The 141238-nt window shown below is 40.9% G+C and overlaps 5 protein-coding genes across 9 annotated transcripts; 3 read left to right on the top strand and 2 right to left on the bottom strand.

Moving 5' to 3' along the window:
* Positions 1-4548: 4548 nt before the first annotated feature.
* On the bottom strand, positions 4549-13314 carry NDUFB5 (NADH:ubiquinone oxidoreductase subunit B5). Its single transcript, XM_026705723.2, has 6 exons — positions 13068-13314; positions 11642-11727; positions 10316-10382; positions 8950-9011; positions 7940-8046; positions 4549-4817 (listed from the first exon to the last, which is right to left on the bottom strand). The coding sequence occupies exons 1-6, from the start codon at positions 13192-13194 to the stop codon at positions 4697-4699; spliced, it is 570 nt and encodes a 189-aa protein (XP_026561508.1). The 5' UTR covers positions 13195-13314; the 3' UTR covers positions 4549-4696.
* MRPL47 (mitochondrial ribosomal protein L47) lies at positions 13285-21794 on the top strand. Its single transcript, XM_026705722.2, has 7 exons — positions 13285-13463; positions 15007-15149; positions 15999-16059; positions 18488-18584; positions 20009-20139; positions 21294-21389; positions 21497-21794. Exons 1-7 carry the CDS (start codon positions 13375-13377, stop codon positions 21615-21617), a joined length of 738 nt encoding a protein of 245 aa, XP_026561507.1. The 5' UTR covers positions 13285-13374; the 3' UTR covers positions 21618-21794.
* A 2057-nt stretch (positions 21795-23851) lies between these two features.
* ACTL6A (actin like 6A) lies at positions 23852-41681 on the bottom strand. Of its 2 annotated transcripts, none has more exons than XM_026705724.2 (14): positions 41523-41681; positions 39406-39482; positions 38472-38646; positions 36563-36663; positions 35742-35839; positions 33381-33475; positions 32111-32217; positions 31214-31303; positions 30390-30451; positions 29356-29470; positions 28997-29077; positions 27689-27784; positions 26475-26561; positions 23852-24337 (listed from the first exon to the last, which is right to left on the bottom strand). In XM_026705724.2, exons 1-14 carry the CDS (start codon positions 41545-41547, stop codon positions 24257-24259), a joined length of 1290 nt encoding a protein of 429 aa, XP_026561509.1. In that variant the 5' UTR covers positions 41548-41681; the 3' UTR covers positions 23852-24256. The 2 variants fall into 2 exon arrangements, with proteins under 2 accessions (XP_026561509.1, XP_087789631.1); XM_087933505.1 differs by having other exon boundaries at positions 41297-41678.
* A 2286-nt stretch (positions 41682-43967) lies between these two features.
* NIFK (nucleolar protein interacting with the FHA domain of MKI67) lies at positions 43968-50877 on the top strand. The gene is made up of 6 exons (XM_026705726.2): positions 43968-44094; positions 44196-44324; positions 46705-46813; positions 48066-48277; positions 48959-49036; positions 50694-50877. The coding sequence occupies exons 1-6, from the start codon at positions 43984-43986 to the stop codon at positions 50868-50870; spliced, it is 816 nt and encodes a 271-aa protein (XP_026561511.1). The 5' UTR covers positions 43968-43983; the 3' UTR covers positions 50871-50877.
* A 45737-nt stretch (positions 50878-96614) lies between these two features.
* On the top strand, positions 96615-133743 carry GNB4 (G protein subunit beta 4). Of its 4 annotated transcripts, none has more exons than XM_087933508.1 (10): positions 96615-96811; positions 123137-123246; positions 123659-123697; positions 124281-124387; positions 125948-126011; positions 129133-129295; positions 130157-130223; positions 130327-130528; positions 131241-131457; positions 133003-133743. In XM_087933508.1, the coding sequence occupies exons 2-10, from the start codon at positions 123190-123192 to the stop codon at positions 133107-133109; spliced, it is 1023 nt and encodes a 340-aa protein (XP_087789634.1). In that variant the 5' UTR covers positions 96615-96811; positions 123137-123189; the 3' UTR covers positions 133110-133743. The 4 variants fall into 4 exon arrangements, with proteins under 4 accessions (XP_087789634.1, XP_087789633.1, XP_026561513.1 ...); XM_087933507.1 differs by having other exon boundaries at positions 96617-96811; positions 123140-123246; XM_026705728.2 differs by lacking the exon at positions 96615-96811 and adding an exon at positions 104883-105074 and having other exon boundaries at positions 123140-123246.
* Positions 133744-141238: the final 7495 nt, after the last annotated feature.

The following is a 141238-nucleotide window of genomic DNA, read 5'->3' as shown; positions in this document are numbered from 1 at the left end:
TCCCTTTCCCTCCTCCTCCCTCCCCTCCCTCTCTTCCTCTTTCCTCCCTCTCCTTCCCTCCCTCTCTCTCTCCCTCCCTTCTCCTCCCCTCTCTCTTTGCCTCTCTTCCTCTCCTCTTTCCCCCTCTCTCTTCCCTCTCTCCTCCCTCTTTCCTTCCCTCTCCTCTCTCCCTCTCCCTTCCTCTCCTCCCTCATTTCCTTCCTCTCTCTTCCTCTCCTCTTTCTCCTCTCCCTTCCTCTCTCCCTCTTTGCCTCCTCCCACCCTCTCTCCCTCCCTCTCCCTCCTCTCTCCCTCTCCCTCCTCCTCCCTTCCTCCCTCTCCCTCCTCTGCCTCCTCCCCCCCTCTTTCCCTCCCTCCCTCTCCCTTCCTCTCTCCCACTCCCTCCTCCCCCCTCCCTCTCTCTCTTTCTCTCCCTCCCTCTTCCCCACCCCAAAAATCTGAAGAGGAGAGTTTGCAGGTGGGGGGGAAGGGAAATTCCAGGGCTGGTCCTTCCAAAGTGAGAGGACGATGAACAGGTTGCACGAAATGATGAGTGTGATTTCGTTCACCCAAAAGGCTAACCAAGGCAGAGAAGGAAGGCGGTCACCTGCCACTTGCCAGGGTTCACACAATATCCAAACCAAGGACAGGTAGTCTGCTTAGTGACCATTTGAAGTTACAATGGCACTGAAAAAAGTGATGTGTGACCGTTTTTCACGCTTATGGCGGTTGCCGCGTCCCCATGTTTGTGTGATTTACAAGATGCATGACCACTGGTTCATATTTACGACGGTTGCCGTGTCCCTGGAGTCATGTGACCGTCCTTCTGTCACCTTCTGACAAAGTCAACGGGGGAAGCCAGATTCACTTAACAATGGTGTCAATGGTGGGATTCAAATTACAGATAACAGATAATCAGAGTTGGAAGGGACCTTATAGGTCATCTAGCCCAACCCCCCGCACAAGTGGGAGACCCTACACTATTTCTGACAACTGGCAGTCCAATCTCTTCTTGAAGGTCTCAAGTGGTGGCGCTCCCACAACTTCTAATTTTTTTTTTACTACCAGTTCTATGGGCATGGCTTGGTGGGCGTGGCAGGGGAAAGTTACTGCAAGATCCCATTCCCTCCCCACCCCACTAACCTGCTTTCCAGCTCAGTTCTCCTGTGCAGGGCAACCAAAGAAGACCCAGCCGATCAGCTGGGACTCAGGAAGCAGAGAATAGATGGGAGAGGGGCCAGTCAGAGGTGGTACTTGCTGGTTCTCCAAAACTACTCAAAATTTCCACTACTGGTTCTCCAGAGCTGGTTAGAACCTGCTAAATACCACCTCTCATACCCACAAGTCACTTTTTTTTCAGTGCTGTTGTAACTACAAGTGGCCCCTAAGCAAATGGTTGCAAATCAAGGACTATAAGTCATGTGGTTGTTAAGCAGCCTATCACATGACCAGACTTGATTTTACGGCCGTTTTAATGATGGCATAAAGTGAGTCACCTTGGTTATTAAGCAAGGCCTGTTGGCAAAACCGGATCTTCAAGGCTTTGCAAAAGAGTCTAAAATTGGGGGCCTGTCTAATCTCTCCAGAGATGATATTTCCAAAGGGAAGGAGCCACCACGGAGAAGGCCCTTCTTCTGGGTCCTGCCAGATATAGCTCCTTAGGAGACGGGTTGAGGGGATGTAACTGGGAAAAGACGGTCCTTCAGATTAGCCGGTCCCAAGCCATGAAGGGCTTTAACCAGCCCCTTGATTTGCACCTGGAAGCAAATCGACAGCTAATGGAACTCATGTTAGGAGGGGTGACTTAGGTGCACACCTGGGTTTCTTCAAAACCATGTGGGCTGCTTCGTTTTGAACCAATTGGAGCTTCCAGGTGCTTTTCAAGGGCAGCCCCATGTACAGCACATTGCAATAGTCAAGATGAGAGGTAACTAAGGCGTGAGTAACCATGAGAAGGGATTGTTGGTCCAGGAAAGGGTGCAACTGTCTCACAACCCAGAGTTGTGCAGAGGTCCTCCTGGCCAGACACAGGAGCAGCAGCAGTCACAACTTTGAGGCTGGATTGTAAATGACATTTTTGAAGTCAGTTGTAACTTTGAACAGTTGTTAGCAACCAGTAATAAGTCAAGAACTACCTGGGCTTGTGTATAAATTATCCTTTAGTCAAATGTACTGAGGGGAAAAAAGCTGATTTCCTGAACAGGGAATTCATACTACATTTATGTGGTCCTTATCCAAGGGACGCGGTGGCTCAGTGGCTAAGACGCTGAGCTTGTGGATCAGAAAAGTCGGCAGTTCGAATCCCTAGCGCTGCGTAACGGAGTGAGCTCCCATTACTTGTCCCAGCTCCTGCCAACTTAGCAGTTCGAAAGCATGTAAAAATGCAAGTAGAGAGAAATAGGGACCACCTTTGCTGGGAAGATAACAGCGTTCCATGCGCCTTCGGTGTTTAGTCATGTCGGCCACATGACCACGGAGACGTCTTTGGACAGCGCTGACTCTTCGGCTTAGAAACGGAGATGTGCACCACCCCCTAGAGTCGGAAATGACTGACACATATGTGCGAGGACAACCTTTACCTTATCCAAACTAAAGCCTGCTTTGTACAAGAAACACTTTAACTGTGTTTGCACAACATATTCAAGCAGGTTAAACATGTAGCTGATGTATTGGCTCAAAAAGTTAACCTTGGATGGTTTATGAGTGCAGTTGGGGTCATTGCTCATTTGGTAACTTTACACTTCAGTGAATTGCATAAAACTCAGAAAAACGGGTTCAGCAATAAAGTAACTAAGCTTCATGTAGTGTGGATGTATTTAGAGAACTAGAATCCATAACGGGTTCAATGACACATGAACCTGAAATAGCTTACTTCATTCCAATTTTCTAGGATTGTCTATCAATAAAATTAGCTATGAGTTATTTATACAATGCATTAAACAAGAAACAGGTGGTCAATATTCGCTTCTATTTCTGCTAGAAAAATAAAACATTTGATGTTTTAAACTCACCACACGTCTGTTGTAGGGAAAAGGGAATATTAGGTATGTTTGCCATCTTGAGTTATTTATAAAAATTATACAGCAGGGATTTTAAAAAAATCTAAACTAACTAAATAAATAACCTGAGAACTGGAGAAAATCATGTCCCCCGTTGATCCTAATAATTTCTAGGACATTCCATTGCAGAAGCAAATACAAACTATGATGGAGACTTTTCATGGTGCTGACAGGCTCATGTTTTAACCTACGATTCCCTGAATCCAATTATCTAGCTTTTCTCCAGACACTGGATGTGTTCACTCAACACACTGAATGCTAATCTCAGATTAACCAGCATTGCTTCATTCATACAAAGCATTATGCTGAAAAAATACAGTATAAAAATGATTTTTTTAAAAACTTGATGCCATCCCATATATTGCATTAATATGGTAGTCTGGTTCTCACAATTTGCCAACATAATGGTTGGATTCATGTGACTGCACAAATCACCCAACCTGTCAATCATTAATCTAGTATTTCTCCAAAGGTGGGTAACAATTAATATGGATGGATCATTCATATCTCAAAGGGAAAGTGTTCATATTCTGCAAATGCAGAAAGGAGATGGAATTCTGGAAAATGGCATCTTAGGGGAGAATGAAAATGGATTTTGGGGAGAGGGATGTCAAGTTAAATGACTGTCATGGAAAAAAAAATGTAGTCACTATCCCAAAGGTGTTTTTTTCAAGAGGCAACAGGACTTTCTGGTTTTTCGTTGTGCTTCTCATCCAAGAAGCTTCTTCAGGTTCTTGGGGGAATGCTCCAATGGCCAGAGCTGAAGAAGCTTCTTGGATGAGAAGCAAAATGTCTTCAAAGAAAAATCAGAAAGTCCAGTTGGTTCTTGAAAGAAAAGGAAAAAAAGCAACCATGGGACATGGTTTGGGACAACCATGACTTGGATGACTGAGAATCTCCACACGTCCATAGTCAGTAGGAATTGAAAACAACTTGGTGGAACGTAATAAAAAATGATTCATGTATAGTTTAATAATTATATTAGACATTTCACAGAGGCAGTGACAGAGCAAGAAACTGGTACTCTCAAAATAAAACTTACTTCTCATACCCATTATACATTTTTGGTGCTATGTCCCAAAGAATTCTACATGGTGTAAGGATGAAGGTTTGGGCTAGATGAGAAAGTTAGACTCAAATCTAAACCCTGGCCACAGAAGATACTGGTTTGTTCATGAGGTTTCTATCTGGCCTTTATTGCTTTTACAAGTAACTCAAGGCAAATATATCCAACACCCCTTCCTCCTCCTCCTATTTTTCCCACAAGAACAATCCTGTGAGGTGGATTGGGCTGAGTGAAAGGGACTGTCCCAAAGCCACTCAGCTGGTTGATCTGGGCCAGTTATTTTCCTGGCCCAACCTACCCCACTAGCTAGGCCTCTTTGGGCTCTGGAATGAAAGGCACAATATAAACAAAATCACATGCTTGTACGGAACTATATTAAACCGAATGGGGTTTATTCTGGAGTACACACATAAAAGAGATACAGAAAATGAAAAAAAAAAAAAGTTTTCCAGCGAGTACAAGAACATTTATTTATTTAATTACACATATAAGGCCACCCAACTCTGTGTCTACTCTGGGCAGCACACAATGCAATTTAAGTTAGGTATACATTACATACTTGAACTGCTGCTGGAGATTCTAGCTGAAATGCTCAGTAATCAGGCTGTGCTTTGGGAGCATAGTCAATCATAGATGTGCCTGGGGCTTCATCTTGATCCCATGGTCCATCTCCCCTTTCCAACATCAGACGACTTGCCTCTGCTTCCAATTTCCTGTTAAAGGAAAGGAGAGGAAAGAGAAGGAAAAAAAAAGAAACCGTGAAGCAATATTTTCTAATATTAGCCACGTGATTATATTTCAATAACACGGAAAATGGAACGTGTTTAATTTGACAAGCAGGGATGGAAGACTGTGATGACCCAGGGTGGGATACAAAACAAACACAGTCACAGAAAACAGGTGAAGACCCTTTTATTCCTTCGCTTTGCTTCCAAGCTCCAAATATCCTTGACGGAAGACAAAAAAACTCCCACCCAAACAGTTACAAGAAGAAGGGAAAAAGCAACACAAACCAGGCAAGACAAGGGCTGGAGGACCTCCACAGATAACACACACTGGGAAGGATGCCAAACTCAGAGAGGAATCATAAACTAGAGAGATTTCCACGCTTTGTTTCCAGGGTTCGCCCATACGCAGGCCTGTACCCTTCAGTTGTCACAGCTGCAGCCTATGAAGAGGATCAAGGCCCTCTCCTCCCGAGTAGACCATGTCTTTCCCTTATCCTCTCCTCCCTGCGTGCTCTAGGATGGATAGTCTCAGCCGGCCTCTGCCCTTCCACAACCTCCAGAGCCACACTTCCAATCCCTGTCGGTTGTTCCTCCTCTCCCTCAGAATCACCAGGGGCATGACAGAAAACTATAAACTACTAGATAACTGGGCTCCTTTTACTAAGCCTATTGCCCCAACCTGGTTGACCTCCAATCAAATGGACATCCACTCCCAGAATTCCACAGGAAGCATAGCCATTGCTGAAAAACCTAAGACTGAATTGTAGCCTTAAGATTTCCTCAGGAAAGGATATACTCTATCCTGTTGCTGGCTTTCAGACAGCTTCCTCTCCAGTCTGAATAGAGATGGGGTTGCTTTAATGAGTTGGTTACTCAGCCTATCTTTTCAGAAAGCATCCATATTATTTTTTTCTGAAAGACAATGTCAGACATGCATCTAAGGAAGTGAAGGTTAGATAAAATATTCTCCCTTGGGGTAAGGGATTAAATTGGATTATCTCTTTGTATTTCCACAATTTGAACATGATTTGAACCCTGGGACTCAGGAGGAGAACTTTTCTGTGTGACATTCACTCTCAGGAATACCGTTCCTCTCAGGTCAGATTGGCCCGGACGTTGTTGGACACACACTCTGTCTCTCTCTCTCTCTCTTTGCGCACCTATGTGTAACTCTACTGAATTTCAAAGAAACAACAATAAATAAGCAAGGGGAAAAAAAGAAGTGGCAAAAAGCAATGTTAGGTGAAAAGCAAGATAAAAGTGCAAAAAGAAAAGAGAAAGACAAAGAGGGCCTGAAGACATGGCTTGGTCATCTGGCCTGGGGATCCAGTAACATGCAAAATGGCTGTAGTGCTAGGAAAAGTGAGTGTGCTCTCCCCCATATTTTGTTATTTAGTCATTTTTATTTTCTTTTAATGTTTTTTAATTTTGTGTGCGTGCCATTTTTAGCTATTGTTGCATTGCTTTCACTTTGTACACTGCTTAGAGTCACTTAGGTGAGATGGGCAGCAGCTGCATACATTTTACCAAATAAGGAAGGCTTTTCAATTCTTATCACAGCAATCTTATCACAGCCACCTCAAAAGAACGTATAAAACAGGAAAGAAAAAAACAGGTAGCCCACAACTTACAAGCACTCGTTTAGTGGCTGTTTTAAGTTACAACGATACTTTTTTAAAAAAGACTTATGATTGGTTTTTTTCCCACACTTATGACCGTTACAACATCCCCATGGCCAAGGGGTCAAAACTCAGAATCTTGACAACTGGCATGTATTTATGATGGTTGCAGAATCCCAGAGTCGTGTGGTCCGCACTTGCAACCTTCTGACAAGCAGAGTCAATGGGGAATCCAGAGTCACTTAACAACCGTGTTACTCACATAACAACTATGGCAAGAAAGATCAGAAAATTGGGCAAAAAAATCACTTAACAAGTGTCTCGCTGAGCCATAGAAATTTTGGGTTCAATTGTGGTCACAAATTGAGGACTACCTGTACTGCAGGATGATGATATCCATATTCTTTGCATAGAAAGAAAGGAAGGAAGGGGAGAAAAGAAATATCTGGGTCATAGAGAAAGCAAAATATGATATGATACATGACATCTTTTGTTCCCTTTGTCATGTAACATTCAATCCTCCCCATATGTATAGCTTGAGCTTCCAGAGGGAAGGTGGGATGGAAATGCATTAAACAAATTAAGAAGGGGTGGGATTCAAATTTTTTAACATCCGGTTCTGTGGGTGTGGCTTAGTTGGTGGGCGTGGCTTGGTGGTCATGTTATTGGCTGGGTGTGGCCAACTCAACATCACTCACATTGAGGCACGCATCTCCTCTCCTGGCCTCTCATGACTGTGGGGATGCTGCAACAGTCGTAAGTGTGAAGAATGGTCATAAATCACTTTTTTCAGTGCCATTGTAACTTTGAATAGTCACTCCACACAAACAAAGTACCAGCAAAGGAGCGGAAAAAAACTCCAGAGACGTTCCTGAGACAGGAAGTCTCGTCCTGCCAAGAATGTAATAAGGGTTAATGGAGAGGCAGTTTCTGTAAGCAACACCAGAATGTTTCCTTCCTGTTTTCCTTACAGGATTAGGCCAGTAATTTCTTCTAACAACCAGTTCTCCAAACTGCTTAGAATGTTAACAACCGGCTCTAGTGAATAGGTGCGAACCTGTAGAATCCCACCCCTGAAGTTAAGTGGTAACTACATAAACAAACAGCGTTCAGGCTAACCTTTTTGTTGTTGCATGCCAAAAGTGTGCGCACACGCATGCCTGCATCCATAATGCAATGTGTGCATGAACCCCTCCCCGTGCTCCCCCTGCCCCTGCGCATGCATCTCCTGCGTGCACCCCACCCCCCACGCATGCATGGCAGATACTCGAAAATCAGATGGCTGGCGGGAGGCGAGCACACATGCGCAGTGGAACTGAGCTGGGGCGTCGGCTCACGTGCCGGCAGAGATGGCTCTGCACGCCACTTCCGGCATGTGCGCCACAGATTCACCATCATGGGCTCAGCTCCTAGCTCACCCCTGAAATAATTGTTCAGCATTTCTGTTAAGAAACAAAAAACTACAGGTACGTTTCTAGTTTCTCCTACCTTAACTTCTTTTTCTCGAATTCAACGTACAACCTAGCCATTTCCTTTTCATATTCCTTTTCAGGGGGGTCTTGGATGTAGCGAGCAATCCACCGACTTATAGGATGCTGGAAGGAAAACCAAAGCAGGATCATTTGAAATAATTGTGATTGTCACTATTGTATTTTGCTTGCAGAAGGAAGCTACAGGCATCGACGGGTTGGACTGAGGTCCAAAAACTTTGAAAAACAAAAAGTCTGCCGTCTGCCTTCCCATTAATGATACTGCTTTTTGGAACCACCCCAATGTCAGCTTCCAAAATTTCCTCTGACATTTCTCATAGGTCATATGTCATCATGCAGAGGTGTTGCTAGGTTCTGGGTTTAAATCAGGGGTGTCAAACTCCATTTCATTGAGGGCCGCATCAGGGTTGTGTTTGACCTCAGGAGGTCAGGGTGGGCATGAGCTCAACATCACTCATGTTGGGGGCGCCTGTGCTGGCCCAAGTGTTCTGCCAGCGAAAACGGGCTCCCGAATTCTGTTTTTGGCTGCGACGGCCTCCTGAAACCCTGCCAGCGAAAATGGAGCTTGAGGGGGCCGCCCACAGTCCTCGCAAGCTCCGTTTTCGGCTGTGATGACTTCCTGCGATCTTCTGCCCTCCCGAGCTCTGTTTTCATTGGCAGAGGCACCGCGGGCCAATCCCTCACTGTTTCCAGGATGGCCCCGTGGGCCAGATTTAAACATCCTGTGGAACAGATCTAGTCCCCGGGGCTTGAGTTTGACACCCCTGGTTTAAATGAAAATAGATTCTCTAGAAATTCCTGCAGTTGTGAATACAATTCTTAACAATATCATGCGTACACATAATTAAATATTGTTTTTCTTCCTAATCAAGACTCTAAATTACAGAATAAAAAAGTGAAGCCAATTACAAATGCATTCCAATTTGCCTAATCTACCTTTCAAGAGCTTTATTCTCCTAAGGCTGACTTATAAAAATTCACATTTTTTTCCCCAAATTTTGTACTTACTTTATAATACTCCCAATGTTCTGGAACATAACCTTCTGGGATCTCAGCCAATTCAGCTTGACCTAGGCAGAGACAAGGTCATTATGTTACAGTACAACAGACATGTATAAAAATATACTGATGGAACAACACGAAGTCAACAAATGGTGCCAGTCACAATTTATTGTCTTCCTAACGGGAGGATAAACCTTATGCTTGTAATACTGCTGAAGGCACATTTATTCACCAAATTCAATGGTGAATAAATAACTTCCACAGCTATTTAAAAATAAAACAAAAAATATAACATTAATTGTACTTTTACGCAACAAAGATTATGCAATACTTTCTTTTGATGTTTTGATTCACATTTTTTATCATTCCAATCATCATCTCGTGTTACCATTTTAATCCATATTTTTTTAAAAAAAAAATCCAAAGAGGGGGACAATTAAAAGAATTTCTAATAAATTAAAAAGCACGATTGCAATAAAACATAAAGCCATTTAACAAGATTAAAACCACAGACTCCTTTAAAGCTAGGATGTAGCACCAATTTAATACATTTGTGGATGATCAGATATGACTGAATGTGGGGCTGGAAACAGAAGAATGACAAGATTATCCAAAGGAAACAGGAATTTCATAATCAGGATATATCACAATGGGACATAGTTAAGAAAGCAACTTTAGGCTATAGCATAAAAAAGAAGCAAACTAATAAAAAGAGCACATGCATGCAGAAAGCTAGGAGCTTTATATCTTATTAAGTCAAATCTCCTTATAATAAAGAGAGCTGTGAAGATGCAACATGATGTAGTCCATTATTAATTTCATAAGCCAAAAAAAAAAAGCAGAAAACCATCAAGAAACTTCTTCTGAGTGGCTTTTTAAAAAATTTCTGTAGCCCAGCCGTCATCAAGCTGGTAATTAATTAGACTGAAATTTCTAAAATTCCAAGGGAACTGATTTGAAGTCTAAATATCTGGGGAGCTCATAATGAAGAATGATGGTTCTGCTTTTTCTAAAAGGCAGCTGGACCTTCTTGGTTTTTCCCCCGCTTTGGAAATATTTCACTATAAATCCTTACATTCTCCACCAGTCAATTAGAACTGAAGAAGCTTCTTGGATGAAAGGCTAAACGTTTTCAAAGGGGAAAAACAACAACAAGAAAGTCCAGTTGCCTTTTGGAAAAAGCACCTTTGTAACAACCAGTATGTGGATGATTGAGTATTTCTATAGACATTTAGCTGACGGTTCTTGTCTTGTCCAGGGAAAACAGAATTCAATATCACTGAAACAGCAGTCATTCAGAAATGATACAATTATCTGCAATATTCAGCAGTCCAAACCAGAAGAAAAGAGTCTAAGGTGCAGAAGTACTTACCAATAAAGACATTAGCATAGGCTACAACAAGAAGCACTGGGATTCCAGTTAACAAAATGTACCAATTCTGTTAAAGAAATAGAGGGAGGGGGGACAGCAAAGTCAATACAAAGCAAGTCCACAAATTTTTCACCCTTTTTTTTATGTACCTACAAGCTGAATTAGTGTACTTTTCTTTCACCCTGACATATATGCAGAAAATTCCCAGAATTTTCAGGATCACTGAAAGATTAAATGCAATAAATGTTAGAAGCGCTTAGAAAGTATGGTCCAGTGCAGGAATCCAAATTAATTTCATTCGTTTTATTTATGGCCCCATAGCAAGAGAGGAATCTAAATTAAAGCATCTCTGATAAATGTCTGCTCTTTAATATCTCCAGTAAGGAGAGTTTATCACTTCTCAGAATTATTGTATCACTATCAAACTATTCTACGTAAGAGGCTTTCATAACATGCAGTTGAAATCTGCTTTTTAAGTTTGCATGATTTGGGGTGTCCTGTAGTGTAGAGGGGGAAAAGAACTTACATTTGTGCGATATCATTTCAGGCATTTAAAGAAAGCTAACACAACACCCTATAACATAACACTCTTTCTAAAGATGCGGAGACTCTAGAAAGTGCAGAGAGCAGCCACAAAGATGATCAGGGGACTGGAAACATACAATGAATGTGATTGAAGGAACTGGGTATTTCTAGTCTAAGAAGGAGAAGGACTAGGGGTGACATGACAGCGATCTTCCAATATTTGAGGAGCTGCCACAGAGAAGAGGGAGTCAACCTTTTCTCAAAGTACGTGAGGGCAAGACAAGAAATAACAGAGGGAATCTTGTCAAAGAGAAATCCAACCTAGAACTAAGGAGAAATTGCCTGACAATAAGAACAACTGATCTCTGGAACGGCTTGCCTGAAGTGGGTGCTCCATCCCTGGAAGTTTTTGAGACTGGACAGCTATTTGTTTGAAATGGTATAGGGTTTCCTGCTGGAGCAGAGGGCTTGGACTAGAAGACCTCCAAGGTTCCTCTTTTAAGTCTGTTCTATTGTTACTGTTACCTCAGCCCCCTTAGAAAAAACATTACCAATTCCTTCATCCTTTTTCCACAATATTTAATTTTTAACTCCCCTGTCAATCCACTCAGCATCTCAACCAGGTTTTCAAATCCTTCTTAAAGAATGGTGCCCAGTACTAGACAGTACTGAGAAAAGTGGAATAAAGTGGAGCTGTTCATTCCTGTGATTTGAAAACTATATTTCTTTTCACAAAGTCTAAAATTGCTTTTTTTCCTCCTTCCACTCTAATATTTTTCCAGACCTTATTCCTAAACTTACCAGTAATCTCAAAAACCGGCTGTCATAAAACCGTGTTGTTTTGATGTAAAACATCTTTTTTCCATCGCTGGCATGGCGCAGTGAAACTGAAAAAATAAATTGGCATCTTAGTACAAATCAACAAATACTTCTGCAATCTTTTCAGAACACAAAAAGCTCTGAAATTGTTGTCTTATTTTTCAGGTTGCCTTTCACACACAGCTATCCTGCAAAAGGAAAAATAAAGAAGAACCTATCCTACTCTGTTCCACACAAATCAGCCTGGTGACACAATAATGTATTTCACAAAGAAAGGTCTTCGGTTTCAATGATCATATTAGGGTTAATAGATCTGGAATGCCAACAGACAACCCCTAAGTACCAGTAATAGCAAAGTTGTAAAGCTTACACCGTACACAGGTAGTCCTCAACTTATGACCAAACTGAACCCCAAACTTTTGTCAACGAGTGAAGACTTTTGTTAAGTGAATTTTGCCCCATTTTATGCCACAGTTGTTAAGTGAAGCACTGCAGTTAAGTTAGTAACATGCTTGTTAAGTGAATCTGGCTTTCCCGTTGATTTTGCTTGTCATAAGATCACAAAAAGTAATCACATGACCACGGGACACTGCATCCGTCATAAATATGAGTCAGTTGCTAAGCATCTGATTTTTTGATCACACGACTGTGTGGATACTGCAAGTCGTAAGTGTGAAAAACGGTCATAAGTCACTTTTTTCAGTGCTCTTGTAACTTTAAACAGTCACTAAGTGGACCACCTGTATTTTTGCTGGCATCTAGACCTGCCTTTCTTTAGCCACCTTGAATGTAAGTTTACTTTACTCAGAATAGGCATTTTTTTAAAAAAGAATTTTAAAATGCCTTTTTTTTAAACAGTGCCAGGAACCTCAGTTCCTTATCAGCTTAAAACACAGCTTGGAAAGGAAATGCATTTTGCCAGAGCCCTTTTGAGGAGGAGCTCAGCCCAACCTATCTCACAAGGCTGTTGTGAGGAATAAGTAGGCGCTCCTGAAGAAAAAGCGGTGGAAATCTAACAAAATAAAATCAATGTCGGACTAGAAAAAAACAACATTGGTTCATGCTCTCACTTTCATTTCTGAGATTATGGTTAGTCCCTGTTTTCAATCCTATTGTACCCCAGGCAGAATCTCAACAGTTGAAGCTCCTTGCAGGAATCATAGAATAACAGATTTGGAAGGGACATTAGAGGTCATCTAGTCCAACCCCCTGCTCGAGCAGGAGAGACTATTCCAAATATTAGCCGCTACTTAGGATCGAAGTCAGCCTCCCGATTATGAAGCGAGAGCTCAGGACACCCGCCCGCCACCTTCGGGGCATCTCGACATCCTTCCCAGCTCTGTCCGCTCCCAAGGTCAATTGGCCTGGGACTCTCCGAGCATCTCCTGTCGCCCAAGCCCGTCCCTACCGATCACTCCGGAGCGGCTGGCACTCGGACCTAGCAGGGCAGTCCGCCCGAGACATGCAGACAAGATTAGCGGCTGCCGGACGCAGGTCCGGGCCGCCGTCCGCAGGAGAAGACTCATGGCCGCCATCGCTGGTTCGGGCAAAGCCGCGAACCTCCCAGTCGTACTTTGCGACGACGCTCAAGGCTGAAGCCGCGCCGCCGCCATCTTTGTCCTGGGCGGCGAGAAAGTACCACCGACAAAAGAACCGCTAGAGGGGCTTCGTCGAATTTCCCAGGAAAGGAATTGTGGGAAGACGGCAGAGGCGTCATGGCGCTGACGGTGGTTTGCCGACGGTTATCCACGGTGCTTCGGGTGACCGGCGCGTGTCGAGGCGGTGCGGTGGCTTCGGCGTCCAGGTGGGGTCCTGTCGAGTGGAAAAAAGAGCCCGGGCTGCAAATCGGCTTTGAGGCCTTGCAGGCGAAAGGGTTGTCCTTGCGAATGAAGAAGAGGGGAGCAAGGAAATGCATTTGGGGGAAGATGCGTATAATAGGACTGAAGCCTTCTCTGGAAAACAGAATAGAATAGAGCTGGAAGGGACCTTGGAGGTCTTCTAGTCCAGCCCCCTGATCAAGCAGGAGATCCTATACCACTTCAGATAGGTGGCTTTCCAGTCTCTTCTTAAAAACCTCCAATGATGAAGCACCCACAACTTCTGAAGGCAAAGCTGTTCCCCTGGTTAATTGGCCTCCCTGTTAGAAAGTTTCTCCTTAATTCCAGGTTGCTTCTCTCCTTGATTAGTTTCCATCCATTGTTATTTGTCCTGCTTTTTGGTGCTTTGGAAAATAAATTGACCTCCTCTTCTTTGTGGCAGCCCCTCAAATACTGGAATAGTGCTGTCATGTCATCCCTAATTCTTTTCCCTGGACTAGCCAAACCCAAATCCTGCAGCCGTTCTTTATAGGTTTTAATCTCTAGGTCAAGGGTCTTCAAACTTGGCAAGTGTAAGACTTGTGGACTTCAACTCCCAAAACTCCAGAGCTAACATGACTGGAGGAGGAATTCTGGGAGTTGAAGTCCACAAGTCTTAAAGCTGTCAAGTTTGAAGACCCCTGCTCTAGGTTTTTGATCAGTTCATAGGTCTGCAAATTTGACAGCTTTAAGATTTGTGGACTTCAAGTCCCGAAATTCCTCTTCCAGTCATGCTAGCTCAGGAATTCTGAGAGTTGAAGTCCACAAGTCTTACACTTGCCAAGTTTAAAGATCCAGTTGATCTTTGAACTTTTTCCAGACTCTCAACATCTTTTTGTATAGTATGGGAACCAAAACTGGATGCAAGTATTCCAGGTGTGTTCTTACTAGGGTTTTATAAAACGGGAACTAATACTTCCCGTGATCTTGATTCTATGCCTCTCTTTATACAACCCAGGATTGTATTAGCCTTTTGGGCTGCTGCCGCTGCACACCGCTGGCTCGTATCCAAGTGATCGTCCACTAGACTTCAAGGTCTTGATAATGTATAACTCGTGAAAGTATGAGCTTGCTAGGGAAAAGAAAAAATTGGTAATGCCAGGGTCTGGTTCCTCTACTTAAAAACGTTCAGGTTCCCTCCATTAAATAAGTAAGGATAGGTAGTCCTCAACTTGCAGCCTTTCATTTAGTGGCCATTCAAACTTACAATGGTATTGAATTATTTATTTAGCGTATGTCATGTGTTGTTAGCCAGGGTTCACCGAGGTGGCTGGCTGCCTCTGTGAAAGGAATTTTTTCGGGCGATGTTATCTTTACCTGTAGGACACCTGAATGCCGGTAGGCAGTCAGGAGAGGCTCCTTTCTTGCCCCTCCAGGGTCTTTTATTCGCTCATGAGAATTGAGCCACTGAGCTGCCGACCTCAGCAGACCAAATTTAATTTCTGAATATGCTTAAAATGTTGTTAATTCTGACTTTTTGTTGTTGTTCAGAGGAATCATTGGTGATTGGCCAGAAAAGTCTACAGAAGTGAAGATTTGTCCCCGTTCTGTGTTGCTACATACATCAGTGTCTCGAAATGGGTTGGAGGAATTTTTTGATAACCCCAAAAACTGGGGAAAGGAGGTTAAATCAGGTAAAATACCTTTGTAAATAAGAGAAGGCAGTATTATAAGACATTCAGCAATAGTGCATGTTGAATCTTAATTTGTAAAAATTGCTGTTCATAGAATCCATTTTTTTCAAAAGTGGATATTCCAGCCATTAGTCTGAATGTCAGACCTATGCTTTTAAACAACAATCAAGCAATGGATTACAACAATTTTATTGTGTGTTTTGGATTAACCTATGCATGAGTAAAAATATCCTAAATAATTTAATTGCCTTTTTCCTGATTTTAATGTGTTTTCCATTTTTTAAAGTTCTCCTGCATGTAAAAAGCATGTTACAAATGAGTTTTGATGATTTGTTTTGAGTGGCTCTGGTTAAATCTGCAATTAGCAGTGATCAATGAGTAGCTCCATCTACCAGAAAACAAGGTTTCCTTTTAAAATAATCAATGATCCCAAGTCATAAATATATATTGCTTGGCTGCCAATGCCAAAGTGGATTCTGAGAAAAGTTTTTGTGCATCATCCTAAAATCCATAATAGGGAAAAAGTGTGCTGCTTTGCAAGAAAAATCCAGGGAAGTTGATAATAGGCTGACTTTTAAATATAGATAATATAGAATAGTTAAGTAAAACAACAGAAAAGCAGCAAATTGAAAAGAACCCCCTACTTAGCAGAAGAAGAGGCATAAAATATAAATAGTATTGGACTCTAGGTTTCAGAATAATCAGCTTTTAAAATAAAACCTTTTGAGTAGTTACAAAATGCTAGCTATTTCCACTTAATCAGCGCAGAGTAAAAAATTAGTATAGTCTTAAGATCAGGAGACTTTAAGGAAGATGTTCTTGCTTTACTTTGCTTTGTGGCTTCCACAGGAGATTCCTGGACTGTTGAACAACTTCGAGGCAAAAGCAGCAGCGATTTGCATAAGCTTTGGTGAGTGTTTCTTTGTATGATTTAAGAGGCCTGTTTTTTGTTGTGACAAGCTATTTGGAGAAATGCTTACCCATTTCAAAAATATGTATGAGATTTCATTTGTATCCACAAGAGCCTCTTGCTCTTGTCATATCTCCAGGTATTCAAAAAACTAAACTTTTAGAGCTTAGATTCTATGAGGGAAATGTCAATGGAGAAACTGTGTGATATAGTACTACAGGGCCACGTAAATCCAGTTCAAGCCTTAGCTGCAAAAGTGACCAGATGACTGAGTCGAACGCTGCCTCTCTCTCTCTCAGCCCAACCAATATCATCGCATCGCTAAGGGAAAAATGTGAAGGAGGAACTAAGTATGTTGGCTTGATCTCGTGAAGTCATAGCACAGTTTAAACATAATATGCCAATAAAGGTTATTAGTTTGGCTGACATTTAAGTCATAAATGATAAGGGAAGGGCATGAGGTCTAGGAGAAGGTTTCAGAGTGGGTAATACAGGTAGTCCTTGACTTACAATCTTTCATGTAATGACCGAAGTTACAATGGCACTGCAAAAAAGTGACTTAGGACACTTTTTCACACTTGCAGCATCCATGTGACCAGAATTTGGACGCTTGGCAAATGGCTCACGTTTATAATTGCAGTGTCCTGGAGCCACATGATCACTTTTTGTGGCCTTCTGACAAGCAGACTCCCCCATTGAGCCAGATTCACCTAATAACTGTGCCACTAAACTTAACAACTACAGTGATTCAATTAACAACAGTGGCAAGAAAGGTGGTAAAATGGGGTGAAACTCGCTTAACAATTGTTTCACTTAGCAACAGAAAAGATGGGCTCAGTTGTGGTGGTAAATTGAGGACTACCTGCAGATTATTTTTTAAAAGGTGAAAAACATGGGAAATTAAGCATCAGTTGCAGAGTGTTGTAAGTTGAAGAGGGACAAGAGTGAAGAAATGTAAGTGCAAAAATATCGAAGGAGTAAAATGTGCCTAAAGGAAGAGAGTTTAGAAAGGCAAGAGTCCAGAGGACAAGAATGTAAGGAAATTATAAATCAAGGGTCTTCAAACTAGGGCAAGTTTAAGACTTGTGGATTTCAATTCCCAGAATTCCTGAGCTAACATGACTGGAGGAGGAATTCTGGGAGTTGAAGTCCGCAAGTCTTAAAGCTGTCAAGTTTGAACACCCCTGTTATAAATGGTGGAGATATAGAAAAAAGGAGATAATGAAAATAGAATGGAAGGACCATAAGTGGTGGGTTGGAAGGAAGGAGGCAGCTAGAAGAAGCAGCTAAAGCAAGCAGAGGACTGGTAGATCTGAAAGTTAGACTAGTAGGGAAATTCTACCAGGTATGGCTTCTCCTGTCATTGCGTCTTTGAGCAACTCAGAGGGAAAGCGATGTCTTAAACGGTGCATCTAATATAAGTAATTTTCTGATGTGTTCAATGTGATTACGTTGATATTACAATTAGTATTGTTGTGTGGCAGTACCATTTTATTTGCGTGTAATTAAAATATGTGATCACAGTAACTTCTAGTTTGGTTCTGCAACCCAACAAGACAGACACAAACTCCAGAGAGTAATTAGGACTGCAGAAAAAACAATTACTACCAACCTGCCTTTCACTGAGGACCTGTATACTGCACAAGTCAAAAAGAGGACTGTGAAAATATTTACAGACCCCTCACATCCCAGACATAAACTGTTTCAACTCCTACCCTCAAAAACGATGCTATAGAGCACTGCACACCAGAACAACTAGACACAAGGACAGTCACTCTACTAAATAAATAATTCCCTGAACACTGTCCAACTATTTACAAAGTCTGCACCACTATTACTATTAATCTCATCACTCCTTATTGCCCATCCCCTCCCACTTATGACTGTATGACTGTAATTTTGTCACTTGTATCCTTACGATTTATATGAACTGTTTCCTGGTATGATTTGATTGCTTATTATATCTTATGACTATTATTAAGTGTTGTACCTTATAATCCTAGACTCTTGATGAATGTATCTTTTCTTTTATGTACACTGAAAGCATTTGCACAAAGAAAAATTCCTCGTGTGTCGAATCACACTTGGCCAATAAAGAATTGTATTCTATCAGTTGTAGCTCAGTAAAAAAAAAAGCACTAAAATGAAACTGAGCTATTCAGCTATTTTCAAATTTTCGGATCTTGTGTCCATTGGATAACTCAATTTTTTAAAAAAATGGGTTCCACAATGACAGAAACAACAAAACATTTTTCCAAGAAGGATATTTGTGTGTTTCAAGTATCCAAAGTATAGAGTTGCATTTAATTCTTGTAAGTTTTAACAACTTAATATATCTCCCATTCTAAATCTATTTCTCATTTTTTATTGAGAATCATTATCTTGTCTAACAATGTCATGTAACTTGCTAATAGATTCTCTTTCTCAGGTATGTCCTGCTAAAAGAGCGAAATATGCTTTTAACTTTAGAGCAAGAAGCAAAACGGCAGACACAAAAAATGCCAAGCCCAGAAAGACTGGAAAAGGTAAATTATAATCAAGAATGTCAGTGGCAAGTTCGTGTTCTTTGTTAAAGATAGATAATCAATGCACAAGACAGTTTATGTGATTTAGTTGTGTAAGGAAGCTGCCAAATGTTCTTAATTCCAAGAAGTCCTTCTGACCTGTTAATTTGTCCTCGTGGTTTGTCATGTGTGCTGATTCTATGGAACTTGGCAGCCAATGGAGAAGATATTTCTGATTCTCTAAAGAACCTGCAAGTCATAGAGAGACTATATTAATTCCTGAGCTGCTCCTTGATGAAAACCTCCGACCTAGGCAGAGAGCTAAATTCAGAATACAGAATACCAGATTAGAAGGGAACTTAGAAGTCTTCTAATGCGACCTCCTTTCCAAACAGGAGACCTTGTACCATTCCAGATAAATGGCTGTCCAATCTGTTAAAAACATCCCATGGTAGAGCGCCCACAACTTCTGAAGACAAGCCATTCCATTGATTGATAGTTCTCGCTGTCAGGAAATTTCTCCTTATCTCTAGATTGGATCTCACTTTGACAGGTTTCCATCTATTACTTCTTGTCCTACCCTCAGGTATTTTGGAGAAGAGGTTGAGCACCTCTTGTCTCTGACAGCCCCTCAAATTTTGGAAGACTTCTTTCATGTCATTCCTGGTCCTTCTCTTCATTAGAATAGACATATCCAGATTCTGCAGTTTAGTTAAACTAGAGTAGTAAACAAATCCAGTTGTGCAATTCAAGTCATTATGGTAGAGAGGAAGGTTGCCTGAGACCCTGTCCAAAATGCTGTCTTTATGACTTCCTGTTACTTTTCTGATAATTCTGATTCCTTTAATGTGAAGGTTATATTGGGAACATAAATGAGAAGATTTCAGGATAGAAAAATAAGCTTTCAGTAGGTTTAGGGGGATGGGTATATAGTCAGTGAATAGATCTGCAAATAAGAGTGATCAATTATAAAAACAAAAAACAAAATCTTTACTGAGAAGTCCGTAGAGATTCTTGGTCATCAATCCAGGTCATGGTTGTTCCAAAGTTGCTTTTTCCAGATACAGCTGGTTACTGGACTTTCTGGTTTTTCTTTGAAGACATTTCTCTTGTTACCCAAGCAGCTTCTACAGCTCTTGAAAAAGCACCTTTGGGTTTACTGAGAAGTGTTTCTTTACATTCCTTATCCCTATCTTATTTCAGTGGGCATTACTTACTGTACATAGGAATTCAAGAAAGGTATTCTTTCATTTGTAAAGAGTAATTCTGGATGGTTTCATACCTTATATTAAGGCAAAGCCATGGCTTACTGCAGTGTGTGAATCTAACCTGTAACTAGTAGACATTGTCACAAGACTAAATAACCCTAGTGCCTCTTGAATGATATTGACGGTATGTATGAGCTCCACCTGTTGAACACCCCACTTCTGTTTTATATCCCTTAGGTTATAAAATCCATGGAAAGAATGGACCAGGTCATTCAGGAACGGGAAGACGCTTTGCGACTTTTGCAGACTGGCCAAGAGAAGGAATGGCCGGGTGAATGGAGATACGATTTCCTTGGGCGTATTATTTGGTAAACTGGCTCATTAGATCTGTGCTGTATTTAGGAAATATTGAATAAATGCTTAAGTTTAATGTAATAATAATTTCCAGGTTCAATGAAAGAGGTCACCAAGTAGGAAAATGTTTATCTGGTTGTGGTAAGCACTAAACAGCTAGGGACTCGTTCGTGGAAAACAATTTTTCCATGATTGGGGGTGGGGTTAGGGTTTCATTCGCTATCTAGGTCAGTGGTCACCAACCAGTGAGCCGGGGACCACTGGTGGTCTACGAGAAAATTGTGGTGGTCTACAGAGAAATGTCACCCCCAAAGCAATTAATCCAAGAGGCTTCACCGGCACAACAAATCTCACAAAGACTCATTTCTGGTGGAGTTTGGGAGAGAGAAAGACTTCTGCTGCTTTTCTTGCATGAAGCCAAAAGTCTTTCCCCCACCCCACCCCACCCCTGAGAACGGAGCTGGAGACAGTATCCTGTGGTCTCAAATAAAGAATGATCGATCGGTAGGAATATGGAATTGGGAATTTTCCTGCAGGTTTTTTGGGGGGGGAATTTTCCCAGGATCTCTGCTGCTCTCTGCAGAGATCCTGGGAAAACGTCAGCAAGCCACCATCAGTCAAAAGTGGTCCGCGGGATTTAAAATGATGAGTTTGGTAGTCCTTGAGGTTCAAAAGGTTGGCGACCCCTGATCTAGATCCCAGTCATACACGTGTGAAGTTTCACTCACTTGCACAGACAGGGTCCTAATGGGCCACGGGCTGGTACTGGTACTGGTACTGGCTGGGACCACTGTTCAAGAGTTTCTTTTTTATATATAACAAGTTGTCAATCCATTATCAGTCTTCATAGGGATATTTTGAGGAACAAATGTGGTAATCATCATGTACTTTCAGAACATTTTTTTTTTTGTACTTCTGATTATAAGCCAATGAATTCAAGCAGTTTCAAATAAAACCAGCGTAGTATGGCAACCAGGGAATTCTGGGAGTCGAAGTACAAACATCTTAAAAAGTTAAGAGAAACGCTAGCAGATGACTTTGGGTTGACAGAAAGGGAGGACTTAGAAATGGAAAACAATCTTTATATAAGTACATCTCTGCGCAAATGCCTTCCAACATGGACGGTCACTTTTGTCCTAAATACTTTTCCCATTTCTATTGTTGGTAGGTATACTTTCAGAGAATGGCCAATTCCCTGGCACTTGAACGCAAGGCACAAGAGGAAACGATTCTATTACCTGTCCAATGTCAAGCCTTTTATAAGGTAATAGTAACATGCTTAAAAATATAAATGTTTTTATTATCTTTATGTTGGAGAGAAATGGCTTTTCCACTCCACGCTAACTTCTGGTGGTTGGTTTCCTCCCACAGACTTAGATATGAGAAATTGCTACGCACGCAATACAAGAAGGAGGCAGCGAAGCGAAGGAGAGAGAAGTATTTGCAGGAAAAAACGCTAGCCGCAGAGTCTCAAGAGTTAACACAGAGCTGAAAGTATTTGACTTTTGAGAAGGCTAGGGGAATAACAGGAGGGCTGCAGTAAGTGAAAAACATGGTGCAAATGCTCGACTTTGGTCATTACGAATGGACATTAAGGTGGGAAATATTGTGTAAATTCAGAAAGGAGCTCATTTTTTTAATTACCAGAATAAAATTTCTCCATACCTGTTGTTTTTTGTTTTTATTTATATCTGTGCCTCTGGTGTAAAAATCTTTTGACCTGTGTTTTATAAATGCCTCCTGCAACAGAAAGGACTAGGTATTGTCTGCAATTCTCTGACTAGAGTAGGGAGTATCCAACTATGACACCTTAAAATTAAGACTTGTGGACTTCAATTCACAGAATTCCCCAGTTAGCATGGCTTGGCTGGCTGGCTGAATTCTGGGAATTGAAGTCCACAGGTCTTAAAGTTGCCAAGATGGGACACCCTTGGACTAAACCCTTAAACAAAATAGAATTTGGAATATTCCTTTGAGGATCCCGAGAGTCATTCGTGTAATTGAAAAGGTAAGTGGCTTTCCGGAACAAGAGTTCAATTAAACTGCAAATAAAATGTGCCATATATATAAATAATCTTTATATGCAGTTTATTTAAACTTGTTCCAGAAAGCCACTTGCCTTTTTAATTACACAAAGGAAGATTCTTAGTAAAGGGAATATTCCAATTTCTATTTTGTTTGAGGGTCTAGTCCAAGGGTGTCCCATCATGGCAATTGTATATATCACATTTGCCTTTTAATGATATATATATAGGGAGGGGTATGTGTGTGTGTAAGAGTAAATGTTTTGATCCATTAAGTATACAGTAGTAGAGCATCCTTTATTCATTTTATTTTAGAATTTTTATTCAGCCTTTAATTTTATTACTAACTCAAGGCAGCAAACATAGGAGATACTCCTTCCACCTCCTATTTTCCCCACAACCATCCTGTGAGGTAACTTAAACTGAGAGAACAGGGCTGACAGTAAATATGTATATAAGGTCAAACTTCAATTTGCCCAGCGAAGATGCTTGTCCCCAGGATTGTACCATTAATAACTGCATTTGTAGTACCATATTATGCTAAGCCAGAACCAATTATGCTGTATTTTTTTATATTCACATGACCCAACTTGCTGTCTGAAAACCCCAATGCTTTGCAGTGAACATTGTAACAAATAATATAGACCTGAAACTAACATGCCAAATATTAACGCAGTTGTGCTTGAACAGTAAAATGGTGTAAATGACTTAAAGTTATAAATAAATGACACACATGTCCACACCCAAAATAAGCAAATAGATGAATTGCTGTACCTTGGTAAAAAGTTAACTAAACAAGGAAAAGTGGATGATGCCATTTTAGAGTAAGGTGACACAAAACGTGGTTTTATTCAAGAAATGAATGTTTGTTGGAAGCATACTAGAAGTGCGAGTTCTGTATATCACAGATAAGTTGAATGCAGTGGTATTGGATACTTAAATAAGTCTGATAACAGATGCATAAAGAGTGAATAGTGCTAAATTAATATAGACTGAACAAAAAAGTAACCAATAAGAAAGAGGCACACTGAGGCACACACTAAAAAAAGATAAATTACAAAACAAAAACATCAGCTGTGAGAAAGCACAAGGCTGAAAAGGCCTTGGATGAAGTTCACCTAAAAAAGACCTTTAAAGAAGACTGCATACAAAATGATGTAGGAGTATATTACAAAAGTTGATGAAAAATTGAGGCATTTTGTAAATGGTATTGTTGTAAACCAGTAAATTAATCTCTTACCTCAAGACTTATTGTGCATTCCTGCTCAGTTGTTACTTAATAATCCAAGATGCAAAACTACTACTTCTGAATGGCATGTTGGCACTAAGATAAACTCAGATTTTATTTGTGTTCATCTTGGTGACATTTGGAGATTTCTGGAATCCACTTTGACCCTATAATTCAGCTGATTCCCTAATACACTATGAATAAATAAGCCAGGGTCTAGAACATGTTAATTATTTGGGCATTGGATCACTGTCATTATCAAGATAATCACACTAGTAAAGGTTCCAGTGTCGTTGTCCTGTAGTTAATCTCAAGTTGAGTGTTCCATTAACTAAGAATAATTATCTTAGCTGCTGATACATATATACCTTCAGGATACAGAAAATGTAATACGAACATAAAAACATAAACGTAAAACATCAAAAGCAAAACACCTTTACTTGAATATATGATGTAAAATAAAGGAGCCCGAAAGCCAAACTAGAGAAATTTATTAATGCTAGCACAAGGAAGACTAATCTGTTAGCAGATACATTTCTTCTTTTTTTCATCTTTATCCAAAGGCAAGAAATTATAACCATAATTTATAGATCAGTCTCTGGGAGAATTTCTTTTTGCAGAAAATAGATATTTATACAAAATTATTTTTCAAAAAGTTTGTATAAAAGTTATTGCATTTACGATGGATGAAAGCATCCATGTGCTTGCGACAGGACAAGTTTGGCTTTTTCGAATATTTTTTTTTTTTAAACTTGAAAATCAGGATGCACAAAAAGTATACACTTCCTACAAAAGAGACGTTTCAATTCCTGAGTATACTAAAGCTATAAAAAAAATTAGAAGCCACAGGAAGGCAGATTCTTTCAAAGTTGAGGGGGTTTACGGGCACTTTCTTTCTACACATTGCTTTCCCCCTTCTTCGTACTCCTGCTTAGAAATCCACATCTGCTGGAAGGTACCCTACAAAAAAAAAAAAAAATCAGAAACATAACCATCTCACAATATATATTGGTGGTGCACAGAAACCAAGTTACGCACAACCTGCCTTATGAGATTATACTACTGTCCTTGCTTTCTCGGTTCCCCTTCGAGTTCCCCAAAACTTTACTGCAGCATTTTCTTGCTTTCATCCCTTTCCATGCCTAGTATGGATTGTACAGGTAGTCCTCAATTTCACAACTGTAATGGAGCCTGCCTATTATGAAACCAAATTGCAACAAATGTTAAGCGAAGTGCATGTGTGATTGTTTCATTTAGCAATCCAACCTCAGCTCTCCCTGATCCTGTCATTAAGTACTTCCCTAAATGATCCCACTTGTGATGACCCAGGGTGGGATACAAAACGAACAGTCACAGAAAACAGGTGAAGCCCCTTTTATTCATTCACTTTGCTTTCAAGCTCTGAATATCTTTGACCCCAAGACAAAAAAATCCCACAAAGTTACACGAAGAAGGAAAAAAGCAACACAAACCAGGCAAGATAAGGGGTGGAGGTTGTCCACAGATAACACACACTGGGAAGGATGCCAAACTCAGAGAGGAACTGTAGAGAGATTTACACGATTTGTTTCCAGCGTTTGCCAGTATGCAGGTCCAAATTCTTATTCAGTTGTCACACCTGCAGCCCGTGAAGAGGATCAAGGCCCTCTCCTCCCGAGTAGACCACATCTCTCCCTAATCCTCTCCCCCTTGCGTGCCCTAGGATGGATAGGGGATGAGCCTGGGTCTTCCTGACTGCCCAGCCGGCCTCTGCCCTTCCCCAGCCTCCTCAATAGCCTCCGGAGCCACCCTTCCACTCCCTGTGGGCTGTTCCTCCTCTCCCTCAGAGTCAGTCTCCACCAGGGGCATGACACCACCTTTGCTCTTCCAGATGTGGTCATTAAATGGAGCACAGGGTGCTCTGGGTGGGGGATTGATGCCTACTCCATCCCCAAGGCACTCCCTTCTCTGCTACATTATTACAGATATTCCTCAATTTACAACTGTAATTGAGCCCAGAATTACGATTGTAAGTCACGCCAATGATTAAGTGGTAACCACGCCTGATTTTACCCCCTTTTTTGCAGCAGTTGTTAACAAATCCATTGTCCACAATGGGCTTTTTTTTCTTCCATAAACCCATTTCCAGCATAAAACAAAAAACAAACCATAAATCACAGTCACGTGATTTGGATGCTGGATGCTGCAAATATATGTTAATGCAGCCTAGTTGTCAAGTGCTCAAAATGTGATCTCGTGATTGCAAAAGGGGCGCAGCTAGCATAACTTGGAATTCTGGTCATAAATAGCCTTGTGGAGCTCCGTTGTAACCCGAGTCACTAAGCGATCAGTCATAAGTCAAGGTGTTGTGACTCGGAGGTCTGAACCTGCCTTGTTAGAAGATACAGACTTAAGTAATGAGGGAGAGAGGGATTTGGCATCGAGATTTGAGCCTGCCTTGCTGGAAGACACAGACTTGAGCCAGGAGGAAGAGGAGGACTTGGCTCTGAGGTTTGAGCCTATGTTACTGGAGGATTTGGAATCATCTCCCTCCCCGGGACCTTCCTCCCTGGTTGTGCCTCAGGTGTCGGCAGACAATCAGGAGAGCGTGCCGGAGTCCTTGGCTGAGGATCAAGCCGAGGAATGCTGGTTTGATGCAAGGCAAAGACGCAGGCAGAAGAGGGAAATGCAACGTAAAAGGAAATGTCAAATCAGGAACTGACTTAAGAGACTAACACGCCCCTCAGGAAATAAAAGAGGGCGTGTTAGCTCTGAATACCCGTTCGGGACAATTTGTTTATTCGGAATAGCAGCTTGGATAAATCCTCTGTGCAGCGTCTGCCTTTTGATTTATGGTCTTGTTTGTTATCGGACTTGGCAGGCAGCTTCTGGAAGACTGCTAAGGAACTTCTCCAGTCAAAGGAATTTAACTCTATCGTTCCTGGTCCTGTCTGTTTATTTATATTCCTTTGGAGGCTTGGACTCTCGCCTCATGGTCACAGGTAAGACAGAACATCAAGGACTACCTATACATACAAAATTCGATGCTTTTCCCCTTTCTCTCTCAGTCACATACCCTCCTTTTTAGGAAGCATCAGCAGCCAGATAATTTACTAACCAAAGAAGCCAAAATGGAACCACCAATCCAGGAACTAAACCTTCGCTCCACTGTTGTATTGTTTGCTATTAACTTCAACCGCATGCTCTGAAATCAGAAAAGAGATTGACGGTGATTGTGCGTTGAGAGCAGGCTTCCCAATTGACAACTGGTAATATTTGCTTATATTCTGCATTGTAGAATATACATCGACTAAGACAGCTCAAATCATATCTCAATAATTCAACCCAGATTATTGCTTTATGTTAGAAGGGACACAGCCTGCTTTGATTCTTAATACCCAAAGGTAGCATCCTAGAAACTGAATAGCAAAACGAGTGATTTTCAGTTGTGCTATACCCTCCATATAAAGATAAAATAAAAGTGAGAGGCCTCGGGGGCGAGAGGAGGGGGAAGAGAGACTAATGGTTTCATTCCCATCTTATTTCTGACCTCCCCAAAGAAATGTTATTGTGCATTTTGCTGTTGAACTTTGGCAGCATTTTTAAAAACCCAGGAAGTGGGTGGGAAGTAGCCACACCTTCCTGTAATATCACCATCAAGCTATGCCTGGAAAATCTTAATCCCATTCCACATCCCTGAATCCTTCACTGACCAACAAAAACTAGACATTCCCGTCATAAACAATTAGGGAAAGAAAAATGATGAAGTTCTCTCTTCAGTAAGTGCCTCTCACATGTTAGGACTACACATCCCAGAATTCCTTATCATTCAAGGATTATAGTCCCATCTTATCTGGGGATTATTGACCAATGAGAAGTCTATCTAGAACTTCATAAACTCGAATTATATGGTAAATTAACTATCCTGTTGCTTTAGCACGGATCAGTAAAACTGCTTGAGGAACATCTAAAGAATGTGCTCAGTCGTGTTATTGTTCACTTCAGAAGCAGTTACCACTTCCCAATACAGCCTTTGAAACCACATAATGTTGCACTTTTGCAGGAAATTGCAACCCAGATGAGGCAAAAATAGGACATATTCATCAAAATCTAAAGCCCATACTTGCTAAAACACACAGAGCTAACTTCATTCTTTGGACCACGGCTATTAACATGGTTATCTTCAATAATGAACACAAACCAGAATCTTCTGTATCTCTATAGATGGTGGGTTTTAATTTTTTTAAAGCAAAATAGGTAGTTCCCAACATTTTTCAAATATGCCAATTTAGAGAACTAATTGTAAATGTACTTATTAAATGACACACTTACTGGAGGGGTTTTCTGAGATAGTTCTCTATTCAGTCGGTCTGTAAAACTCTGTAGTAGTGTATTTCCGCCTGCTACAATCACACTACCATAGAGGCCCTGGAAAAGGAAAGCAAGACACATAAATTACTGGACATGTAACTTTCTTTAATCTGCTTTTTGATAGAGAGAAAAGACTACAAAACTTACACAGAATTTGAAAGCAAATCACATCCTCTTGTATTACTTATTAAATAGGGCAAGGAGGTAAAAATTCAATTTCCACTAACAAATGTAAAACTTGGGAGTATTTCTTGTGCAAAAGAGAATATATAAGTTTTAATAAAAGTTTTCCACAATATAAAGAATATTTAAAATTCCATACTAATTAATATTTTGGAAACATGAATCTATAATTCAGAAAACAAGCAACACAATCTGGATTCTTCATCAAGTTTTCACATTTGAGGCACAACTGTGGAGTCTGTGCTGAAAAACTAAAACAGCTCAACTCTGCAAACACACCCAGACTGGATTTCCCAAAGTCAAGCTCTTGTGGTCATGCTTCTGGTCTCACAAATATTTACAGTGCAATCTCAGAGTTTTTTTTTCTTCTATTCAATTGTGTCCAATTCTCAGAGAGTGCCTGCACAAGACCCCACAGTTTTCTTGGCACAGTTTCAATTGTTTGATGTCCCTCTTTGTATCGGTTTCAATGATATCAAGCCAATGTATTCTTTGCTTGCCCCTTCTTCTCTTTATAAACAGCCTACTAGCCGTACACAAGGATAATTTTGGAATTTGGCCTAATCCAACCTGGTTCTTCTTAGCATTTAGCTAAGAGTATTCAACATCACCATCAAAGCCATGGTGGTGCAATGGTTAAAGTGCAATATTCCAGACTGCCCACTGTCTAGAGTTTGATCCCGACCGGATGACTCAGCCTTCCATCCTTCCGAGTTTGGAAAAAGGAGGATCAAGATTGTTGAGGGCAATATGCTGACACTGTAAACTGCCCAGAGACTGCTATAAAGCACTATGAAGAGGTATATACGTCTAAGTGCCAGTGCTATTCCTATTGTTACCACTGACACAAGAATTGAACCATCGCCATCCAATCTGCAACCTTTGAGCTACATCTGGGCATACCCGAAAAATACATCTGAACTATATTGCTTGTTGGCCTTTTGGCTAAGATCAAATGTAAAAACACAACTGGCTTTCAGGTAGCTCTGAACAGCGCAGATTTCTGCATCACAGCATAGTTGTTGCTGCCATTCCAAATTTTAATCAAGAAAAATAAACCTTCCATTGTGCCGAATTAATACCTACCGGCCGAATGTCTATATCGCACATTCCAACACTAGTGGTGACCACATGACTCACACCAAGCATTGTATTGCCAGATAAGCCCTAGAAAAGAGAAAGAATGTCTAGAATTAGTTTTTATCACATCAGAGACAGAATTGGTAAGAATACCTTGGGTCTTTTTTTCAAAGATGGCCCAAATCATCTAGGGAAAAAAAATCATGAAATGAGAAGCTCCATCTGATAATTCTAGTAAGTAGGAAAAAGGTACATGCAGCAAAGAATCTCTTATTTCTCCTTGTTATGACATAATGTATGACTAAAACTGCCCATTGAACAGATATACAAAGGATCCATTTCCATTCCATCTTGCTTAGTTTTACCTTTACATTTGAAGGGTCAAACAAGCCTTCAGGAATTTTTAACCGTTCAGCGCCAAAATCACAATTGTAGCCATTGGGGAACTCATAGTGTACGGTTGGCATTTGCGCAGCCACCCTGGAGGTGAAAATCAGACATTTTCAGGTGACATTCAGTGAACAAGCATTTCTTTTCCTGTTTTTATAAAAGAAATTACTTTTCAAGAAATCTCAGAAGCAGCAATTTAATAACAGTGGAAGAGTCTTGTGAAAACTCAATATTTTCCAGATGTTTAAACAAATATCCCATAAGCCCTTCTCAGCACAGAAGTTCACATGAATTAGGAGAGCTATAATTAATATCCAAGAAAGTTCCTAATTCTCCATTTCTGGTATAAAGCTAAGCACAGAAAGGGTTTTGTAATGTTTTTAAAGCAGATCATATTTTGCACTTTCAGTATCTAAAAATAACTTTTATCTGGGTTGTCTTCAGAATCCAGGAATATTATTGCTACAATCAGATGCTAACAGTGGCATCCCAATCCCAACTCCCAAGAATAGACATTACATACACCCAATTTCACCCTGCTTATAGAGGATTTTAAGAGAGAAAATGGTGGGGTTAGGTAAAGAGGCCAAAAGGAGAACCGGGCCTCCAATGTAACATTTATGCTTATTATTTAGCATATGATGAGGACATGACAGAAGGGGAGTCCATGTAATTGTAAGTAAAACTTCTGTGGGAGTTTGGCACACAACTGCATGTCCAATTCAGTTATCCAGGCAACAGCCTCTGGCGTTGCTTCATGCAGATCTTCTAGGTAACCAGAGACACGCACATTGTGCACAATCTTTTACAATACATTTAATAGTTTGCACATCAGCACCACAATCACAGCAAGGGGAATCTTTCCATCCTCACTGATAGAGGGCAGTGGCACTTCTTCCAGTATCCCACCTATTCAATTTCAATCAGACTGGAACCAGTTTAGAGTTCAGATCGGAAGACAGTCTTGTGTCAGCCATCATAACATTCCCATAAATTAACAGAGACTTACTGCTCATCATAAGCTGAATCAGAAACTTGTAGAACAGAAGCTTGAAAGTCCTGAATCACACACTATGGGAGGAGAAAAGATATTTTCACACAAGGATTTCTGATATATGTACTGCTATATATATTTCCTTAAAAATAAATAAAGGTAAAATAAAGGTCCGACTTAGACAACATGGACACCACATTCTTAACATCACTATTATATTAGGAACATCCAAGTAGGACCATCCAAGTACAGGTCAGGAAATACTCCATATCACCAAGTACCACAGTGGAAACTATATCCAAACATCTCTATTTCCCTGCACTTATTCGGAGATCTGCTTTAGGCTGAATTCCTGAACTCAGAAGAACAGTGAGCTTAACAGCCGAAATTTCTCTTTCTAATGCTACAAAGCTGTGGCCAAAAAGCCAAAAATGCAAGTCTCTTTAAGAAAAGCTATCAGGGCAGAAAACAATGGAATAAATCTGTAATATCAGAAATCAAACCATAAGGCTCTCTAGGAAGCCTAGGACGCATGGATCAAGAGTTATGTTGTAAAATGTTACCTATAAGTAATGTTAATCATGTTATTAATTTCCTTTTTACTTTCCCACTGGTCTGCTTTTCTCCAGAAAAATCCAGAATGTGTTTATAATTTTTCATTACACCAACATTTACTAATAATGCAATTTACAGATTGCATGTGGTAAAGGAATCCTATTTAAATAATCAGAACCATGAGTCATACTGCAGTTCACTCGCTAAAGGAACCATTCATTGTAGAAATCAAAGGAAAGACTTCTTATACATCCAAGCAAATTAACATGATGGCAAATACTTACATTACACATATAGTTGTGCCAAGATCTTGTGACCTGAGGTAATTTCTCTTTTCTTTTCCAGTTTGCTGGAGAACCCTCTCGAACTGCTTCCTATAATATAAAATCAAGGTCATTCCAAAGGGTCACATTTAAATATATTATTCCATAGATGGCTTACAGAAGTTTATAAACCTAGGAATGTTGAGGATGAAGTACACAGAGTTTCATTTTAAGCCAAGAGAGACAACAGAACATCCCAGCCTGACTAAGTTAAAAGCTACTCACAGATCAGCTCTTTATCATTTATTATTGATAAATACACAACCAGCTCATGAAAAAGATTGTGGCTTTGCAAAACTGTACACCTGCAAACACTTTATTTAGCACAATAACATCCTACTAGCTGGGTTCATGCTTCATGCATGAACTGTGGATGGCTTATGTCAGGAACAAACTATGGGTACTTCAACTGTGGCTGAACTACAATTCCCAGCATCCATGACCAAAGTTAAAATATACTGGATAATGTAATTCAGCCATAAATGAAGCATTACAAGTTCCTGGCATGTTTATAGCTTAATGTGCGAATCCAACCTCTGTTTGGATTCTGTGACATTCATTGAGAATCAAAATTCTTTCTTTAATGTGGATCCTCTGTGTATGATTCTATACCAAGGGTCCCCAAACTTGGCAACTTTAAGACTTGTGGATTCTGGGAGTTGGTCCACAAGTCTTAAAGTTGCCAAGTTTGGAGACCTCTGCTCTAAACTATTTAAATCCAAGGCCAACCCTGATGGAATTTAACGTTGAGGAAACTATTGTTAAACCAGACGTTTTGTGAACAAAAAAGCAGCTTTTTGATTCACATTTACAAGAATGTGCAGCTTTCTTTCAATTCCTTCCAACACAGGATCTTACCTTCGATGCAATCATGTAAGGTGGGATAATCTCAATGTTCATTTCTTGAAACAGTTCCCTGCACTGCATTGAAATGAAATCTCCAGCCAGAGGTGACTTCACAATGCCTAAATGCAGGGCGCAAATGGAATCAAAAGATTTAATACTCTGCCACCACTCACATTTTACATAGAAACTTGTTTTGCCGACAAAGTCATGTTTCCTTAACACCAGAGTTACAAGCTTTTGTGTCCTCATGGGCCACTGAGTTCTCAGAAACTGTATTTTTCTGCACAAGAGCAAAAGGGAAAATGACAAAATCTTTTTTTGTAAAAGCCAAAGATACTTCAAGAGAAACCATATAAACTTTTAATGTCTCATATATTCATTACATTTGGCTAGCCTTCTTAGGGGTTATAAAATTACTTCCTCAATTATTCATGATTCCCTTTTGAACAGATATTAGAGTCCAATATGGCCCTCAATATCCCAGCAAAACAATCTAATCCAGCTTTCTTACTGCTCTTTGTCCTCAGCACCTATTACTTAGACATATGCTGATTATTAATGCAAAGGGTTTTATTTATCTAACTCCAAGTCTTTCAGTCTTTGGATAACAATGCAAAGTTAGTTTTTCTTCTAGTTTTATTTTGCTATATTCTGACTACTTCTCATTCTTCTAATGGATTAGAGTTTTGCAATATATTAGAAAGAGATGCTTTGCAAAGCGGCTAGTGTGGAAGGAAGACATCTCTTTGAATGTTAAAGCAGATGCATTTTTTTCAAATTCAGGCCCAGCTATTTGCTCACATATACACATTTTTGTTTTCAAATAATATTTATATACCACCTTTATTATTTTTATGAATAACTCGAGGAAGCAAATATATCTAACACATCTTCCTATTTTCCCTGCAACAATAATTCTGTGAGGTGAATTCAACTGAGAATGACTGGCCCAAGATCACCCAGCTGGCTTTCATGGCTTGAGGAAGGACTTGAACTCACAATCCCTTGCTTTCCAGCCTGGTGCCTTAACCACTAGAGCAAACTGGCTCTCATATATTGTATATAATATAAATAAATGCATTTTAAATAACTATTTTCTGATTTATCCAGAACATCATCTCATGACCATTAAAAATGCACTCTATTGATGGTCATCGTAATGCTTTTCAGAAGTAAGTTTTATTTACTTCATTTTGTTTGGTACAAACCAACCCTGTCATTTATTTGTGTTGAGTCTTGCTACATAGCAGGATAGCTCAGATCAGGCTGGAAGATTTCTCACCTTGCTGAAGCACATACCCATCATGGACTGGAATCGCAGTTGTGTGTGTTGCTCCACTATCTAAGATCAACCCAGTAGATCTGCCATTCGCAAAGCTAGTTGCAGAGTCAAGGAAGACAACAGAATTTTGGCACAGGAGCAGCGTATTCATCATGGTTTGTTTGGCTTTTACACATTGCATGAATTTATATCTTATGATATTAGGTAATCCTTAACATACAATCATAATTGAGCCCGCAATTTCAATAATAAGCGGTGATGGTTGAAAAGCAGGCCATCAAATGACCGCAAGGCCTATTTGTGTGAGAACTTAGATCTTAGAGAACTAAACTGGCAGTAAATTATATCCGCTGTTGCTGTCGTTGTCATCATCATCATCCTAGCCATAATCTATCCACCGGAGGATGAAGTAAGAACAATCAATCCATGGAACAGAAGTTGCCTTCGGAAGTTGTGGGAGCTTCATCACTGGAAGCTTTCAAGAAGAGATTGGACTGCCATTTGTCAGAAATGGTGTAGGGTCTCCTGCATGTGCCTGCGGGGGGTGGGGTGCGGGGGTGTTTCCAAACAATATGGTCCTGAGCTTTCTTTTGCCAATTGGGCCAATATTTGTTGACATTGTCAATCCATCTTGTTTTAGGTCTCTTTTGTGGACACTTTGTATCAAGTGGGATCCATTCTATGACTGACTTGATTCACCTGCCATCAATTCTTCTTCCTAAGTGATCAGCCCATTTCTATTTCAGTTCCTTTACTCTCTTGATGACATCATACCCTTTTGTTTGTTCTATAATCCATGCGCAGATCGTTCAATTTTGTCTTGTAATGCTCAGCATGTGTATTTCCATAGGGAAGTAAGTCACTCAATACTGGCTCTCAAGTATACATGCACAGAACTAAGATTCAGAACTGCTTGAAAGGTTGCCAGGCCAAAGTTCATATTAACTTCATTTTTACTGACAGAGTGGACTGTCAATTTACTTTCCAGACAAAATCTTATTTATTGACATTTCTCTTGCAATTGGTGTTCTTCACATGAATTAAGATTCTACACAGGTAGTCCTCAACTTGCAACCATAATTGAGCCCAACATTTCTGTTGCTAAGCAGAAATGTAAGCAGTTACTAAACAGTTAACTGAGTTTTGCCCATTTTCATCTTTCTTGCTGAAGTTGTTAAGTGGATCACTGAAATTGTTATGTTAGTAACACAGTTAGTTGCTAAACGTATCTGGCTTCCCCATTGACTTTGCTTGTCAGAAGGTTGCAAAAGGTGATCACATGACCCCAGGACACTGCAATTATGGACCAGTTGCCGAGCATCTGAATATTGGTCATGTGACCATGGGGATGTTGCAACAATCATAAATGTGAAAAATAAGTCATCACTTTTTTCAATGCTGTTGTAACTTCTAACAGTCAGTAAACAAATGGTTAATCTCCTATCTCCTGTAATCCCCTGCTAGCATGACCCCATCAATGGAGGCCACCAGCCTAGAAAAGTTTGATTTTTAAATAAAATATACGAATGTGTCATGCCCCTGCTAGAATTTGACTCCAGAGGGACAGGAGGAACACCCGACAGGGAGTGGGAGTGTGGCTCCGGAGGTTGTGGAGGAAACTGGGGAAGGGCACAGGCCAGCTGGGCATTCAGAGGAAGACCCAGGTCCATTCCCTCTTCATCCTAGGGCACGCAGGGAGGAGCGGATAAGGGAGAAACATGAATGGTGTGGTCTACAGGGGAAGAAAGGGCCTTGATCCCCTTCATGGGCTGCAGCTGTGAGGACCGTTTAAAAGGACAAATTGTGCATGGGCCGGTGCTGGAAGCAAAGCATGAAAATATTTCTATGTCAGTTCTTATCTGAGTTCTAGCATCCTTCTCAATGTGTGTATTTCAATATCTGTAGATGTCTTCAAGCCATTATCCTGCCTTTTCTTATTAATTCTTCAGTGTGGTTTGTGTTGGTTTTTTTCTATTTATAATTTATACGTATTTTGAGTTTGAACAGAAGTTCTTCCTTTTTGCAACTGTTTGTGGGGTTTTTTTCTCCAGTCAATGATACTTGGACCATTAAAGCCAAGTTGAAGGAATTAAAGGGACTTCACCTGTTTTTGTGACTTTGTTGCTTTTGTATCCCACCCTGGGTCATAACAGAATGTAACAAGCATCCAGTTTTTATATCAAAAAATTAAGTATGATCTCCCTACATAAATCATGAGTTTTTACAATTTTTTGTACCAGTTTGGGAAATAGCACAGCAATAGGGTCTTCGTTAAACAATTATTTTAAAAAAATTATAATTGTTTCCTGAAAATAGCATAGTATGATGATGCTCACTTATTCATCAACATTTGTAGGATACGCTGTGAGTACTGCAGTTTTGCATAGGAAGAACGCAGGGATATTATAATGTTCAAACATTAATTCTGTCAGTTTCTCACGCTTTGCTCTAATGTTCCACTAGAAAAGCACAGAGAAAATAATTAAAATTCAAAATTATTATTTATGACTCAAGAAGCACAAGACTGACATTTTTCTATTCTTTCCTACCAATTTCTTGAAAACTGATTTACCAGATTTATAAATTTCTGTCAGACTAAAGTAAAGTACTCCCTCAATCACAGAATATACAACTATTTTATGTATTGCCACAGAAGCGTGACTCTTTTATAAATATAATTTGCAGAACTTCCAAGAAAACTATCTCATACTATAAATACAGAGACATATCCATTCTACACTTTTGGGGAATGCACAAAGAAAAAAAATATTAAAATATATAATTTTCTATAAAAGTTCAAAAACAATTACCTGGAAATTAATGAACTGCAAGTAGAAAAAGTGACAAGATTTAATTATTTGGAGATGATTTTTCAGACTGTTATATATAAAAGTACTGGGAATGTCTGAAAAAGTATCATATCGCTTCTTCGTATTAGATGAAGCAAATAAATCCCAGCTGCAATTCAACTACACATTACATGCTCAAATCTTATATGGAACTGAACTTGAACCCTGAAGGCTTCATGTTAATAATTTTTAAGACCTTCCTGGTCAAAACTTCTGGGGAAAAAAACACGGTTTGATGTAAGCACATAGCCAAATATTCTAGTTAAACAGTCAGATATTTAGGTAAGAAACTTGTTGGGCTGTTTGAAAGAAATAAAACCAATTTTTACTCACTGGTGCTTCAGACATTAGAACAGGATGTAATGAAGCTTCAGATTTAATGTGCATCTTATAGGTATGATCTAGGATGGCTTGGAAACTATCCCAATCTTCAACTGTAACACATAAAGTGAATGCTGCTTTTGTTGGTGGAATGCAAACTCTGTTGCATGCATGTTATTAATAAAAGATTCAGGACTGACAATATATAATAACAGCTCAAAAAATGAGCCACCTAAAGAGAGCAAAATTAGTAACAGTTTTGGATCATCAATATATCATTCTACAATGAATGAAAAAAATAGCATATTAGGTTTGCTTTTACTATGATAAAGACAGCACATATCATGAGTACCTTTAACAATGGTTCAATGAATATACCCAGATGGATGAGTTCCTATATCACAAGGTAATATTGGCCCGGGACCATAACTGACCCCAGAAAGTATAGCTATCACTGGGATTGAGTCACCATGTGAGTGTCTGATTTTAAAACCTTTTTTGCTGCAATCATTAAGCTACCAGTTTTCTTCAATGGGCATGTTCTGCTGGAAATTGGAAGTAAACACCAGAAACCTATGACCACCAGTCCTATGACCATGGGGCACTGCAAATGGCCATAAATGCTAGCTCGTTGCCAGGCACCCAAACTGCAATCACATGACTGCCAGGGGTAGGCATCCGAACTCCAGAACTGAGTCTTAAGTAATTGTGGGGAGGTCTGTTGCAACCTTGGTCCCTAAGGGACCAGTCATTAAATGAGGATTACCTGGATCAAACAAAGGATGTTATGACTAATGCAACATATAACCTCAACCAGTATCTGAACAGCAGTTATGAAGTAGTAGCAAGCAAGGTATGAAAAATGTAAGTATTCAATATGACTCAGGCATAGTCTACCAGTTTCCATATTGGTGAAATCTCACTGGCATCTATTTGGAGGGATAATGTAATTCAGGGGTAGGCAACTATGGCCATTTTATGAATTATGGACTTCAACTCCCAGAATTCCTGAGCAAGCCATGCTAGCTCAGGAATTTTGGGAGTTGAAGTCCACAAGTCATAAAGGGGCCATAGTTGCCCACCTCTAATGTAATTGGACAAGTCAAACTATGCTTTCAGAAGGCATTTAAGATTTTATCCAGGTTAGGATTGGATAAAATCATGATTCAACACTTATCTCTGAACTGAATCACAGTCTTTTACCTTAAACAAGGAGAATAACCACAAGAGTTTTTCTCCAGACTGTTGATATTTAATTAGAGTTACATCTTCTGTATAGCAATTCATTAAAAAAAAGCACAAGGTTTCCTTGTAAATCTTTATTTCAGACTAAGTCTATATAATAAATAAAATAAGAAAAAGGAAATATACAAGGATATGTGTAGTCCTCGACTTATGACAATTGAGCCCAAAATGTCTGTGAGACGTTTGTTGAGTTTTGTCCCATTTTACAACCTTTCTTGACATAATTGTTAAGTGAATCACTGAAGTTGATAAGTTAATGCTTGGTTATTAAGGGAATCTAGCTTCCCCATTGCCTTTGCTTATCAGAAGGTTGGGACACAGCAATGGTCATAACTATGAACCAATTGCCAAGCATCCAAATTTTGATCAGATGATCATGGGGATGCTGAAAAAGTCACAACTGAGGAAAAACGGTCCTAAGTCACTTTATTCAGTGCTGTTGTAACTTTGAATGGTCACTAAATGAACTATTTTAAGTCGAGGACTACCTGTACTGTGGCATGCTATTAGCAATCTTGGCTTGAGATAGCCCACTTTTTTTTTTTCAACTTCCGCCACCACCACATATCTTCTTCCAAGTAAGACAAAATCTATTTTTCAGAAATAGAGATACTGAGGTACCACAAAATAGCAACCAGAATTTAAAATCGAAAGGAGGAAATGCAGAACATCATACTCATTCCATTTTTCAAAGGTGAAATGGCTTCCATGTTCTCCCTAGGAACTCTCAAGGCATTTGTGTCTATGTAGTATGATGGCCCTCCTTGCTTGCTTTTATCACCGTCGATCTCCATCATGGAGCTTCCGTCATCTCGGTCCAAGACCACCCCAATGGCAGTAGGGAAGTCCACCTACAATGAACAGTATGGAGAACAAACATCCAAGATTATACAATAACCACCTGTTGTGTATTATTTTAACTAGACTGGATGTTACAAAAAGGAGTGATCATGCATCTCCTGCCATCAAAGATCAAGATGCAGTTGACCAAATGTCTTTGGAAATGTTTTTGCTGTTGCAATAAGTCGGTTATTACCTAGGGAGTTGTATACATAAAGATTGAGATCCAAGAGAAGAATTTGTAGGGATATGATCTTAAGAAGGCAAAACTACAGTGATATGAGAAGCGAAAGGTAATCTTTCCTGGGCAATAATTATTTCTAATATTTATAGGCTGCCCGATCTATTACAAATGTGGGAAGTTTCCAAAATACAATAATAAAACACAGAATATATCATCTAAAAGAAATCCTGGACAATATTAACAATCAATTAGTAATATATTAACGTATCCACCAGGGACATTGTTTAATTGATGAGACTCAGAGCATGCCAAATTAATCAAGCAGGTATGACAAATAAACACATAACTAATGTTTCATGTATTACTGGACCACAATTGCTCAGGCAGTGATCCATTGTTCATTATACAGAGCAGTGTCTGTCAGCCTCAGCAATTTTAAGATGTGGGGACCTCAACTCCAAGAATTCCCCAGCCAATATGGGAATAGGGAATTCTGGGAACTAAAACACTCATATAGTTTTGCTTTAGTATATTACTAAATCATGAGGGTTCCTGGCTTAATCTACCACTTCACTTTCATCCTTACCTTTGGGCAATCTTCTCCAGCATAGCCAGCTCGTACTGTGCAGGAGCCAATATCAAACACCAGAGCACCAACTTCATCTGCAAACAGAGAGGCATTATTTGAATTTATTTAAATTCAGCACAAAAGCACTACCTTGCTTTTACTGACCAAACGCTCAAATTCTCCATTCAGAAGACGTAAAAATATCTATTGCCATTCATCATACTCCTGAATGAATGAGTTTCTTATATGTACCAGTATACAAGTAAATGTAGTGAAGAACTACACATAGCCATGCTATGAGATAGCCTTTACAGGTAGTCCTTGACTTATGACCATCACTGAGCCCAAAATTTCTGTTTGTCAAATGAGACATTTGTTAAGTGAGTTTTGCCCCATTTTACAATCTTTCTTGCCACAGTTATTAAGTGAATCACTGCAATTGATAAGTTAGTAAGCTGGCTGTTAAGTGAATCTGGCTTCCCCATTGACTTTGCTTACCAGAAGGTTGAAAAAAGTAACCACGTGACATTGGGATACAGCAACGGTTATAAGTATGAACCAGTTGTCATGTATCTGAATTTTGATCACATGATCATGGGGATGCGGCAAAGGTCATAGCTGTGAAAAATGGTCATAAGTCACTTTTTTCAGTGCCATTGTAACTTTGAACGGTCACTAAAGGAACTGTTCCATGCTGAGGACTACCTGTACTCACTTCTTTCTGTGAACACACTGACACACATTAAAAATTAAAATTCTGATGCTCATTCTCAAAAGAGTGTGTGTGTGTGTGTATGGAGATGGATGGATAGATGGACAGATCAGACAGATACGCAGACATAGACAGATAGATCTGTATCCATACATGCACATATACATACGATACTCTGTGTGTGTGTCTGTGTCTGTTTATGGAGATGGATGGATAGATGGACAGATAATACAGATACACAGACATAGACAGATAGATCTGTATCCATACATGCACATATACATACGATAGTGTGTGTGTGTGTGTGTGTCGTGTGTAGATGGATGGACGGACAGACTAACAGACAGATCGACAGACACAGACAGATAGATCTGTATCCATACATGCACATATACATATGATAGTGTGTGTGTGTGTGTCGTGTGTAGATGGATGGACGGACAGACTAACAGACAGATCGACAGACACAGACAGATAGATCTGTATCCATACATGCACATATACATACGATTCTGTGTGTGTGTGTGTGTGTGTGTGTAGATGGACCGACGGACGAACAGATCGACAGACACAGATAGATGGATCTGTATCCATACATGCATATATACATATATACATATGATTGTGTGTGTGTGTGTGTGTGTGTGTGTAGACGGACGGACAGAGACAGATAGATCTGTATCCATTCATGCACATATACATGATGCTTTGTGTGTGTGTGTGTGTGTGTGTGTGTGTGTGTGTGTATAAATATACACAGAGACATACAGACACATATAAACATATATTAATCGCAGACCATTTGGATTTTAGAAATAACACAAATATAACTCATATATCAGTGACCCTCTCTTCGGAAATAAAACAATTCTGTCGATTTAACCCATTAACAGAGTTGGAAGGGACCTTGTAGGTCATCTAGTTCTAGCACAATTCCCCCACCCACCCAAGCAGGAGACCCTACGCCATTTCTGACAAACCGTCCCTCAGAACGGAACCAAAACAAACAAAAGATAAATATCACTTCACACACTTGTGTTTTTTAACCATTACATCACCCTCATGTCCTGAAATCTGGATGGAAGCCCGAGTAAGGTGTGTGTGTGTGTGTGTGTGTGTGTGTGTGTGTGTGTGTGTGTATACACACATATACATACACTATACATATACACACAGAGACACACATATATAGCTGACCATATCAGGATTAACCACCAGGAATTCGTGCGCCAAGTGAGTCTCGGGGCAGCAAGGAGGGGAAGCCGGCGTCGACGTCACCCGGAGGCTCAGAAAGCCGGCAGGCAATTTGCCGAAGCGAGAAGCCCGAGGAGGTCGCTTGCGGGGCAGGGCACTCAGAAGCTCCGCCCTCCGCCGGCCCGCGTGAAAGAAAGGGCGGCCCCCTCCCGCCTAAAAGGCCGCTCACCTCCTCCGTAGACGCCGCCGCTCATGACGGCTCGAGCTCCCGCTTCGCCGGGAGCAGCTCCGACCTCCGAGCGTCCGAACTTCTCCTCAGCTTCGCTCCTTCTTCTCGCTCTCTCACTCTTCTCTCCTTCTCTCGGCTCCCGGACGTCCCGCCTCCGTTTGCCCCTCGGCGAGCCAATAGAAAGCGACGTCGCGGAGGAGGCAGCCTATGGGAGAAGGGATAGAAATAGGCAAGCCAATCGCGGGGTCCTTTTCTCGGGCCGATTCGCTTGGGCTCGTTCGGGCCTCCTGATAGGTTGAGAAGGGTCCCGCGTGCGAGGGGGGGAAAAAGTCGGCTGCAACCGCCCGGGGGCGGAGCTAATGGGAGGGGGCGGGCGGGGTTGGTTCTGAGTATGCCTCTACTTGGGAGTAAGGCGTTCAAGGCACGATGTTGTGATTCTTTCTCTCTCTCTCCTGAGTGTTGGACTACAACTCCCGTCGCCCCACTTAGGTATCCGTCGTGATGGGGATTGTAATCCCAATCAAAGGCGTTCGCTAGTTTAGAGGAACTTTCAACCGCTCTTCTTCCAACGTTGTCTATGCCAGTAGAGTAGAGTTGAGTTGAGTTGAGTTCTTTATTGGCCAAATGTGATTGGACACACAAGGAATTTGTCTTGGTGCAAATGCTCTCAGTATACATAAAAGATAATTTGTCAAGAGTCAAGAATCATCAGGTACAACACTTAATGATAGTCATAAGACACAAATAAGCAATCAAATCATACTAGGAAACAGGCAATAAAAATCATTAGGATACAAGCAACAAGGTTACAGTCATACAGCCACAAGTGGGAGGAGGTGGGTGGAAGGAAGGATGGGAAGATTAATAGTAATAGTAATGCAGACTTAGTAAATATTTGGACAGTGTTGAGGGAATTATTTGTTTAGCAGAGTGATGGCATTTGGGAAAAAACTGTTTTTGTGTCTAGTTGTGCAGTGCTCTATAGCGTTGTTTTGAGGGTTGTCAGCTGTAGCAACTTTAAAATAGATATGACTTTAATTCCCAGAATTCCCCTGGAAATGAAGAATTCTAGGAGCTGTGGTCCACCTGTCTTAAAATTGCTGAAGGGTTGAAAAATGCTGTTCTGTGCCCTTGTATGCCAGAAATGTGAGGTCAGGATTGTGCCTGGGACATCCTTTGTGCAAAAGGATTCATAGGCTCAAGACTGATAATCAGGACTCAAAAGACAAAGTAGGATCATGTTAGCGTCTCAGGGCAATCTGTAGTAGTCTGTAGTGATAGTTTTGGAAAAATAATCAAAAAGCTAAAGGAGAGAAAGAGAAAAACACCACCTCACCAGCAATCAACACCCAGATAAGCAGAGAATGAAACGAGGATTAATACCAGACCAGCAAGCAGTAAATAATATCCTCATCAAGGACTATCAACTCACAATCAAAAAGTAACCAGTTGCCTAATCAAGGAGCTACCAAGAAGAAAACAATACCTGTATCAACACTGACTGGACAAGTCACTGGATATAAACAGAGAGCAAATCCCGTTCTCTTGTAGCACTGAAGATATTACCTATTTGGATAATGAACATAGAACACAGAATAGTATAGTTAGAAGGGACCTTGGAGGTCTTCTAATCGAACCCCCTCCTCAAGCAGGGGAGCCTTTACCATTTCAGATAAATGGCTGGAACAGCTTGCCCTTGGAAATTGTGGGAGCATCATCACTTGAGACTTTCAAGAAGAGATTGGACTGCCAGTTGTCAGAAGTGGTGTAGGGTCTCCTGCTTGGGCAGGTGGGTTGGACTAGATGACCTACAAGATCCCTTCCAATTCTGATTGTCTGTTATCTGTAGTTCAGTCTCATTTTGAAAGCCTTCGATGATGGATCACCCACAACTTTTGAAGGCAAGCTGTTCCTAATATTAGTTGATTGAAACTTCTGCAAGAAAACAATCAAGGTCAGAAAGCACCAAGGGCTCTAACTGTTCAACCCTAAACTACAAACATTCTCTTTCATTGCTACTTTCTATTTTACTGTTTTTTGTAAAAAAATATATATGTAACTATCCCACTCTTTTAATGACATTGAGTAGCTTTCAAGAAACACCCATAAAAATAACACTAAATAAATATTAAATATGAAACCTAAAACAGCAGCCTTGAAAGATCTGGGAAGATCACCTTGCTTTTGAGCACTCTCCTAAACTCTTAATCATTATTCCCGCTTTGTTTCCAATCTTATTTTGGGAAGGATTATAAAAATGAAAACACGAAGCAGCGTAAAGAAGCTGCTGTTTCACGCTCTGACCAATAGGGGCCACTGCTCTCTTTCTGTGTCTCCTTGGAGTGTTCACAGCATCCCCTCCGGCGGAGCCAAAGAGGACGTGACGAAACTGAGCTTCCGGTTTGTGGCGCAGGCGCGCTGCCGCCCCTCTCTCTCGCTCTCGCTCTCTTTCTGAAGCGTGATGGCAGCGACCAGTGTCGCGTCGGCAGCTACTCCCCTCCTGTCTCTGGACCCGGAGCGGCAGCGCGAATTCCAGGCTGAGGTGCACCGGGTGCGCAAGGCGGCCTCCAAGGTAAGAACCCGAGGAGGAACGCGGTGGTTTCTCCCGCCGGGCGCTGGGAGAGAGGAAACTTCCAAGGTCTGTTTAACGCCTTTCGTCGTTTTACCTCCCAGAATCAGAAGGTGAATCCGGGTGTCGTTTACGTGGGTCACCTCCCGAGAGGCCTCTACGAGGCTCAGCTCCAGCAGTACTTCAGCCAGTTTGGGACAGTGACTCGGGTCCGCCTTTCGAGGAGTAAAAAGGTAAACTTTGCTTCGATTTAATGAATTAGTTAATAATAATGAATATGTATGTATATATGTATGTATGTATGCAATATTCAGCTTTGTTTGGGTATTTTCCCACGTCATGATAGTTGTGCTTTTAAAGTTGTAGCAACGTTTTGGCAGAATCCCATCTGCCATCATCAGGCTTCTGTATTGTGTTAGTCTGTGAGTCAGACTTTCCCAGTCGTTTCTGACTCACAGACGAACACTATACAGAAGCCTGATGATGGCAGGTGAGATTCTGCCGAAACAACTTTAAAAGCACAACTATCATGACGTGGGAAAATACCCGAACAAAGCTGAATACCATACATATAAATACCCGTGAAAACTTAAGAAAACAAATACACACACACACACACACACACACATATGAAATACCACTCACGTATCATCACAAAATCTCCAAAGCTATAAAGCCTACAAACTTGAAATTTGGCACGCATTTTCCTCTTGGCTTCTAGGTGCTCACTAAGAAAGGATTTTTCAAAATGACCATCAGAGCATTAGTATTTCCTATATTATTAACACGCTCTGATGCTAAGAGGTTCTACTCCCCCTCCCCACCTGAAAAGAAATCTGTTCCAAAATACAAAACACAAGCAGACGACAGCACCAAGAAGCTTTAGTGCAGAACAGTTGAGTTAAGCCATGCCCAGGCTCCTTGCTGTCGTCTCCTTGCTCACACAGCAAATACTGTTTCAGTTTCCAAATAGCCCTCAACTCTCACACACTGACAGGATGCTAGCCATTATGAATACCGATGGATGCTGGTAGGCAGTGGCAAAAAATTTTCCCCTTATTATCTCAAAAATTAATAACTAATGACTACATAGTTTCGTACCAAAGCACAGGTATCTAGTCTATTTATATATTTCACATTTCTTAACTGCCCATCTCCCTCAGATAATGCATGTACTGGTAGTCCTTGACTTACAACAGTTGGGTTAGTGGCCGCAGCACTGAAAATGGGACTTGTTACCGTTTTGTCATAGTTAACCTTTGCAGCATCCCCCGTGGTCCTGTGATAAAAATTTGGTGACTTTTGGCAATTGACATGTTTCTTCTGAGAGTTGCGCTGTCCTGGGTTACGTGGTCACCATTTGTAATCTTCCCAGCCGGTTGCTGACAAGCAAAGTCAGCAAGGAAAGCCAGATCCACTTAATGACTGAATGATTCACTTTCCAGCTGTGGCAAGAAAAGCCATAAAATGGGGGGAAACTCGCTTAACAAATATATCACCCTTACCAACAGAAATTTTGGACTCAATTGTGATCATAACTCGAGGACTGCCTGTATAAACTTTAGGTGGAGAACTTAATGCTTATTTTCCCCACAACGACAATCCCTGTGAGGTGGGTTGGACTAAGAAAGAATGACTAGTCCAAAACTTCATATAGTCATAGGGTACAAAGAAAAAACCACAAAGGGTCAGAGAAAGTAAAACAAAGCCATTGAAGGAATTAGAACAATTACAAACTATATGTGGGAGAGTGTATTTAGAGTTCAACATACAATATAACCATTTTGCAGTTTTGATTCTGATGTAATCTCTTAATCCAGGACTCTTACTGCTTGCTTGCTTTTCCAATGGCATTCCTCCTTAAAATAATAAATATTTTAGGCTGGAAACTACCAAGGGCCCCTTTGTAGAGATTCTCAGTCATCCATGATTGTCCCAAAGATGCTTTTTCGGGAGGAAACTAGACTTTGTTTTTTCTTCGAAGGCATTTCACTTCTCATCCAAGAAGCTTCTTCAGCTCCTGTCAGGAGTTCAAAGAAAAAACAAAGTCCATTTGCCTCCTGAAAATGTACCTTTGAGACAAGGACCCCTTTATTTTCTGCAATAAACTACCATGGTGCTACCCAGTGTACAGTATTCTTCTGTAGAGTATTGAAAACATGGATTGGGTTCTTTCTTGAAATGACTTGGCAGAAGTCCTGATCAATCAGGCTATATTTTCTATTACATCATTTTTAAAAATAGCTGAAAATAAACTCCATGGACAAAAAAAATCCTTACTAATTTTAATTAACTGTAATGAGGCTTCCCTGTTGTTGCTTTAACAAAGTCAGTGTCTATTGGTGATAAGTAAAAGCACTTTTCATTTTATAGCTCAGAAAATGTTTTTTGGATTAAGATTGTCACTGGGTGACTTTGTGGTTAGGTGTTCTCTTAACCTAACATACTGCACAGTATGTAAAACAAATTGGAAAAAGGAATGCTTTCTGTCATGCCATGAGCTACTAAAAAAGAGGCAGAAATATATCTACTAATGGTAATAAAGCAAAATAATACTTCAACTATATAAAAGTATTGTATTTTAAAAAGATTTTATATCCTTCTCTTCAATAGACAGGAGGTAGCAAAGGTTATGCATTTGTGGAATTTGAATATGATGAAATTGCAAAGATAGCTGCAGATACCATGAACAATTACCTTGTCCGTGAAAAACTCTTGAAATGTGAGTATATCCCAATTTGTTAAATTAGCAATTCCATCAAGGAGTCAGTTATGTTGAAAATTATTCCCACTAAAACTCTCTCCTTTTTTTCCTTTCCAATTCTTTCTCTCATCTCTTTTTAATCTGTGTGTCTCTCAGAATTTGCAGCTGTTCTTTTTTGCAAGGATTATTATTCCCTGATATATTTTATCTGCCTCTTTTACATAATGATGAGCACCTGGGAAGGACCCTTCCTATCACAGTGTGTGTGAATGGTGTGGGAACATAAAAACAGCTGTTTTTCATAGCTTGCCTTGCAAGATGAGGGTAACTTTCACCTTTGTGAGATTCTGAAGAGAAGGAACAACTTGATCTGTTTGAATTATTTGTGTGGCTACAAGCACCAGAATTGTTATAGTTAATCTATGTTATGTATTGGATTAGTATATTTTAGAAGTGTCCTCAGCCTTTGGGATTGAGGCCATCAATACATTTTATAAATAATGCAGTGCAATTAAATCTTTTGCATTGAGATTAGGTATGGTTGCAGCTTTATTCCCCATTACGCTATCTGCCTTGAAATGTAATCCAAACCCAATATAGATTTTCCTCTTTTTTTAATGCTTACTCAACTGACTGTGATAGATTACATTTGTCTTGATAGTTAAGTTTGAGAAAAATGATGGAATACTCTTCTTCCCAGAACTAACAGGGGGAAACAGTTGGACACCACACAGCATTCAAATCAAGCTTGATGTGGCAGAAGTATTTTATTGCTTTATTTGTTTGTACAGGTGCTTGGGAACAATAGCAAATGAATTTATTTCTTTATGGAAATTATATACCCCCTCAATCTAGCCTGGCTGTAGGGGTTTACAAGGACAATAATAATACAGTATTATAATATACAAAAATAAAATGCAGTGTAATAATATAGGATGAAATTAATCATATTTATTTAGCCAATTTGTATAGCAAGCATTGGTGGGGACAGACAATATTAAAGTAAACCAAACATTATGACCAAAAATTGAAATATATAGCATATGCGCTGGAGAGAGAGAGGTGCTACATGCCACAAGGGGAAGCATTGATCCTGCATCTTTGTTGGACTGAATCCATAATGCATTGATATTCTGTGTTTAGTATATGGACTTGAAGAAAACAATTTCTATTGCTGTTTAAAACATTTTTGAAGAGAACACGGCAGAAACTTTTATAATGGCCTTGTTCTGTTTCCCATGGCTTCTATTGTCTTGATTGCATGTTACAGGTGAGTTTATGCCAGCAGAAAAAGTACATGAAAACCTATTTAAAGGTTCTGAGCGAAAGTTCAGAAAGCCATCATACCCAGCTGTAAAACGCTACAACCGGAACCGAACAGCAGAGGAGGAAGAAAAAATGGCTGAGAGGCTGTTGAAAAAGGAAAACAAGTTGCGAAAAAGGCTTGCTGAGAAAGGAATAGATTATGATTTCCCTGGATTTGTAAGTGAATGTTCTTTTTCCCCCCCTGAATAATACTTAGTATAATGAGAAGAAAGAGTTATAAACACAATTATTGCATACTGACTGTAAATTTAAATGCCTTCAGTTAGAATACAAAGGTTATATTGTCACCAGACAATTGGAGATGTGAAATCATTTGACACATGATTCAGACAAAAGCTTGTGGTTCCCAGTGGACTCAAAAGGTTGGCAGCAGGGTTGCCAGTGCTGAGTTTTTAAACACAGGTGTAGGTTTTTCCATCTCTGGGTTTCTAGGATTTTAACATTTAATGAAATAATTTTTTTTATATATTTAGATTGTGCGTATTAGGTAGATAGAAATAATTTAGTTTAAAACTGATTTATTGAGGGGCTTTCTAGATTTTTTTGTCTAGAATCTGGGTTTATTTGAATGTGAAATCTTGTGATTTTTTTTAGGAAACCCTATTGGCAACTCTAATTGGCAGCCACAGAAAACTTTCTTAAAAAGACACGTGTGTCATGCAAACCAATATTAATCTTTGCTTCACCTTGTTTTTAATCACCCTGTTTTTTTTTTCCTGAACTTCATAGTTTCAAGACAAATTCAATATATGAACTGTTTTAAAGATTATTAGTTAACATATATTGTTAAAAGTTGGATTATGAGGTAGCCTTAACACTAAGATTCTCTTTCTTAAGAGTGCCCAGATGCCTCCAATAAAGAAAAAGATGGTTTCAAAATCAGATTCTAATGAGGATGCATCAGTGGATGATGAAGTAAGTGCAAGTTTGGGGTTTTGAAATCTTCTGAATTATGATGGGCCTTTTTTTATCTGAAGAAGGGAAAAAATACTGGAATACAAGTAGTCCTTGAATTACAGCCATAATTGAGTCAAGAATTATGACTGCATGTTGTACTGATCATTAAGCGGGTCATGCTACTGTGCCCAGTTTTACAAACCATTTTTAAGGCAATTAAGCAAACCTATTGTACCCAATGGCATTTATTTTTCTTTTCCATAAATTAGAAATAAATGCCAGTTTCTAGCAAAAAGTCATAAATTGTAATCATGTGAACCACAAGATGCTGCATAGGTGGCCATGAATGTGAGCCAGCGATTGGTCGTAAATAGAGGACTACCTGTATAGTAACTAATATTTATACAATGGTGTTTCCTTGAATGGAAGGTCTTTATGCTGATCTTCATGCCTGCAAAGGGTTCATTTGAGAAATGGTACAGACCACCAATGAAATTGTTACTTTTGGCCTGTGATTTCAAAAAGATTTCTGGGATATAAAAAGGTTAATAAAGTTACTTGTTTGCTAACTCCACTTTAACACTTGACACTGAATGCTTATACAGTCATAGCTTGGCACTCAATTGCTTCAAAACTCATCAAATTCAGTATTCAATGTATTTTTTGAAGCCGAAATCTTGTCCCAGTGCTCATCTTTCTCCTGGTAGTTGACATGCAAGGAAGAACTTGCTGGTGTCAGCTGCGTCGTACCTTGCTATTTCTTCCAGCCGAAAAAGCAGGTCACATGGTTTTCTCAGTACCGGTTTTAGTATTCATCTTCCAGAATGAATTACCAACAAGGACCGAGGTATCACTGTATTACGCTATACTAATGCCAACACTTGTGTGTTTATCTGATTCCTAGAGTCCTGTTAATAGTTCTGTTCTCCTTTGTTGCCTTTAGCCACCTTCTATTGCCATCAGCTGCCGAATGTTTAGTTTTTCAGCATCTCTGCTGGGTCGCGAAGCTGATGAATTCAGTTTTCCTTTTCGGCTTGTCAGCTGTTGATTTGCTGAAGTCCAAGTTTTTTCCTCTTTGCCTACTAAGCTACCCCACTTCCTCCCTCCCTGCTCTACCATAGGACTCAAATTGTCCTCCGACACACCCACACCGGAGTGCTAGCAGTATTTTCCCATTATATTTGGAAACCGGTGATCTTCAAATTGCCTTAAAGTCCCAGAGAAAGGAAGGCTCCTGAAAGACTTTGCTTCCCCCAATGCCCTCTTAGGATGAAATCTTTGACTGCTTTCTTTGTCCTTTTCCTGGGTGTTCAGAAGGGACATACTGGGAGGCTTGGCTCACCCTATAACATTATTTCCCCTCTCTCTGCTGTATCACTTCCAAATAATACTTAGGAATTTAGTCATGGAAAAGAGGATAATGAAGTTACCATATTGAATTAAATTTATAATATTTGAGGGAAATGTTTCTCAGTATTTTCTTCAGAAACTACTAACTGTGAAGAGTTTATCAGTTTTTTTACTTCTATTGTCCATATTATGACCCGGGTAAAAAGCTTTCCTGTTTCTACCATTGGCCACAAATATTTCAGCTTTTTGTGAAAAATATACTTTTTAAAATAAGCCTGCAACGGGTTGTTCTTAATTCAATAATTTTCTTCTCCGCTCTGTCCAGGATCCCACACCAGTGTGTACGCCAACATTTTTTGAGCGCCGAAAATCTCAGCCGGAAGATAATGAAGACGAAGAAATAATTTTAAAATTACCACCTACGATTACAAAGTCTGCCCCGCAAGAAAACGAAGTGGCAAAATTACAGGAAAAAAGTGCAAATAAAAAATGTAAATCTTAACCCTTTATCATAAGAGCATTGTTGTTGTTGTTGTTGTTTTACTACACAAGATGTTTCGCAGTTCCAGGGAGAAAGTCCTTTTTAACAGAGTTCAGCTTTGTGGACCGGCAGGGGATGGGGAAGAGGGATGGTTCCACACGAGTGGCCAGCAAGTGCACACACAGCTGCATTTGTGTGAGCGGTGTGCATGAACGCCGCTCAAAAAAATGGAGAACGAGTTCACGCGCTCGGTTGCTGCTTGTGCAAGTGGGGATGCCCACTTGCCCAAGTAGTGCAAACGGGTGTGGAACCTACTCAGCTGATCCTGAGGACACAGACAAACCCCCAAGTGGCCTCAACAACTCTAAAGATGCAAATGACCAGCTGGCTGCAAGAAATATTGATCCTTCCATTCTCTGCCATCCAGTCAGAGCTGAAGAAGTTTCTTGGACGAGAAGTGAAACGTCTTCAAAGAAAAACCAGAAAGTCCAGTTGCCTCTTGAAAGAATACCTTTGGGACAGGAGTCACTAATGTTCTAAGAACTTCCTTCATTGGCTCTCCTCGCTGCCAATAACCTTCCTAAGCTTTGATATGTAAACCAAACCCTTAGTTCAGCCCTAAGCCTTCGATCTCATTAAACATAAGCGCCACTGCTACAGAAATATTTTAGATACAGTTCTGAGGTTTTTAGTCCTGTAAAATGGAACTACTTGATATCAAAGGTGTCAGGAATGTTTCCATGTCTTTCTACAGAGAAAGTTTGAACTGTGGGTGGACTTCGGTGAGAGAGAACGAACACAGAATATTTGGAGAAAACATTCCATCTTCTCTACCTGAAATTGAGAATAGCAATAGCACTTAGACTTATATATCGCTATACAGCCCTCTAAGTGATTTGCAGAGTCAACATATTTCCCTCAACAATCTGGAGCCTCATTTTACCAACCTAGGAAGGATGGAAGGCTGAGTCGATCTTGAGCCTGGTAAGATTCAAACTGCCACATTGCAGGCAGTTCACTATACCTCCACGGCTCATAAATTCAACAAATTGAATCAAAATCAAAAGCCTTGAATGATGCGCAGCAGAATTTTCATTAATTGGATTTCAGTTCAGCTAAGTGGTCACATGTGGAAACAAGATACATCTATCTAATATAGTTAGCCTTCAGCCCAGTGTATTAGTTGGTCCTGTGGAAAGCAAAAATTGGAGGAGGTTATATTGGATAATTGTTTTTCTATGTCAGTATTGCCTTGCCTTGAACCCCTGGTGAGGTGGAATCCAGGACTCTTCAAAGCATACAAAGATTTACATTTTGCACTACGGTGCCAGGTTTTGGTGGTTTAATCCTTACTTCAAACAGTTCAATAGTTATGAACTATTGAGGAGGCAAAGTGAGCATTAGGCAAATCAAAAATGTGTGTGTTGATACTTTATTACAACAATCGTTAACAGCTTTCAAGACAAATTCCTTGTGTGTCTAATTACACTTGGCCAATAAAGCATTTATTCATTCCTTTGGTTGCAACATGGTTTACTTTACAGGTCCGTTGGAATAACTTGTATTGATGGCCAAAACAAGCCACTTGATTGTCCCAAAGATTCTTTCTTTCAAAAGGCAACTCTTTTTTTTTTCTTGAAGACATTTCACTACTCATCCAAGAAGCTTCTTCAGTTCTGACAGAATGGTGGAGAATATAAAGATTTATTGTATATGCCTTGCAGTCATCCACTTGTGAACCCTCTTTCTGAGAGTTGTTGAGGCCACTTGGAGATTTATTTTAAGCCCTCAGGGTCACCTGAATCCTGTAGTCTGCAAACATCCAAGCAGCCTCAATGACTCAGAGGAATAACAACCAGACAACTGCAAGGAATATAAATTCTTCCATTTTCCACCATTCAGTCAGAACTGAAGAAGCTTCTTGGATGAGAAGTGCAACGTCTTCAAGCAAAGCAAGAAAGTCCAGTTGACTTTTGAAAGAAAGCATCTGCAGGACAACCATGACCTGGATGACTGAGAATCACCATAGACATAAATCGCTTTGAATCCCACCATCTTTGTTCCCTGGGTTTGTGACCATCCAAACAGCTGGTCTTCATTGTGATGTTTTATATTGGGAAGCAATGGGTGTAGTTTGGGAAGTAATGCTGAATTTGGCATCCAGAGTTTTATTCTGCTAATGACCAACAAGATGTGTATAGGAATCAATTGCAGCACCAGAGTGCAGTGACCTAACTTGTACTTGTACTTCCAAGCCACTGGCATTTAGAGATACAGATGTTAAAGGCAATAATGATTTACGGATACAATCAAATTTTAATTTAATGGCATGTTTGAGTCACAGCACTGGCATCACCTATTAAATTTAAAAAGCCCATTGCATCTAAATGCGAGTACTTTGCCTAATCAGGTACAGAAAGTTGTTTGTGTAATTATGCAAATGATGTCAATTTGCTAGAGTGCTTCTAACAAAGTGATTTGGAGAATCAACTTTTTACTTCCCCAAATTACCTGGGAATTGGAAGGAATTGGCTGTTGAGAAGAATATGCTGTGATCAGCCAGCAAATAGGGGTTTCAAATAGCTACAGACTATCACTGTGAAAAAGCTATATCTTCCACCTGGTGGAGGCTGCCCTGCTCTGTTGTAAATTGTAGGAAGAAAAATCCAGTCTGGTTTCAAGCTGGGAGAAAGGTGCTGGGAATAAAATGAAGGTTGATTGGCTGCAAGGAAAGAAGGTTTTTTTGGTTTCCAGAAACTTCAGTGACAGCAGCAAATGTTTCTGAGGTGGCTGACCCCTTAGCATAGGAATGGATATACTGTATTTTTATAGGGTTTGAGATGCTCCTGGGGGGTTGTGCAATTATTGAGCCTTATGGCTTTTGCTATTCTAATGGTGGGTTAATCCTATTATGTCCTAGAGATCATGTCCTGTTCTTAGAATTTGGGTGGGGGATGTAAATTCTCAATCCCAGCCTGGGGGAGCTGTGGCTGAAGGTGTTTTGTTTATGAATAGGCTGGCTTGGATTTCTGAATGGATACAAAATCTGCATTCCTAAAGACTCTTCTGCTCTCTTCTGCTTGAGGCTGTTTTACTATGCAGGAAGACTGGGGTTGCTTCCTGCCTTTAAGAACATGTTTCTCCATTTCTCCTTTGAGAAAACATAATATTCTGCCTCTTAATATTTCCCAAAATATTTCATTCTTGCAGGGAGGGTGGGGACTTCTTACAGTTGTAGCTAAGGATGTGCAAAATGAAGCACAGGAATGCTTCCCAAATACTAGCCAAGGAAATCAACTAAGTTTGGATAAATTCTAATATGCACATTCCTTAACATCCCAAATTAAACTTTTTGCATGATGTGGCGAAGTATGGTTTCTTGGGCTAGTTGGACAGATTAGTGCAACATAGTGTATCACAAAGTAATCTCACACACTGACTAGCTTGGACAACAATTAATAAACTAATAAATTTGTAATAAACAGTGCCAATCAACCCCTCCCCCCTTTTTTTTGGCTTGCTTGTCATGGATCACAAGCTAACTGATAAGGTGCTGGTTGGCTCACCTCAAAAGCTAAAAGACACTTCCAGACCACGTAGCAAGACTTTCAAAAACAAATAAAAAACCGCAGCCTTTATTTCCACTACCTAATATAAATCAACAGTCCTTGCATTTTATTTCATTTTTGGCCAGCTTTTATCCAAGGGCTAACCAAGTTCAGGCATGCTTTTATCAAGATAACAGGGACTGCCTTATACAGCTCTTCAACACATTTTCACATCTATTTTCAAAGAAAACATTTGCTGTTGTTTTAATTTCAGGTTTTAGTTATCTGCAATACCAACATGAAGGGGAGGTCATTTATATGCCTTCATTGGAACAACAAATTAGGATATGTATAGGTAAAGGTAAAGTTCCCCTCGCACATACGTGCTAGTTGTTTCCATCTCTAAGGGGTGATGCTCATCTCCATTACAAAGTCAAAGATCCAGCTCTGTCTAAAGACGGCTCCGTGGTCATGTGGCCGGCATGACTAAATGCCAAAGGTGCAGGGAGCGCTATTACCTTCCCACCAAAGGGGTCCCTATTTTTCTACTTGCATTTTTACAGGCTTTCAAACTGCTAGGTTGGCAGAAGCTGGGACGAGTAACAGGGACTCACTCCATTACACGATGCTAGAGATTCGAACCGCTGAACTGCCGACCTTTCCGATCGACATCGGATATGTATAAGTAGGCTTAATTCTACACTTCACCATATTCATGCCCATTCATCAATTTTCTTCCATGAAGATAAGTGTTTTGGAGAAGCTGCTCTGATGAACTGAAGTAGAGAACCGCTAGCACTAGAGGGCAGATTCATTCCACTTTAAACAAGATATCCCCCTGCATTCATAAAAAGAGTATATAGAGATTAAGCAATAACATATTCAAAGAAAGATCCTGGAAAAGAATGGATTCCAATATCTGGGTGAGAGAGACAGAAAGAGAAAGGAAAGGAAATAGTAGACACTTTAGCCAAAATATTGACTAGCTGTGGTTAAGTTAAGCCAACTTTCTGAGTCACTTGCTGGTAATTACATCGATCATTTATGCAATTTGCATGATATGAGATGGAAGCTCCCTCCTCCAGAGAATGAAATATTTTGGGGAATATTAAAAAAGGAAGAATATTATATTTCACCAAAGGAGAAATGAAGAAACATGTTCTTAAAGGCAGGAAGCGGCTCCATTCTTCCTGTATAGTAAAATAGCCTTAAACAGAAGAGATTGGTCATTAGGAATGAATATTTTGTATCCATTCAGAAATCCAAGCCAATTTATTCATAAACAAAACATCTTCAGCCACGACTCCCCCAGGCTGGGATTAAGAATTTACACCCCTCACCCAAATTTTAAGAACAAGACATGACCTCTAGGACATGACCTCTAGGTCATAGGATTAACCCACCACCATTAGAATAGCAAAAGGCACAAGGCTCACTAAATTGCACAACCACCTGGAGCATCTCAGAACCCTATAAAAATTCATCCATTCTTAAGTCAAGGGGTCAGCCACCCCAGAAACATTTGCTGCTGTCACTGAAGTTTCCAAATAAATATTATTTCCTTGCAGCCAGTTAGCCTCCATTTTATTTCCAGCACCTTTCTCACAGCTTGGAACCAGACCGGATTTTTCTTCCTACAATTTATTTTCAAGGTCTAGAGTTGCTACATTTAACATGGGACCTATTAGCATAAACAAAGATTACCTTAAAAGATTAAACCATGATAAACATGGATTACCTCCATCCTATCAAATTTAGCATACCTGTAAGAATTTTATAACTTTTTTTTATATATTAAAGCCGTGCAGATCTATGCTCTTTTTCAACTGAGTTCACTGTTCTGATTTCCTTCAAGGTTTGTTAAAGTCTTTGTTTGATACAAAAACCTTTGAAGCTCTCATTCTATTGCAAGAGGCTTCCTAAAGAAATTATTCCAAGTAAAAACAATAAATATTGAAATGAGGGCATGGTTATTTATGATTGGTTTAAAATTCATTTTCAGTTCCAAGATTTTATTAGTTTTATTTATTATTAATCTTATTAGTTTATTTTATTTATTTTAGAGTGTGAGCTTTTGCACCAGAGACAAATTCCTTGTGTGTCCAGTCACACTTGGTCAATAAAGAATATTCTATTCTATTCTATTCTATTTTTGACTCAATGTTGTCTTCCAGCACTTACATTTTTCTTGGCAACACTTTCAGAAGTGATTTGCCCTTGTGTTCTTCCTTGGACTAAGAAAGAGGGACTCGCCAAAGGTCATCTAGATGGTTTCCTGCCTAAGCCAGGACTAGAACTCACAGCCTCACAGTTTCTAGATTGTGGGGCATTAAGCAATGACACCAAACTGCCTCTCAGTTCAATGTCGGATAGATATTGTTCCCATTGAAAATTCCAATTAAAAGACATTTGACAAAAATTGGGATTCCCATGTGAGATGCTAACACATACCTGGGGGGGGAGAACAGGCCATGATAGCTTTCAAAACATTCTTGATACCAAATTATCATTAGAATATAGCAAGACATCATTTAGAACTCAGTCAGATTACAGTAAATTATATTTCAAAGCAGCATTAGGATTAATTTATGAACACTTATTGGAGGGCTTTTATTTCCATATTTCTTAACATCAGCAACTTTAAGAAATGTGGATTCCAACTCCCAGAATTCCCCATCTGGGAGTTGGAATCTACACATCTTAAAGTTGCTGAAGTTGAGAAACATTGCTTTACACAAGTGGGGTTGAATATTCTCAATCAGTAGTGTTGAGGGGTAACTGTTACAAAATGTACTGTATTGAAAGTCACTGTAGAGACAAGAGCTCTGAACGAACTACAAGATCACATCCCAAAGGTGCTTTTTCAAGAGGCAACTGGACTTTCTGGTTGTTCTTTGAAGACATTTCACTTCTCATCCGAGAAGCTTCTTTAGCTCTGGAGGATGATGATGATGAATGGAAGGATTAATACTCATTACAGACAGCTGGTCATTTGCATTCTTTTAGAGAGTCACTGAGGCCACCTGGAAGTTTATCTGTATTGTCAGGATCATCTGAGTAGTGCAAATGGGTTCACCTGGGATAAACTTCCAGGTGGCCTCAATGACTCTAAAAGGATGCAAATGACCAGCTATCTGCAAGGAATATAAATCCTTCCATTCTCCACCATCCAGTCAGAGATGGAGTTTCTTGGTTGAGAAGTGAAATGTCTTCAAAGAAAAACCAGGAAGTCCAGTTGCCTCTTGAAAAAGCACTCAATCACAGATTGAGAATCTCTATAAACACAGGATTACATCTTGTTTTACTGAGATTTTAACCAAGACCCTTGCAGACCCTAACGCTTCTTAGCCCATTTGCAAGTTGGACATACATGCAGCTTCCTTTGATGGATAAAGATACCGAGGGAATACTTGTTATTACAAAGTTTGTATTTGTATCCTGTAAAACATGTAGGTTGTTGACAGCCCACTCACTAGACTAAGTGTGAGTAGCGGCTCTTTTATCATGTGTGCTATGTTGTGATTGTTACATGCTGTGTTTTGTTTTTATTCAGGCTGATTCTGTGACCCACAATAAAATTTGATTGATTGCAGGAGGATTGTAGCAGTTAAATTTTTCAATATTCTTTCTGTGCATGGGTGTGAGTCCTGTGTTCATTCACTTAAAAGTTTATTTGCATAGCATAAGCTTGAGAAGAGTCAATTGAACATAGATTGTTGGCATTTATAATTTTGTGAAATCCAGCCCATTTGATTGTTTAGTGTAGCATGTGAACTTAGAAAATGGGTTAATAAAATAAACAGGTTATATGTGTTTTCTGAATACAACCACTGAATTATAAACTAAGCTGTGAATTATTTATTTGGGCCTAACTACAATCTTATTGTTTTAATTTGTGTGGGTTAATTTAGAGTGTGTTGTTTTGTTTTAATGTATTATGATTCATCCAGCATCTCATGAGTGAGAATGGATTGCCATATAAATTGTTTAGATAAAGAAATAACCACATTGAGTGAATTCACACAATCTTTCATATTAGCCAATCTTAGTTTATCTAATCCTGTAATAAACCTACCAAGTCTGAATCTGTGAGTCTTCTCTTTCTTGATTTGGGAGCTGTACTAAGGAGCCTGACACAAGATTTCTTCAACCATATTTTTGTCAGTAAGCCATATCACACAAAGTATAACTAACCAAGCAACACTATGGCTTAGCATGATCAGTGAATCCAGTCAAAATTTAAGATAACCTTTTCTATTGACTGCTTAGATCTTATTTTATTAAGCAAGACACGATTTTGGCAATTTACACAACTAGTTTCCAAATTATGGTTTACAAATCATAATTGTTGGGTTCAAGGAAACAAATAACACAAACAAACCAGATTTTTGCAATTCTGCCAAATCTTTTGTGCTAAAGAAAGCATTGACAGTCCTCAGAGTATTTTGCAATTTCACTATCCTTTAATCTAATTTAATATATGACAGCTATTTAAAAGATTTTGATTCACAAATCTGTGTGGGTGACTCACTATATAACAGTTGCTTTCTTAAGTTACATAAAGGATTTTCCTCATCAGTCAGGATGACCAAGGCAGTTTCTTGTTCTGACATATACAGTCATAAATCATAGTTTAGAACAGAAGATGAACCAGTTGACTCTTTATTTTGAGTCTTGATTGAAAGTTAAGGAAACATCTCTGCACTGAAATTAAGTCTCTGCTTAATTGACCATAACCTTAAAAACATCAACTTCAGAGGCTGAACAGTTTTTAGCTTGGGCATTGATAATGAATTCTGATGGGCAAGAGGCTCTTTTTCTCAGCAAAATTTAGTAGCAGAAAATTTGATGTCATGAGAGTCCAATGAAATCAGTGACACCATTTCTGCCAAAAAGTATAGTAGGGTGCATCACTTAGCACAGAATAGTTCTCAATAATTAAAGTTTACAGTCCTTCTCAAAACTACAGTGAAATGGTATATAATCCTCCCTTGCAGATTTCACATGCATTTGCTCTGCTATTTAAAGGAAGCGTATGTCTAGTCTATTTTCCTATTTGGTGAGCTTGATATTGACCACCACCACCCCCGCAATCCCATTAAAAATATTTCCTCTGTGGTCTTCAGCAAAAAAACATTTACTATCAAGAACGTCCACAGGGATTTGGGGAAAAAATCAAGATCATAGCCACAAGCATGTGTTTGAAGCCCTGTTTCACATGCATCATTCATAAAAAGGGGTGGGGTTTTGATTATATGTTTGTAGCCACAGGTTTGACACATGAATACACCGGGTGACACTTCCACTTTAAGAAATTGAAAATAAATGATTCAAAAGTCCTGGGAAGAAATGACCACAATTATTTTTTTGAAAAATGTGAAAGCAGAGCTTACGTTGAATCTTTCTTTACTAGGAATCCTTCCAGAAGAAATAAATGTTAAAAGATCACCATTTATTAAGATATACACGGACAGTTGTGAGGACAAATTTGGTCCAAAGTTGGAAAAAAAAACCTTTGCCAACAATATCAGACTGGGAAGCAAACCTAAGGAATATACTCCACAACAATGGCAAAATTAACTCTGTACATTCAGAACAGAAATTTGACTAAATATAGGCAAGAAAGGCTTTTTATATATTGCATGTCAAACAACAAGACAAACTCAGATAATTAGAGTATGGGTTTTAAGGGGAAAATATTTGGTGTCAAAATAGTAACCAGAAGCAATTTTAATGTTTATAAATTCTTTGAAGCATTCACTAGTCTGATACAATGGGAAGCAATTACAAAATATTGTTTTCTCTGTCTTTTTACTTTTCTTTTCAAGGATATGTGTATTCATGTTAGGAATAATGACAAATAGTGGTAACATCAATGTAAATATAAATGTTTAAAGATTCACAGTAATTTTCAATTATTTCTTAAGCTGATAATGAGTCTAGTTTTATGCATTGCACTAATTATTCAACCAATAAAATTACAAATTTTAGATTTTCAGCTAATTGTAAATTATTTTTTATTTGCTGCTGCTTCCATTTCCTTCCACTCAGTCCTTTTTCACTTTGTTCCTTGATTGGGGTATTGTTTAGTTCTTGATTTTGGTCTGATGCTAATCTTGATGTTAATCTTAGCACATTTGGGTGTTGATTGTTGGTGGGGAAGTGTTTTGGTCTTTTTTTGTCCCCTTTTTGACTGGTTGGTTGTCTCTTTTGAAAAGTATATAGATGTTATGAATCAAGGGTCTTCAAACTTGGCAAGTTTAAGATTTGTGGACTTCAATTCCCGGAATTCCTGAGCTAACATGACTGGAGGAAGAATTCTGGGAGTTGAAATCCACAAGTCTTAAAGCTGTCAAGTTTGAAGACCCCTGTTATGAATGAAGGCAAAGGATAATGTTGCAGGATCCAATCTGGGTCAGTCACCAAGACCAGAGGTTTAGTCTTCCGAGCTTTCGGACTCATGCTGGAGCCCATTCTCAGGGAACTTCTCTCTAGCAAAGCTGTGTAAATGTCATTAAGGTCTACATGCCTATTGATGGCTGATTTGTCAGAATACTAGATTTCAAGGAATTCTCTAGAGTTTTTGAACTTGGCTTTGTTTAGGATTGTCATAGTTTCCCAGTTGAAACTGTAGCTAAGTCTGTCCTTGTAACGTGAAATTAAGTTTTCCACATGTCTTCTGACTGCTAGTTGATGTTCTTGTATGCATTCTGCCAGTCTTCTGCCTGTTTTTCCTACATTGTTGCTGTTGCAGATTACTCCTGTTTTATCTTCTGGGGCTTCTGAGTCTTTTAACTTATTTAGGTTGTTTTTGGAGATCTTTGATTTGATTGTGTGCTACACTGATGCCATGTGGTTGCACTAGTGATTTACAGCTGGTTAAGCATCAGTCTAATTTTTGGGTCTCCTTACTTGTTCCCCAAGCCTCTGGAGAACTCCTAAGATTTGTATAACATTTTTGGGTGCCACTTTGGTTAATCATAATAAGGTGTTTATTATAGATTTGGGGTTTTTCGACGTTGCATAAATGAAGAAGTTATTTTCCTCCTTCCTTCCAGGTTGGGATTCAGACCAAGAGCATTTTCTGAAACAGCCTCAGGGGAGAAGAACAGACTCAAACATCATTAGCAGACTTAGACATTTATTCCCATTGGAACAAATGAGTGCGTTAGAATTTAATTGAAGCTCACCATTTTGTGACCCAGCAAAGCTGAATGCAACCCTCAAGAGTCTGGAAAAGCATTCGAATGTTGCTGCCTGTTCAAAAACTTATATATATATATAAAAGCAAAATACCACTCATGCATCATCACAAAATCTCTAGAACCGTAAAGCCTACAGACTTGAAATTTGGCATGTATTTTCCTCTTGGCTTCTAGGTGCTCACTAAGAAAGGATTTTTCAAAATGACCATCAGAGCATTAGTATTTCCTATATTATTATTAACGCGCTCTGATCAGTAGTGGGATTCTACTGGTTCGGCCTGGTTTGGGTGAACTGATAGTAAAAAATGTTACTGTTCTGCCAAACCAGTAGTAAAAAAAATAGCTACTGGTTCAGTGGAATCAGTATTTCTTTTTTTTCCCCCTCCTGATGATCAGCTGTTCCGATGATCCCCCTGTGCCGGGATCCCTCTCACTGTCCTACTGCTTCATCCAGGAGGCTTCCGTGAGGCCCAGAAGGCCAAAAAACAGAGTGCAGGGTGATGGTGGTGGTTCTGCGTTCCATTTTTTGCCTTCCTGGGCTTCAAGGAACCCTCCTGGGAGCATAAACAGCCTCCCGGGAGGCTTCCCTGAGGCTCAGGAGGCAAGAAAAAAAATATGGAACCGGGATGGGTGGATGGTGCTGCACAAAAAAGAAGCCACGCCCACCCAGTCACACGGCCACACCCACCTGCCCACACCAATTTAGCCACACACACAAACCGGTAGTAAAAATATTTGCATCCAACCCCTGGCTCTGATGCTAAAGAGTTCTACTCCCGCTCTCCACCTGAAAAAAAATCTGTTCCAAATGCAAAACACAAGCAGAGGAAGGGAGTTTCCGTTTTACTTTCACAGCAGCAACCAGCTTTAGTAGAGAACAGTTGAGCTAAGCCACATCCAGGCTCCTTGCTGTCTCCTTCTTGCTCCAACAGCAAGTATCTGTTTCAGTTTCTATGTTTCCGTTTCCAAACAGCCTGCAACTCTTTCTCACACTGACAGGACATTAGCCAGTATGACTACCAATGGACGCTGGTAGGCAGAGGGACAATATTCCCCTCTTACTTTTCCTCCCCAAAACTAAGCCCGATCACATAGTTTCGTAGCGAAGCACGGGTATAGAGCTAGTATAAAATAAAATAAAGAAGGGACAATTTAAAACTTAACTGACCATTTTAAGGATTGCTGGATGATGTTACCTCATGGCTGGCTCAGGTCAAGTTTCACTTTACCACCCCCCTGCCCTTTTTGGGGGTGATCTGTTTACTCCCTTTACCAAATATCGAATCAATGGTGGAGCACAGTGCGTAAGCATCCCATTTAAGAGACAGCGAGAGAGGTTGTTCCACCAACATGCATTAAAAAGCAAAAATCAGCCAGCTCTATCTCATTAGCTCTCTGCTATTCAAGAAGTAAAGAGCACTAAGAAGGATTGCTTACCTTATTACTGGGAACACACAGAATTCATTTCGCTGCACTTAAACACGTGATGATCCTTAGGACCACTTTGGGGTTTTTTATATATATATTTAGCCAAACACCTGGGCTTCTATGGGACCTGAATAATTCCCCCTTTAAAGCAGTGAGATATTTATATCAAATAATAACCATCGCAAAAATCCAAAGGGCATTAACCTTAGTGTGTTGCAATGCACTTCCCACAACAAAAAGTCTGTAGAGTTTCTCAGTCATCCAGGTCAAAGTTGTCCCAAAGATGCTTTTTTTTTTTCAGGAGGCAACTTGACTTTCTTGTTTTTTTCCTTTGAAGATGTTTCGCTTCTTCTAGGACTACCGGTACACCATTTTGAGTGCCATCTTTGTTAATCCTAGTAAGGGTTTTTTAATTATAGATTTGGGATTTTTGGACTGTTGAAAGGCTGGAAAATGCCTTTCTTCTGAGGATTCGGTTTTCCTGCTGGGAGGGCTCTGGTGCAAGGACACAGACAACTGCTTGGAAGCGGGTTCCTTTTATTTTTCAGGAAGGCAAGAGATAGCAAGAAGTCTGCGTTCCTGGGGCTAGCCATCTTTGTATAATAAACCCCTGATTTTTATACCTCTTCTCTTTTTGTGTGTGTGTGCTTGTGTTTGTATTTCTTAATGTTTTAAATCCTGTCAGGGGTTGTCTTCATTTCCGCCAGAGGGTAAAAACTCTGCGGGGTGGTTTGACTGGATTATCAGTTTCATCCTAATGTTTTCTTATATTTGTTTGGTGGCAATCTCCTGTCTGCTATGGAATTTATTTCGTGTCTTTTGTCTATTTGTTTTGCTGATTTGGCATGACCTGTTGTTTGTAAGGGATTTCTTTTTCTTGTTTCCCTAGCTTTCTTAACTACTTGGCTTTTGTCTAGGGGGCTTTTTTCAATACCTTTCATTAAATCTCTTTTCCTATGCAAGTTTGTTTTATGGCTGGCCTGATGTTCCCTTTGGGCTTTTCCTGCTTGGGTGTCACCACTGTCCTCATGAAGTTCCCTTTCCACAGGACATTGCATAAATGAAGTTTATTTTTCCCCCACTTCCTTCCAAGTTGGGATTTATCAATTGCTGAAACAGTACCACCACTAGAAATAATTTATCTGAATGTGGCCAAATTCTGCTAGCCTGTAGGTAAAATTAGGCCAACTTTAACTGCCCACATGTTAATCTACCACCAGTTGCAATATATTATTATGTCTGCCTTTGTTATTTTCATTTTTACCCTTATTAAGTATGAATGCTTTGGTTTACAGGTCTGTGACCATAATAAAGATTTTTTTTCCATTCCTCCTCCTCCCACCTATATATTTGTGGAAATTGAAAGTCCTTCGTACTAAGGGGAGCCATGTGGTATCCATAGGAGTGCTGTTTCTTAGAATTATCTATAATTCATGGTGTTTTCTTCGTACTGCTGCTGCTGTTAGGTTAATTGCAATAGGATTGCTGTTGGTGAATCTGCTAATCATCTTTGCTAAGTAATATCATGCAGGAAGATGGCACACACACACACACACACACACACACACACACACACACACAGATCTCACAGGAGGCAAAGTTCTGCAAGATTCAACTAAAAAGCAGAACCTGGAGCTATGGTTTTCTACCACCTTTAAAATCTTAAACTGGCATAATTCCTGATAGTGTGATTAAGCATTTGTACGGTGTCTTGGTGCCTTTGTGGAGTGGCCCTTATTTTCACCTGGCGATAGTGAAGGGAAGCTGTAATAACACAGCCATTGGAAGGTTGAATCTGGGTCGTAAGTAACCCAGGGAGGTCTGTCATAACTCTGAACAGTTGTTAAGCAACCGGTCATAAGTGGAGAACTTGTGGACTTGTGCTAAAACAAAACAAAAAAAATGGGCAAAAATACATAGATGGCTAGAAAAGATAATAGTGAAACGTGTAGATTTTAAACCTGAACTGTTTAGTATTCGGGATGATATCAGAAAAACTTGATAAGAGAAGTATGTATTTAGTATTATGTGTTTTAACAGCAGCGAGAATTATCTTCGCACAATATTGGAAAGATGAAGAAACACCTCAAGATGAAGAGAGAATTAAGAAGGTATTAGGCTGTGCAGGAATGGACAGACTTAACACTGAAAGTTTAAACAGAAAAGGCACAAGAGCCCAAGAGCTCCAAGTCATGTGATCTTGTTCATCAATAAACCTTCTTTCCAAGCAACTTGCCTGATTCTGGTATCTTTTCATCCACTTGGAACTGAACCCAGAAGGATATTTCTTCCAACAATTGTTTCACCTGTGATTGCAAAATCGAAAGAAAGAGCGCAGAAGAGGGATGTAAAAATAGAAGAAAGTGCAGGTTGCTCTGGTTCGAATCCATTGTACCCAAGGAAGATGTACTTCTGAATAGGTGCTTTGAGGCTTAATTAGGAGCATAACATCATTGACAGCAGAGACCATTAGTGAAAACTTTTCAGCTGATCCATATAATTGTCAACGTATCGCAGTTGCTTAACACTGTGTGTCTTAAAAATCCCTTCCCCTGCATACAAGAAGCTCTCAACTACATCTGCGATGGAGCCCAGATTTTATATTGTGTATCACAATGTTTTTAAGTCAAGGCACTCATGGGACCAATCCGATTTTATAATAATTTTTGTGACAGTCGAACACAATGGTCGTTAAGCAAATCATTGTCACAATGGGCATGTGTGTATGTTCTGTGTGTCAGGGTCTGGAAATCAGGAGTACAGGTAATCCTCAACCTACGACCACTATTGAGCCCCAAATTCATGTTGCTAAGTGAGAAATTTGATAAGTGAGTTTTGCCCCATTTTACAACTTTTTCTTGTCATGGTTGTTAAGTGAAAATCACTGCAATTCAATTAGTATCATGGTTGTTAAGTGAATCTGGCTTCCCCGTTGACTTTGCTTATCAGAAGGTCGCAAAAAGAACCTTCGTGACCCCGGGATACCACAACTGTCGTAAATACGAGCCAGTTCCCAAATATCTTAATTTTGATCATGTGACCCTGGAGATGCTGTAATTGCCATATGTGTGAAAAATGGTCATAAGTCACTTTTTTCAAAGCCATTGTAACTTCCATCAGTCACTAAGTCAATTCTTGTAAGTTGAGGACTACCTGTAGCTTAATAGATTGGTGGAATGCTATAGATCAGTGGTGGCTAACCTTTTTGGGCTCCTGTGCCAAAAATTGTATGCATGTGGCCCTCCCATATCCCCTGCGCATGCACATGCAATTCCCCTCGCTGTCCCCTTACCTGCACTGTGCCTCCCAGCTGATTTTCAGCTTGTTTGAGGCCTTTTTTGGCCTGCCAGAGGCTTGAGGGAAGCCTCTGCAATGGGCCCATTTCATCACTTCCGGTATTTCCAGAAAAACAGGAAGTGATGAAATGGGCTTATTTTTCAGTCTGCAAAGCCTGCAGAGGCTTCCCTCAAGCCTCTGGGAGGCCGAAAAAGGCCCAAAAATCAGCTGGGAGGCACGCACATGTGCAGTGAGGTAAGTTTGCCTGGGGCTCACGTGCCCACAGAAATGGCTCTGTTTGCCATCTGTGGCACGCATGCCATAGGTTCGCCATCACAGCTATAGATGTAGTATATCTTGATCTCAGCAAATCATTTGCCAAACCTCTCCGAAGGACACCCTGATTAATAAAATGATAGATTATTGGCTAAATGTGTAAAAAGGAGGTCATGTCACTTTTTTCCATGCCATTATAACTTGGAATGGTCCCTAAGTGAAACGTTGTTAGTCGAGGATTACTTGTAAATGTTGGTTTCTGTCAGAAAAGTCATAAACCACAGCCCTGTGATTGCAGAACCCTGCAAATGGTTGTCGGGCACCTAATATGCATTCTTGTGACCACAATGAAAAGGGGGCAACAGCCATCAGAACCTCAAATCTGAGTAGTAAGTACCTTTTGGGGGAGGGATGTTGTAAATTCACTCACTAACTAACCGGTCGTAAGTTGAGGATTGTCTGTACTGATTGCTTCATATCAATTCTTTGTTCAGAAGGAAGCATAACATTTTTATGGTTCCTTTTTACGGCCAATTGACCAGGCTGGCTATTCTTGTCTGAACATCTTTTGGCTTTATTGATCTCCTATTGCTGAAACTCTTGTGGGGGCAGGGAGCAGATTTGATCATTGAGAAGCCACACGTGCATTTTTCCCCATTGCTGTGCCAGAGGTATAGTCCCGTTCTGCTCTTTTTCTCAGAAAAACAGAAGCAAATCCAGCAAGTACCCATTTCTATGTTGCCATCTGTTTTAGCTCCATCACTGCATACGAATGACCTTAAGGATTAACTCCCAGTGAAATCCATACTTCATATCCCAGTGAAATCCTTAAAGATATCACCAGTTACAGCAAACCTCCTTCCCAGTGTAGAAGGTTAGCACCCATCTCTCTCCTGGAAGAATGAAATATTTTGAGAAATATTAAAAAAGCAGAATATTGTATTTCCCTGGATGAGAAATGGAGAAACATGGGGTTTTTTAGGGACAAGAAGCAGACTCACTCTTAATAGTCCCCACATTTCTTAATCGCCCTCGGCAGATGTCAGCATTTAAGAGATAAAGAGATAGATTGCTTTATTCATAAGCAAATTCCCTGCAGTAAAGCCTGAACAAAGCTAGGGTTAGCCCTCAGCCACAACAGGAATTGCCCCTTCATTGCATCAGCCCAAACTTGAACCAAACTTAGCACAGACAAACTCTTAGGATTTGTACATGGCCCCATGGAAGTCTGACAACAGCCAATAGAATATATGTTCTTGCATAGGAACAGGAAGCTCAAGTTCAAAGCCCAAGAGAAGGCATAAAAACCTCTCACTGTCAATTTCATGTGGTCAGCTACCTAGAATCACACGTGCTTGGTGGTTCTGCTTCTTCAATAAATGGACCTCTTTCCAATCAGTCTCCAGCCTCCATTTTGTCTCCAGTGCCTTTTTCCTGGTTTGGACCTGGACCTGGATATTTCTTCCAACACCAGGCTGAAGAGAATTGACAACTGGTAGATGACCTGAATGTGTTTTACTGTAGGTTTGAGAGGAAACCACTGCCAACTATTGCCACTCTCTCCATCTCAGGTACACCAACAACAGCCAAGTCTCCTGCAACTGACTCCACCCCTTTGGGCCCTCTGCCTCCAGTAATCACAGAAAAAAGATGTGAGAGGTTTATTTCACAGACAAAAGTCTGTAAAAGCACCAGGCCCATACAAGGCAACTTCTTCTTGCTTGAAAGTTTGTTCTGACCAATTGGCCTCATCTTCCCCTGCATTTTTAATAAATCTCTAGAGATATGTTATGTTCCTTCTTGCATTGAACGCTCTACTATCATTCCAGTGTCTATGAAACCCTCCATTAGGATGCTGAATGACTACGGATCGGTTGCTCTGACATCCGTAGTTATGAAAACCTCTGAAAGATTAGTAACGGCCCACCTGAAAATCACACAGATCTGCTGTTGGACCCCTTACAATTTGTCTACGGAGCAAATAGATCAGTGGTGGTATGCTACCGGTTCAGCCGAACTTGTAGTAAAAATCACCGAAAAGCACATTGGAGGGTGGGAGGGTCACTCCTAACTTTTTGTTTCTTCATCCTCTCATTGGCTTGTTAGGTGCATGCGCATTGGGGGGGGCATGCGTGATCACCCACCGAACTGGTAGCGGCTAAGGTAAGATCCCATTACTGGTTCATAAGCTTTCTAATAGGAAGCAGCAGGCGAAGCTAGGCAAAATCACACCAGATACCTGCACAATTAGCCTAGGGGCTCCCCCAGATCTGTGTGCTCTCTCCATTACTCTTTTCCCTCTATACCAACAACTGCATCTCAAAGGATCCCTTTGTTAAAAGTATTGAAGTTTGCGGATGATACAACGGTGATTGGTCTCATTCAAGATGAGGAAACTACATACAGATGGGAAATTGAACAACTGGCCCTGTGATACAGCCGGAACCGTTGGAACTGAACACACTCTACAGACATGATAGTGGATTTTAGGAGAAGCCCTCCTATTCTACTACCTCTTACAATGCTAGACAACACAGTATCAACAGGAAAGCCGCTCAAGTTTCTAGGTTCTATAATATCTCGTGACTTAAAATGGACGCCTCACATCAGAAACATCAACAAAAAAGTACAGCAAAGAAAATTCTTCCTGCACCAATTCAGAAATCTCAGACTGCCCAAAGAGCTGCTGATACAGTTCTACAGTTCAGGAATTGTTGAGTCATTTGCACCTCTATAACTAAGGTTTGGCACAGCAACCAAACTAGGCAGACACAGACTTCAACGGATAGTTAGGACTGCAGACAAAAATAATTGCAATCAGCCTGTCTTCAGTTGAAGACCTGTACACTGCACAAGGAAGAAAGAGGCTGAGAAAATATCCACAGAGACCCTTCGCATCCTGGACATAAACTTCTTCCCTCAAGACAACGTTCCAGGGCATTGCATGCCAAAAGAACCTGACACAAAGACAGTTTCCCCCACCCCCACCCCATGCAACCACTCTGTTAAACAATTAATTTCCACAATACTGTCTGAGCCCTAGGATGTCAAACCACCTAGCAGGGCTGTATTACCTATTGTCCTTCTCATCTTTTCATCTTTCCTATTACCTATTTCCTTAGCTTCATATAACTATAACTTTGTTTGTATCTCACAATTTATGTTGTATCAGTTGCCTTTATTTACTGTTCTATTAAGATTTATGTTGTTTGCTTATTTAGTATCCTATGACCATCACTGAGTTTGTATCTTATGATTTATTATGATTTTATTTTATGATTGTGATCATGATTTGTTGCTTGCATGTACACTGAGATCTTAGGCACCGGAGGCAAATTCCTTGTGTGTCCAATCACACTTGGCCAATAAAGAATTCTATTCTATTCTATTCTATTCTATTCTATTCTATTCTATTCTATTCTATTCTATTCTCTTCTATTCTATTCTATTCTATTCCATTCCATTCCATTCCACTCCACTCCACTCCACTCCACTCCACTCCCTTCCTTTCCCTTCTACATGCACCATAAGCAGGCAATTAACACAAAGCAACCCATCATTCTCAACTATGAAGCCACTGCTGGGACGACCAAGCTGAACTTGAGGTAAATGCAGTGAGAAGCATCGCAAAACAAATTAGACACATCACATTACAGAATCCAATTTTCTTCCTTCATTCGCTTCAAAGAAGCTCCAAAGAGAAACACAAAGGTGCTTTTTTTTCCAAAACTGAACTTCTTTAGAAATGAAGAAGCTTCTTGAATGAGAAGCGAAACACTTTCAAAAGAAAAGCATTTTCAAGATCACATGAAGTGTTAATACCACTTTTTAATGCCTTGTTAAGACCACATTTTGAACACTGAATCCAGCTTTAGTCACCACCGTATGAAAAAGATGTTCAGACGAGTACAGTAACAAAGATGATTAGGAAATTGGAGGCTAAAACATATAATGAACAGTTGCTGGAATTGGATATGTCTAATTTAATGAAAAGAAGGACTAGGGGTGACATGATGGCAGTGTTCCAATATCTAAGGGGCTGCCATATAGAAAGGGGAGTCAAGCTATTCTCCAAAGCACCTGAAGGTAGGATAAGTAGCAATGGGTGGAAACTAATCAAAGGGACAGAAGCAACCTAGGGAGGAATTTCCTGGCAGAACAATTAACCAGTGGAACAACTTGCCTCCAGAGGTTTGTGAATGCTCCAACACCAGTGGTGGGATTCAAAATCTTTTACTACAGATTCTGTGGGCGTGGCTTGGTGGGTGTGGTATGGCTTGGTGGGCATGGCAAGGGAAGTCTACTGCAAAATCCCATTCCCACCCCACCCGACTAACCTACTTTCCAGCTCCGTTTTCCTGTGCAGGGCAATCAAAGAAGACCCAGCCAATCAGCTGGGACTCGGGAGGCAGAGAAGAGATGGGGGCGAGGCCAGTCAGAGGTGGTATTTGCCGGTTCTCCGAACAACTCAAAATTTCTGCTACTGGTTCTCCAGAACTGGTCAGAACTTGCTGAATACTACTCCAACACTGGAAGTTTTTAAAAAGAGATTGGACAACCATTTGTCTGAAATGGCATATGTTGGACTAGAAGACCTCTAAGGTCCCTTCCAACTTTATTATTCTGAAAAAACAAACAAACCAGAAAGTCCAGATGTTTTGGAAAAGGCACCTTTGGGACAGCCATGAGCTGGATGATTGAAAATCTCCATAGACATCTTCAAAGAGAAAGGAAGAGCACTCTGGATTCACAGATGGTCCAAAACAGGGGCCTTCAAACTTGACAGCTTTTCCTCCTCCAGTCATGTTATGCTCAGGAATTCTGGGAGTTGAAGTCCACAAGTTTTAAACTTGCCAAGTTTGAAGACCGTTGGTCCATGACATGACACAGCCTTAGAAACCAAGCTGTTTTGACCAGTGGTGGGATTCAATTTTTTTTACTACCGGTTCTGTGGGCGTGGCTTGGCGGGCGTGGCAGGGGAAGGATACTGTAAAATCTCCAGTGAGAGGTGGTATTTGCTGGTTCTCCAAACTACTCAAAATTTCCGCTACCGGTTCTCCAGAACTGGTCAGAACCTGCTGAATACCCACCTCTGGGGTAGGGGTGTCAAACTCAAGGCCCAAGGTCTGGATACGGCCCATAGGGTGTTTACATCTGGCCCACAGGGTTGCCCTGGAAACAGCAAAGGCCTGGCCTGCGGTGCCTCCACCAGCGAAATTTTTTTTTCTTCCATTCAGTCCAATGGGGGGATTCAAATTTTTTTACTACTGGTTCTGTGGGTGTGGCTTGGTGGGAGTGGCAGGGGAAGGATACTGTTAAAATCTCCAGTCAGAAGTGGTATTTGTTGGTTCTCCAAACTACTCAAAATTCCCACTACCGGTTCTCCAGAACTGGTTAGAACCTGCTGAATACCCACCTCTGGTTTTGACACACCGATGGGGGTGGGGTGGGGGAGGAATCACACAAACTGGTGTTCTTCATATTGACATTAAAATACAACTGTGCCAAGCACAAAGCAATAATCATAAGGTGACCATTTGTAATCCCCAAACCTGTTGATTAAGGGCCAATCCTACCTAGAAAACCTGCCTGTTCCTGGGTCGTGATTTTTTTTATTGTAGTTCCATGCTATCAACTCATTTCCCAGGATACCTTCTAAGGCAGATGTCTTTGTCATCCCCACCTAACTTTTCACTTTTAAATAAAAAAGCAGCACTTTGAATTGGGAGCCTTCTGGCTCCTCAAAGACTGGTTCAGCTTCTGTTTAAGCAGAACATGATCCTGCTAAATGACACTGCTGCCTATGGAGAGGGTTAGAATGGATCCGTGTGAATTTCCTTGCAATGCTTTCCTGCAAGATGATGGGTAGGCCTTGGTTTACAAGCATCCGAAATCACACTGAAAAAAAGCGACTTATGACCGCTTTTCACACTTATGACCATTGTAGCATCCCTGTAGTCAGGTGGTCAACATTCAGATGCTTGGCAACTGGTTCATATTTACGATGGTTGGGGTGTCCCCAGGGCCATGTGGTCATCTATTGCAGGGGTGTTAAACTCAATTTCATTGAAGGCCACATCAGGGTTGTGTTTGACCTTGGAGGGCTGAGGAGTGGGCGAGGCTGGGGGCCGTGGCCAGCTCAATGTCACTCATGTTGGGGAGGGCACCTGTGGTGGCCAATGCTAAGGCGGGACTTCCCTGAGATTCTCCCTCATTCTCATTGTAATCTTCCTTCCTTCCTTTTCTTCTTTTTCTTTCTCTCTTCATTCTCCTCTCTTCTTCCTTCACCTTGTTGGAAGAAATATCCTTCCGGGTTAAGTTCCAAGTGGGGAAGAAAGACACTGGAAACATGGAGGCTGTTTGAAAAGATGGTTTAATGGTGGACAGGATCACATGCCTGGGAGCTCCAAAGTGAAAAGGATGATCACATGCTTCAAGATGTTGGGCGAAGGAAAAGAAGAGACAAGATGCTGAGATTCCCTTAGTTTTATACCCTCTGTTGGGCCCCACCTTAGTGTTTCCTGTTCCTGTGCGAGAAAAATATCCCATTGGCTGTCAGACTCTTGTGGGGTGGGGTGAGTTAGCTAACTTTGTAGGCTTTGTCTGGACCACGTGGCTTCATCTGGGTGCTGGCTGATGCAATCTTCCCATGCCAGGTGGTGAGATGGGTAGAGGCCTTTGTTATGTAGAATACTCTGGCCCAGGCCTTAAAGATGGGGGAGGGTGAGCTTCTGCCTCTCTGAGTTTCTACTTCCCTTTTAGGTAATATATTCTGCCTTTTTAATATTTCTTAGGATATTTCATTTTTCTAGGAGAGGGGTAGGTGCTAACTTCCTATGCCCTCTTTCCTTCTTTTTCCTTCCTTGCTCTCTTCCCATCTTCCCATTTTTTCTTTGTCTTTCCTTTTTTCCTTTCTCCTTTCCTGACCCTTCTTGCATGCTCAAATGCAAAAGGGGAAACGTTTTTCCTTTTGTTTTGTTTTTGGCTCGTTTTGATCGCCGTCTGCCAGCGAAAATGGGGCCTGAGGAGGGGGCATGCAACCCCCCCCCACCATGTCCCGTTTGCAGCCACAATGGTGTCCTGCAGACCTCTGCCAGTGAAAACGGATCTAAGCACCCTGCAGGCCTGTGGGCCTTGAGTTTCACACCCCTGATCTATTGCAACTCTCTGATAAGTCTGTGGGGAAACCAAATTCACTTAACATCCATGCCACGGCAGTGATTCATTTAACAACGGTGGCAAGAAAGGTGGTAGAATAGGACAAAACTCACTTAACTGTCTCGCTTAGCAATAGAAATTTGGGGCTCCATTGTGTGGTTGTAAGTTGAGGACCACGCTATAGGAGCCCTTTAGAAAACATTTGGAACGTTCTCTATCTACCCATACATGACTAGGTTTACAAAGGCAGGCTCTCACTAGGAGCGGGATTCTACCGGTTCGGACCAGTTCTATAGAGCCTGTTATGATTCTCTGCAGTTCGGAGAACCGGCGAATCATGACCCCTGGCTGGCCCCGCCCCTCTCTGCCTGCCCCTCCCCTCCCCGCAGAGTCAGTCCTTATCATGCATGCTGACTGCGTTCTCCCCCACCCAGTCTCTTCTTAAGGTATTTTTCCCCTCCCGAGGATCAGCTGTTCCAATGATCAGCTGTTCCAATGATCAGCTGTGCCAGGATCCCCCTTGCTGTCTTACTGCTTTGCCTAGGAGGCTTCCCTGAGGTCCAGGAGGCAAAAAGGGGCAGGCAGGGGGTGGAGGCATGCAGGGGGGTGCTGAAGGCCCCTCCTGCACTCTGTTTTTTGCCTTCCTGGGTCGCAGGGAAGCCTTCTGGGAGCAAAAACACCCCTTCAGGAGGCTTCCCAGGAGGCCCAGATGGCAAAAAATGGGGCGGGGGGTGTTGCTGCAAAAAAAGCCATGCCCACCCAGGCACATGGCCATGCCCACCTAGCCACGCCCACAGAACCGGTTGTTAAAAAAATTTGAATCCCACCCCTGGCTTTCACTGAGCAGAGGCATCTTGTTCTGACCCAAACCTGTTTTCAAGAGAGCAAACACAAGACCAAGGCAGCAGTACAACCTTTTTATGTTTCAGCTAAGAATTCTGTTTCTTCACAGATAAAGGGCTGCTTCCAACTCATTAGCTCCAACAAGAAAGAGCCTTGCCAAGTTTTTGCAAGTCTGTCAAAACACATCAGATAAGAAATAGTTTATAATACAAGAATCTTCAAATACCAACTGTAATGTCCACGAGGCTGAGTTCAAAATGTCTTTGCCTTCTGCAAAGTGCGTTAGTTCACAGTTGGCTTTCATCATCTTGAAGGAGGGGCCATTACCTTGCAGCCTTACTCCCGAGTCGCCCGTACTGTTGTAACTGTTCTTTCCTCCGAGCAATCCTGTGACATGCACTTGGCACAGGCTCCTCAGGAACCTCCTCATCGCTGCTGCCAGCCCCCACAATCTCTGAAGGCAGCAGTCCACTCCCTAATGGTCCTGGCCCCTCATCTGAGTCCTTGCTCTCCTCTGCCGTCTGCAACTGCTGCCGGCTAACCACAACACATCTATGAGACTGGGGTCAAAAACAGTCAAGATGTCAGTGACAATGGCACAGTTATAATGTTATTGGTGCCGTCCTTCGGACTTCCTCCTCCTTTGCTCTATTGTAGCAACAGTTGCCGCTGTCGGCTTCAACGAAAGCCTTCTTTCTTCAAAAGTCTAGTGACCCTCAGCTCCTCCCTGCACTGCGGACACTCAAAACAACCATTGAGGTTTGCAGAAAAGAAAATATATTTCTAAAAACGGAAAGCTGCCACAACTGCGAATGGCACAGTGGATATCAAGCTTGGCTAAAAAAACCTGCCTTCTCATTTTACCCAATTTTTCTCCTTGAGCAGAAGTGGCTTCTGGGTTTCTACCGTATTCTCGGGGCACTTGAGTATTTATTTGGGTTTTTTTTTTTTTCTCTTGGACGTGCTTTTTCAGAAAGCTCCAGAGGGCGTGACTGGGGGCTGGTCCTGTTTTCTAGTCTGCCTCTTTCCTTGAAGCCATGCTGAATGCCCCTGCTTCCCATTTCCCCCCAAAATGTGCCCTGATGGAGGGCATTCTTTCATGAAATCTTTTCCTGCCATTTGATGGCAGCCCAAGAAACCCCCCATAAGCTGCTCAGAGAGGCGATGATACAGTGAAAAAGACAAGACACTGTAATGAGATAAGCGCAGGGACATTGCGCTCTGTCGAGAGAATTCTATCCAAAAATCTCTTCTCCAAAAGTGGGAGCGGGAAGGGAAACCAAACCAAACCAGTCTCTCTCTCTCTCTTTCTCTCTCTCTCTTTCTCTCTCTCTCTCATCCTCCCTCACTCCCCCCCCCCCTCATCTGACTGGATTCTAACTTAGAAAGGAAAAATAGAAAAGGTTGCAGCTCTCTCTTTTCTCTCTCTCTCTTTTTTTTTTGCTGCACACAACCCTAAAATAGGAAGGCTGCAAACCGAAGGGAAAATAGCTTGCGACTCAGACGTGTGAAAGAAGGAGAAAGCGAGGTGTGTGTTTCTATATGAGTAAGACTGTTTCACAGCTGTGATTTTAGCCGTAATGAATAGCCCACCACAGATGCCACCTCCGGAATAGCCAACCAGCGGCAACACCAACAAGGTTGTCCACCTTTAAGGAGAAGGATCGTCGAAGCTGAATTTTTTATTTTTTTTTAATCTTACTTTCATCCGGCTAATTTAAAATTAAAAAAAAAAAAAAAAGATATTGGATGCAGCAGAAACAGCCCCAGCAACAGCGTGATCTGTTAGGAGTAGGGGAAAAAAAGAAAAGAAAAAAACCCAGAGGACCATTGATATGCAAGTAGCATTGCATCTACAAGCTGGCAAGCTATTTTTAGCTTCAGATAAAGCTTAAAATAGCAACAGAGCAGTTCAGTTCCTTTTCCATCACGCTCCCTAAAGTCTACAGATTAAAAGAAAAAGAGAGAGGGGGAAAAACGGGTGGTGGTGGGGGGGAAATGCCCTGTGATGATCACAGATGGTGCTCAGAAGAATAAAAACAGAATAAAGGTTATGACAGCGTTACAGTGTCTTTGTGAGAAATGGTACAGTTTGCTGTTTGGTAAGGGAGGGAGGGGGTGTGTGTGTGTGTGTGTGTGTAGGCACAATGATCCACCCACATATGGACATCTGGGGATTTGGGGAGGGGGCTGTGTTTGATGATTAACCTTATTAGTTAACATACACACACACCCCAATTTCATTAGCTGGCGTAATGGTTAAAATGAAACCAGGTTGGAGGGCGTGATCTGGCATTTTAGATACTACAAGGCAGCAGAAACACACCTTTTCTTGGTTGGAACTGCAATGCCCCTCGCCTAGAATCAAGAACACCTGTTTATTCCTGACCCATAGAATAGCCCAGAGCATGAATAAAATTTGTTTTTTTTTTAAAAAAAAGAATAGTCCAGAGTTCTAGTCCCACCTTGGTCAGGAAAGCCATCTGAGTGACTTTGGGCCAATCACCAGGAGACTGTGAGTTCTAGTCCCGCCTTAGGCATGAAAGCCAGCTGGGTGACTTTGGGCCAATCACCAGGAGACTGTGAGTTCTAGTCCCGCCTTAGGCATGGAAGCCAGCTGGGTGACTTTGGGCCAATCACCAGGAGACTGTGAGTTCTAGTCCCGCCTTAGGCATGGAAGCCAGCTGGGTGACTTTGGGCCAATCACCAGGAGACTGTGAGTTCTAGTCCCGCCTTAGGCATAAAAACCAGCTGGGTGACTTTGGGCCAATCATCAGGAGACTGTGAGTTCTACTCCTGCCTTAGGCATGAAAGCCAACTGGGAAGTTTTGGGCCAGTCATTCTCTCTCAGCCCAACCCACGTCAAAGGGTTGTTGTTGTGGGGAAAATAGGAAGAGGAAAGTGTGTTGGATACGTTCACTGCCTTGAGTTATTTGTAAAAATCATAAAAGTGGGATGCGAATAAATAAATAAATTAATATACCATTGGTCAGAAATAACTGCTGTATGTCCGCTCTCTTTTTCACCCTCAAACATAGATCGCTAGTTCCCTCTCCCCATAAGGCAGGAAATGCAAACTTCCAATTTCTTCTTTCTTTTTTGTTGGAGCACTTAAGCTAGGATAGGCTGGTCCGGCTTCAGGGCCCCATTTTTGCCTTGCATGTCCAGCTTCCAAATAGCAACTGAGAAGGAGCATAAGTAATCTTCCCTCAGCAATACACAAGCTGCCATAGTGACCCACTACGAGCACCTTGTGGCTTGTTTGTGATAGTGTGACGCAGAGGTGGTATTCAACAGGTTCTGACCAGTTCTGGAGAACCGGTTGGGGAAATTTTGAGTAGTTCGGAGAACCAGCAAATCCCACCTCTGACTGGCCCTGCCCCCATCTATTCTCTGCCTCCCGAGTCTCAGCTGATTGGCTGGATCTTCTTTTGTTGCCCCCTGCACAGGAAAACAGAGCTGGAAAGCAGGTTAGTGGGGTGGGGACGGAATGGGGATTTTGCAGTAACCTTCGCCCACCACGCCACACCCACCAAGCCACGGCCAAAGAACCAGTAGTAAAAAAAAATTTAAATCCCGCCACTGGTGTGATTGGTGGGGGGGGGGGTCGAAAGGGGAGGGAGAACAAACCTCTCTATATGGCCTCTTTGTGAGGAAAGTGAATCCATTCTGTCCCGACCGTGCTATAAATATTATTGTTGCCTCGCAAAAGCAGCCCACTTATGCAACACCCCAAAAGAAAAAGAAGAAGAAGAAAACCGAGAGAACTAAAACAAAATAAAAGCATAGATAGGCCCAGCGTTGGCATAAGCAACTTGAAAAGAACAGCCTGGGATGATTTCATTTCAGTAGAAATGAAGGGAGTTTTGGTGAGAGAATAAGGAGGATCCATTTTAGCCATTTTAGAAGATCCGTTTTAGAACGAATTTTTTAGAAGAGAGAAGATGGCACGCTATGCGCGGTGATTTACCGTGAATGGAAAACTTCAGCCTCTTTCCAGCTCTACCTTCTTATAGTTCTGGGTGTTTTAAAGCAAATGATAGGGGTTTTTTAAATATAATATTTAAGGAGCTGGCCTGGGCAGTTCTTTAAACCAGGGGGCTCCAACCTTGGCAACTTTAATCCGGCTGGGGAATTCTGGGAATTGAAGTCCTCCAGGCTTAAAGTTGCCACGGTGGGAGAGCCCTGGTTTAAACAGAAGATGCCTAGAGCCAGAGACTATCAAAAGGATGAGGGGTGACATGATAATGGTGTGCAAAAATCTAAGGAGCTGCCACACAGATGAGGGGGGGTCAACCTATTTTCCAAAGCCCCTGAAGCAATGGTGGGATTCAAAAATTTTTACTACCAGTTCTGTGGGCATGGCTTGGTGGGCATGGCAGGGGAAGGATACTGCAAAATCTCCATTCCCTCCCCATCCCACTAACCTACTTTCCAGCTCCATTCTCCTGTGCAGGACAACCAAAGAAGACCCAGCCAATCAGCTAGGACTCGGGAGGCAGAGAATAGGTGAGGGCAGGGCCAGTCAGAGGTGGGATTTTCCAATTCCCCGAACTATTCAAAATTTCCGCCACTGGTTCTCCAGAACTGGTCAGAACCTGCTGAATACCCTGAAGGCAGGACAAGAAATAATGGGTAGAAATTAATCAAGGAGAAAACCAACCTAGAACTAAGGAGAAATTTTCTGACAGTTAGAATAATTAATCAGTGGAACAGCTTGCCTCCAGAAGTTGTCTGGAAGTTTTTAAGAAGAGATGGAACAAACATTTCTCTGAAATGGTATAGGGTTTCCTGCCTAAGCAGAGGGTTGGACTAGAAGACCTCCAAGGTTCCTCCCACCTCTGTTAATCTGTTAGTCTCTAAACCAGCTACCTGACTATTTTTCATCTGTATCCCAAATCTGATTGATTCAAGAGACTCTCAAGCCAATTTTCCTAGTTACCCAAAGGGTACAGTTTTCCATCTGGTAGCATAGACCTTTCCAAGATAAATGAGGGAAAAAGCAAGCGTAAAACCAGCATAAGACAGGAAGGCAAACCCGATTGTCATAAATACCCCCTTCGGAAGACTATAGCATCATTCTCAATTAAACCAGGCAGAAATTTCACGGACAGTCCTATACTTAAAGTCTTTAAGCCAGCCCTTCACTATGGCAACCGCTGGAATCTGTCTGCACACCCACCCACCCACACTCACACTTCCACCCACACATTGCCGTTGAAGAATAAAGAGTTGCCGTGCAAATATTTTTTACTAGGGGCGTAGGGAGGGAATTGAGCTCCAATTTGGCTTGTGGACTCCTCAGAGGTGTCTAATGGGCTAACAGGAGAATGCTGGACAAGATAAGATCCAGAAGGACCCTAAGTTGTTGTTGTTGTTATTTTGTCAGTCTATGCTGTCAGCCTTCGGAGAAGGGAGCATTAACCAGAAATAAACTACAATTCCTTATATTCTCAGACCTGCCAATTATGGGTTCTGTAGTCTGCAAGAGAAGTCAACAACTGAAAACTTTTACAGCTGGCTGAGACAATAGGTGACTCAAAGCTTTCCTTTTATCGTCCCAAATCAGGATAAATAGTATCAAAAAGGCAGTTCCTAATAATAATAATAATAATAATAATAATAATAATAATAATAATAATAATAATAATAATAATAATAATATCAACTCATTAAATATTTCTATGGTCTTTTTAGAATTGCCAACAGAAAGGGAGGGGGGAGCAGTGCGGCAACTTGCAAACCGAAAGTGCATTCCGTAAATAGTTTTCAAAGATAGTAACTAGGTGACTGAAGTTTCTGCCTCGTAAAATTATAACTGGAGAGCCTGATTGATGTCTCTTGGCTGTAGATGTGTCCCACTGGAGAATATGAATTATGATACACCCAGGGGGTGGGGGAAAAACAGGGTCAAGGGTGACAATGAATGATGTGTCTCAGAGTTGGCTACACCCAGGCAGTAATGGACATTTTAACTCCCAATAAATCCCTTCGAAGTTTTGGAAATTTGGCTCGAGACTCATGATTTAAATGGGGGTAACTGCTGGAATCCTGGATGATGAGGATGATGAGGATGATGAGGATGATGCCACCTTACTGGGATCTGCTCACATAATCTGCCGATATATCACACAGTCCTAAACGCTTGGGAAGTGTTTGACTAGTGATTTGTGATACAAAACCCAATTTTGATCAGTTGTCCGTGGAGATGCAGCAATGGCTGTAAGTGTGAAAAATGGTCATGTCACTAGTTTTAGTGCCATTGTTAACTTCGAGCAGTCACTAAACAAATGGTTGTAAGTCATGGACTATCTGTAATCCATTAACAAATAGCTTTCTTTTATGCAATCAGGGACTGATAGTTGAGAGGGGCCATTTGACATATTAACAGAGTTGAAGGGACCTTGTAGGTCATCTAGTCCAACCCCCCCTCCAAGCAGGAGACCTTACACCATTTCTGACAAATGGCAGTTCAATCTCTTCTTGAAAGCCTCTATGATGACGCTCCCACAATTTCCAAAGGCAAGTTGTTCCATTGGATGATTGTTCTCACTGTCAGAAAATTCCTCCTTATTTCTAGATTGAATCTCTCCTTGATCAGTTTCCATCCATTATTCCTTGCCAGACCTTTGGGTGCCTTGGAAAATACTTGATCCCCTTCCTCTCTGTGGCAGGCCTCAAATATTGAAAGACTGCTACCATGTCTCCCCTGGTCCTTCTCTTCACTAGACTAGACAAGCCCAGTTCCTGTAACCGTTCTTCATATGTTTTAGTCTCCAGTCCCCTAATCATCCTGGTTGCTCTTCTCTGCACTTTTTCTAGAATTTCAACATCTTTTTTGTAGTGTGGTGACCAAAACTGGATGCAGTACTCTAGGTGTGATCTTACTAAGGCTTTATAGAGTGGTATTAGTACCTCATTAGGCCCACTTTCTCTTCGTTGCAGAAATCCATCTCAGCTAGCTGTAGTTTGGTAGCGGTTTGCTTGTCCACAACCTATGTAAAATAAAGTAACAAATCAGATTGAAAGATTTAAACACAGGGAGACAATTGGATTCCAGTATCCCATATAGATGCTTTCTAAGAAACGAACAAACGACTGCTTCAGGGCCAGTGGTGGATTGCAAAAAAATTATTACTGGTTCTGTGGCCATGGCTTGGTGGATGTGGCTTGTTGGGCATGGCAGGGGAAGTCTACAGTAAAATCTCCATTACCTCCCTACCCCGCTAACCTGCTTTCCAGCACTGTTCTCCTGTGCAGGGCAACAAAAGAAGACCCAGCCGATCAGCTGGAACTTGGGAGGGAAAGAATAGATGGGGGCAGGGCCAGTCAGAGGTAGTATTTGCCAGTTCTCCGAACTACTCAAAATTTCCACTACTGGTTCTCCAAAACTAGTCAGAACCTGCTCAATACCATCTCTGGCTGTGCCAGACTAGGATGTTTTGAAACAGGAGCATCCATTCAATCGCAATCAAATCTCACAGGGTCACGATCTTATCTTTTCCCCTTACAGGATTTGTACCAATTTGGGTTGGACACGTTTTATGGGCAGGAAAAAGACAGACCAAAACAGCTGAAAGCCAAAAGAGAGCTACTACTAGAAAAATGATACGATCTGAATCCTCCTTGCGAACAAACATGTTGATGATGACACACAGAAAGCCTTGTCTGAAAGCACCCTTGGTGTAAAAATCAGTCTCTGTATTCTAAGAAAGGATTAATTTCAAAGATCGGTTTTTAAAGGCTCAGGGTCCTTTCTGCAGGAAAGATTTCTGCTTGTGCAAAAACCTAACTTGGAGGTTTGGAAGGGGAAAAAAAAAAGAGCCATTACAAGGTGTGCCTCTACTTAACAAGCTGTTTTCCCACCTACCTATAAGCAAACATGTGTAGTGGCTTATCAATCAGGAACAGGATGTTTAACCTTCTCTTTTCATACCTGTTCCCTGATCTAAATGCTCTGCTCTGCAATCTAGAATGAGCTCCTACAGTTAAAACTAAACACAATTACAAAAGAAAGCAGTATGGCTCTTTTCTTCTTTCACTGTTTATGTCTACATGATGCCCATGGGCTGTATCTACGAGAACAAGTGCAGAATAAAAAGTACAGTATATATGATAATCTGAAGTTATGTGCACACAGAAATGAACACAGTATGACGGGTAATCCCCGATTTACGATCACCACGGAACCCAGAAGTTATGTTGCTAAGTGAGAAATTTGTTAAGTCAGCTTTGCTCCATTTTACGACTTTAATTACATTGGTTAAGAGAAGCAACCTAGAACTAAGGAGAAATTTCCTGATAGTTAGAACAATTACCCAGCGGAACAACTTGCCTCCAGAAATTGTGAATGCTCCAACCCTGGACGTTTTTAAGAAGAGATTGGACAACCATTTGTCTGGAGTCATTTGGGGTTTCAGGCCTGAGCAGTGGGTTGGACTAGAAGACTTCCAAGGTCCCTTCCAATTCTGTTATTCTATTCTATTTCCATTGCTAAATGAGGCAGTTACTGTATTGTGCCTCATTTGATGATCTTTTGCCACAGTGATCAAACAAATCACTGGAGTTAAGTGAATCTTGTGGTTGTTGGGCAAATCTGGCTTCTCCCATTGACCTGCTTGTCAGAAGCTGGCTAGGAAGATGACCAATGGTGACAACATGACCCTGGAACCATGGAACTGCCATAAATACATGACAGTGGCTAAGCGTCTGTATTCTGGTCACGTGACCATGGGAAGTTACAATAATTCTAAGTGTGAAAAACAATCATAAGTCACTTTCCCCCCCACCCCAGTGCTGCTGTTGTTGTTCTGACCAAAGCGTCCTAAACCGTAATTATGCACACACTTATTTTAAAAACAAGTCTTGTTTTATTGCAATGCTGGGAATTATTTTCATTCCCAGCTGGAATTAATCTCAAACAGTCGCCCGAGATAAGCACCTACCTTTCTTTCCTGTGAAGTGCTGCCAATAACAGAAATGTCAATTGAACTAGAAAAAAAACCAACTGAAGTACAAAGAGCTTCAAGAATGAATCTGAACTGAACAAACGACTTTGCTTCCTGCAAAGGTTGTGTCATCTTTGCCTGACCTTTATACCTGATGGGATATATATTCCCAGCCTTACTCCCAAGTTGCCCCTTTTGTTTCAGCTGTTCTCACCTTCTAGCAGCTCTGCACATACGCGCACTAAGAACAGGCTCCCCTGGGTCCTTTGCCTCTCTGCTGCCAGAGTCTGAAGGCTCCAGAGGCAGCACCCCACTCCCAAATGGTCCTGATCCCATCTCTGCATCAGATGCAGGACCCTTGTCCGAGTCCTCTCCAGACTCCTAGACTGGTCCCTGTTCTTCCAACTGTCCGATTCCACTGCCGGCTACACTAGCTGCCAACGAACCACAACAGTTGTAACTTTGAATGGTCTCTAAATGAAAATGGGGAAAACTCACTTAACAAGTGTCTCACTTAACAACAGAAATGTGGCGCTCCATTGTGGTCATAAATTGAGGACTACCTGCATTGCAAATCAAGATCCAGGGCCATCAACTGGCTTAAGTTTCTTCCTGGGAAATTATTTTGTGTAGACAAAAAAAATAAATAATTGACCTTTCTTAATAGTCACATGTTTCAAAGAAGTACCCTCATATTATTTGACCACGAAGGCAGACAAACAATGCATATATTGTATTCTTCCTGGGACATACACAGCTAATACAAATAAGCTCATTTGGAGCTAGAGAGCAGAGGTTTACCAACTTCTTCAGGTTGCAAAAGCTCTTTGGTGGGGGAGAATGGACTAGAAATCCTTATTATGAGGGCAGGGCTTGTAAACATCAGCTGGGAAGCTCCAGTCCTTTTGTGGTGCCATAAAAAAAGCAGTTATGGAGAACAGTGTTGAGGTTGGAAAAAATAGCTCAGGGTATTTCAGTCTATCTCAATCTTAGTGGAAACCTCTTTTTCTTTAAGGCTGGTGGACTTCAACTCCCATAATTCCCATAATTCCCCAGCCATCATGGCTCGCTGAGGAATTCTGGGAGTTGAAGTCAGTCTTAAAATTGTCAATTTTGGAGGCCTCTGCTCTAGTCCCTAGGATCTAAACCAGCGTTGGCTTATTCAATAAATCAGGGGTCCCCAACCTCTGGTCTGTGAACTGGCACTGATCCGTGGCATGCCAGCAACCAGGCCACGCAAACAAGCAAAACGCCATCCTTGGGATGTAGGCAGCAGGCAAAACCAAGCCTCTTCCAGTCCGCGGAAAAACCTTTCTCCGTGGAACAGGTCCCTGGTGCCCAAAAGGTTGGAGGCCACTACACTAAATCACGGTATAGTATAGACTAGAATAAGAAGAAAAGATGCCCCATCAATCAGTGCCAGGATATTTGATGTAGACCTCATTGTCTGGTGTTCTATCTGCGAGTGGGAATTCCAGATTGCCTGGATTGTGAAATTCCAAGCTGTGGCCCAGGTCCAATTGGCACTGCACCAGAGGTTGTATTCAGCAGGTTCTGACCAGTTCTGGAGAACCGGTGGCGGAAATTTTGAGTAGTTTGGAATCCCACCTCTGACGGGCCCTGCCCCATCTATTCTCTGCCTCCCAAGTCCCAGCTAATCGGCTGGGTCTTCTTTGGTTGCCCTGCACAGGAGAACGGAGCTGGAAAGCAGGTTAGTGGGGTGGGGAGAGAATGGGGATTTTACAGTATACTTCCCCTGGAGTGGGGAGGGGATGGAGATTTTACAGAGTCCTTCCCCTGCCACGCCCACCAAGCCACCTCCAACAAGCCTTTGCCACATCCACCAAGCCACACCCGCAGAACCTGTAGTAAAAAATTTTTGAATCCTACCACTACCCTGCAATGTTTATTTAATATGTTGAAGATGAAACGTGTGTCATCCACAGCTCTGTCTCCTAAAAGAGGGAAAGAATTGTAGTTTGAGGAGAAGCAACTTTTAGCCTTCTTGTCATTGAAATGATAAGGGCAGTCCCTTCCTTTGCCATGAATTAAGGGTCTGGCTAATCTTTCCACATATTTATGAGTTGGTCTTTCCTTCCTTCCTTTGCCCATTCCACTTGGCATTTTCTTTAGCGTTCCATGCAAGGACCATTTGTATCAACATCCAGAATATCATTAAACGTTGCTAAAACTTACTTCACGACATGAAAAATTAGCAGTTATATCCTCCAGTGTTTCATACAGTAATCAAGTTGTCAAAAACATGGTTTTATTCATGCAACTGTCAAGCTGACAAGATTATGGAGAGGAGAGGAAAGTATTTAAATAAATTAAGAAGTTAGTTTTAGCAGCAAAAAGCAACATAATTTTTCTTTAATCTTTTTTTTTTACTTACTGTATATGACTATGGTTAACAGATAACAGATAACAAATAATCAGAGTTGGAAGGGACCTTATAGGTCATCTAGTCCAACCCCCTGCGGTTAATGCAGGACCCATTAGTCTAACTCACTTTAAACTTTCCCCAAACTGGCACCCTCCAGATGTCCTTGATTATAACTCCCCAAAGCTAATGGTCCACCAGATGAAATAATTGTTGAACTTTCTACTGCTAAATTCCTATACGTTGCCCCAATCTTTCCAGTTTAGTTAACTATATTACATTTATATGCAACCACACTGGGGCAGAACTATAGCTCTTGGTAAATATCTATGGAGATTCTCTGTCATCCAGGTCATGGTTGTCCCAAAGGTGCTTTTTCAAAAGGCAATTGGACTTTCTTTATTTTTGCTTGAAGACATTTCACTTCTCATCCAAGAAGCTTCTTCAGTTCTGACTGAACAGTGGAGAATGGAAGGATTTGTATTCTTTGTAGTCATCTGATTGTTGGCACTCTCCCTGAGAGTCGTTGAGGCCACTTGGAGGATTACCTGTGCTCTCAGAGTCACTTGAATTGTGCAAATGGATGTGGAACCTTTTGGGAACTGCTGAAAGAGTTCCAAGGAGGAGATACGTGGTATTGTATCCCCAGATTTAGCCAAGGGACTGTTGCCCAAGACTCCTTGGTGAGTGTTATGGTGACTAGAGTTCTGAATCCAGATCTTCACAGTTTTGATCAAATATAACACCCCCAGTCTCTGGACAGGTAAAAAAAATAGTTTAACTCAAACTGTAAAATGTGTGAATAGTGGTCTCACATGGAGACTATACAAAATATGAACAAAGATATCAACCATCATGTAATCCTTGACTTACAACAGTTCATTTAGTGACCATTCAAAGTTACAATGGCACTGAAAAAAGTGAATTATGACTGTTTTTCACCCTTATGACCATTGCAGCATCCCCACAGTCATGAGAGGCCAGGCGAGGAGAAGCGCCCCTCGATGTGAGTGATGTTGATTGAGTTGGCCACGCCCAGCCAGTCACATGACCAGCAAGCCACGCCCAGCCAGTTACGTGACCAGCAAGCCATGCCCAGCCAGCAAGCCATGCCCAGCCAGCAAGCCACACCCAGCCAGTCACATGACCACCAAGCCACACCCACAAATTAAGCCAAGTCCATAGAACCGGTTGTTAAGAAATTTGTATCTTAACCTGCAACCATCCCATTAACAGAATCATAATTTTACATTACAAAAATTCTCCACTCACACCTGAAGTTAGGGAAGGAAGTTCAGGATAGGATGTATGACTCTATCTTCTGAACTACGTTTCCCAGCGATTTACCTTCTTTTTTACTGTTAGACTTGGTCTAAATCTTGGGTCAGTTTGTACATTTTTTTAGTTCCCAAGGTATGCATGAATGCATTTAAATCTAAAATTTTGCAGATCAAAAGTTCCTTCAAAGAAATCCATAACAACCTTTCATTTCTATGCAATTGTTTTAGGGTGAATAGCCACTGTGGAAACTCGGTTCCCAAATTGATTAATTGTGGTTTAACGTTTGTACAAGAATCTCTTGTGAGGAATGAAAGAATGAACCCCAATTCTTAAGAATCAATAAGCTCAATATTAGACCACAAGCTAAGATTGATGTGCTATGTTCTCCCATTCAATGCTAGCCTTCTCATAACAGCCAAAAGAAATATCTTAACTGGCAACTATCAGTAAGAAATCTCCTATGCTAATATTACAAGACCTCTGAGAATTAACCTTAAGTTAACAGGCACTTTCTCTTACATAGAAGATTACCCATTAAAAGCTAATCTTTGTAATTATTGGCTGAGAACATTTACCACACACAAGACAGTTTGTGCATGAAATGTATTTACTGGGCTCTGTTCAATTTTATTAATCTGGGTTGGGCAGTTGTAGAACTGTTGAACACAGAGAAAAACGAAGTTATTTCAAACCTTTTGACACCTTCACCCTATCAAAAATACAAAAATCATTGTCTTGCCAACATTCCCAAATGAACAGTAGGTCTCTTGCTTTGCTTGTCAGCTCAGACCCAGTGAGCTTTTATATAAAAGTAACCAAATTTTAGGCTGCTACTTTTGGTTCCTTCGCTAGACTAGTGTGACTTTAAGATGTGTGGACTTTAACTCCCAGAATTTCCCAGCCAGCCATCTTGCTTATGTCCTATCAGCCTGGACACCCTGGATCTGAGTGAATGGAATTTGTCTTTCAACATTTTTGATGGATATGTTTTGTTTTCTGCAAGATTTCATCAAGTCATCCAAATGAAGTTTCTTCTTGAACTTTGCTATACTCATTTAATATTTCCGTACGAAGAATGTGAAACTCATAGCTCTTCTCAGCTGTGTTCCCACATTGTGCTTGACAAACCAAGCTGGTCTATTTGGTTTTATTTAGTAAACTAAGCACAATCATTCATAAGTCAAGATTTATGTTTTCGTAGCAATAGCATTTAGACTTATATACCTCCCCATAGCACTTTACAGCACTCGCTGGACAGTTTATAATGTAGACACCTTATTAGTATCTTACCCCCAACAATCAGGGTCCTCATTGTATTGACTTCAGAAGGATGGAAGGCCAAGTCAACCTTGAGCCCTGTGAGATTGAACTGGCTGTGGGCAGAGTTTGCCTGCAATACTGCACTCAACCACTGTGCCACCAGGGCAGTACATATGATCCCTCCAACTGTGACTTGTTCAACAAGCTAATCCAACCCTGGATTAAGGCAATGTGAGAATCCAACCTTTCTTCCCTTATTTGGTGAACCCTTATTTGGTGAATCCTACCCTCACTATTTATTGCCAGGTTGAATGTTGACCAATCCTTTGGTCTTGGTCTACCAGATCAACTCAAAATACAGGGAGCAGAAGAAGTCTAAATCCCTGGTTTTTGTGTGGGTGTTAGTAACTACAAGCATTGACTCCAGTGCAATTTACAGTTAAGGACAATAAGTTCAGGCCTAGACATCGTGAGCCACCAATGTATATTTGATTATAGCCTCATTACCATTCAAACTAAAGTAACTTGGGGAGGAGATGACACTTCTGGTTTATTTTTTCCTTCGGCTCTAAGAATATCCAGTGTCTGTCAAGTTCTGCTTTTTTTTCTTTTTCTTTTTTTAAAAAAAGGTTGCAATTAGGGGAAAGAAATATCGTGTCAAGCGCTTTAACATGCCTGTTTTTGTCAGAGAGCAAATTAAATAAACCCTTATTTTATTTCCTTTTGGTATATTACTGCTTCTTTGTTAAAACAGGTGTCAATAGCCAGGCAGCAAGTGGAAGAGAGTTAGGAGCAGCTGCAGTTAATAACAAATGGCCTATTTGAATCCCAGAATTTGGCTTCACAATCGTGCTTCTTGTTTTGTGTTGCAGTGTTTGTCCCAGGATGCAACAGGGTCAGGCAGGGAAAGAGAGCAATAAGAATTAGAACTGGGTGATGACGAGATAAAGAGACTTAAGTCCATCTGTGTTTGGTGGAACTTAAGCATTGATGGAGCTGTAGGTCTCTAACCACCATGACAAATAAAGATACCATGAAATTTGACAGCTTTCCTTCTGGTGATCTAAATTGCCTTTTGAAAGGTGTTGAAGACCAGACTGTTATCCTAGGATTAAGGGGTTGGGGGTTGGGGAATAAATTCCGCTACTATTGATGGTTTATAGTTAATGTAAAAACATAAAGGTAAAGGTTCCCCTCACACAGCCATGCTAGTCACTTCCGGCTCTAGGGGGCAGTGCTCATTTCCATTACAAAGCCAAAGAGTCAGCGCTATCCAAAGACATCTCCGTGGTCATGTGGCCGGCAAGACTAAACGCCGAAGGTACACGGAACTCTGTCACCTACCCACCAAAGTGGTCCCTATTTTTCTACTTGCATTTTTTTACATGCTTTTGAACTGCTAGGTTGGCAGAAGCTGCGACAAGTAATGGGAGCTCACTAGGGATTCGAACTGCCAATCATCTGATCTACAAGCGCAGTGTCTGAGCCACCGAGCCCCCTCGTTCCTTAATAGAGTTGTGGTTCACCGACAGCAGTTGCAGATTGCTGAAGTCTCAGAGAACGAGGATTCAAATGAGGGGCCTGTGTGTGATGCAGGGATGGGGGCAGGACCATCAGGGGATGGAATGCTGCCTTTGCAGATTGTGGAGGCTGGCAGCAGTGATGAAGAGGTCCCCGAGGAGCCTGTGCCCAGTGCGCGTGCGCGCAGGGCTGCTCAAAGGAAAGAGCAACTGCAGTAGCATGGGTGACTCAGGAGTAAGGCTGCAAGGTAATGGCCCTTCCCTTAAGAGATAAAACCCAGCTGAGAACCGGAGTTCTTTGCAGGAAGCAAAGAAGTTTTTGCACTCAAATCTTGTGGACGTTTGGAGAATCTTGTTTGGTGTTTGAAGATTCTTTGTGTTTGAAATATTTCTTAGTAACTTTATCTTGTGTTCTTTGCAGCCTTGCACAACCTTGGCAAGGCTCGTTCTTATCAGAGACAATTAGTTTGAAACAGACTTTTAAAGAATCGTAAAGAATCATTAAAAGGTTTTCCTGTTATCTCTGTTTCGTGTTTGTTTCCTTGGAACAAAGTTTGGATCAGAACAAATAGTTAACTACATAGTTAATGTAGATAGTCCTTAACCTACCGCCACAATAATAATAATAATAATAATAATAATAATAATAATAATAACAACAACAACAACAATAATAATAATAATAATAATAATAAGTAGTAGTAGTAGTAGTAGTAGTAGTAGTAGTATATTATTCAATCTGCCTTTGGATTATGGATTTCCCATCTGGCCGTTCACAGAGGGTCAGATTAGGTAATCATACCTCTTCAGACCTTATTCTTAACACTAGTACACTATAGGGTTGTGTGTTGAGTCCCTTACTCTATACTCTTTATGTGCATGACTCCATTCCCACTCACGCTAGTGATACTATTGCTACATTTGCAGATGATACAACAGTGGTGGGACTCATCTCTCGGTGGGATAAGTCTGCCTATCGAGATGAGGTGGACCGGTTGCTTTCATAGTGTGGAGACAATAACTTGCTCCTCAACACCAATAAGACCAAGGAGCTTATAGTGGACTATAGAAGGAACAGATCAGACATCCAGCCCTTGCTTATCAATGGAGACCGAGTGGATCAAGTGGCCAGTTTTAAGTTTCTGGGTGTTACCATAAAAGAGGACCTGACCTGGAGTGCTCACATTGCAGCCCTGGTCAAAAGGACCCAGCAGGGATTATACCACCTGAGACTTCTCAGAAAACAACAACTGAATGAAAAACTGCTGGTGACCTTCTACCGCTGCATCATAGAGAGTATCTTAACTTATTGCACCCCTGTGTGGTTTGCCAATTGCTCAGTGGCAGATAGGAAAATACGTCAGAGGGTTAACACCATTTCCCAGATGATCATTGGTTGCCCTCTCCCCTCTTTGGAAGAGCTTTATAGCTCCCGCTGCCTTAAGAAAGTTCAAAACATTCTCAAAGATCCATCTCATCCTGGGAACCCTTTTTTTAAACTATTACCATCTGGCAGATGGTACAGAATAATAAAAACCAGGACAAATAGGATGAAAAACAGCTTCTATCCCAGGACAGTAGCTCTGTTGAATTCTACTGTATAGCGCAATGCGGTGTTGCGGGTTTTCGGTTCAATGTGTGGTGTGTGAAGGATGTGTTTGTGTTTATTTTCATGGTCATGGTGTGCACTGAAGATGGTGTTTGATTTCGTTGTAAGAGGTGCAATGATGATAAAGTAAACTAAACAACCGATCCCAAAATTTCCATTAAAAAAAGTCAGTGAGTTTTCCCCTGTTTTACATCCTTTCTTGCCCCAGATGTTAAATGAATTACTACAGTTAAGTTAGTAATACAATTGTCAAGTGAATCTGGCATCTGCATTACAACTGCATTACTAACTGAACAACTGTAGTGATTCACTTAACACCTGGGGCAAGAAAGGTGACCACATGTCCCCCAGGACTCTGCAGTTGTAATAAATATGAGCTAGTTGTTCATATTGTAATAAATATGTGCCAGTTGCTAAAGATCCAAATTCAGATCACCCAATCATGAGGATGCTGCAAGGATCATAGCTATGAAGAACAGTCATAAGTCGCTCTTTTGCAATGCCCTTGTGACTTCAAATACTTCAGTTTCAACCACAACAATACAAGAGCACACACAATAGATACAAACTCAAGGTAAACCGCACTAAACTTGATTGCAGGAAATACGACTTCAGCAACAGAGTGGTCAATGTCTGGAATACTCTACCAGACTCTGTGGTTTCTTTCCCAAACCCCAAAAACTTTAACCTTAGACTGTCTACTATTGACCTCACCCCTTTCCTAAGAGATCTGTAGGGGGTGTGCATAAGCGCACCAACGTGCCTACCATCCCTGTCCTATTGTTTCGTTTTATTTTTCTTATATGTATCCATTTCATGTATTCATAACTATGTTTATACTTATACCTTTTATCTTATAATCATTTGACAAAATAAAATAAATAAATACATGAACGAATAGTGGTAAGATGAGGGCTACCGGTAGTTTATCTTTGAGCTGTGGCGGTGCAGTGGTTAGAATGTGGTACTGCAGGCTACTTCTGCTGACTGCTGCAATTCGGCTATTTGATTCCCACCAGCTCAAGGTTGATTCAGCCTTCCATTCTTCCGAGGGTTGGTTAAATGAGGACCCAGATTATTGGAAGCAATAGGCTGACTCTGTAAACTGCTTAGAGAGGGCTGTAAAGTGGTATATAAGTCTAAGTACTATTGCTATCAGGGTGGAAGTGGTATTATGTTTGGGCAGGGAGAGGTTGTTTGTTTTGAAATCTTGTAAGCCACTCACAGTCCCTTGCACAAAAGTCCCTTGCAGCTGTGATGGAACGTAGCCTGGATTCCCAGGAGGGAGGAGGTGCATTCCAGAGGAGCAAGAGACAACTCAGTTCTGATAGTTTGTATGAAAGAGGGTGAAGACAGCCTCTCCCTAATGGTTCCCAGAGTATATGCTTTATGGAGGTGGTAGTTTGCTTCAGTTTGGCAAGAATCTGTCTGTAGGTGTTGAACAATAAAGAAATCTGCTTAGAAGAATTACTACATGTCTTTCTTGGGTTTTGGAGCCTGACAGGAGGAGGTTATATAAATGATACAGTATTTATTTATATCATTTAATTTTTTTTAAGTATAACCCAAATTACTATTTAGTCTCTTTATCCCAGACTTATTTCCCCTTGCGTTTATTTATTTGATTTTTATGTCACTTTTACTACTTTATAAATAACTCAAGGTAGCAAATCCAGTTTTGAGTGCTATGATATAAAAAAGATGCAGAGACTCTTGAAAGAATGCAGAGAAAAGCAGCCAAGTTGATTAGGGGACCAGAGGCTAAAATACACGAAGAATGGTTGCGGGAATGTTTAATGAAAAGGACTAGCAGTGTTCCAATATCTGAAGGGCTGACACAAAGAAGAGGGAGTCAATCTATTCTCCAACACACCCTGAAGGCAGGACAAGAAGCAATGGATGGAAACTAATCAAGGAGAGAACCAACCTAGAACTAAGGAGGAATTTCCTGACAGTTACAATAATTAATCAGTGGAACAATTTTCCTCCAAAAGTTGTAAATGCTCCAACACTGGAAGTTTTTAAGAAGAGACTGGACAGCCATTTGTTTGAAATGATATAGAGCAGGGGTGTCCAACCTTTCACCTTCCCTGGGCCACATTAGAAGATGAAAATTTGGTTTGGGCCGCACATAAAATAAAATAACAGTAACAATACCTGATCATCCAAAAAAACCATAGAAAACATAGTTAACATATTAAATTTATTTGGAAATGAAGTTAGTGAGATGTTTTTATTATTAATTATTTATTAAAAATTATTTATTTTTTATCACAGTTTTTTTATCACGGTTTTTTAATCATGGTTTATTTTCCGGCCAAATTTTGCGGGGGGTGGGGGGAAAGCTCGCCCGCCTCGCACCTACCTCTCCTCCTGCAAATGGCCCGGCTGGATGAGGCAGGACTGGAAGGCAGAAGCAGCAGCAGCGGCGGGGGCAGTGGCGGCGGGGGCAGAAGCAGCAGTGGTGGCGGGGGCAGAAGCGGAGGCGGCGGGGGCAGAAGCGGCAGCGACGGCAGGGGCAGAAGTGGCAGCGGGGGCAGAAGCGGCGGGGCAGAAGCGGCGGCGATGGCGGTGGTGGCAACAGCAGGAGGTGGCGCTCTGACGGCGCCTGCTTTTTCTGTTGCTGCTTGGCCTGGCGCTCGCCTCGCCCTGCCTCGCGCCTGCTTCTCCTCCTCCTCCTCACTGGCTGGGCACAAAGGTTGGGGTGGGCACTGGGCCGCATTACAAGGTGACCTGGGCCGCATGCGGCCCTTGGGCCGCAGGTTGGACAAGCCTGATATAGAGTTTCCCGCTTGAACAGGAGGTTGGACTAGAAGACCTCCAAGGTCCCTCCCAACTATTATTCTGAAAAAGAAACCCAGAAAGTCCAGTTGCATTTTGGAACAGTCACAACCTGGATGATTGAGAATCTCCAAAGAGAAAAGGAAATTTACATAATACGCCTTCCTCTCGCTATTTTCTCCATTATGTGTTGTGTCTCTTCCATTCTTGCATCATCATCATCATCCCAATTCCAGTCTATTGGATGGAGAGCTGGACTGCGTTCATGCAAAGGTAGATTCTGGATTAACTCATTTTCCAACTTTGGAAAAGACCCTCCATCATAAGCTCGCCCAACCAGTTTGGCTCACACCAGAGGCTAAAGCTACGCCTGCATCAAATCTAGATCATTCAATCGCACGTGATGTAAATGCATCCAGAAAATGAGGACAATGAGAACAATCAACCCATGGAACAGCTTGCCCTCGGAAGTTGTGGGAGCGCCATCACTTGAGGCTTTCAAGAAGAGATTGGACTCCCATATGTCAGGAATGGTGTAGGGTCTCCTGCTTGGGCAAGGGTTGGACTAGAAGAACTACAAGGTCCCTTCTAACTCTGATTATCTGTTATCTGTTAAATCTGGCCAAACCTTCGTAAATGGCAGTCAAATGACTATGGAGCCTGGCAAAAGGCTGTACATGTGGGCCAGTTGCCAGGTATACAGATTGTGACCATGGGACTACAGGAGAAGTGATGTTCAAACTTTAAAACCGAGAATCTGTTGTAACTTCAAAAGGTCTCTAAGTGACTGTAAGTTGAGCAAGTGTAGTGAAGGATACACATCGCTCAGGATTGAACTATGTGATTCTTGGCATTCTCTGAAGTGGATTATCTTCCTGCAGATCTTTTATCTACCAGGCCAAGTAACTTCATCAAGCGTAGGGGCGGGGTGAAATTTGCTTTGCGGTTTATATGTGGTGGTTTGTCCTGCCAGCTGCTTCTTCTTTGAGGATTCCTTGATTACAGTATTGTTTTGTTCCTGGCTATTTGTTTAGCACTGTTTCTAGCTAATCTGGGTGTTTCCAATGGCTGGCAACAACCAAGCTCAGAACACCATGAACCCGCCAGCTGTTTCTTGATAAACTACTTCAGATACCCAGCCTGATCACACTTAACAAACCAAGGCAAGGTTTATGGCTCCAGAAGGCAAATACTTTTGAAAAAGAAATAAATCATGAATCTGTTTTGAGGGCATCTGGATCAACCTAGTGCTCTTTTTTTTTCCTCCGCAAGGCACCTTTATCCACATTTAAACAACTCTGTTTTGCTTCTCTCCAAAGATACTTTTGCCTCTGGTATACGAAGGCCCTACATCTTCCCATCTGGCTCAAGGGAGCTTTCTGAACCTATCTGGATGACCAGCTTTCTAAACCAGTTTCTTCACTTTGCCCCATTTATTTAGTTTATCCAACACAGCTAGCTAGTGGTGATGGAGGTGTTGGGAAAAGCCGGTTTAGATACCACCACCTTGAATTTCCTACTAAGCAAAGAGGGTACAGAATTGTCATTTGACTTGTGCCTACTTGCTTATCTGCAGGATATGCAGAGTAATTAATAAAATATTTGCAGTATATTTCTGCATGCATCCCAGATGCTTTTACACCTTTGCAAAGTTCTTCTTCTTCTTCTTCTTCTCTTCCGTCTCCTCTTCCTCTTCTTTTCTTCTTCCTCTTCTTCTTCCCTTTTCTTCCTCCTTCTCCTCTTCCTCCTCCTCTTCTTTTCTTCCTCTTCTTTTATTCTTCCTCTTCTTCTTCCCTTCTTTTCTTCCTCCTCCTCCTCTTCTTCTTTTCTTCCTCTTCCATCTCCTTTTCCTCTTCTTTTCTTCTTCCTCTTCTTCTTCCTCTTCTTCTTTTCCTCCTCCTCCTCCTCCTCTTCCTCTTATTCTTCCCCCCCCTCTTTCTCCTTTTTCTTAGTGACCGAACCAGGGAACAGCTTTTCAGATTTCTGGAGATTCTGGAGCTCCAGAAATCTGAAAAGCGAATTACAACAAAGCTGGGAGACTTTGGACTACGCCCTGCCGGGCTCAGCTGGAGAAAGAAAGAAATCCTCGCTCTTTTTTTTATTTTTTTTTACAAGCTCAAGTTATCCCAGCAGTGAGAAACGCGCGTCCTCTGCCCCCAACCCCGCCTCTCTCTCTCTCCTCGCTCTCTCTCTAATGTCCTTGACGTCAGAGCCGCGAAACCATAGCAACTGTCCATCACGTTGGCTGAGCACACGAGGGAAGTGGGAGAAAAGAAGGGATCGAGTTCAAGCGAGGCTCCGGGAGCGCTCGGGAAGGACACAATGGACGCGTTTGTGTTGTGACATTCCGAGCGGAGCTTTGCATTTAAAAAAAAAAAAAAAAAAACACCCCAAAACGTGCGGCAAGGAAGAAGGCACGGACGGCGCCGGGGCAAGGCAATCGCAAGTAAGCCGTGTAACCTTATTCTTGTGTGTGCGGCGGAGCTGTCGGTCGTGAGAAAGAGGCGCGCGGCACTGCTGAAGGCAACCCCGCTTACCCACCCACCCACCCACTCACCCACCCACCCATCCATCCCCGAGCCGCTTGCCGATTCCGGGTCGGCGTCGCTCCAGTGGCAAGCCGGGGTCGCCACGGGAAAAAAAAGGACAAACAAACAAACAAACCAAAAAATCCACCCACGTTGCAGCGGGAGGTAAAAGGTGGTGTGGAAAAATCTCCGGGCCCGATCATCATCATCATCATCATCATCGGCTCGCCGTTTCCTCCTTTTGAACAAAAGAGACGGGCGCAGCACGTAGTAGCCCCAAGTCTGCCTAGGGGGCCATATTTTTAATTGTTAACGTTTTAAATTAAATGGAGGCTCTTTTGCCTGGTGGGGAATCCCCCCCCGCTCCCCTTCCTTCCAATCCCGCCCTCCCCTCCCCCCCACCCCGTTTCCTTTCCACGGATCCTCGATCCTTTCGCCTCCCGACCGCGTTGTCTTGGGCTGGGCGGAGGCGTGCAAAGCCAGCCAAGCGGCTCGCGGGGCGCCCCATTGGGGGACGGGAGGGGGGGGGGGAAGGCATGGGTTGGGGGAGCGGTTACGGGGGGTGGGTGGGAGCCCCCCTCCTCCTCCTCCCCGATCGCCGCGTCCCCTCCCGCCTCGCCCGGACTTTCTCCGCAGCCGGCGGCGTTTCGCGGAAATCCCCGGGGCGGGTCGAAGAGGAGGGGGGGGGCGTGGGCGTGGCGACGGCTTTCTGCCGCAAGGGAGGGTGGAACCCCCCCCCTCCCGTTCCCAAGTCCTCTTTCCAGCGGGGCACCTGTTTCAAATTGCGGGGTGAGGGTCCCGGGACAAGCCTATTTGCGGGGTCCCAGGAGGAGGAGGAGGAGGAGGAAGAGGAGGGATCGCTCTCCTTTGAGAAGTTGCTGCTACAAGTGGTTTAAGATCTCCCGGGTCACAGAAACCGGCCAGGTTCAGACGTTGAAAAAGGGTCTGTCTTTTCCCAGCCCCTCCATCCATACCCCCCCTTTTTTTTTTAAAAAAAAAGAAATAATTATTCGACGCTCGTCCTAATTTTCTCTTCTCTGCAACTTGTCCGGCGTGTCTTGGATGGACATGGTTTGTTTGTTCAATGCACAGCATCGCTTTCCCTTTGGGGGCATTCCGGGAACGAGATGGTTGGTAGTCTGGGGCGCGGGGCTGGGTGGGGGGGGAGCTCATTGGTTCTGGATGGGAGAAAGAGGAGAATCCAGCAAACAGGTGCCTTGCCTGCTTGCAAGTTGTGGCGGAGTGCCGCACCACAAAAATCAGGGTGGGACATTGACCGCATTCACCGTGTTCTGGAATTCTCCCCCTTCCCAAGTGTAGAATCTTTTCTTCCTCTCCCTCTTTCTCCCTCCCTCTCTCTCTCTCTCTCTCTCTCTCCCTCTTTCTCTCTCAAAATGGTGAATTAAAACTAATAGTTTCTGGCCATCTCTTGGTTGTTTTGCAGGTGGCTGTTAGGGGCATCTGTAGAATTGATCTGTGGAGTGCCAACATTTTGAGATGGGGAGGCAACTGGACCTTTTTAAAATGAAATGACATTACTGTAATTTACAAGCCCTGTTTTTAGCACTTTGAGGCTAAGTTCTCACAATGCGTTGCCTTACATTCTGTCGTTTTCGGTACTCCAGCTTTTTAAAAGATGTTCAACTGGGTCGCTACCTAGGAGGAGAATCCTGTTAGTGGCCATGTACATTAAGACCCACAACTCTTGTACTAGAATGTGTATTCCCCCCCCCCCCTTATGCCCCTTATTAAAACCTTAGCTCATGTGTGAAGATTTTTTTACAAATACAGTTTACATCAGCTGCGTGTGTTGGCTGGGGGGGGAAGGCAATGCATTTTGCATATGGATTCTACTGAATGGGTGGATCTGTTGCCCACAGTTGGATAAGCAAACAGTCCCAACACAACAGTCCTGTTTTCCAAACTGCAGAGATGTTTTGCAGACAGTATGGTGCCATTCTCACCACTTTCTGGCAGAAATGATGCAGCAAAAAGTGCTCTGCAGTGTAGTCTGTCAGGTTACTCCTCGCGTGAGAGCAGCCGTTTCTACCATATTGGTTCCAGTGAACATGGAATGCAAGCTAGGTGGAGTTATTAAGTCTTAATCAAAGCTTTGCCAGTAAAAAGAATAGTCTTCCTCGTCACATATAGGGCAATGATGGACGAAAAGCAAGGAGAAAACTCTTACTATTATATATCACAAATGTTAACGGAACAAGGCCTTCCCAGGTAATTCTTGTTTTGAGCAAGAAGCACCTAATGGTTATGAACTCTCAAAACATTTTAAGGAGTTTCAGGAAATAGCATTTATTTACCTTGTTTAATTTATTTCAAAATAGATTCCTGTAGTACCTGAGCCAAAGCCCTTATGTGAGCCAATTTACGTTATCTATATATACATAAAGTTGCCGGTCCTTTGTTAAATATGAATCCCAATTGTTTATTGGTTTCCCCATTTTTTTTTCTTTTTAGAAAATAGTCGTATAAAAGATATATGATGCATTTTGGATGCTGCAGCTCATTTTGATGCATCAAGACCAAACCTCTTATGAGATTAAACAGAATACCTTTAGCTCTACACTGGTTTTTCTGAAGCATTCAACGATAGCACGTAGACGATTTAAAAACATTTTCTCCCATATTTTGTGGAGCAAAACACGCCCATTAAAATGCTAGGTTTTTGAGATGTGCGGAAAAAAAAATCAGACCAAGATAAATCACTTCAGGATTTTTTTCCCCTACCTTTAATATAAGGTGTACAATTTAATGGAAAAAGAAACTGAAATCTTTTATGGGGGAAAAAATAACAATAAAATGTACAATATAATTGCATAAGTATACCAACCCTCGTTTTAGTAAGGCTGTGGCTGTGTTCAGAATTAACCAATCACATTCAAATCGATGTTAAATATTAGGACACACCTGCCATTGATTAAAGTGATCAAGCCCATACAAAGTTCAGCTGTGGAAGTGGGAGTTTTCTGATATTTACTCAGTTGTCTCAGAAGCCATAGTCTGCAAACAGTTTACAAAGCGTCAAAGGGATGTCATTTATTGGAAGGTATCAGTCAGAAGGAGGATACTAAAAATTTCCAAGGTATTGGATATACTTTACCATGGAATACGTTGAAGACAGTCATCAACAAGTGAAGAAAATATGGCGCAACAGTTCTTGGAACAGAATATCCCTCCAAACTTGATGAAGAAGCAAGAAAACTGGCTCAAGAAACTGCCAAGAGGCCTAGAGCAACATTAAAGGAGCCGCAGGAAAGTCTGGGAAGTATTGGTTGTGACAACAATCTCCTGTATTGTCTGTATGTCTGGGCTATGAGGTAGCGGTAACAAGACTTACCAAGAAAAACATCCAAGCCCATCTACATTTTGCAAAAACCTACATTGGGTCTGACAAAAGCATGTGGCAAAAGGTGTTAGGGTCTGATGAGACCACAGTTGAACATTTTGGCCATAATTCCAAAATGTATGTTTGGTGCAAAAACAACACTGCGTATCACCAAAAATACACCGTACTCACGGTGAAGCATGGAAATGCTTCATGATTATGCTTTGTGACTGCTTTTCTTCAGCTGGAACTGGTGCTTTAGTCAAGGTGGAGAGACTTATGAACAGTTCCAAATCTCAGTCAAATTTGGCACAAAACTTCCAGGCCTCTGCTAAAATGCTGCAGATGAAGAGGAATTTTAACTTTCAACATAACAATAACCCAGGGCATAGTTCCAAATCAACAACAGCAGCAAAAAAATGGCTTCACCAGAAGAAGATCAAAAGTTATGGAATGGCCCAGCCAGAGCCTGGACCTGAATCCAATTGAAAATCTGTGGGGTGACCTGAAAAGAGGGCTGTGCACAGGAGATGCTCTCACAATCTGACAGACTTGGAGCACTTTTGCAAGATGTCCATGCTAACAGGCTACCCTGAGAGACAGAATGCTGTCATAAAATCAAAAGATATTTCAATGAAGTATACGTTTAAGGGTGTATACATACAACCACCTTATTTTATAGTTTTTATTATTTCCCCCTAAAAGGTTTCAGTTTTAAGTTTCAATTGAATTGTACAACATATATTTTATATTAAAGGTAGAAAAATTCTGAATGATTTATCTTGGTCTGACTTTTTTTGCACCTCAAAAATGCTGGCCTTTTAACAAGGGTGTGTGGATTTCTTACATCCACTGTATATTTTTTGCTATTGTTTTGTACACTCTGGATTTAATTTACCTCTCATGAGTAATCTCCACGAGAATGGTGGAGATGACTTTTGTTTTTTAAAAAAGGCTACGGCACTGTAACGATATCTACCTTTTTCTCATGAAAACATTTTTTTTTTCTGAGATGGGTAAGGCTTACTTTTTGTGCCTGACACCAAGTTATATTTTTATGAATTTGGCGGAGGTTTGGACCCACATAAATGCTTCCCTAAGACTCCCCATTTTAGCCCATGGCAATCAACGGGCCTTGCATCCAAGTAAACGTGCAAAACTGTATAGTAGCTGATTAAAAATACCTATTCCCTTCATAGTTGATTATGCCTGCCTTCTGATGGACCAATGAGCGCTTTGCCTAAATCAAACATTTGCACACTCTTAATCTCTATTAACACGTTCCACCATGCATAGGGCAACGAGTGGCAGATGAAGTTTGGCTGGTTCTCTCAGTTCTGTTCTTGACATTGGGCACGGTGCCACACTCTAAGCCAACACATTAAATACAGGTCTCCAGGGGAAAGTCTTCGTATGCACAACTCTAGGTTTGATTAATTCCATTCCACATGATGAAGCCGGATTTGATCAGGTTACCAGCTGCTCCAAAAGTATATGCGTAATGCTGTGCAGTACAGGTGTAGCATTATCCTTTGGAGATACCCATTTGTCATGATTTCGTTAAATGTGATTTGATGGTGTGTTCTGCAGTAAAAACATACGGAATCTAATTTGACTGTCTGAACTTTCCCAGAAGTCCAACTTTTAATTCAGTACGGCCCCCAGATAATGCAACTTACCCTGTGGATGACTACTCACGCGTAAAATTCCTATTTATCTTTAACAGGTTAGATCAGGAGTCTATAGACTTGGCAACTTTGAGACTTAGGGTTTTCAACTCCCAGAATTCCTCAGCCAGCCATGCTGGCTAGGGAATCCTGGGAATTGAAGTCTTAAAAGGTGCCAAGTTTGGAGATGCCTGGATTAGGTTCCCAAGAAGGACCTCATGTTTTTACATTCTTTCAGTAGAGCCAGGGATAGGGAACAAGCTATTATACATCTATTAAATAAAAACACACAACTTTATTAATTCTCATATCAGCTTGAACCTGCTTTTCTGTAGTTTTGTTCTATTAGTTTTGCCAAAATGGACACAAAGTCCAGATCTTCCTTAACAAAAGTCTTTTAGATAGTCTAACAACTTAGAGACCACTACATTTCTCTCTTCAGTTGTCTTCTGCAATTTTTTAAAAAAACTATTTTTCATTGGACTTGGCTAGATAGCCTCCTCTGCTTTTTCCAATGTATTGAGAAGTCTGTTGTAGACTGCAGTGCCCAGAATCTGGGTCGGTCCTGAGATGTTTATTTCCCCTGATCTGGATTCAGTGCTTTTGTGAATGTATCTCAAAATTGTATTTGCCTTTTTAGCAATGGCATCAGACTTCAGGCTTCTTTTCACAGGTATTAGGGCCAAGGCAAATCTCTCCCATTCTGTATTTGTGCCTTTCATTGTTCTTTTCCCCCTTCCTCAGATGTGGGACCTTCTGTCTTCCTATGTGCCAGTCACTACTCCCACTTATGCCCTCTCTGCCAATTTTGTGATAATCTCCTGCCCCCCTATATCCAGCTCCATAACAAAATTGCACCGGCCAGGAGTAGAGCTCTACGCATAATAGCATTCTCATTCACCCCAGCAATGACTCTATTTAACAGCTGTGTTATCTAGCCAATAATCTACCATTTTAATAATCAGGGTGTCCTTAAGAGAGGTTTTGGCAAATGCTTTGCTGCGGTCAAAATATACTGCGTCTATAGCATTCCACCAATCTATTAAGCTACAGGTAGTCCTCGGCTTATAAGAAGCGACTTAGTGACTGATCACAGTTACAGTGGCTCTAAAGTTAGTGACAGTTTTTCGCACGTATGACAATTGCAGCATCTCCATGGTCACATGACCAAAATTCAGAGCTGGCTCGTATTTATGATGGTTGCCGTGTGTGTGATCCCGTTTTGTGACCTTCTGACAAGCAAAATCAATGGGGAAGCCAGATTCACTTAACAACTGTATTCCTAATTTAACAACTGCAGGGATTCATTTAACAACTGTGGCAAGAAAGGTGGTAAAATGGGGCAAAATCCACTTCCTTAGCAACATAAATTTTGGGCTCAATTGAGATAAGCTGAGGACTACCTGTATTAACTGTCAAAATAGTAAATGATTTGTTGGCTCTAAGCCCATATTCTTGTTAATTGTTGGAAGCCTAAGCAAGTGCTCACTAACATGATATTTAATAATCTGGTCCAATACCAGAATAAATGTTTTTCCTTTTTTTCCTTATGAAGCGACATTTCTATATCTTTCCTTATGAAGAGACATTTCCATATCTTTCTATCTTCCAGATACATATAAACCAAGTTCATTTTGTTCAAGTTTTTGATTTTCTTTTTGAAGACATGATCGGTTCTATCCAACTACGACTTTTTCTTTTTCTTCTTTTTCCCCTTCTAGCCTCTTCCTTTATTTAATCGTTTGTAATTCAATCCTCCCCAAACCATTTCAATATACTTTTTATATTAATCAGCCTCCATCTCTTCTTTATGCTTATTGCCACTGTATTTTGCGTATGAGTAATTGAGGTATATTAAAAGATAGTCTACTTTACTAAGATTATTCTAGCAAACTAGTAAAAAAGCATTTCCTTTTCTCATATAAGGAAACACCAAAGTTTACATACTTTACAATTAAATGTATGCATTGGTTTCCTTAATCATGACAAGACTTTTTATCCAGATTTAAATGTTTGAACTAATCTTGACCATTTAACACTGCAGTTCTGTGCATCTACAGAAAGCAAGCAGTAGCAGTTAGGCTGAGGAAACCTCCCTCCCCAAGTTTCATTATCTCGGTTAATCCACGTTAAACCACGGCTTGTTTATTCGTGGCTTATGGAATAGATGACAATTGGTGCATAAACGGCTGAAAAACCCAAACCACATTAAGGCTTGCTTAGTGCTATCGCATGAGATGAAATGGTTTTTTTTAATTTAGTCAAGCATGCATTTGTTAATAAATATAAGTATAAACATGATTATTAACACATGAAATAGATACGAATAAAAGGGAACATTAAGACAGGGACGGGAGGCACGTCGGTTTGTTGTTGCGTTCCTTGCCGTCGTAGCCCATTGTATCTCTGGGTTTGTGCTTAAATCTTATTTTTGCGACCCACTGTATCGGTGTCGGGGGTGGGGAGGTGGGTGGGACCGTGGGACGGGAAAAAGTGGCATGCACGGAATGATTGCATTAGAGTATAATAAAATAAATCAGTGCATGGTTGGTATTACTAATAAAGACGCCATCCGCGTTAGTTACCCTGACCCTGGTGCAAACTGTCAGAAACCTTTCGGAAGGCAAGGAAAAAAGACCATGGTACTGCTGAATTAGATCTACCGGGCAGTGGATCTAGCCCAGCCTCCCCACAGAGCCTTTTTTTGGCGGGGCCGGGCGGGGTTTGCAGAAGGAGACGGGCGTCCCTTTCGGCTCTTTTGTCCCGCTCAGCCCCTCTGGTGGCGCGTTCCATTAGCAGCCACCGGCGGGGGGGAGGAGGGAGGGAGGGATGAAGGAAGGGAAGGCGCGCCTAAAGATCACAAACAGCGAGTCTTGGGGCGGTACCAACTCGCGTAGTAAGTGACGAGGGAAAGGAAAAAAAGAGGGCGGTCCCGGCGCCTTAAAAGTTGTAGCCGCGGGCGGTGTTTCGATTGGCTCTTTCGACGACGAGGGGCGGGGACGGAGCGTTGACGGGCAGCTTTCCCGGTCGCGCCCCCTTCTCTCTCTTTCTCTCTCCCTTCCCCCACCCCTCCTCCCCTTCCTCCTCTCGCTTCGCTTTGGCAGTAGGAGGCCTGGACTGGCCTGCTCGGTTCTCGGCGCCCTCCCGTCTTCTTTTTCGGCCAGGTGGGTTGAGGTAGGTAAGGGAGCCACTGCGGCCGTGCTCGGCTCTGGGAGTCGTCGGTACGGTTCTCTGGAGGGCAAGCCCCCCCCCCCCTTCCCGCCCTTTTTTCAGCCGGGGGGGCTTGGGAAAAGCTGACCGGCGGCGCCCCCCTCGCTTTCTCTGGGTGTGGGCTGAGGCGGTTGGGGGGGCGAAGAGGTGGGTCGTGAGAAGGGGAAGGGGCGCCCACGAAGCCTCTCATCCGCTCCCGTGGCTCTTGGGGTGGACTACAACGCCTATCCTTCCCGGCCAGCCGCTCCTTACGTTGGGTGGGGGATAATGGGCGGTTTTATACTCGTAAGAGCGTGGAGGGGGAAGAGGAGAGGGAATGATAAGGGGACGAAACCCGCGTTTAGGGGATCGAGGGAGGGAGTGCACGTGAGAATGGGAGCCGACACCTCCCCCACCCACCCACCCCTTCTAAGGCGGGTCAACTCCGGTTTGAAGACCGACATTGAGTCAGTCATACAAGCCAGGATGGAGAAAGTTCAAGCCTTTCCCGCTCAAAGGCCTACCTCTCGGGGTTGTTGTGTGTCTGGGAAATAAGGGCGGAGGGGCATGAACCAACTTGTGGCTGTGGGAGGTTGGTGGGGGGGCTCATATAAATAAATGGCTGCCTGGTCTTTGGAGCGCATACACAGTAGTCGAGACTGTCGGTCCCAAGAAGAGGCTGGTGCGGGGTTGTGGTTGTGCGGGGTTGTGATGAAAAGCCAGAGCAGGAGACAGTGTGAGCTGTGTGTCTTTAGGAGTGGGCAGAAGGAGGGGAACTAGGAATTATAAAGTTATCATCAGGGCAATGCTGTGCATTTGCAACTGGTTGGTTCCTTTTGTCTGTCATTCTTTTCCCGTGGTGTTCAAAGCGTTACTCATCCCTTTTCCCAGGAAAAGAGGTAGCTCTGTCTCTTAAGTATAGGTAGTCCTCAACTTACAATGGTTCATTTAGTGGCTGTTTGAAGTTATAGCAGCACTGAAAAAGGGGGAACTTAACAAATGTGTTTTTCATGCTTAACAGCCGTCGCAGCATTTCCGTGGTCATGCGATCCAAATTCAGAGGCTTGGTCATTGGTTCGTATTTATGAGGGTCTGCAGGGTCCTGGGGTCGTGTGCGGGATCTCCTTTTGTGACCTTCTGTCTGACAAGCAGAGTCGGTGGGGGAAGCCAGATTTCCATAACAGCGGAGTTATTCACTTAACAACTGCAATGATTCACTTAACCACAACCGTGGCAAGAAATGTCGTGAAATGGGGCAAAACTCGCTTAACACATTTCTCACTTAGCAACATGAATTTTGGGGTCAATTATGGTCGTGAGTGGAGGACTACCTGTAAACAGTTAAAATAGGGAGAATTGTAAAATGTGTGATTGCTGTAATTCTTTGAAGTGTGGCTGAAAGAGCATTGGGAACCTATTGAATTAGCTTGACATGGCTGGGTGTGAGCAATCCGGCTTGCTGTGCCATCTTGAGACATTTTTAGTAGGTGAATGCTTGAGGACAACGAGAATGGTTTGGGTTAAGAGTCGAGGTTGACTAGACTGAGTAAGACATCTGTCTACAGAAATACTGGTTTCAAAATGCTAGATGGCTGTCATACACTTAAAACCAACAACTATATGTGCAGTGTATGTTTGTTGACTTTACTCCATTAGTAGACATGACTGCAATACAACAAGGGGGGGTGCTATGTGTGAAGTTGTCTTTACTGTTCTGAAAAATCAAAGTGTTTGAGGCTTGTGGCCAATCTTGAGGTGTGGCTTGCATCTTAAAAATTGTGGAAATCTGTCATATTTTTAAAAATCTCATATCTGAGTTACATCTGAACCATCGAATTACAGATAATATTTTTAAGATGCTTAACCTTTCTATTATATTTTTGAAAACAACTTTATAGCAAACAACAGTGATACAATCAAAATAAAAAATGAGAATATGTGTGTGTGTGGTGTATAATAGAGATAAAATATTTATTAAGATTACACGGCCCTTTTTTAAAGTTTTGGTTTGTATTTTGCTTTGCATGATTTAAAGCTATTCTGGAACTACTGTTTTCCAATTAAAATACATGAAAAAACATGAACTATCTCATAACTCTAGTAATTTTACAGGGTTTTTAAAAATACTTTCAACATGTTTTAATTTCAAAAATAGTGTTATAATGGCTTGTTGCAAGATGTTTGCTTTTAGGTCTGGTTATATGTGGAAACATGTATTTGTACCATGAAATTTTGGGTCAAATTGATGCTTAAAATATTGCAGTCATCATTCATGTGGAGAATGACATTCTTGTCTGTTATATGTGTTGCATCCATGCTGAGTCACAGCAGGCCATTCTGCACATAAGGGTTTTCTGAAGTTAGAATATTTTATCCTGCTAAATTGGTATAAATATTTATTAAGGCTATTCAATATTGGCTTCCTTGCTCCCAAGGGCTTCCCACCTAGAGATAGCTCAGTATTTCATTTATTAAAAATTTTTATACTACACTTACATGTCTAATGAGTAAATGCTTTGGTATTTAACAGAATTGGTAGTAATATAAATTAAAGTAGTACTTTAATCCAAAAGAAAGGGGATAGCAACCAAGTAACACAAATAGCACTGTAGCAAATAAGAAATTGGTATGTCACAGATATTTAGATGATCACAGTGGCCTTTTAAAAGAAAATCCCCTAATACCTAAAATCCAGCCAAACAGAATTTCCATCTTGATTATGCCGTATTCTTCCTCTGGAAAGATAGCATACTTGACTATTTCAGAGAACTTTTAGAAGCACCTGATTAATTTTTTCTAGCTAATGTTTAGAAATTGCCTCCTTTGAACGACCAGAGAAAAGAATATTTTGCAATCAAAGATTTTTTGTTGAATTCTGGGCAGGTACTATATTAGAAGTAGAGAATGGCATCGTGAAATTGGGAGCATGGAACACAGCAATGCTGTTACTCTGATTGCAATATTTGTGATAGCTCCAAATGTAGGATTGGGTGGAGTTATGGTTATATTTTACAACTACAGTTGAGCCTAAAATCTGTGTTGCTAAGCAAGGCTGTTGTTGAGTTTTGCCTCATTTTATGACATTTTTTTTGCATTACTGCAGTTAAGTTAGTTATATGCTTGTTAAATGAGTCTGGCTTTCCCACTGACTTTGCTTGTCAGAAGGTCACAAAAAGTGATCACAAATACGTACCAGTTACCAATTATCCCAATTTTGGTCACATGACTGTGGGATGCAGTGGTATAAGATTGACAAATGCTCATAAGTCACTTTTTCAGTGCCATTGTAACTTTGAATGGTCACTAAATGAATAGTTTGTAAGCCAAGAACTATCTGTAATTATCAATTCAGGGAGTGCAGAAACTGGGAATGAGAAACAGTTTGAAATTAAAATGGGAAAGAACCAGGTTAAAATAGGGGGTATTTTTTTAGTAAAGGGTGAAATTAAATAATATGACTTCAAGTCCCAAAAATGTTTTTCAAAAGGCAACTTTTAGTTCTCAGAAAGTTGCTTGGATTAGAAAAGAAACATTTTCAAGGAAGAGAAACCAAGTAAGTCCAGTTGCCTTTTGAAAAGCATCTTTGGAACAACCATGACCTGGATGACTGAGAATCTCCATAGACAATAGGACTTCAAGCTAATACTTGCATACATAAATGATAGGAGGATGGTATTACATTGTGTCAGACTGATTTTACATTCAGGGTTTTGGAACACATAGTGCATGGTGCCCTATTTAGGGAAGGGATGCTGTGTGCAGGTTACCCATTTCTGTTTTATTGGCCCTGACAATGTGGAAGCTAGTAATGCTTAGAAATAGTGGGGTGGGGTAGAAGGTCCTATAGTTTATGAGGCTAGAACAGCAGCCTCCTCCCCCTTTAGAATTGATGTGCTGTTAAGCTTTTCTAAAATGTATTGGTTGACCTAATATTTGATTTTAGTTTTGGACGGTAGCCTTATTTAATGGGCTTTTTAGACAGTTAATTGCACTATAGCTATACAATTAACGATCTGGTTGTTGGAGGGAGGGTTGCACAAAGTCCAGACATTTTCACTCAGAGAAGCCCTTCAGTTTCAAGGTATTTGTGGTTGTTCCTCTTCCCACTTTTCCAAAAAATATTTAATACAGTTTGAGGGTTAGAACAAGGCTATGTAATTGTCACAGTCACTGTTGAATAGATAATTCTGGCAATTAAAATACAGTGTAGCGTTTTTCATATATGTAGCCAAAAAACCATAGCTTTAAAAGAAAAATCTGTATTGAAATTGCCAAAATATACAAACCCCTCCCCCCCCCCTTTTTTTTTTTTTGAAGAGGCCTTTCCCTGGGTCCAGTACCTTTAGGCAACTAGCTATAACCCATTCTCCAACCTTTATATTTCAAGGAAAGATTTTTCAGAAAGTGATGGGGGTAGTAAATGCAGAGCACCCTCATAAAATAGTTTGTCTGGATCCCCGATAGTCTGAATTCAGACCTGATACAGGACCAAAACAGCATTGGTCATTCTGGTTGATAGTCTTTTTTGAGATCTGGATGGGGACATTGTGCCCCTTCTGGTCTGTTTAGATATCTTGGTAACTTTCAGTCCTGTCAACCATAGTATCCTACTGAATTGGCTGCAGGTAGGGAGTAGCATAATTGCATAGTACTTCCCCTCCTTCCTAAGTGGGCAGTCCCAGGTAATGGAGGCAGAGAGTTCAACCTAACGATTGTTCTGTATTGAGTACCACAGGTTTTAGTCTCTGGCAGTCCTCAAGTTTAACATTTATATTAAGTGAAGGCGAAGTCATTCAGTTTGGGTTGTGGTGCCAGCAGTATGCTCATCTCTATCTGGTCTTTGCTGGAGATCTTGTGTTGATCTTGTCTCAGCATCTGAATTGCATGGGAAGAAAGGGGGATTGCATGGGAAGAAAGTAGCCAAAATAGAAACCCTGCAAGATGTGAAAGTGCTCTTTGTGGAGAAACTCGTTTGGCTCTTTATTGGCTTTGAGGGCTTCAGACAGGGTAGATTCCCACCTGGAGGAACAGGTTTTCCTAGACTTGCAATTATTGTTGGATAGGTAGGCAGACACTCGCTGGTGCAGGGGTTGTCCAAGAGCTGGTGTAACAATGACAACAGTTACCCATGTCTTTATCGCTCTAGGATACACCCTTTACATGCGGTTGCTTTTGAAGACTGCTCAGAAGAACTATTTTATTTATTAAACAAATTTATATAGCCTTCTAACTAACACATTAGTGACTCTGTGTTAGTCTTTCATCATTCAAAAAAATCTCACCATGTATTAAAATCCATAAAAAAAAACCCCACCCCCCATTGCAGCTCATTGCAGCAACAACACAAATCAGTCACTTGATTGGCTCCATCTTCATTAGTACATTAGATATAGCAGCCCATTTATTAAGAATGAAACCTGCCATGATCTTATAACCCTGGTCTTGTAGGCTGTGCACATTGGTTGGTAGTAAACTTGGAATTACAATTGAAAATGCTGGCTGCTATTGGCACAGCCCTTAATCGCTTTGCGCCTGGATACCTGCAGAAGTTCCTGCTTCAAGTAAAACTGATCCGTCTAATATGTGTGTCCTGAACTGGAATATTGAGTCCCCCTATCTAAGGTCCAGAAGAAGAGGGAGACAATTTTATCATTTTAATTGGTAAAGTGGTCAAATCAAAGCCTGGATCTAATTCCCTTTTGGACGCTGTGAAGAAATTTGGAATGGGCTGTGCCACAAGAAAGCCTTTAAATATCACATCCACAAAAAATCTGCTTGGAAGAGTATGAAAGAATTCTTCCCAGTCCATGACAGAGACTGGTAGAGAGTTAATAAGAAATGTCTACTTCAGGTTCGTTCTTCAGATGGGGACAATACCAACTATTAGACCTGAGGGTATACTTACTTTTACTACGGAAGGAAGTGACATATCTGTTAATTTTTTTGTTGAATTAATGATTAGAAAATTAAATTTTCATAGTTTTTTTTTTTTGTTCAATTGCTTCGCTTTTATATACTACCTCAACGAAGATAAAATATTGATAGGCCCACATACATTGAAAAAAAAATTACATGAAAAAGCATTCTTTGCTTATAACTGTATGTGGAAGAGTTCCCATTTAAAACTGCCTTTTTCAGATACTTGTAGGGGAATGAATGAAAGTAATAGCATAAATGTTGGAAATTCATAGAAACACTGTTTGAAAACATGTTCAGATTTGTTCGATTTGGGGAAATGTTTGTGTTACATGGAGGGTCATTCTCACTCAGTTGACTTCTTAGCTTCCTGGTGTTACTATACAAAGCATCTTGCTGGGCCTGCTGTGTCCAGGCAAACACCCATCGTGCCCTTTAGTTTCAGACAAGATATTACAAAACAAATTATCTGTTCATAAGAGCCTCTATTGGATATTATGCATGAAAATTCTTTAATGTCTGTTGCAATCATAGTTCATCTGAAAGATTTATGTACAGCTGTTCTGCTGTGACTACCTGCCAATCTTGTTGTGATACAGTAGGATTCTATTAGTGAAGATGGAGTTGAAATGATTTGAAGAAAAAGAGGAGACTCAAATACTGGGATTGGTTTCCAATAAGTTAATAGGAAGCAAAGTATTTGTTGGCTTCTCAAATTGATACAGCATAATAACAAAGCTGGAAAAGGATTAGATAATGCTGATTTATTTTAAAGCAGCTGAAAAAGCAGCTTAAATCCATCATCATAGATCATTTTAATAGAGATGCCAAGATACTTTTAAAAATTAGGTAAGATTATGAAAATACCCAATTTGTTGTAATATGATTATGATTTTCAGTTTAAAGTTGTGGGGAAAAGAGACTGAAATAGTGGAATCATGTTTCATAATTTATTCTTGCCATGAACTTCATTTTGGATGTGATGTTAGTTTTTTTTATCCTGAGCTTTTTAATTGCTATATACCAGAATTGATAATAAATTTTAGTGTAATATAACATTTGTATGGTTTTGAATAGCCTTCAGTAGCAGTGGCTTCAAAGTGAAGCATTTATATCCCATTAATTTTGGTGGGAGAGTTAACTTCTTTTTTACCATTCCACATATAATATCATTCCAAAATTCTTACATCTGTTATACCATTTCTACAATGTCTACTGAAGATACATGCAGACTTTGAAGAAAACCACTCAAAGGACTTGCTACGGTTTGTAGGAAACATTGCTTTTTTAATATAAAGGAAGGTGGTTTGAAGTGAGTAGCTAAGTTTTGATACAGCTTTATTCTAAAATTATGTAAAATAGATTGTTGAACAATTCCAGTAGGAAATACTCCAATCCAGCTCAGTTTTGTTAAAGAGAATCTTTCCTTTTTAGCCTTTCCTTTCCCAATAAATATTTGTATCTCACAAAAGACTAAAACAGTTTAAGCAGCTGAACTTTATATTTTTGATTTGTTAGCCCCCATATACTTGTTTTTTTATTCCTAACAAACCTCTGAAGGAATTTTGATACAACTTAACATTTCTGTACTTAAACAGGACTTGTTTTGCAGGATGTAGAGATGGTAACCTGAGGCATACAATGCCTCAAAATTAGCAGGGCTTCTTCCTTTGTTTGGAGGAATAATTTTGGCTGATGAAGAGCTATTAAACTGAAAAGTGACAAGTGGCTTGAAAACTTTAACTTAATAAAGTTATTATTGCCCCAGTATGAATTTTAAATTATGGGTAATGTTCCAGATATGCACCCTGGAGTTCAGGTGATAGGAGCATTACTCTGGTGACCAACATATTAAGTTATGAATCCGGAAATACCTGATTCAAATGTCACTTTAGCTATGAAATCAGTAAATGGTCTTAGGCAAGCTACACACTCCTTTAGCTAACCTCCAACTACAATGCATGGATAATATAGGCTGCTTTAGGAATTGCTAAGATAATGGTGGAATTCATAGGGTTCTTGAAAGCTCTTTCTAAAGGCTGCAGCATGTAGATTTAACAAAAAAAAATCTTTTAGTAATAAATACTATTGAACTGCTTCACGTCACAGTGTTAAAGAAACATGTCAAATATTTTGCAATATTTTATATATCCGTTACAGTCTCTTGCAGATGACCTTTAGTTTGCATTAAATTTAAAAGGGAATCCATAAAACAAGCATTTAAAAAGTAGTGATAATTTTTTTCCAAAAAGTTAAACAAAACCCACAATTTTCTGTTTCACCTGCAATAACTTCTTTTTTGATTCCTAGTCCAGTACAAGTAATTTACTTTGTTATATTGAGTAAGTTACTTATTTGAGCAGAAAGAACCCTGATATGTTTCCGTTCAGTCTTGTTTCCTCATCCAATAATGTGGCAATGAGTCAACAATATGAGGAATACAAGGGTAGATTTTTGTCCTCCAGCCGTAGATAAAATATCTAACTATGGCAAAATCTGTTGAGTTCGGACTCCTGGCAAGATTCCTTATTATCTCCAGTTAGTTTGGGAGAATTCCTGAGTCATTTTGCTGTTTATATAAATAAAATTTCTCCTTGTCATGTTTTAACCATGATTCATCTTCAGTGAGGGCTGAGTTTGAAATATAAGCAAGCATTCTCTTGTCCTTTGAATTCCTAACCGAGCAACAGTCTCTTGTGGGCAAGAGACTGTTTGGTGTAGTGGTTCAGACATCAGGCTAGCCTAGAAGCCAGGAGACTGTGAGTTCTAGTTGCACCTTAGGCATAAAACCAGCTAAGCAATCTTGGGTTGGTCACTTTCTCACAGCCCTAGGAGAGGGGTAGTCTCAAAACTGCCCCTTCTGAAAAATCTTGCCATGAAAATTACAGAGCTTTTATCCAGTCGGTCTATGAGAGTCAGGCACATTTGAACCAAAGGAAAGAAAATGTGGGCATTGCACATTTAAATGTTGCATCTTGTTTTTACTTGCTAAAACTTAATCTGAAAGGCCATAGCTTTGGCAAAACAAATAGTAATTTGTTTTTAGTCAGATAAAAATAATTGTTTCAGTGTCAATCTTTAGCTAAAAAGAGTTGATTAGACTCTTAAAGAAGAAAGGAAGTGCATTAAACACTTCCTTTCCAATTTCTGCATAATTTCTTATTTCCTTCATTTAGTATTCGATCTGTTGCCACAAATTCATTCCATCTATTTTAATAATGAATGTAATAGTAGATAGAGGAATTTGATTAATATTGACCAAGGTTTGGCAACTATTTTAGTTTTATGTTGTTTATTGCTTTTCACATATATAAGATTTTTGTTTTTAGATTTGCTTTTAACTTTTCTATTTAGTTATTCTGTTTTTAGATTAAAGGCAACTATTTTAGCATGATAAGCACATTTAGAATTCTGAAGGAGTTATCTGTGGAAGTATTCTCCCCCCCCCCCCCAAAAAAAAAAAACCTGGCAAGGAAGCATGACTATTTATAAAAAGACTGTGACTATTCATCTTTAAAATTAAATTTAAATCTTATTTCTCTCTAAATCCATGCTGCATTTACATTCCCTGCTAGATTTTAAATTAAATGTGTCTTTTCATTTAACTTAGTTACCTGGGAGAGCGAAGTTTTGATGGCATGAGCTCTTCTCCATTGTTTGGGAAAATGGCTGAGATTGATGCAACACTAGCGAATCTTCAGGCAGAGGAAGAAGACAGCTGTTGTTTGCTTGGGACAGCCATTTCCTGTTACCATGTAGTTTAATCTTAACTTTGTACCATGGATATTTGATTGTATTGTTGATTATTTTATAGCTTGCTGTTAACCACTGAGAGACTTTTTAATACGTTGTTCCAAACTAATGCCCTGTTTCCCTGAAAATACCACCTACCCTGAAAGTAAGTCCTAGCTTGATTTTTACACATGCGCCCAATGGGGGGTGGGGGGTGGAGCTGCCTACTACTAACCTTTGGACAGTTGTAGCCAGGCCTTGCACACCCTGACACCTACTTTGCTGGCCCATTTCTTCTGCAGCTGGCAAGGCTGGCAAGGACAGAGCTTGATCCAGAGCTCTGTTATCCGCTGCAGAGGCCTTCAGGAAAGCCTTGCTGGCCGCAGAAGACGGTCCTGAAGGCCTCTGACAGCAAAAAGGAGGCCGGGGGTGACCCACGCAAGTGAGGTTAGTCAATGGATGACATCCCCCCAAAATAAGACCTGGTGCCTTTTTTTGGTGGCAAAAAAATATAAGACAGGGTCTTATTTTCCGGGAAACATGGTACATAAATGTCATTGGAGGGGGAGAGTTTTGAAGCAGTTCCGAGGGGAGGAGCCACGGGAACAGGCAAGTTAGGCTGTACCCCTCAGTCAAGGTGCTCCTTTCATGGTAGTACAGTGGTGTGAATTCAATTTGGAGTTAGGAAAGGGACTTTATAGCCCTTAAGGCACTTCTGACTGTCACAAAAAGTCATGCCTCTGCCCCCTGAGGTCACATGACTGCACTTTGGGCACTTGGCAGTCAGCTTAACATTTATGACGGGTTGCAGCATCCCATAGTCAACTGACTGCAATTGGTGTTTTTTTATTGGTGTTTTTTGGTTTTGGCTGGCTTGACTTGGACTTAGAGCCTTTGATTTGTTTAACAGGTATAAAAACTGTTATAAAATCAGGTCTGGTCATATAGGTGCCTCAACTTACGATGCGGGTCCCAAATGCCGTCGTAAATCAAGGACTTCATATAGGAAGCCCTTGCTGAACAACCAATTGTTTTACAACTATTCAAAGTTATGATGGTCACAAAACAGGGGGTTTATGGCCTGTAAATCTTTTGACTGTTGCAGATGATTGTGCAGATCCTATGAACGCTTGCTGGGTAGGTCAGCTTTAGGGATGAGCACAGCAGGGATGACCATGACTTGCAGTTTATGGCAAATAACACCCATTCAGATGAATGGGTTCCCTTAACAATCCCAGTGTTCATTTAACAACTGCAGCATTCACTTAATGCCCACAGTACTCCCTTAACAACCACCATGAAAAAGGGACAGAAATTTACTTCTGGTCATGTGGGTGCCTTGAGTTACAACCTTAATGACTTATGGCTATAATTCAGTCATAATTTGAGGACTACCTCAATTACTTTTTCTGCCTGAGTCATACTTCATAAAACAGCCACTTAAGGAAATATGTGTTGGATCAGATGGATTTGATCAAGGTATTCTCTCCCCTCTATGGAAGTGGGGAGCTAACTAACATTTGCAGGGGCTAGAAAGCAGGCACTGGAGACACCTAAGGTGTACTCAGCTTGATTGAATATTTTCATTGTTAGGCTCCTAAGCTTCAGCAACGCAGCTTTAAAACAAAACCAGACTTTGGAAGCTTCAGATGTTCAAAACAGTATCTCCAGATCCAACCTAAAAGTATGGAGAAATTTTGTGACAGTAAGAAAGTCAGTGGAATAGCTTGCCTCCCAGAGTTGGAGAGATTTTCAAAAATAGAGCGGGCAAGCATTTGACCAGGATGGTATAAGGTGTGCCTTAAGCAGGGGGAGGTTAGACTAAAAGAGGTTCCCTTCCAGCCCTTTGATTCTATCCTGTCTAAAATGTTCTTGGTCTTTCTGTAACAGACACATTAGGTTGGACAGTGTCACATTCCGTTGTTCAGCCAGCCCCCTTCCCTTTATAATACAATACTCCTTTTCCTCTTGGTCTTCCATTTCAGTTTGACAGAATGGTTCATTATCTGCCTGATCAGCAAGCTTGTTCAAGGCCAGGCCCCAAGGGAAGTTTTTGCCCTTCACAATATCCTGTGATTTCATTTGTAATGACCAGATCGGGCTTTAGAAAAAAGTTTAAAAGTAGCTTAGTTCAGAGAGTTTTGAAAGATCTGTGAAGTCTTTTAGATTCACTTCTAAGGAGCTTCAAAGCATGTGGGGGCCTAAATGCAGCAGCAGCAGCAATAGTAGTATTGTTATTTTTCCTCCCATTTTCATATATAAGCATGCATAATACTCCTGCCTCTTATTTTCCTCACAACAACCCTGTGAGGTGAGTTGGCATGAAAGTTATTCACCCAGCTGGCTTTCATGTCTAAAAGAGGCCTAAAACTCAGAGTCTTTTACTTTCTAGGCCAAGCAGCATCTGTGTGTCTCTTTTAGGGGTTGTTGCCAAGATACAAAGTTGTCCCCTAAATATGTTTTTTAGCATTTAAAGCCTTAAGTGTTAATCTCTAAAACTGGTACATGTGTCTAATAAACATTTAATCTTTAAAAGCCATGAGATTTATTGCATATGCACCAGTTTAATGCTTAATCCAAATAGTGTCTGTGTTGCAAAATCTTCCCTTCCTCCCCAATTAGAAATTGCAATCTTCAGACTGATAAGTGGCAGTTATTTGTTTTAAAAAAGGCAGTCTTTTTAATATGAATTCAGTATTTTTCCCAGAACTGACTGATTGCACCTTTTCAACTTTAGTGCATGTGATAACTTGCCTTAGAAGTATTTTGCAGTCTTGTTTTAGTTGCTAGAATGATTGCATTTCCCCCCTCTTCTGACCCTTTGTAAAGATGATAGACTTCAACTTGAATTTTTGAGTTGTCACTGTAAATTGGTCACAAAGGACAGCTCTCGTGGGACATGCAACCAAATTATGAAATATTTATTTGAAGCACTTTAACAAAGCCTTTGCATGATGTTTTAAAATATTTTAAAAGTGCCATTATACGGTAATTTAAAATAGACGTTTTATATTCTCATGGCCCAATATACGGAGATACCGTTCCAGAAAATTATTACTTATGCTTTTACACTTTCTAGGTTCTCTGTTTCAGATGGAGAAATCCACTAATTTTTAAATTTTAAATCTGAGTGTTTAAGCCTTATATTTTAGCTATTGTTTCTTGAATAAGGCTACTTACGGTAAAATCAGTATTTATCCAAAGTAAGAGTCCTCCAAATGTGTCTACTTCCAAAGAGGTTTGAGGGGCCAGGAATTTGGGGGCTTTGAATATGCAAGAAATGAGTATGTCCTTTCCTGAATAATCCATGTATGAAAAATGGTTGCGGCAGAGGAATGTCATTGTTTCGAGCCAAGGGGTAACTTTACTTTATCACAATGTCTTGGGATAGGGTAGGAAAGGAACTTGCCAAAAGCTGTGGTTTTTGGCACTGTATCTGTGACAGCAATGCTTGGGGGCTTCCAAGAGAGACAAAATTAGCTGGGAAGTATCTTAGGGATTGCTACCCTATGAGAAGATGCCACTGTCATCTATTTCTGAGCCAAGATCTGGAGTTTCACTGAATTCTCACAATCTTGAGTATGATTAGATCTGCAATTTAGAGGCTACTTGAAAATCGTATTCACTTGTACAGGGGTGCCTTGGTACTCAACTGCTTTGAAACTCATCGAGTTTGGTACTCAGCGCATTTTGACATGAAAATTTTGTCCCGGTTTTCATCGTTTGTTTGGAACTCAACTCAAAAGCTTAGAAGTTGTCGATGTCGGCTGCTTTGTGACTCACTGTGTTATTCCTTATGGGACAAATTTGCTTGGCATTCATCATTTTTGGTACTCATTGCGTCTTCCGGAACCAGTTAAGGATGAGTACCGAGGTACCAGGTAGCCTGAAACCTCTTACCATGTGATTATAGTTGATAATAATTTCTCCCGCTGTAGAAGAAGGGAAGCTATGGAGAATGTGGATTCTTTTTATAAAGGGGAGGTTTGGTTTTGTACTCAAACGTTGGGGGCCTCTGAAGTTACTGAAGCTGAATTGGGAGTCAGGCTCCAGTTTGAATCTTGCCTTCTGGGGCAGAGCTTCCTGTGTTTTGTTGTGTAGCTGCAGTGGAGGCCCAGTGCTGAAGAGCCCTTTGAAAATATGCACAATATCTTCAACCTTAAAGATCAAGGACACACCTAGGCCTGTTTCCTGTATTTATTTTTGGAGAAACAAAGGCCAAACGGCAAAAGATTTCTCTTGACATTTCCCAAATGAGAAGCAATGGTGACGTGAACCTTTGAGGCACTTGTAATCTGCCGTAGGCAATCGTTATTACCAGGGGTAAATATTCATAGTGAAGAGGGTGTGTAGCTTTTAGTTAGATGTTTTCAGCCGGATCCTTTGAATTAAAACAAAACAGCTGGCTGTGGTTAATGATAAGTGATAGGAGTTCCGTTGCACTTCAAGCAACCTGTAAATAAAGCTCTTTTTTTGTAGATGTCTAATTCTAAGACACCGACAAGACTGAGTGAGTCTTAAGAACCTAATTCTTCTACAAATTTAATTATACCTGAAGAATTGATGAATGTTAGAATTTCCCTTGGTCTTGATAATAGCTGGAAGGTGATAGAATCCTTTGTTCCATAGCATGGGGAGAAATATCTCAGTTTCTAAATGCTCTTTCTGAACTTAAACTCTCTCCTGACTATCCAGGCACTTCCATTGTTTCAGTAGTCCAAGATGGGAAGAGGAGACTCGTTCTCTGCTGACCAGCAAAAAATGAATTTAAAAACATATTGTCGGATAGGTAAAAAAACTCTATGCACGTGGCTAGGTATTTTAACTTGAAAAAGCATTTTATAAACATATTTTATATATATGTATATATGTATATATGTATGTGTATATATATATATATATATATATATATATATATATATATATATATATATATATATACACAAACATATTTATATATATGGCATATTTGCCATGACTGATGTCAGAATAACTTGCCATGTCTCTGAATGTTTTGGGAGGGAAAATAATCTGGATCTCTTTATGCAGAAGCAAAGGTTGGTTTAAACTTCATTGCAAGTACCGGATCATAGCAACATGGTTGTTTTAATGTGAATAATTTTAGTCCTTGGTTTTTCTGTGGCCTTTTTGTGAAGGTGAGGAATATGACAATTTGTACACTCCTTTTTAAAATGAGAAAGCAAAAGAAGTACTTTTCCTCGCAATAATCCTGTGAGGGAGGAGGAACTGAGAAAGCCACTGGCTCAAAGTTGCTTAGTGAGCATTTAACATTTCTCTAGTTACTAATTAAAATTAACAATCTTTTAAGGAGAACCAGGTTTAATACATACATGGGGGATCATTTGAGAATACTGCAGTAGTTTCCAGGGCAATTCCAGCCATAAAATATTTCAGAGGAAAGGACTGGCACCCTCATCTCCGTAATATCTGGATCATCAGGTTTGAAGTTTAACCAAAGGGCAACCTTATCTTCCCCCCCCCCCCAACATTGCTATGGATTTCTTAAAGATTAGGGTTGGAGGCGGGACAAATTTGGAGTAGACCTCAGAGAATATGCCCAAAGTGGTGGGCATATATTTTTAAAAAATGTATTTATAAAATTGATTTCCCATCTATCTTGTATCTAGTGACTCTGGGTGGATAATACAGTATTCGGCCAAAGATGCAGAACCATGTAGGGTTCATTGGTATGGCACAGAGGCTGGAAAGGCAGCGGTAGGATCAAAAGCAGTGAATTGAGTTTATATGATGCTGCCAATAGCATAGGAGTTTTGGATAAAGCTAGATCTTGAGAACTGTACTACCAGGCTGCAATTTATGTTTTTTGTTTTTGCAAATCGTTCAAGGTGGCAAACCTATCCCACACACCTTGCTCTTCCAATTTCCCTCACAACAGCAGCCTTGCGAGGTGGATTGGGCTAAGGGAGAGTGACTGGATTTCATAGTTAAATTGGGACATATTGGTGAAAAGTTCCTTGCAATACAGGACTAGTCCTATTAATGTATATTTGCCGGACTTCTAGTATTTTAAATTAAACTTCCAGTGTTGGAGTTTTCACAGCTTCTGAAGGCAAGTTGTTCCACTGAGTAATTGTTTTAACTGTCAGGAAATTTCTTCTTAGTTCTAGGTTGCCTTCTCTCCTTGGTTGGTTTCCATCTATTGCTTCTTGTCCTGCCCTCAGGTGCTTTGGAGAATAGCTTGACTCCCTCTTCTTTGGGGCAGCCCCTGAAATGTCGGAACACTGCTATCATGTCACTCCTAGTCCTTTTGTTCATAAGACTAGACATACCCAATTCCAGCAATTCTTTGTTTTGGTGTACAGTCCCCTAATCTCCTTTCTTGTGCTTCTCTGCTCTCTTTCTAGAGTCCCAACATCTTTTTTACATCCTGGTGACCAAAACTAGATGCAGTATGCCAAGTGTGGTGTTACCAAGGCATTATAGACTGGCATCACCTTTTTTTGACCCTTTTTAATGCCCAAATCCAGAAATTGTCACTTCAGTCTTATTTCAAGAAAAAGTCCATAAAACTCCACAAGCCATTTTTTTTTTTCCTCCTGACCAAACTGGTCAACTTCCCCATTTCCACAAGTTCAGACAATGTTATAATTCAATCTTCCACTGTGGTGATTGAATTGCTCTACACTCTTTGTGCATATAATAATCTTATTACAATTATTTATACAATATTAACTTTCCATATTTCTTTTCTGGCTCAACGGTCATAAAACCTGATGGAAATCATTCTGATTTCCTCATAATGGTAGTTTGCAGTATCTTTTGCATTATTGTATGGCTTTGCCTCTGGTTTTTTTTTTTTTTTTTAATAAGTCCACAATGCATGATAAAAAGTGCTAAACTGCTGATTAGTGATGTGCCTGCAGTTTGCTTGAAGCCTCTACTGCAACTCCAGTCAAAAGCAGCACCTTCAAGCCCACAAATTCAGTCACGTGTCCATCTCCACCAAGCAGCCAGACACCTCTGTTTTGATTTTCCTGGAGGCTATCTTGAGGCTACGCTGCTCTGAACTTCCAAAATACCAGCCTGCACAACACTAGCTTCTCACACCCAACACAAATAGAATTTGTGTGTGCACCCTCCACTATAGACCATTCCACAATGCCTGTGTTGTCAGTTTCTGAGCTTTTAAACTGGAGGTTAGCGTCTTTTGGGGAAATGCTGCACTGAGGATAAAAGCAGTTCAGGAAGAGATCGCTTGTTCAAGCAGTCTCTCCACTCGGTGGGTCAGTAGGTGGGGGGAAAAAATAATGGTTCGGGCACAGGACAATGTGCACACTAACTAATAGTGATCATGTAAACTGAGAGAGATTCTGTGAAGGTTGTAAAATGTGACCATTGCTCGCAATGTTACTTTTCAAATACCATCCTAACTTTGAATGGTTGCTACCCAAGCAGTCAGTAAGCAAAATCGATATGCACAGATCACCGTAGGAATATTCCTCATTCACTTACTTCTAAGACAGGGGTGTCAAACTGGCAGCCCGCAGGCTGGATGCATCATGCACAGGCCGTGCCCACCCCAGCTTCGGGAAAGGCAAAAAGCGACACAAAATGCCACGTGAGGCCGTGAGTTTGACATCCCTGCTCTAAGACATGCCTCAGGGGTCTGTGATGTACCAATCAAGTCCTCCACGGTGGGCATCTTTCTAGTTATCTTACGTTTTAAAAAAATCAGAAAACATTTCAAATACTAGGAGAAAATTGTTTTCTTGTATTACCCTTTATTCTCATGCTTTCTGAAATGTTGCACTGCATTAAAATTAGGTAACATGGAGGTAGTCAAGATTTTCTGTTTATCTAAGTTTCTACCCCTCCCCACCTCTCCCAATTGTAACTGAGGCCTATATTTGCTTTCTTTTTACAGGGATGATGCTGAGACTACACACACACACACACACACACACACACACACACACACACACACACACGCAGCTTAAGCCATTTAAATGTGTTCTGTAATTCCATAGTAGAGTATTTTAATAAGATGATCAGGGTGCATGACTTTTTTTCAAGCTGTTATGTGCTGGGTTCTCACTAGAAAACTAGGGGAGGGAAAGACAAATTGGTGGGGCCAAGAAAAATTCTGAAATTAGCTTTTAAATTAAAATGTGTTTAAGTGAATTAAATGCATTTGATATGATTGAAACCCATATATTTTATAATGTTGCCATTGCTTATCATTAAGGCCTAGTTATGCTGTAACATTTGGAAAACCCTGGAGCTGCCAGTCCAGACACTGGGGGGCAACACATAGGCCTGAGGAGAAGGAAATAATGACGGGATGACTGTAAATTGCAAGTGTTGATGTTGTTAATTACAGGCACATGATTCAAGTGATTTCCGTAAATTGTTTTCAGCAGATTTCTCATCACTTGTACTGTAAGAGGAGAGAAGAGACCCATTCAAGAGAATGAGTGAACTGGAACAATTACGGCAGGAGGCAGAGCAGCTCCGGAATCAAATCAGAGTAAGATCTCTTTCTAACCTACTTTGTGGTAACCCAGGAAGATCTTTTTGGGAAGAGATAGGGGGACATTTTATATGCGCAGATTTCTCTGTAACCACCTTTCCTTTACGATGTTGGATGAAAGAGTCTTGAGGCCCCAGTGCTGGGCCTCTTTCAGAGAGCCCCATTGGTTGGATCTTTGGGTTCAGGATTGACTTCTGAAATCTTGTGCATCCTTTTTGAGCTATTTGCAGCCAGGGAGTGTACTGTATGTGAACCTTTTACCTAATGGCTTGCTACTTGCCAGACGTAGCCTGCCCGAAGGAAACTGTCTCTCCCCGTCCCCCGCCCCCAATAAATGCATTAATTTGGTAAGAATGCAAAACTTCATTGTTATGTAAAGTAAAAAAAAAAATTAAAATTTCTTTTAAAGGATGCAAGAAAAGCATGCAGCGACACAACTCTTGCTCAGGTGAGTTGCCATTTACTTCTCCTTCCTGTTCTGCTTTTCTAAGTACCTAAGACAGTTACAGCGTCTAAAATGCTTGTGCGGAGTCTGCAGTTCCTTGTCTTACGCCCCCTTTTCCTTGGCTAGGAAAAAAACCTTTTGATCTCTATTCGACATTGGCTCTAGTCTAAAGACCTGCTAGTATGCTTCCACAATGGTTTAAAGGGGCTTGAGAAAAGGAACCAGTAAATGAAAATAGCAGTCGTGGCTTCTTGGACTGTAACCATTTCTTCAAGCTTAGTTCCATTCGAGTACATTAAGACCTATTTTTAAAATTATGGTTTATGGAGCCATCTGTGTCATTGGCCAGATTTGAATATTATACCAGGTCATGAAGAATGGGTTTGTATGTTATGCAAAATCCCAAAGTTATCGTACCATAGCTTAGCATCAGCAGACTCTTCAGATAAAGAAATGCTACATGACAAATATAAGAAACGACTTAGCATTGTATACTATTAAGCTATTTCTTATACTCAGTTGTCATATATTCTTATGCGGTCCAGCAAAAGGTTTTGAAAAGCCTCTTGTCCTTCCTCTTTCTCAGATCACCACAAGTCTTGACTCTGTGGGTCGAATCCAGATGCGTACAAGGCGTACCTTGAGAGGTCATTTAGCCAAAATTTATGCTATGCATTGGGGATCTGATTCAAGGTTTGTATGAATACTTTATATATATAAATATATATAAAAAATTAGGAGTTACTTGCTTCTTGGCCACATGAACAGTTACTTTGGGGGGGAAAAATCAGGCTGTTAATATGGAAACAAAATTCTCTGAGCAAAAATAAATTTAGATTCTTGGGAACATACTGAAAGCTTTAAAGAATCTCCTGAAGCCCAGTAATTTGAAGACAGATTTGCTTTATTTCGGGTTTCATTCTGAGACGTTAGATTTCAATGTTTAAAAATAAATATATTTCTGTCCCTAAAATAGCTTTTTATTAAAAAAAAAAAAAAAGAACACGCATATGTATTTACAGTAACATATTTTTGAACTAAAACAGTATTTAGAAGATTAGCATTTAAAATTGAACATTAGACATTTATAGTAATAATTCCTTATTTTAGACAGATAGGAAAGAATTTGTTCCTCATTTTTAACAATTAAGCTGTATATATTGAGAAGTTTTATTGTTCAGGGCTTTCCTGCATATTTTAGAATCCCATAAGGAAACAGATCAGAAATGTTATGTAGATGGAGCTATCTCAGTAATTTCCTGGGAAACTACTCATTTAAATGTAAAATAAATAAATACAATTCTTAGTGTTTTTCCTTTCCTCAAAACAGTGTAATAGTGATAGAGGAAAGTAGTCTGAACTTGCTTCCCTTTCTTCCAGATAACTGAATAAAATAAAAGGAGGAAGCACACACATACTATTGCAGTGAACAGGATATACCTATTTATCTTGTCTTAATTGTCAATTTATCTGGGTTTTAATCCTACACACCGGCAGCTTCAACCTGGTGTTTTCCAGTTCGGTTGGATTATGACTCAAAGCCAATATGACCCTTATTTGTTTGTTAAAAACTTACGTGCTTCCCATCTCGCCTAGGGACGATTCTAGGTGGCTTACAATCAATAAAAACAGCAATATGAAACATTAATACCAAACATTAATACTAAATACTAAATATGAATACTAAAAGTGGTTTAAAATTGACAAAGGTGGGAAGGTGCGTATGGGGAGGAGGTGAGGTTTTATCTCTGACACAGCCCCGTTGTGACCTCAGGCCAGTTGGCATAGCCAAATCTTTGGACCCTTTCAGAAGGCCCAGAGGGTGGGTGCGGATTTCACCTGGGATGCCACGATGCTCCAGCAGCCTGCAGCCATGGCAGAAAAGGCTTTTTTCCTGGACTCCCGCCAGCTGAATTCCTCGATCAGTGGGGTCTGCAGCAAGCCCCTTATGCCAGCTTGGGTGGGACAGGCCAACCCCATCAGGATGAGACGGTTCTTCAGATAACCGGGCCCATGCTGTGCTAGCATATAGGATAGGATTTCATAGAAGAACTAGCTTTTCAATAGGTGGCCCTCATATCTTTTGCTTGTGGTTCACAATTTGGAGAAAGGGAAATTGGGGTCTTAGAGAATGCAGAGGAATTTGGCTTTGAACTTTCCATTTTGAAACCATCAAGAGGAAGATACAAGGTTAACGTATTAATACATATTTTGCTTGTCTTTGTCTTCGTTTTGTTTTACTATTATCTTTAGGTTATTAGTGAGTGCTTCCCAAGATGGAAAACTAATTATATGGGATAGTTATACAACAAACAAGGTACAGGCTTTTAAAAACATATTCATTGGACATTTTATGTGTCTCTTGCTGATGGGCTTTATTTTTAGATTCTACTAATCTTTTATTTTTTTCTGTCCCCCATCCAAACCTCTTTATTGGCCCTGTTATTTCTTGATGCTTTTCAGGTTTTAATACGATTTCTTGTCTTGTTATTATTTTTTCTGTGTTTGGAAGTATAAAGTCTGTTGTTTTCTCAAGCATGCCATAGAATATTCTGTATCATTAATCTTAAAAATTCTGGCTAAAACACTTGGGGAGACAAACTGCTGGATGTTTGTTGAAATGTATATCGAAGTGCTTTGAGGTGTGTTACGTTGGGAAAGCAAATAAAATGTTGTTCTCCACAGCTGCCTTAGTATCTCTACGATATTTTTAACTGAACCATTCATTGTCACTTCATATGCAAATACACACCTTTTTAATCCTCGCCAGAGCCAGTAAAATGAGACCTGGGATGTGGCAAGTTAAATGGAGTTGAGACAAGTCCTGGCGAGGGAGGCCATTTTCATGACACAATTTGTGGTTAGCTAATAATACCAGTTTTTTTTTCTTATACTCATTTGAAGAGTCTGGGATAGTATGAGGTTAATTCACGATTCTTATATCAGGAAGCACTGGACGTTGTTTTAAAAAAATTAGGTGATTTTGCCATTGGAGGGTTTGCTATTTGCAAAATGTATGGTTTGTCCTCTTTAAAAGTGGTTGAAATGTCAGCTAGTATATAAACTGTTCTACTATTTGTTCAGTGCCATTGTCACAACTTGTTACAAAAAGAATAAATTTGCTTAGTTTGGAGCAGATCGAAGCTCCTTCTGAAAACTGGGCTGGAATATTAACTTTTTGAAGGAAAGTGTCAGCCTTCAAGATTTTCTGCAAGAAAGTTCTGCATTGATTTTGTAATGTCGCTGCCCACACATTATTGAAAGTTAATTACAGTTCAGTTAATTACAGATAGTCCTCAATTTAAAAATCAATCACTTAGCGACATTCAGAGTTATGCTGGTTCTCCTTTGAAGGGTACTTACGACCTGGATTCGAAGTTGTGATGGTCTGACACTTGGCAACCAGCCCACGTTTTTAGCTGTTTGCAGTCTCTTGCAATCATGGGACTGCCTTTTACTGTGGTTTTGCAGAAAACAAGCATTTACTTCATTTTTTGCAAACTGCTTGCAATTTGGCCGTTTGAATCTCACCAGGCTCCAGGTTGACTCAGCCTTCCATCCTTCCAAGATGGGTAAAATGAGGACCCAAATTGTTGTGGGTAATAGGCTGACTCTGTAAACCACTTAGAGATGGCTGTAAAAGCACTGTGAAGCGGTATAGGTGAAACTTGAAAAATTAGAATATTGTGCAAAAGTTCATTTATTTCAGTAATGCAACTTAAAAGGTGAAAAGGTTCAATATTCTAAGCTCAAAGTGTCCCACTCTAATCAGCTAATTAAGCCATAACACCTGCAAAGGGTTCGTGAGCCTTTAAATGGTCTCTCAGTCTGGTTCAGTAGGAATCACAATCATGGGAAAGACTGCTGACCTGGTGCAGAAAACCATCATGGACACCCTCCATAAGGAGGGAAAGCCTCAAAAGGTAATTGCGAAAGAAGTTGGGTGTTCCCAAAGTGCTGTATCAAAGCACATTAATAGAAAGTTATGTGGAAGGGAAAAGTATGGAAGAAAAAGGTGCACAAGCAGCAAGGATGACCGCAGCCTGGAGAGGATTGTCAGGAAAGGGCCATTCAAAAGTGTTGGGGACTTTCACAAGGAGTGGACTGAGACTGGAGTCAGTGCATCAAGAACCACCACAAACAAACTGATCCTGGACATGGGCTTCAAATGTCGTATTCCTCTTGTCAAGCCGCTCCTGAACAACAAACACTGTCACAAGCATCTTACCTGGGCTAAAGAAAAACAGAACTGGGTCTGTTGCTCAGTGGTCCAAAGTCCTCTTTTCTGTTGAGAGCAACTTTTGCATCTCATTTGGAAACCAAGGACTCAGAGTCTGGAGGAAGAATGGAGAGGCACACACTGCAAGATGCTTGATGTCCAGTGTGACGTTTCCACAGTCTGTGTTGATTTGGGGAGCCATGTCATCTGCTGGTGTTGGTCCACTGTGCTTCATTAAGTCCAGGGTCAACGCAGCTGTCTCCCAGGAGATTTTGGAGCACTTCATGCTTCCTTCCGCAGATGAGCTTTATAGGGATGCTGACTTCATTTTCCAGCAGGACTTGGCACCTGCCCACACTGCCAAAAGCACCAAAACCTGGTTCAGTGACCGTGGGATTACTGTGCTTGATTGGCCAGCAAACTCACCTGACCTGAACCCCATAGAGAATCTATGGGGCATTGCCAAGAGAAAGATGAGAGACATGAGACCGAACAATGCAGAAGAGCTGAAGGCCGCTATTGAAGCATCCTGGTCTTCCATAACACCTCAGCAGTGCCACAGGCTGATAGCTTCCATGCCACGCCGCATTGAGGCAGTCATTGCTACAAAAGGGGCCCAAACCAAGTACTGAGTACATCTGCATGCTTATACTTTTCAGAGGTCCGATATTGTTCTATGTACAACCCTTGTTTTATTGATTGCATGTATATTCTAATTTTCTGAGATTGTGGATTTGGGGTTTTCATGAGCTGTAAGCCATAATCATCTCAATTATGACACATCATGGCTTGAACTATCTTGCTTTGCATGTAATGAGTCTTTTTCATATATTAGGTTCACCTTTTAAGTTGCATTACTGAAATAAATGAACTTTTGCACGATATTCTAATTTTTCAAGTTTCACCTGTATAAGTGTTAAGTGCTGTTACTATCAGTCGGAATCTTGAGAGCCAGCCTATAGCAAACCATTGGTTTGCTTTACAACTGTAGTGCTCACTTAACAACTGCTGCAAAAACTGTGAGTGGCCTGATTTACGACCGCAATGGAACCCCTGACCATTACAGTCATAATTTGAGAGCTACCCATATCTGCTGCTCTCTATACGATGGGAGTTGTTCCCATAGTATCAGTTAATCGTCTACAACAGTGTTTTGCATTTGATTTTGAAAGGGGACAATTCCTCATGGTGCTTTTTTTTTTCCATTTTATTTTTAAAGATGCATGCTATTCCTTTGCGGTCTTCCTGGGTAATGACCTGTGCGTATGCACCATCTGGCAATTATGTCGCTTGCGGTGGATTAGACAACATCTGTTCTATCTACAATCTGAAGACGAGGGAGGGCAACGTACGAGTGAGCAGAGAACTCCCCGGTCATACCGGTCAGCTGCCCTTCTCTTTCTTTTTGTTTCTTTGATCGTTTGTAATGAAACTAGAAAACTAGAATGCCGCTTACACTTTTTCTTCTTGCCCTTTAAAAGCAAGAGAGTCAAGTTGGGAAAAAAGAAATGCATTATTTCTCCTCTGGATTGCTTTTAAAAGGAATGGTTTTTTCCCCCAAATAGAATAAGGAATAAATTTTGTAACATAGAATTTGGTCCCTTGATTCTGTGTTAAATAACTATTGTGGATGGGGGGGGGGTGTTTTGTTTTTTGCAATATTTGCACATACGGCATTTGCTACTTTTTACGTCCTGTCCAAACAATTGAAAAATTTCTATTATTAAGCATCCAGCAAATTCATAGTAAATGTTATAGACATTTACGGCTGGAAGCTAGGTATTTATATTATTATTTTATTTATTTTATTTTATTATTTTATTTTTTATTTTATTTAATATTTATATTTTAATATATATACTATTTTACTTTTATTTTATTATTTTATTATTTTAATATTTACTACTAATTTAATATATTTTTATATTTATATATTTTTATTATATATAATATATATTTGTGTGTGTGTGTATATATCTATAATGTGTATAAATATAAATTAAAATAAATTTTATTGCATTATTTATTTTTATCAGTTTGAGTTAGATGCCATCCCATTTCCAATCTATTCACTGTCTCAGCTTTCCCCAGACCTTGAAATTGTTCCTCTGGCTTTAGATATATGTGTAGTGTTCAGGACTGTATTAAAAAGGTTTTTAATAGATGCTGGAAGGAAGCGGAATTCTGGACTTAATTTGAGTTGCAGACTGAAACTGCCATTTTGCTACTGTTTCTCTTTTCAGGGTACTTGTCCTGCTGTCGTTTTCTAGACGATAACCAAATTGTTACGAGCTCCGGAGACACCACCTGGTGAGTATCCTGGGACCTCTTTTTATTTTATTTTATTTTAAATGAGCTCCCCTAGCTAATTATTTGAGCTTCTGATTTCGAATGCTTTTACTTCACTTTGCAGTGCTCTGTGGGATATCGAGACGGGCCAACAGACTACTGCCTTTACCGGGCATACCGGCGATGTCATGAGTCTCTCTCTAAGCCCAGACATGAGCACTTTCGTTTCGGGTGCCTGCGATGCCTCCTCCAAGCTCTGGGACATCCGAGATGGGATGTGCAGGCAGTCATTCATGGGACACGTGTCTGACATTAATGCCGTTTGTGTAAGTGACCATTGCGCTGGTGAATAAATGAGAATATGAATGCTTCTTCGTATGCGCGAGCTCATTCTCTGCATCTGCTAGAATGGTTTGGGATTTTCCATCAGTGTATCAGAAGTGTGCAAATCCTTTTCGTTCCTTTCATCTGTGGAAGCCAACTTTTCATAGGCCAAGGGTTTCTCAGGGATAGTTAGTTGGGCAGAAGACTTAGCGGAGCTACAAGTGAGTGCAGTTTCTGGGGAGGCCAGTCTCTGAATGCTGAACTCAATCATGTGTCATCCACGTGATCTCTTTTTAAAGTTTTAGAGCAGTGTTTGGCCACTTGAAGCTGTGTGGACTTCAACACCCAGAATTCCTTTTTGGCTGGGGAATTCTGGGAGTTGAAGTCCACATAGCTTCAAGTGCCCAAGATTGGGAAACACTGTTTTAGATGGCTAATTGTTCTGTTATTTGAGAGAACTCTCTCGCTTTGCTGATGAAGAATAAAGAACTTGGCAAATGTTGTAAGTAGATTAAGAAATCAGGCAAATGTAAACCTTCAGATATCATGCAAGATGCTGTTCTAATCTTATTTTGAGCACAGAGAGTTTAATACTAAGTGAACTTTGAACGTTAGCATATGGCTCCAGAGCCAACCTCTTTCCCTCTCCCTGCTCTCTTCCTTCCCCATTCCCTCCTCTGTCTTCATTTTTCATATTCTTGTTGCATTTCACAGTTCTTCCCAAGCGGCCATGCCTTTGCTACTGGTTCAGATGATGCTACTTGTCGACTCTTTGATCTTCGTGCAGACCAGGAGCTCATGTTGTATTCTCACGACAACATCATCTGCGGGATCACTTCTGTAGCTTTCTCAAAGAGTGGGCGTCTCTTTTTGGCAGGCTACGACGATTTCAACTGCAATGTTTGGGATACCCTGAAGGGTGAACGTGCAGGTGAGTTAAAGCTAATAGGTTAATAGGAGCCAGAAGATTTAAGTGCATTCATTTTTCTATTGTGAACCGTTCCATGGGATAGCAATATCAGTAGCACCTATATACCGCTTTACAGTGCTCTCTAAGCGATTTACAAAGTCAGCCTATTGCCCTCAACAATCTGGGTCCTCATTTTACCCACCTCGGAAGGATGGAAGGCTGAGTCAATCTTGAGCCTGGTGAGAATCGAACTGCAGTCGGTCAGCAGTAGGAGCCTGTAGTACTGCATTCTAACTACTGTGCTACCATGGCTCTGGGATACCAGTTACGTGCCATACAAATTCATTGTTAAGCGAACGAGTCCTGGTTTTTGACTTCAAAGCCTTAACTGTCTTTTTACGTATAAGTGGATTGATCAAATATGCCTCAGAAGTTACCCAGTCATGGCCCTTCATCTCTGGAACTCTCTTTTCATTTGTGCATGCTTTGCATCTTTCATCTTTAGTGCTTTTTTTTTTGTTTTAATAAGAGGGGATAACATGTTGGTTCAATGGTTAAAAGTGCCCAATGTCAAGTCATAAAATATTTCTATGGTCTTTTTAGAGATGCCAACAGAAAGGGGTTTGAAAGAGCAGTGCGGCAGCTTGGAAATCTAAAGTGCATTCCATACATAGTTTTTCAGAGATAGTAGCTAGGTGCCTGAAGTTTCTGCCACGCAAAATTCTAACTGGAGAACATGATTGATGACTCTTGGCTATGGATGTGTCTCATTGGAGAATATGAATTATGATACACCCAGGGGGTGGGGGAAACCAGGGCCAAGGTTGACAGTGAATTATGTGTGTCAGAGTCGGCTACATCCAGATAGTGCTGGACATGTCCCAATAAATCCTTTGAGGTTTTGGAAATTTGGCTCGAGACTCACGATTTAATTGGGGTAACTGCCGGAATCCTGACAGCTAGCTGACTCTGAGACACATAATTCATTGTCACCCTTGACCTTGGTTTTCCCCCACCCCCTGGGTGTATCATAATTCATATTCTAAAAAAGCTGACAGTCCAGGTCTAAGACCCAAGCGCAATGCGGAGGGCAGGCTCCTGTTACTTGCCCCAGGTCAGGGCCACCTAGCAGTTTGAAAACCTGCCAAATCAAGTAGATAAATAGGTACCACTTCAGTGGGAAGGTCACCGCATTCCCTGTACCTCTGCATATAGATTACGGCATATGAGCCCTCTTCCTAAGAGTCGGACTTGACTGGACAGGGGAAACATTTCCTTTTCTTTTTTTTTTAAGAAAAAAAAGTTACGCATTTATACAAGTGTTTCACTCTTGCCTCGATTTTCACAACTGAAATTGACTGTTCTCATGTAGGGGTTTTGGTTGTGTGTGCGGGGTTTTTTTTTTTTGGTACTTCAATCCATTCCCTGTACTGTATTTTGTACTGCATTTTGGCTGAGAAATTTCTGAAAACAGATATAAACATCTTGAAGAACATGAGAATTGTGAATGGGAATTGTTTTTGAGGGCCATTGGTTTAATTTTGCTGTGCCCTTTGATCCTTCCAGGTGTTCTTGCTGGTCACGACAACCGAGTCAGCTGCTTAGGAGTGACTGATGATGGCATGGCTGTAGCTACAGGATCTTGGGACAGTTTTCTCAGAATCTGGAATTAACCTGGTGTTTGAACCCCTCCCCTCCACCAATAGACACGCACACCTTCTCCACTGAGACCTGGAGAGAGCAATGCTGCAGCCTCTTGCTGTGAAAATAACATTTCTACTTTGTAATTTACAGGTGAAAGTTTTTCTACTTGCTGATTATTGCATAAGTAGGCTTTCTGTAAATGAAATTAAAACAAACACACAGAAAGAACGAAGAAGTGGTAGATGGGAGAAACCGGTGACTTTTCTTTCAAGGAAAAAGAGACACAGAGAGAGAGAGAGGGGGGCGGCACACCTCTTTGTGGTGAGCAAAGCTAAAACACAAAACAAAAAAGCCAGTCAGTTAGCATTTCGTTTGGCTCCATTTGCCCTGAAGGGATTTCTGCTTGTGCCCCAGTCCTGTACCTTTTTGTATATAATTGAATATACACATAGCAGCCAATCACGTAACATTTTGTCTGTAAGTAAAGGAAACAATGTTTGCATTTTTTTTAAAAGAAACTGCATTTATATAGCTCTACGTTTAACCTAAGATGTATCTTCTGAGTTCTACAGTGGATCGGCTGGTCTGCTGTTATAATTCCCCCCCCCTCCACACACACACACCCCCTTCGTGAATTTACTGTAGATAAAAGTGTGAAGTTAATGAGCTGTTTGTGAAATTTTATAACAGAGTGTCTGTGTAAAACAAAACAAAAACAAAAAAGGAAATCCCTTGACGACTCTTAGGACACTTTGCCTCTTTCTTGCTCGATGACTTTTTTCTCGCCCTTAGCGGCAGCAGATCCCAGATAATTCATTAGAAGCCAAGGGGCTCTGATCACCACAGTGTTAAAACAGATGATCAGATGCATAACATAAATGTTGAAATGTTTAAGGATTTAGATTTTGAGCTTCCTTCTAACAGCCTCTTAATGAGATTAGGGTCAGGAAATTGAAGGATACGTATTTGCTTGAGACGGTGTTTGATGGATGTATTTTTGTGGGGACTGAATAATTGTAACTGAGATCTATTTCTCATCTTCTGTAAACTTTTTGTCTAGCTTAAGACTGAATGTGGGGCTGCTTCCAATTTCTAGCAAAGGAACCTGTACTCTCTTTGAACTGCATCACTCCAAATGTATGTGGGGCGTATTCTGAGCGCATCCACACATTATAATTCTACTTTATATATTCCAGGTAGAAAAGCTTTCTCTCCTATGAATCTTGCATATGCAGGGAAGTGTTACTATTGCCTCTTTAAGACTCCAGCACAATGTTTCTCTTGAAATCTGCATTCACTGCGTGAAGACTCTTTAATACTTCATTAGTATTACTAGCACATTGTTGTTCAACCTTGGCAACTTTTAAGATGTGTGGACTTCAGTTCCCAGAATTGCCCAGCCAGCTTGCTGACTGGGGGATTCTGGGAGTTGAAATCCACACATCTTAAAAGTTGCCAAGGTTGAGAAAGACTACCTTGGTATATGTCACTTCAATTTTTTTTAATGAGCTATTTGAAACTTCAGTTAAACCCATCACCCACTACAAGAAGTGCAGAATGCTCATTTTAATAGCTGCTGTGCCAACCAACGGGGCGCGTTCACCTAGACATTCCAGGAAACTGAACTGCTTTTTAAAGTTTTTGTTAAGTCTTTTTTGTTAAGTCTCGGGGAAACATTAACAAATGAACTTGCCTTCCCCAGTCTTCCTCTTCCCTTAAAAGAGATCCCATTGGGCAAGACTTCCCGTGACTTGCCATGGCTCCAGTCTTCTCTGAAGTAACAAGTATTGTAGGATCCTGCTTTTGGCTTTTTAAATTTTTGAGGGGAGGTCATCTAATAATTGGCCATATTTATGTTGTTATTTATGTTGTCATAAATATACAAATGGGTAGCTGAAAACATGCTTTAGAAAAATCCTGGAAATTAGTTTTCTTGCTGTCTGTACTTGTAGCAGGTATGAAGTGCATCTGATTGTTAATGGACTGGCCTGAAATGTAGGTTCATTTCTATATTAATAGTCTGATTTGATGGTAGAGGAAACATCCAATGTTATATGTCTTCTAAGATCTCCACTGTCGGAACATAGGTTGGTAGTTCTTGAAATTTTTCAAACATATTTTGTTGCAGTGCCATTTGTTTTCTCAACTTTGACCAATTTTTTATCCTCTATTCTGGCTTTTTTTTTTTTTTACTGGTGGCAAAAGTGCCAAAGCATGTGCCAAATTGTTTTGGATGTAGAAGCTCTTAACAGTTCATGAATCCTTTGTTAACATCCAGAGAGAAGTGTTCTTTCTAAAAAAAAAAATTATACGTTTTGGGGTACATACCTGCACCTTTTTACTGTCTTTGATATGGTTCATTCTTTTCACATCTGATACTGATGTGATTTCACCCCAAGGGATTTATTATTTTTTTCTAATGTTGTAATACAGCTCTTCATTCTACGATCACCTCACCCTTAGTCCACTACTTGTCTCCTTGGTATTCAATATATATTTTGTAAGGGCATTAAGATTGCCTTGCATGAGTAAGAAAAATTTAAGAGTAAGAAAAAAGGCCCAGCCCCAAAATATTCAGAACAGTGAGTTGTTCCGTTTGCCAAAGAAGCTGGGAGCCATCATACAGTCTCAGTTTTATTACTTTAGTACAGGGGTGTCCAACCTTGGCAACCTTTAAGACCTGTGGTCTTCAACTCCTGGAATTCCCCATCCATCCGTGCTTGCTGGGGAATTCTGGGAGTTGAAGTCAGATCCTAAACCTGCCTCAACCTAAACCTAAACAGATCCTAAACCTGCCACGGTTCACCACTCCTGCTTTAGTGTTTTGGTTATCCTACTTCATCAGGAATAGTTTGTAATCGCATATTGGATTTGGGGAATAATTCCCCTAGAAAGCAGAACAGCTTGCATAAATACGTGGCTGGATGCATCTTAAGAGTCCTTAGTGTAAATTGTAAGAATTAAAACTGATTTCCCAATACAGTTTCCCAAAGTACATTTGCCTGGAAGTGCATAAAATGAAACGGAGTTTGAATGGATGTCCTGCAGTGGGATTGGCCAACCTTGTGGGTTCTGGAGATGCAAGTTCTCTTCCTACCCTCCCATGGAGTTGGAGGATTTATAGCTGCTGTTAACATCTGTGGAAGAGGCAGGGCTGAAATTTCAGACTTCTTTTTTTTTTTTTTTGGCCAGAAGGGGTTTAGGAACAAAAGTACAAAGCCTTAAAGTACTTAAGTTTCCTCCTTCACTCTCCTAAATGGGGAAAATCAACCCGATCATGTGTTTGCTTTGCTGCTGTGGGTGCTTGACACCTCTGCAAAGTGAAGGCCGCATTCTGAAATCTTTGCTCCTGCCTCTTCTGGTCTCTATGGGCCACCCATTCCTGTCCTACAGTGCAGGGTTTCCCAACCGTGGCCATTTCCAGGCATACGGAGTTCAACTCCCAGAATTCCATTGCCATTGCGGGAGAATTCTGGGAGTTGAAGTCCAATTTGCCAAGGTGTATGGAGCAAAGACCCTTGAGGGTGTTGATTCCTGCTGTTGTTCCTTCTCTTATTTTCCTGCCTCCTGCGAGAGTTTTTGTCTCCGGGGCTGACCACGCTTTAGGATTAAGGAACTTGCCGTTGTCAGATTGAATGGCTGTAGTATTGCCAATTGAAGTAGCGCCCCCTTGAACGGACCGTGCCCTCAAAGACGAATTGTACAGTTAACTTAAGAAGTGGTGTCTGCAGAGTCCCATTGGTGATTCAGAAAGCACTGTAGGCCAGGGATGTCTAACTTCGGCAACTGTTAAGACCCGTGGACTTCAACTCCCAGAATTCCCCAGCCAGCATAGCTGGCTGGGGAATTCTAGGAGTTGAAGTCCACGGGTCTTAAAAGTTGCCACAGTTGGAAACCTGTGCTGTAGGCTTTATCCAAGAGTGAGCCAAGCCAGGTCACATAGTGCCTCCCTCTGCAATAGGGCTCCTTACCTGACCAATCTGTATATAACCAATTTTTCCCCTCTTAGCTAGAATACTTAAGTCCTGCATGAATAACTGAGCTGTTGGATATTCTCGTAAACTTTTCTGACTTCCTTCTAGCCCTCTTCTTAACTGCAGTTCCTCCCTTGATGAACATTATTTTTTTTGGGGGGGGTGGACACACTCCTGAGTAGCATTTGCTACAGCTAGAAGGGAAAATACCTGTCCCTCTAGATGTGGCTGAAACCATCTCACACAGGACCTGTTGTGTGTGTGTGGGGACCCATGCATCCTTGCACCTTCCCTTCCCTTTTTTTAAAAATTAGGTCCTTGCGCTACTCAGACTACTTCCATATTTGAGGCATTGCAAGTCTTATTTTTTTTTTCCCCCCCTTTCGTTGAAATAAAGATTGTGTAAAATACATGCAAGACTGTTAAATGCTTAGTGGTGTTTTGGTGAGTCTGTTCACAGTGTTAACTCAATGATTAATAAATAAGATTTTTTTTTTGAAAAAAAAATGTGCCTGACTTTCTTTGATTTTAAATAATGTGGGGATTTCTTAAAAGATATTTCAGGCCTTTATTTTTACAACAGGATGGTGCTCTCTCTCGTTTCCTTCTTGCTGCAACAGATCTCTCTGTCAATCCCAGCCTCTTCTTCCTCCTCCTCCAAAGGAGTTAGTTGTGTCTGGCTCGTTTTCATAAATGAACACAGTCTTTGTGCTTTTGCTGTTAACAGTTTATTCCAGGAAGTGTGCAGTAGGGTTATTTCTGAACCTTCACTTGTTACCGTCTTCTCTCTCGAAGAAGAAGAAGAAAAAAACCCTCCAAAATATTTCCAGGTACCAAGTGAATTCTGCACTTGCCTCTCTTGGATTGTATGTTCAGAACATCTTAAAATCTTTCTATTCAACCAAATTCGTTAAACAAAACAACAAAACCCCACAGAGATTTGTGCCATTTTTTTTTTCTCATAGTGTTAATAGGGGGACGGGGTGGACACTTGCTATGAATTGTTTATAGTTCTTCCCCGAATGAATCTTTTCTTTGTAATTGTACAGTGTCTCGGTGGAAAATGTTGCCTGACTTTAACATTGTAACCAATAAACAAGTGCTTTTAACTAGGCGTTCTCTCTTTCTCCTGTTCAGTTGATTTCATGTCTGCCTGTTCTTCAGCGTATTGCATCTAAAAAGTCCCACTCTCTCAAAGAACCTGGATATTACGTCATGCTAGAAAACAAGTGCAAAAAAGAAATCTTTTCAACGATGTTACGGTGTTAAAGGATTACCCTGTAATTCGACTTTACGAATCCTGTTCATTCAAAATATGGGGCATTGTTGTTCAACAGCCATTCCTTTTAAATTATTTAGGTCACTTTTTTAAAAAATGGATATGTATATTAAACACATCACGTGCCTTTTGCCACAGAACAAAAAGGAACTATTTTTTTTCCAAAATAGAAGAAAGAATTAACTACAGTACATGCTCTGCCTGCCAATCAGGTATATCCACTGATTTTGCACTGGTGGAATTTCTCTTTTTAATTTTTTTAAATAGAATTTCAGAAGGTGATTGATACAGTGTTCAGAGGCAGACTTTACCTCCACTCACACAGATAAGCACCAGAATATAAACTGACAGAAAACAGCAGTCCTTACTAGCACTGATGAAATTATCTAATTGGGGCAAGGAACCGTCTACAAGAAAACAAGCTTAGAGAGTACCAAGGAGCCCACATTTCAACCCTGAGCTACAAATATTCTCCTTCACTAATCCTTATCTTCCTCCTTGTTTCCATCTTCTGCCTTATGAAAGAACTGAGATGTTCTCACTGGATTTGGGTGTAGTTCATTTTTTAGCTTTAAATGATTTTGGGATTCGTTCTTCCCTCTTCTAAATCTAACCAGTTGCCATCTTATTTCTGGCAATAGAACGAAGCTAAGAAGTTTCTAGTATAACCAGAAGAACTTTAATGCAGTATGCCTCAGGCTGTATTCTGTAAATAGCCATTTCCTGCAAGCATTTGGGACTCGAGATTTTCTCATTTATTCAGTTTCTATAGCCGCCCATTTCAGCCAAGTGACTTTGGCAGCTTACCATTCTAAAACTATAAAACAATTAAAAGCATCCAAAGAATAAATCCAGCGGCTGAGATAGTTACCAATTAACAATAATGCCAAGAAATGGAGTCCTTAACTTAAACATGCTGAGCCCGGGCCCAGAAATATAGCTAAGTTTTAAAAGTAACCAACAGGGCTGCGGCCATTCTAATCTGAGAAGGGAGAATATTCTACAAAACGGGCTGTTATAGCAAACAAGGCTTAGTTCCTGCCAGTTGACATTCTAGCTGAAGGGATCTACAGAATTTGAATCTAATTGGACAAATTGGAAAAAAGATTGTCGGTCAGGTAACTGGTCCCAAATCATTTAAGGTTTTAAAAGTGACAACCAGCAACCTTAAATTGCACCTGGAAGCACATCCGTAGCCAATGCAGCTCACATAGTAGTGGTATTACATTCGCTATTATTTACTATCCGCACAGCCATATTCTCCACCAGCTGAACTTCCCAAATGCTCTTCTAGGGCAGCCCCATCCAGAGCATATGGCAGTCATCAAAATTGTGATCGTTTTGATACAATTAACATTTTTGGTGTATAGATCCCCCCCCCCAATTTTGTACTGCTGCAACAATTAATATAAAACAATCCTGATTATAATCCCTACACGTGGATATTAGTTTTAGAAGTTCCCCATAAAGTAGACTGCCTTAAAACAGTGTTTCCCAAACAGCCATTTTAAAGTGTGTGGACTTCAACTCTCAGAATATCTTGGTCAGCATTGATGACGGATATTCTGGGAGTCGAAGTCCACACATCTTAAAATGGGTATGGTTCAGAAAACACTGCCTTAAAAGTATTAAAATGGTGGATCAAAGCCAGTACACAAAAACAGGTTCCTAGTTTTAACCACATATATTAGGGAAAGGCAGGTAACATGCCACTGAGAGGAGTTTGTGTGACTTTTCCTTATTTTAGGGAAATCGTGAACTTTTAAAAACGTGTATTGGAATGAATTACAGGAACCCAATATACATTACAGGTTGCAACTCCAGATATTATAATAATTTTATTTACAGCCATTACTCCATTTATCACTCTTTGGTCATAATTTAGCAGTTAACACCTCCCATGAGTTGGTGACCAGATGGACACACTCACGTTTTCTTGGCTACAATATGGAAGTAGTTTTCTACGGCTGCCTTCTAGGATGCTTTTCCATTTTTCATTGCAACTTGTAGCCTTGAACTTCTTGTCCACCTTACAAAGCTGGTGTCCCTTTGCTTCTGCAGAATGAATCAAACTCAATTCATGCTGCCCCCCCCCGCCCCAGCCCAACGCTGGGGCTCCAAGGCATGTTCTGTAGCTCTTGAACCAAAAGGAAGCCAGCCATACATATGCAATTGTGGGGCATGTGTTTATAGACAAAATCAAAATGTCTTAAATAGAAACAAGGACTACAGCAGGAGCGTCCAATCTTTTGGAACTTTAAGAACTCTGGACTTGTAACTCCCATAACTCCTCAGCCAGTCATGCTGACTGGGCAATTCTGTGAGTTGACGTCCACACGTTCCCAAAGTTAAGACGCCTCTGGAACAGAACAATGGTTTTCATCTTTGCTGAGAAATTCTGGGAGTTGAAATCCACGTATCTTTAAATTGCAAAGCTTGAAAACGTAAGAGGTTTTAATATTCCCAACCAGATGTCTACTGAGCATTTTCCATTTTAAAGACATTTCTGGAAGCTCATATGAGGATGTAAATAATGTATGTATGATGTTTTTATGCCCTGCTGAAGAGACTTTCCTAGAAAGAAGGGATATTATTCGGTAATTTCTTTGCTCTATTTTAAATTTCTTCCATGCTAAAATCCTGGAAGGAAAAATGGCTGCAATTTTTTAACCAGTTTAGTTGTGTATGGTTCAAGTTGTCGTTTTGTTTAACATCTCAGTAAATGTCACTAGTTCCATCTACAATTACTGCATTGATCTGACATAAGAACAGAAGCATTCCACATTAAACATTCAGAGAATAATACAAGAGTTGCCTCTTGTTGAACAAGGCAGAAATTTGAGAAAACTGCTAATGGTGTTACTAGCTCTTTGTATCTTAGGAATTCTTACCGAGCCTCACCACA

Source organism: Pseudonaja textilis, chromosome 4 (assembly GCF_049901715.1).
Source record: "Pseudonaja textilis isolate UNSWEBS1 chromosome 4, rPseTex1.2, whole genome shotgun sequence".
Classification (NCBI taxonomy): Eukaryota; Metazoa; Chordata; class Lepidosauria; order Squamata; family Elapidae; genus Pseudonaja; species Pseudonaja textilis.
This window is presented reverse-complemented; position numbering and strand designations above follow the sequence as displayed.

Coding starts and splice junctions, on each gene's coding strand:
- NDUFB5 (XM_026705723.2), bottom strand. CDS start 13,194: ATGGCGGCCATGAGTCTTCTCCTGCGGACGGCGGCCCGGACCTGCGTC. Junction 11,728..13,067: donor CAGCCGCTCCGGAGTGATCG/GTAGGGACGGGC, acceptor TTATTTTTTCAG/TTTCACTGCGCCATGCCAGC. Junction 4,818..7,939: donor TTCGAGAAAAAGAAGTTAAG/GTAGGAGAAACT, acceptor TTCCTTTAACAG/GAAATTGGAAGCAGAGGCAA.
- MRPL47 (XM_026705722.2), top strand. CDS start 13,375: ATGGCGCTGACGGTGGTTTGCCGACGGTTATCCACGGTGCTTCGGGTG. Junction 16,060..18,487: donor AGCGATTTGCATAAGCTTTG/GTGAGTGTTTCT, acceptor TCTCTTTCTCAG/GTATGTCCTGCTAAAAGAGC. Junction 21,390..21,496: donor AATGTCAAGCCTTTTATAAG/GTAATAGTAACA, acceptor TTCCTCCCACAG/ACTTAGATATGAGAAATTGC.
- ACTL6A (XM_026705724.2), bottom strand. CDS start 41,547: ATGAGCGGCGGCGTCTACGGAGGAG. Junction 35,840..36,562: donor TTCTAATGTCTGAAGCACCA/GTGAGTAAAAAT, acceptor GTGCTTTTCTAG/TGGAACATTAGAGCAAAGCG. Junction 31,304..32,110: donor CTTACATGATTGCATCGAAG/GTAAGATCCTGT, acceptor TTTATATTATAG/GAAGCAGTTCGAGAGGGTTC.
- NIFK (XM_026705726.2), top strand. CDS start 43,984: ATGGCAGCGACCAGTGTCGCGTCGGCAGCTACTCCCCTCCTGTCTCTG. Junction 44,095..44,195: donor TGCGCAAGGCGGCCTCCAAG/GTAAGAACCCGA, acceptor TTTACCTCCCAG/AATCAGAAGGTGAATCCGGG. Junction 49,037..50,693: donor ATGCATCAGTGGATGATGAA/GTAAGTGCAAGT, acceptor CGCTCTGTCCAG/GATCCCACACCAGTGTGTAC.
- GNB4 (XM_087933508.1), top strand. CDS start 123,190: ATGAGTGAACTGGAACAATTACGGCAGGAGGCAGAGCAGCTCCGGAAT. Junction 123,247..123,658: donor AGCTCCGGAATCAAATCAGA/GTAAGATCTCTT, acceptor TTTCTTTTAAAG/GATGCAAGAAAAGCATGCAG. Junction 130,224..130,326: donor AGCTCCGGAGACACCACCTG/GTGAGTATCCTG, acceptor TTCACTTTGCAG/TGCTCTGTGGGATATCGAGA.